The sequence below is a fragment of the Hyaena hyaena genome, unplaced genomic scaffold, assembly GCF_003009895.1.
Source record: "Hyaena hyaena isolate Hyena2069 unplaced genomic scaffold, ASM300989v1 scaffold_439, whole genome shotgun sequence".
Classification (NCBI taxonomy): Eukaryota; Metazoa; Chordata; class Mammalia; order Carnivora; family Hyaenidae; genus Hyaena; species Hyaena hyaena.
The window spans coordinates 1,402,875-1,547,053 of record NW_024081067.1 but is presented as its reverse complement, the minus strand read 5'-3'; the positions used below and the strand labels follow the sequence as shown (position 1 = coordinate 1,547,053).

Sequence of the window (144,179 nt, the reverse complement as noted above, 5' to 3'; positions counted from 1 at the left end):
AGTGTAAGGTATTCTGTTATCTACATTGTGACTCTAGTCTGTTGTTCCAAGTTATTCCCACAAATAAGGGTGTCATCAATATAAGAAGTGGTGGTGGTGGTGGTGTGTGTGTGTGTATTGTGTTTTCCTGAAAGGCCTGGATGTCTTGTGTTAGAAGGTTGTGGGCTATTACTAGGCTGTTAAGGTATCCTGTTAGTAACCTAGTGAACTGATATCATCTGCCTTCTCATGTGAATGCAGTCATGGGTTGGCTCTCCTTATCCATTGGAATATGTCAGATAAGTCTATTCCTGTGTAATCAGTTCCAGATCCAGTGGTGATACTGCTTATGAGAGTGTCTATATCTGGGCTCTGCACCCTAATTTGGGGAGGTTATTTGTTTAAATTCCTATAATCTACTATAAATCTATAACACTCATCCATCTTTTTAATAGGTTTGATTGAATTATTATAATGTGAAATAGTAAGCACAATAACTTCTTCCTTTAGGAGTTCCTGAATGTTTCCTCAAATTTTATATCCTATTCATAGAGAGTTTTCTAAATTGGGATTTATAAGGCAGTTAGCCTTAATGCACATTCTATCCTCAATTGTTAAAATCTATATACCCATTTTCTGGAGTTAATTTTCCTCTTAATCTTTCAATTAGTCCATTTTTATTGGTAAAATTTTCTAAATGAGTAAAGGATATCCCTGTATCATTGTTACCTGGGACCCTGTATCTAACAACATAGTGGTATATATGTATATTCTGCTTGCAAACGGGGTTTCTATTGATTTGGCCATTGTAGCATATGGGCAATTGTCTCTGGCTTGGGCCAAGAGACAGAGACCACTGTGTCCCTATGGGCGGCTCATGGGGTGTGCTTTCCTTTTGCTATCAGTAGCTTGTCTATTAATGGGATTTGGTTTTATAAAGCAGTAGTTTGTTGTAGTTTTGTCTACTATCATGGGCTTTTAGCTTCTAGTTAGTTAATATTACCAGGGTCAAAATGGTTGAAATGTAGATTGGTGTCCTTAGAGGCAAAAGGGTCTGGGATTCTTCCTAACCTGGAGATCACGTTTTTTAAAGTTTATTTATTTTGAGAGAGAGAGTATGTGAGTGAGGGAGAGGCAGAGAGAGAGAGAGGGAGAGAGAGAGAGAGAGAGAGAGAGAGAGAGAGAGAGAGAGAAAATCTGTGCTGTGAGATCATGATCTGAGTGGAAATCAAGAGTCAGACACTTAACTGACTGGGCCACCCAGGCATCCCTGGAGATAACTGTTTGTGCTGGTACTTTTCCTTTCTGCCTATTGGCAACTGTGTTACTCTAATGCTTCTAATAAGAGCACTAGAAGATCTTCCTTAGTTGCTCTTTCTAATACAAGATATAATTGACTGTGTTGGTTGATCAGGCCAATATCTGGAGTTTCCTTAATTTTAACTTTTGCCCAAAGTCTCCAATAGGTCTCTATGGATCCTCAGATGTTAATACATTATCCATCCCTAGATCACCTCTTAGATCATTTTGGAAGGGTTAGTAAGTCAGTTATATTTGCCATTGTTCTGCTGCCTTTCACAACTATGTTCAATATATGTTTTATCATAGAGATGCCTAATAGGATTCCAAATGATTTATAATATGGTAAAGCAGAATAAGATAATTGTTGTGGACAACATTAGCATCCAAAGTATAGTAGCTCTATCAATTTTGTCTATTCAAAGGCTGGCTATAATTTCAATAGGATGCCATAGATAGTAAACAGTATCTTAAGTTTACAATTTGTCAAACCATTAATGGGCTTTTTCATATCTTTGTTAATATAAATTTACTATAATTTATATTACAATGTATCACTTGTTTCAAATTTAAATGGAATATGACATATTTCATAGCAATGATCACTGTTAATTATTATTACTTTGGTTCAGCTTGCAGACTATACCAATTGTTTTGTTTGAGGAGGTGAATTAAAGCTCAGCAACTGAGTTTGTCTTTGCCAAAAATGTACTCAACACAAATCCACTGGGAATTTTACAAGCCAACTGCACAGTTTATTAAAATGTCTTTTAATAAAGCCAATAAAGAAATGCCATAGCCCGAACCAATGATGGATGAACCACACTATTGTTCCAGGCAAAGGGAGATGATAGGAATAAAGTCTAAATTTAGTTGAGGTATACTTTTGTTAAAAAAAACTAACTGAGTAAATTAGAATATCTAATTGACTATTAAGCAATTTATGAATCCAACAGCATCACAAATAGCAAGCATAGAGATGCTCTGAGGAGTTGTACAAATGGAAGGTTTTATAGCCTCTTTAAAGGGGGGAGGGACTGGCAGGGTTTGTTATCATGCAGATCACCTCACTGATGCTGATCAGGAAATTTCAGTTTGACTTAATTTTTTTAAGTAGGCTCCACAACCAGTATGAAGCCCCACATGGGCTTGAACTCATGACCCTGAGATCAAGAGTCCGAGACTTAATCAACTGAGCCACCCAGATACCCCAGATTCACTTTTAAAAGGTCACATTTGTTGGGGCAACTGGCTGGTTCAGTCAGAAGAGCGTGCAACTCTTGATATCAGGGTCATGAGTTAGAGCCCCATGATGGGTGTTAGAGAGAACTTTAAAAAGTAAATAAAAGGCCACATTCCTGGGATAGGGTGAAACTGTAATTAAATCTTGATTTGCTGTTTTGGGGGGCAAAGGACTCCATTTTGGATTTCTCTTTTTAGCTCTTTATAGGAGTTGATACTCAAGAAAGGCTTACTCAAGTGAGGACTGACATCCAGGAGCCAGTGCAAAAAAAGTTCTGTGTTGCTAAAGTGTGTTGCTAGGGAACAAGGGCACAGGTATTGTTTGGCAAGATGATCTTCCCCGGGATTGCTACTTGGCTTTGCCACTGCTTGTAAGAGAGTGGCCTTTACTGGGGCAGAAACTAATTGTCTCAAGGTCTTTGGGAGCTATTTTAAATCAGCAAAGTTTATGATTACTCAGAGTGAACATTCTCCAATAGTCCCCACAGCTCTCGGTATTTATAGCCTAATGTATCCTTGACAGTTACTTAATATGTTTTTATTGATAAGCCACCAGGCGGGCCCCTCAGCAGCTGAGCTGTTGAGTTCTGATGGTCAATAACAGGTGAGATGATGATGTCCTGACACGACCTCCTTCATTCTTATATCAAAACAACTTTCCCTCTAAAACAGCTTGTCTTTCCCATAAACAAGTGGACTTGAAATCATACCAAACCAATACACAACAAAGGCAGAGCTGGAGGAATCTGGACTGTCTGGCCACTGGGGGCCGGGAGTAATACCCTTGGATGATAGACACCTGGGAGACTGGAGAAGCCTAGGGCCCTCATCAGACATCCAATCCAAATGAGGACAACCTGTCGCCAATTTAAAGCTGCCTCCTGACAAAGACTTTCATATGGCGGGTTCCCTACACTCTGAGGCAATTCAGGTGACTGGGTTCTGAACAGAATTTCACAGGCCTGGAGCATCCCCTGCAGCCCTACTCCTGCTGATGAGGCGTGGACTGCGTGTGCCCACTGCGCAGGTCAGGAAAGCCAAGGGCCTGGAACAAGGCATTGTTGAAGGAGACCAGGTTACAGGAGGGGGCTATTTGGAGTACAAGTCAGTGGCCAAATATGCGCAGGCTACCAGCCCATATGGAGTTCTTCCCACAAGGCAGAGCTGAAGGTTTTCCATCTGCGTTGCCAGTGACGGACCACGCTGGCCAGACAGAATATCCTCCATTTAGACACATCTGGGAGTCCTGGTCCCTAGAGAAGCCTGGGGCACCACTGGCTGAAAGTTCACCTGGGGACTGTTGCCTGTCTGCAGCTTTTGCTCAGAGTGATTTTTGAAAGGTGGGTTCCCTCCATGCTGGAGGCTATGCGGGTGCTTGGAGCCTGGTGGGAGTTTGACAAGTTTGGAGAGCTGCGTCTGCCCAAGTCCAGCTTCTGGGTGCATACTGCGTGTGTGCAGGCTACCCAGGTCAAGCCAGGGACATGGAAGAGGGCAATGTTGGGCAAGACCCAGTCATCTGAGGGGGCTTTGGAGGTAACTGACATCTGTCTAATCCCAAACCTTCACCTACACAAATAGACATTCTCACCAAAGGCAGACCTGGAGTGATCTGGAGTGCCTTACCAGGGTTAATCAGCGGCTTAGCTAGGGTAGCCTCCAATAAGCACACCTGGGAACCTTGATTACTGCAGAAGCCTCGGAAGCCAGCCGACACTAAGCCACCATGGGCTCTGACCAGCTCCCATTTCAGAGGCTGTTTCAGAGCGATTTTCAGGGTATTGGGTCCCTGTACCCTTGAGATTGTGCAGGTGGTTGAGGATGGGTCCCACCTCCAAATGCCTGGTGGTCCCAACTGCCAAAGGACAGCTACTGGGGTACATACCCCTCATGACATGGACCGTGCAGGTTAACGTAGCCATGGACCTGAGAAAAGGTGAGTGTCTTGTAAGGCCCGGTCACAAGAGCAGACTGTTGGAAGTACCAGGCATCTGTCTATAAGGCTTAACCTACACAAATGTGTGTCTTCCCCCTTTAAGCAGAGCTGGAGAAATCTGGACTGCCTTACTAGAACCAGCTGGAATGCTCCTTATAAGACACAGCTGGGATCCTTAATTGCTGGAGAAGTCAGGGCCCTATAAGACAGTTCAAATGGGGACTGACAGTTCCCAGTTTAACCTAGAGCCCAAGAAAGATTTTGAGGGTGTGCGCGCTCTCCACCCTGAAGGCTAGCAGATGATAAGCAACTGGCTTGAGCTTTATAGGCCTAGAGGATTCCAACAGCCAAAAGCTGGCAGACATGTGGCAGGTCACAACTGCCAGCATCCTGGAACAGAGCATATCAGGTGAGACTGGGTCACAGGAGAGGGTATTGGGGATACAAGGCATCGACCTAATGCACAAGAGCTACCTATGCATTGTGTAACTTTTCCCTCCAAAAGTAGAGCTGGATGTTTTCAACTGCCTTGCCAGGGTGGGGACGTGCCAGCAAGACAGCTTATATTCCATTTAGAGACACCTAGAAGTCCTGGTCCTTAGAGTATCTCAGGACCCCGTCAGGCAGCAGGTTCACATACGGACTATCACCCATTTGCAGCTTTCAGCTCAGCAATTTTTGGGAGATGAGCTCCCTCCATGCTGAAGACTATGTAGGTGATTGGGGCCTGGCCAGAGGAGCGCAAGCTTAGAGGGTCTAATCTGCTCAATGCTAGCTTACAGGGTGGGGACTGTGCATGTGTGGGTTCCCACGTGAGGGTAGCCAGGGACCTGTAAAAGGGCTAGTATCATGTGAGGCCTGTCTACAAGGACACAGGTACTTGCAAGTACCTAGCATTTGCCTAATGCAAACAACCTACGCAAATGCACAGATCCTGCCTGAAGACAGAGCGAGAGGAATCAGGACTCCTTGGCCTGGGTAGGGCCCGGCAGGGTGGCTGGGGCAGCCTCCAGTAAGTGACACTGCCCAGAGACTTGATTACTAGAGAAGCCCAGGCAGCCAGTCCAAATGGGGACAGACAGTCACTGCTGTAAGCTGGAGCTTCAGAAAGATTTTTAGGAGGTGGCGACCATCTACCACCATGAGACCACTGAGGTGGTTGAAGTTTGGTGGGAGCTCCACTGGCCTGGAGTGCCCTGGGTAGCTCTATACCAGCTGGCAGTGTGCAGATTAACCCTGAGCAGGCTGCATAGATCAGTGTAGCCAGGGATCTGGGACAGAGCAATATCGGGTGAGACTGGCTCACAGGAAGGGGCTCTCGAGGATTCAAGCTGTCAATCAAATGTAAGAAGCTTACCTACCCATTGTGGAGTATTTCTCCTCAAAGGCAGAGCGGGAGGTTTTCTGATTGCCTTGCCAGGGAGGAACCATGCTGGCACGGCAGGAGAATAGAGATAATATCCTGGAGGTACTAATTCAAGGCTTACCATATGTAAATGCTTAAATTCCCACTGAGAGAAGAGCTGGAGGAATCTGGACTGTCTTGGCAGGGCAAGCTTGGCCTGATCCTTGGGAGCTTTGGTTGCAGGAGAAGCCTCAGCCCCCATTAATTAGCCAGTTCAAATGGGGACGGACAGTTGCCAGCTTAAGCAAGAGTCTCTGAAAAATGTTCGTGTCGGGGTGGGGTCTCCCCACCCTGGAAGTTAGCAGGTAGTTGTGTGCCAATATGAGCTCTACAGACCTGGAGGACCCCAGCAGCCAAGGCAGGCTGACAGGGTGGGTTCTGTGCACACGTGGGCTGTGCACGTCAGGCCAGCCAGGTACCTGGAACAGGGCAATGTCTAGGCCAGGTCACAGGAGGGATTACTGGGGATAACTGGTATCTCCCAAATTCCAAGAGTTAACCTACACAAATGTGCATAGTCCTCCTGAGGGTAGAGCTGGAATAATCTGGACTGCCTTGGCAAGGCTGGGTCAGATGGGACGGCCAATATATCCTCCAGCAAGTAACAACTGGATGCCTTCATGGATTCTAAAGCCTGGAATAATAGCAGATGGTAAGTCTATTGAGGATTGACTCCCCCATTTTAGCGACTTCCTGAGAGCAGTTTTTGATGGGTAGTTTCTCTCCACACTTAAGACTATGAAGGTAGCTGGGGATGGATTCTAGACCACAGCTCTGGAGGCCCAAGGACAGCTGCTGGGCGGGATGGCTGGGGTACTTCCAATAAGAGATACCTGGGAGTCTTGGCTGCTGGGGAAGCCCAAGAACCCATTGAGCAGCAGCCTGTTCAAATAGGAACTGAGTCACCAGCTTAACTTGCAGTCTCAAAGATTTCCAGAGAGGAGGAGGTAGGGGCTCTTTCCCCTTTGGAGTCTAGCAAGTTTTTGTTCACTGGCATGAGCTCCATAGGCCTGGAGGGCCCTGAAAGCAAGTGGAGAACTGACTCCTGGGATGTGCACGTGCGGAGTATGCATGTTATGGTAGCTGGAGACCTTTAACAGGGCAATGTCAAGTGAGGCCTTGTCACAGGTGGGGCTTTTGGGGATACCGACACCTGCCTAATTCCATGGCTGAACCCACAAGAATGCACATATTCTCCCTAAAAGCAGAGCTGGAAGAATCCTGAATGCCTTACTAAGGCGGGGCCTGGAGACCTGACCTGCCCATCCTCCTATAAGAGCCACCTAGAGCGTATTAGGCAGCCAGTCCAGGTGGGAACGGACTGTGGCCAGATTAAAGCTGCTGCCCCAGAAAGAATTTCAGTGTGGGTTCCCTTTGCCTTGAGGACGTTCATATTTGGGGCTTAGCCTCCACTCTATAGGCCTGGAGTGCTCTGTGCAGTCCAAGATCGGGTAACCGTGTGCAGACATGCATGCCAGAGACACCTGGATGCCTTGATTGCTAGAGAAACCCAGGACCCCACGATGCAGACAGTCCAAGCGGGGCAGACCGTTGATAGATCTGATGCCTTAGAAAAATTGGGAGAGGAGAGGCAGGGTTGGGCTGCTTCACCCTGAGGCCATTCAGGTTGTTTTGATCAGGCCAGAACTCTACAGGCCTGGAGTGCCCTCTGAAGCCCAAGACTGGTGACAGGGTGGGGACTGTAAGTGTACAGGCCCTACAGGTCAGGGCAGCCCAGGACCTGGAACAGGGTAATATTCCACAGAGCAGCATTACAGGAGGGGATTTTTGGGGGTGTCAACCAAAAAATAAAATTGCAAGTTATTTTGCTAACTAAATGAGTTTGTTTGGGAATAGCAGAGGAATTGCAATTCAGGACAAGCAAACTATGGCAAACCATAGGCAAGTTGGAAGAGACAAAGGAAAGTCAGTTTTATTTTAGGAGGAAACTGGGGAGGGTTTTTGAACAAAAGTTCATTGGAGAAAAGTTCAAGGTTGTGATGCTTTCTCATTGGCTCTAAGAGGTGGTCAGTGCACTGTTGTTGGGTGGGGAGAGTGCTTCCTTCCTTAAAAGCAGGACGCAAACTCCTATGTGGAAAGGGTCCTCCTTTGTCAAGATAAGAATTCTCTTCCTTCTCCTTGCGGGTTATGCAGACTGCTCCCTCTTCAGGGCTTCCCCTATTCAATAATTTAGTAAGGTTTCCTTTAGTCAGTTTCATAGGGGTAGCTGGATTCTGCCTAATTCCAAGCCTTAACCTCCACAAATACAAATAATCCCCCCAAAGGCAGGACGGGAGGGAATCTTAGGTGCTGTGCCTGAGTTGGATGATGAGGAGGGTGTTGCTGGCTGGGATGTCCTTCCATAAGAGACACCTGGGAGAACTGGTTGCTGCAAAAGCCCAGGACACCAGCAGACACAAAGTCTCCGTGGGGTGTGACTGTCACTTATTTTAGCAATCATGTCAGATGATTTTGAGGTGGCTCCCACCTCTCTTGAGTAATGCGCATGGTTAGGGATGGCTCCTGGCTCTACAGGCCTGGAGAGCTCTGGATGCACAAAGGGGACATTCTGGGTTTATTGCATGTGTGCAAACCCCACAGGTTGGTGTATCCAAGGACCTGCAACAGGGCAAATGTTGGAGGAGTCTGGGTCCCATAAGCTGCTTGGGGTTTCCTGGATTGTACCTTATTCCAAAGTTCAGCCTATGCAAATGTACATAGTCCCCCTGGAGGTACAGATGGGGAAATATGCACTGCCTTGCCAGGGCATGACTGGGTGGGATGGCCTAGAGTCTTGATTGCTGGAGAAGCCTGGGACCTCATCAGGCAGCCAGTCCAAATAGAGCCAGACTGTTGTCAGATTGAAGCCTCCACCTCAGGACAACTTGGGAGGAGGGGAGTGCTGAAGCCATTGAGGTGGTTGGGTTATGGCCAAAGCTCCACAGGCCTGGAGTGTTTCCTGCATCCCAAGGCTGGGTGACATGGTATGAAGTGCACTGGCATGAGCCCCACGAAGTAAGCTAGCCAGGGACCTGGAACTGGGCAATGACTGGCAAGGAGGCTGGGTCACAGGAGGGGTGCACTGGGGGAATAAGGCATCAGCCAAACGCACAAGGCCTACCTACCAATTCTTTAATATTCCCTCTGAAGGCAGAGTTGGAGATTTCCCAACTGCCCTGCCAGGGAAGGGCCATGCCTGCAGGACAGGGTGTTCCCCAATGGGAGACAGCTGGGAGTCCTGTTCATAGAGAAGCCTGGGACCACATCAGGCAGCAAGTCGCATGGGGACAGACCATCCCCAGGTTAAAGCTGTTACCTCAGACAGATTTTCAAGGTTCCTTCCATCCTGAGCCCATTCAGGTGGTGGGATTCCTGCCAGAGTTTCAGAGCCTGGAGAGCCCTCTGCAGCCCAGAGTTCACTGACAGAATGTGAAGTGCACAGGCATTGAAAGTCAGGGTAGCCAGCTACCTGAATTGGGCAATGTCAGGAGAGCCTGTGTCACAGGAGGAGGCATTTTGAGTTATAAGGCATTGGCCTAATGGGCAATGACAACCTACACATTCTGGAATATTCCCTCAGAAGACAGAGCTGTTTTTCAACCACGCTGCCATGGAATAGCCACGCCAGCAGGACAGGGTATCCTCCTTTGAGTGACATCTAGGAGTTCTGGTTCCTAGGGAAGCCCTGAATCCAACAGGCAGGAAGTTCACATGGGGACTGTCACCCATTTGCAGCTTTCTGATTAAAGTAATTTTTCAAAAGGTGGACTCCCTCTACACTTTGTTTGGGGCCTGGCCAGGCCCCAAACAAACTTGAAAAGTCAAGTCTGTTCAAGGTTGGCTTATAGGGTACAATTAGATATGTATGTGTCTCCCAAATCAGGGTGTTCAGGTATTTGGAATGAGGTAAGCATCCAGGGAGGGCAGCTCATAGGTTCAGGCTCTTGGGTTACATGGCATCTGCCTAATTACCAGCCCTAACGTGGCACAATGTCCCATGGAAGGCAAACCTAGAGAAATGCGGATTGCCTTGCCGTGGCTGGATAAGGCTATCTAGCCAGGGTGTCCTCCATTAAGACACCTCTGAGAGGCTTGATTACTATAAAAATGTGGGACCACAGCAGACAGGAAGTCTAAATGGGGACTGAAGTAACTATTGCCCATTTTAGTGGCCACCTCAGAGCAAGTTTCAGGAAATGAGGAGCTCCTTCCACCAGTGTTTTAAATATATGTTTGAAATGCAATGTTTGGAAATACATTTTAGTCTCAGGTCTGGAGGGCCCCCAAGTACCCAAGGGTGACTTTCAGGGCATGTACTGTGCATGTGTGGACCATGTGGGTCATGGTAGCTAGGAACCTGGAATAGGGCAAGATTTGGGAAAGGACAAGCCACAAGAGTGTGGTATTAGGGTACCTGGCATCTCCCTAGTTCTAAGCCCTAACCTACACAAAATGTGCATATTCCCACTGAATACAGAGATGGAGGAACCTGGCATGCCTTGCCAGGGTAGAACCAAGTGGGGTCCTGTGAGATACCCTCAAATTAGAAATACCCAGGAGCCCTGATTGGTGTAGAAGCCTGGGACCCCAGCAGACATTAAGTCTACATGGGAACGATCTCTCATTTCAGCAGCCACCTCAGTAATTTTCATGAAATGGGTTCCCTCCAACATTGAGGCTATGCAGGTAGTTGTAGAGGGGCCTTAGCTTCACAGGTCTGGGGCACCTGGATTGCCCGTAGGCAGCTGATGGGATACATACTGTGCATGTGTAGACATGCATGTCAGGTTTGCCAGGAACCTAAAACCAGGCAAGTGTCTGGGGACACTGGGTCATAGGAGTGGGCTACTGGCCATCCCTGGCATCTGTCCAATTCCAAGCATTAAGCTACACAAATGTGCTTATTGCCACTGAAGGCAGAACTGGAGGAATCAGGTGAGATTTCTGGGGTGCCCTCTGAAGAGATCTACCTGGGAGCCATGATAGCCGGAGCAGCTCAGGAGCCCATCAGGTAGTCGGTCCAAAGGGGGGCTGACCATTGCCAGTTTAGAATGGAGCCTTGTAAATACTTTTTGGGGGTGAGCTGTCACCACACTGGTTTGCAGCTGGTGGAGCACTGACCAAAGCTCCACAGGACTGGAGCATTCCGGTTGACCAAGGCTGGATGACAGGAGACCTACTGAGCATACATGGGATGCTCAGGCAGGGAAGGCAGGGGCCAGGGCCTAGGCAGTGTCAGAGGATCCAGGTCTCATGAATGGGCTTCTGGAAGTCTATGGCATCTGGCTAATTGCAAACCCTAACCTAGGCAAATTTGCATATTTTCCTTGAAGATATAACTATTAATCTGGACTGCCAAGACTGAGCCAGGTGGCCTGAGTAGGAAATCTTTACTAAAGGCATCTGGAAGCCTTGCTTGTTGGTAATCCCAGGACCCCATCAGGTAGCTGGTCCAAATGAGAGCTCTTTCCATCTTAAAGCTAATGCCTCAGAAAGATTTTTTGGGATTCTGCACACTCTGCCCTGTAATGCAAGTGGATGAGGACCATTTGGAGCTGCAGAGGCCTACAGTGCCCCAGCTGCCCAAGGCTGACAGGTGGGTACATACCACACATGTGCAGGCTGTACATGCCAAGGTAGCCAGGAACCTGTTGCAGGAAAAATCTGGGCAGAAGCCCAATCACATTTGGGGCTGTTTGGGGTAAAAGGCATCCGCCTATTTCCAAGCTTGAACTTAAGCAGATGTTCATATTTCCCGTGAAGGCAGATCAGAAGTAAGATGCACTGCCTTACCAGGGTAGGTCCTGGCAGATGGCCAGGTGTCCGCCAATAGGAGACACCTGTTACCTTTGATTGCTAGGGAAATCTGGCACCTCATCAGACAGGCAGTCCAAGTGTGGGCTGACTTGCCTGTTTAAAGCTGCCTCCTCAGAAAGACTTTCAGGTAAGGGATTCTTCCACCCAGGAAGCTATGCAGATGGTTGAGGAGTAGCCTGAGCTTCACATGCCTGGAGGGCCCTGGATGCCTGTAACTGGATCGGCAGGGGGGTGCGGATATATAGCATATGTGTGGGCCATGCGGGTCAGGATAGCCAGAGACCTGGAGCAGACCAAGTACTGAAAGATGTCATGTTGGCTTTTGTGGATTAAAAGCATCTGCCTAATTCTAAGCCCTAACCATCACTAATGTGCGTATTCCTCCAGAAGCTATAGTTGGAGGAAACTGGATGCCTTTCCAGGGTGAGGCTGGGCAATCTGACAAGGGTATCCTTCAGTAAGGACGCCTGGGTGCCTTGATTGCTGAAAAACATTGGGTCCTCATCAGGGCAGTGTTATGCCCGATTCGCGAGTCCCCAGAGACCACCAAGGAGCCGGCACCGATGCAAGTACAAAAGGGTCTTTATTACAAGCTTGAGCAGGGGCTCACCCGCCTACTGGTGTCGTGGCAGCAAGGTGAAGCCAAGAACAATAGCGAATAGGGTTTTTAAGGAGTAAGGGATGGGGGTGTTACAGTACATGTAGCATCATCACATAAGCGCCAATCACAATTGTACAGCAGGACCCCTGGTAACAGCTTTGACCATTCAGTATCTGTGAGGTGTTCATTACTTTTGGTGGGACCCAATCATGACTTTTGAGAATCCTTTGAAAATGACCAATTATGAGGTGAGTTCAAAGGGCCCACGTGGGGTTCAGGCAAGCAGTGAGAAATTGGCTAGTTTGTATAAAATAACTTTGCAATTCCCAGCCTTGACTTAGACCATAGGAATGTTTTTTGATTAGCTGAACTGAGGGCGGTCCGAGGATGGCTTTAGCCTTGAACAATCTGAGGCTTTTCCTGGAACTGGGACCGAGGCTACGTGCAGCCCGAGGTTGCTCTTAATGGAGGACTTAATTTTTGGCTCTTCAGCTCATTAGATGTAGATTGTTTAAAATTTAAAGTTGAAGCCTCAGAAAGATTTTGAAGGTAGGCTCCCCCTGCCCTGGGGGCTATGCAGGTGGTTGTAGACCAGCCCAACTTCCTCACTAGATGGCTCCAGCTGCAAAAGGTGGCTGTTAAAATGCATACTGTGTGCATGCCTGCTGCACAGGTCTGTGAAGCCAAAGACCTGGAACTGGGCAGTGTCTGGAGTATCCAGATCTAAAGGGCAGTCTCCCGAGGGTCCATGGCATCTGCCTCATTCTAAGCCCTAACTAACCAACACAAATGTGCATGTGGGGGTCAGGGGTAATCTGCCCCAAAATGGGCCATTTTGGCATAATGATAATTTTGAATTAGAAGTTATTAAATATCCAGTGCAGGAAGAACACCCAGAGTCCTTTTGTCGCAAGAAAGGAAATAGATCTCTCACGTGAAAGATTCCCTTCCTGCACAGACGGTAGAAAGACCTCCTTAACACCAGAAATAGCTACTTCAGAGCAGAGAACGCTGTTTACATAAACATTGGTACTTTCACCAATTGCTACCCCAGCCCAAATTCCGTTTAGAATCCTTTACTAATTGAAGGTCTCAAACATAAATTTTTTTTTAACTGCCAATTCCTCAAGTTTATTGCAGTATGAAAGCTACCTGGGTCATTTCTTTGGGTCTCAATTTTAATATTAAGCCTCCATACATAGTTAATTAAATTTTGTGGGGTTTTTTTTTTTTCTGTTAATTGGTCATATATCCATTTAATGCTTAGGCTAGAAGAATCTTGAGTAATAGGAAAAATTTTTCTTCCCCAACAGTGGCATAGTTAGTTGGCAGGATGAACTCTCCTGGCTGAATACTGCTGCAGCTGAGAGATCCTGGGACATCTGACCCAAAGCCAGCAAAAGGTAAGAATTCTTGCCACATCAGCCCCTGGGGAGAGTCCTTTCTCTCTCTCTCTTTCTCTCTCTCTCTCTCAATTTAGATCAGCAGGAGAAAATACTTGTGGAACTAGTTCCTTGGGCTTAGCAACTCTGGTAAATTGGTAGCATACTCTCGGTTTTCTCCCAGACATGTTCACAGTTTTTCTTTCTTCATATTTGTGTCATTTGTCATAAAAAGGAAATTGCCATGGAGAAAGGCAGGCATGGGATCTATCAGCCTGCTATTTGAACCAACCTCACAAAGTGCAGAGTTCGTGATTCTCCTAAAACTGGAGTCTGTTTAGACAAATTTTGCTGTGGTTCCTATACGTAAAAACTGGATGAGGTTTTTCATTTCACCTTACTCTCTGTCCCAAGAGCCTGGCTTTGTGACCAGCGAGGATATTCTCTCTGGCCTCCACCATCAGGAGGGTACACATACTTGGATGTGCCTTAGTGGCTGGTGAAACTGACAAGGGTTTCAGGACACATAGTTGCTAGTAGTATTCGTGCTGGCTCTCAGGAGAACTTCTCTTAAGCCCCAGCCCTGGGGCGCCTGGGTGGCTCAGTTGATTAAGCAACTGACTCTTGATTTCCCCGCTCAGTTAATCATCTCACAGTTCATGAGTTCAAGCCCCGCCTTGGGCTCTGTGCTGGTGGCAGAGCCTGCTTGGGATTCTGTCTCTGTCCCTCCCCCACTCACATTCTCTCTCTCTCTCTCTCTCAAAACAAAAACAAACTTTAAAAACTTTAAAAAAGAGGTCCTAGCCCTTTAGGGACCTTTATTATCTTAACCTTTGTTGCTTACTCGTGCTGGAAACCTTTCAGTAGCAAGTGCCCAGTGTCACAAGTTAGCAGGTCTGTGATTGGAGGTGTCTCAAGTTTCCCTGGGACCAGAGACACCATGTTTACTACCATCCTCCCCGCCCCCCAGCAGTAAGCTGCTACAGTAAAGGCTACTGTTTTTGAGAGTAAACTTTTGGATCTTTGAGGCCACGTCACCTATGTCCTCTCCAGGGATGCCTCTTGCATCCATAGTCTAAGCCTAGAAAATAGCCTCCAGGTCATTCCATAAAAAGGCTTATTGGTTTGAGTAGCTATTGATGATCAGTTAGATCCTATTTGTCAATGGACGGACAATAGATCCTTCAAAATGGGTATATTTGCAAGAAAAAAAAATCCTTATAGAGTTCTCAAAATTGTCTTATAAGTAAATATAACAGCTAGGCTTAGGGATTCCCTTGATAAGATGAAAGAAAAGAAATTAGGCTTAACACAGAAAGTAATGTCCCACATCTGATGTAAATTTCCCCTCTCACAGTCTGCTGTCATCCGACTGTTTTAACTTCCCTTTCTCTACAGTGAGCACTCTGGCCTAATCTCTAGGTTCAAAGTATACAGGTTTCTCATACAAATGCTGAAAATGAGGAAATGAATTTAACACAAACTCCTGAGACTGGAGGTAAGGCTGGCTTTGCTCCTGTTTTTCAGGGCTCCGCTCTGGGCTCTGTCAGCTTTGGGCATTCCTATGCAATGTCCTTTGCAGATGTAGCCTCAACCCCCACCAAAATGAAATTCATGTCCCCCAAACAGCAGCAGATCTTTTAAATTATAAAGCCCTTTACCTCCACTTTCAGAAGATCTTACTAAATTAGAAAAAGTAGTAGCCATTCTCAACATTCTCCTCACAGATAAAACAGGTGACCAAAATTTCTCCTCGGGCCTCCTACGAAAGATCCGCAGAAGGCCAACGTTTAGGGACTAGTAGAAGCCAGTGTTGGTTGTGTACTCAGAAAGAAGACTTTTGCTAATGCTTTATACAGACCTTACAAAGGCATAAGTCTTTTGATACCTATTTTAGTTAAAAATCTTTCTAATATAAAGTAGCAAGTTTGATTTAAAAGGTGGGTCAGTCCCTTAATACTTAGGCTGTAGTTCAGGTCTTTGGGGGCAATTAAAAACAACTGTCTTTGTCTTGCAAATCTCTGCAAAACCAGAAATGCAGCTCTTTACTAACTTAAGTTTACTAACTTCCAAAACTCACTTATTTCTCTCAAAATGCTTGTAGATAAAGACCAGGATATTGAAGCAAAATTGTTCTGTACCTCAGAATGGTATATTACAATTACCCTGAAACTCTTAGAAAAAAAAAATTGCATTCTTTCTCTGTTCCTTAAAGTTAGAAATCTTACCAAGTCTTTGAAATGTAAACACAACCCACAGTCACGTGAGCCAGAAGGGAAAAAAGGCATAGAGGCCTTTTTTTTTTTTTTTTGGTGGCTGAAAGCAACAGGAATTTATTCTCTTCTCACAGTTCTAGAAACTAGAAGTTTTAAATCAAAGACCACGTGTGAATCCTCCACGAGGCGCTTCCTGGTCTCTTACAGCTTCTGAGAGACCCAGCCATTCCTTGGCTTCTGGCTAAAGGCCTTTTTAAAATACACACAGCTGAAAGGGATTTGTGCCCAAACTCTACTAGCATAGCCTCCTTAAGGTTACTTCCAGGGACAAATACAAATCTTAAAAGTCATCTCCATATGTGTATGTATATACATTATATATACAGTATTTTTCTACCTCTGGATGGTATTGCCAAAAATTATTTGTAAAGAAACTCCATTTACTTGGCTTAAAAATTTTAAGCATTTATATAAATTCAATATTCATAAAATTGTCAAAAATAAAATAGAAACACTACAAATAAATTTCAGGTTTATATGATCTGGGAAAATATTTGGTATTAAAACTAATTTAAGATTGTTGGCTTAATGAAAATAGACCTGTCTTTTTAAAAAAAATAGCTATGTCTTTAGAGTTATCAGCATTAAATATGATACATTTATTCTGTCCAGGCTTATTAATCAAATAAGTTCATGTTATCCCTGTTACAAAATTGGTCAACAAAAACAACTTTAGAATAATAATTGATTTTATTTAATGTCTCAGGAAGTTTTTGTGGGTAATCTAAACATAATTCTTGTGAGCAAAGGATTTAAATAGATGTAAGTCATATAAATATTTATAGATTAACTTTTATCAACAACAATGGTATTTTATGGTATGCATACTTAAAAGTAACTTCCAAAATTATCTGGTAACCTGGAACCATACAATTTTGCTAAGTTAGGTGATGATTTAATTTACATTCATTGAATATTACATTATTTCCAAAAAAGATAAACTAGTGAAACATTAATTACTGAATACAGATTTATCTACTTTTGTCTTCCCAATTGAAAGAAAATAAAGAGGGCTGCCTGGATGGGTCAGTTGGTTAAGTGGCCAACTCTTGATTTGGCTCAGGTCATGATGTCATGGTTGGTGAGTTCTAGCCCCGTGTCAGGCTTTTTGCTGACAGCGCAGAACCTGCTTGGGTTTCACTCCCTGAGCTCGCTCTCTTTCTCTCTCTGTCTCTCAAAATAAGTAAATAAACTTAAAAAAAATAATAAAGATACATTTTTGGTTTGTGAGTAGACATGTTTTGTGTTTGTGTGAAAGATTGTACTATGAAGAAGCACATATTTCTAGAATAAAATGTATTTGTAAATTTGCCAATCTAAAAAAAAGCAGGTGTAACAGTTCATAATTGGTTACTACTTAGATCTCACTAGAAATTAGTTTCTAAGAGTTAAGAATTCTAATTAATATATGTGAGTGCCCGCTTTGGCAGCACATATACTAATTATTGTATGTGGTTAAAGCTACTAGAAATAAGAAAGGAAACCTCTCCATATTAAAAAAAAAAAAAAAAAAAAGAAAAAAGGAAAAAGGAGGATGTACGCTTTTGGTTAAAAGAAGGAATGAGGAATGGAAATGCACTTTTGTTGAGGGGAAAAAAAGTAATTTTGTCCAAACAGAGGTTGGAAAAGAGCAACAACATAAGACAATCTTATTGTGCAAAAGAAAGTTGTAAACAGTTTATGGAAAAAGAACCTTTGTAAAGGAAATTTATATCCAGTTAATACTGGCTAAGATGGGAATAAATTTAAGTAAATTAGTTTTAATATCAAAAGTACAGTGGTACAAAATTAAAACTGGATTTCCTCTTTGTTAAAAAACAGTTTTCTTGGGGTGCCTGAGTGGTTAAGTGTCCAGCTCACGTCATGAATTCATGGTTCGTGGGTTTGAACCCCTGACACAGGGCTCAGATAGATGTGTGTGTGTGTGTGTGTGTGTGTGTGTGTGTGTGTGTGTGTGTGTGTGTGTGTGTATCTGCTATATATGTCAGCTGTGCTGACAGCTCAGAGCCTAGAGCCTACTGCAAATTGTGTAGTCTCCCTCTCTTTCTGTCCCTCCCCCACTCATTCTCTGTCTCTCTCTCAAATATTAAAAAATATATATACATATATATAAAATGTTTTCTTGGACTGTCAGTTTGCTTTTGATAAGAGATTATAAAAAGTTTCTTCCTTTCATGTTTTAATTATTGAAATATAATTGGCATACAATGCTATATTAGTTTCAGGTGTATAACATAGTCATTAATTCTATACATTACTCGCAATAAGTTTAGTCACCATCTGTCACATACAACATTATTACTATATTCCCAAGTTGTACTTTTCATCTCCATGACTTATTTATTTTATAATTAAAAGTTTGTGCCTCTGAATTTGCACTTAAAAATAAGGGGCTGTCTCCTCTCCAGCAACCACCAGTTTGTTTCTTGTATTTAAGACACTGTTTTTGTTTTTTAGGTTCTACATATAAATGAAATCATGTATTTGTCTTTCTGTCCTATTTCACTTAGCAACATACTCTCTAGGTCCATCCATGTTGTCACAAATGGTAAGATCTCATTCTTTTTTATAACTGGGTAATATTCCAACACACAAACACGCACACACCATATTTTCTTTATCCATTCATCTATGAATGGACACTTAGGCTTCCCATATCTTGGCTATTGTGAATAATGCTGCAATAAACATGGGAATGCATATATCTTTTCTTTATTTTTTTTTAATTTTTTTTTTTTAATGTTTTATTTGTTTCTAGGAGAGAGAGAGAGACAGCATGAGCAGGGAGGGTCAGAGAGAAAGGGAGTCACAGACTGAAACAGGCTCCAGACTCGGAGCTGGCAGTCAGCACAGAGCCCGACGCGGGGCTCGAACCCACGAACCGCGAGATCATGACCTAAGCGAAAGTCGGACGCTTAACCGACTAAGCCACCCAGGCGCCCCAGGGAATGCATATATCTTTTCAAATTAGAGTTTTGTTCTTTGGGAAAATACTCACATGAAATTACTAGATCATACAGTATTTCTATCTTTTCATTTCTTGAAGAAGCTCCTATTTCTTCAATTTACATTCCCACCAACAGTATTCAAAAGCTCCCTTTGCTTCACACCCTTGCCAACACTTATTACTATTTCTTTTGGGTTTTTTTTTTTTTGGTCTTTTTGATACTAGCCATTTTGACTGGTGTAATGTAATACTTCATTATGGTTATGATTTGCATTTCCCTGATTATGAGTGATGTTGAACATCTTGTATGTGTTTGTTGGCCATCTGTCTGTTTTCTTTGCAGAAATCTCTATTCAGGTCCTCTGCCCATTTTTTTTTTTGATTGAATTTTTTGGTGTTGACTTATTTCTTTATATATTTTGGTTATTACCCTTTATCAGAAACATCATTTGCAAATATCTTCTTCCATTCAGTAGGTTGCCTTTTCATTTTGTTAATGATTTTCTTCACTGTGCAACATGTTTTTATTTTGGTGTAGTCCCAACAGTTTTTTTTCCCCTTGTCTAGAGAGAGATACCCATAAATATGTTGCTCAGGCTGATATCAAAGAGATTATTGCCTATGTTTTCTTTTATGGTTTCAGGTCTCACATTTAGATCTTTATTCTATTTTCAGTTTATTTTCGTGTATCGTATAAGAAAGGGGTCTAGTTTCATTCATTTGCATATAGCCGTCACTTTTCCGAACAACAATTATGGAAAAGACTGTCTTTCACCATTGTATATTCTTTCCTCCTTTGTCATAGATGAGTCATTTATGCAAGGCTTTATTTCTGGGCTCTCTATCCTTTTTCATTGATCTATGTGTCTCTTTTTGTGCCAAAACCATACCATTTTGATTACTGTAACTTTGTGATATACCTTGAAATTTGAGATTGTGATACTTCTAGTTCTGTTTTTCTTTCTCAAGATTGCTAATGCTGTGTGGAGGTATCTGCTGTTCCATACACATTTTAGGACTATTTGTTCTAGTTCTTTGAAAAGTGCTCTTGGTATTTGGATGAATCTGAATGCCCATGAGTAGTATGGGCATTTTAACAATGTTATATCACTATTTGGATCATCTATAATTTTTTTTCATCAGTGTCTTACAGGTTTCAGAATATAGGACTCACACTTCTTTGGTTAAGGTTATTCTGGATACTTTATTCTTTTTGGTGCAATTGTAAATAGGATTGTTTTCTTAATTTCTATTTCTGCTACTTCATTATTAGCATGTATAAATGCAACAGATTTCTTTTTTTTTTTAATGTTTTAATTATTTCTAGGAGAGAGAGAGACAGCGTGAGCAAGGGAGGATCAGAGAGAGAGGGAGTCACAGACTGAAACAGGCTCCAGGCTCTGAGCTGGCAGTCAGCACAGAGCCCGACGCAGGGCTCGAACCCACAAACCGCGAGATCATGACCTAAGCGAAAGTCAGACGCTTAACCGACTAAGCCACCCAGGCGCCCCCTAAGTGCAACAGATTTCTTATGTTAATATTGTATCCTGCAACTTCACCGACCTTAGTTGTCATTTCTAATAGTTTGGGGGTTTTTTTGGTGGAGTCCTTAGGATTTTCTACATATAGTGACAATTTTACTTATTCCTTACCAATTTGTACGCTTTTTAATTCTTTCTTTTTAATTTATTTTTTAAAATTCAATTTAGTTAACATACAGTGTAGTAGTGGCTTCAGCAGAACCCAGTGATTCATCACTTATATATGACATCCAGTGCTCATCTCAACAAGTACCCTCCTTAATGCCCATCATCCATTTAGCCCATCCCTCCACCAACCTCCCCTCTAGCAACCCTCACTTTGTTCTTTATATTTAAGAGTCTCTTAGGGCGCCTGGGTGACTCAGTCGGTTAAGCGTCCGACTTCAGCTCAGGTCATCATCTCCCGGTTCGGTTCGTGGGCTTGAGCCCCACATCGGGCTCTATGCTGACAGCTAGCTCAGAGCCTGGGGCCTGCTTCAGATTCTGTGTCTCCCTCTCTCTCTGACCCTTCCCTGCTCATGCTGTCTCTATCTCTCTCTCAAAAATAAATTTTAAAAATTAAATTAAAAAAAAAGTCTCATGGTTTGCTTCAATCTCTATTTTTCTTATTTTTCCTCCCTTCCCCTATGTTTATCTGTTTTGTTTTTTAAATTCCACATGTGCGTGAAATCTTATGGTATTAGTCTTTCTCTGACTTATTTCGCTTAGCATAATACACTCTAGTTCCATCCACATTGTTGCAAATGGCAAGATTTCATTCTTTTTGATTACGGAGTAGTATTTCATTATATATATGTGTACACACACACACACACACACACCCCACATCTTCTTTATCCATTAATCAGTCAATGGACATTTGGGCCTTTCCATAATTTGGCTTTTGTTGATAGCAAGTGCTATAAACTTTGGGTTACACATGTTCCTTCAAATCCATATTTTTGTATCCTACTAGCATAAATACCTAGTAGAGGAATGTCGGGGTCAAAAGGTAGTTCTATTTTTAATTTTTTGAGGAAACTCCATACTGTTTTCCAGAGTTGCTGTACCAGTTTGCATTCCTACCAACAGTGCAAAAGTGTTCCCCTTTCTCCACATCCTCACCATGTTGTTTCCTGAGTTGTTAATTGGATTTATATTCACATTAATTGGATTTACATTTCCTGACAGATATGAGGTGGTGTCTCATTGTGGTTTTGATTTGTATTTCTCTGATGATGAATGATGTTGAGGATCTTTTCATGTGTCTGTTAGCCATCAGGATGTCTCCTTTGGAAAAGTGTCTATTCATGTCTTTTGCCCATTTCTTCACTGGATTCCTTGGTTTTTGGGTGTTGAGTTTGACAGGTTCTTTATAGATTTTGGATCCTAATCCTTTATCTGATATATCATTTGCAAATATATTTTCCTATTCCAGTAGCAGTCAGCTCACTCTACACCACAACTCTCCTGTGTTTGTTTGTTTGTTTTTTTTTTTTTCCTTTGGCATGTGGCTGGGATTCAAAGCCCAAAGTCTTAAAGGACCTGGCACTGTTCAGATCTGCTTCCCTCCTCTGGAGTAAAGCCTCTCCATGCTGTATCTTAAATCCTGTCCCTGAAAAGCAGTCCCACACCTGCACAGTATGTGGAATCTACGGTGTAGTGCCTCTAAAAGCAGCAAAGGTTATATTCCTTCTGGGTGTATCTCTGTCCCTTGCTGATGAAAGGCCTTTGGCTGGTGCCTGCAGGGAATTTTGTCCTTCTTTGGGAAAGCAATATGCCCTCTTCCAAAAGTCCTCCAGGAAGGGGAATGTTCTTTCCCATTGTGCCCCAGAGATCCCTACACTACACTGTGCACTCCAGGGCCAGGTCTCTACTCCCCAGGAGCGCTCTCCCCAAAGAGGTTTTCCTCTTGTGTGAACTCAATGCCGCACTTTCTCAACCTCTCTCTCTCTCTCTCTCTCTCTCTCCCTTTTGTCTCTCCATGGAAAGGGGTCCCTCCCCTCCCCTCATTGCTGTTTTTCTCTCCCCTAATTGACTTCCACACACCTCACACTGTCAAACTGTCTCCCTCCAACTGTGCAGATCCTTCTGCCACTCCACAGATAAGGTTTCTGGGTGTTCTAAGTGATCTGGCCTCAAGGAAGCTGTATTGGAGGGGAAAGGAAGGCTCAGGGTCCCTTTACTTCTCCACCATCTTAGTCCTCCCCCCCTTAATTATCTTTCTTGTCTGACTGGTACAGCAGGGAATTCGAGCATTATGTTGAATAAAAGCAGTGAGTGGATATCCTTGTCTTGTTCTGATCTTAAAGGAAAAGCTCTCAGTTTGACACCATTGAGTATGATGTTAGCTAGGAGTTTGTCATTAATGGCCTGTATTATGTTCAGGTATATTTCCTCTAAAACCCACTTTGTTGAAAATTTTTATCAAAAACTTAAATTTTGTCAAGTGCTCTTTTTACATCTTTTGAGATGTCTTCCTGTGGTTAATATGTTTTATCACACTGACTGATTTGTGAATATTGAGCCACACTTGAATCTCTGGAATAAATCCCACTTGATCCTTCTGAATGATCCTTTTAATGTGTTGTTGAATGCATTTTGCTGATATTTTGTTGAGAATGTTTGCATCTATGTGCATTAGAGATATTGACTTGTAGTTTCTTTTTTCATTGTGATTTGGATTTGGCATCAGGGTAATGCTGGCCTCATAAAATGTATTTGGAAGTTTTCCTTCCTCTTCTATTTTTTTTGGAATAGTTTGAGAATAATATGCATTAACTATTCTTTAAATATTTGGTAGACTTTATCTATGAAGCCATCTGGTCCCAAACTTTGGTTTGTTCCCAAGTTTTTTTTTATTGATAATTCAATTTCATTACTAGTAATTGGTCTATTTAAATTTTCTATTTCTTCCTGATTCAGTTTTGGAAGATTGTATGTCTCTAGAAATTTGTCCATTTCTTCTAGTCCAATTTGTTGGCCTATAATTTTTCATAGTAGTCTCCTATAATCCTTTGGTGTCATATTATTTCTCCTCTTGCATTTCTGATTTTATTTGAGTCCTCTATTTTTTTCCCTTGGTGAACAAAACTGGTTTATCAATTTTGTTTCTTTTTAAAGAACTATCTCTTGGTTGATCTTTTCTATTGTTTTGTCTATTTCATTAATTTCTTCTCTAATCATTATTATATCCTTCATTCTACTAACATTAGGTTTAATTTGTTGTTTTTCAAGTTCCTTTAGGTATAATTTTAGGCTGTTTATTTGAGATTTTCTCGTTTCTTGAGGAAGGCTTTCATACCATAAACTTTCCTATTTGAACTATTTTTGCTGCATTCTAAAGTTTTTGGACCACTGTATTTTCAATTTTGTCTCCATGTAATCTTTAATTTCATCTTTGATTTTTTTTTTCCACTGACCCTTTGGTTATTTAGCAGCAAGTTGCTTACCCTTCATATGTTTGTGGGTTTTTTTTTTTAAGTTTTTTTCCCCCATTATTGATTTCTAATTTCATACTGTTGTGGTTAGAAAAGGTGTTTGATAGGATTCCAACCTTCTTCAATTTATTGATACTTTCTATGTGGGGTAACATATGGTCTGACATCTACCCTGGAGAACATTCCATGTGCACAAAAAAGAATGTATTCTGTTGTTTTTGGATGGAATGTTCTGCATATATCTGTTTGGTCTAATGTGTAGTTCAAAGTCAATGTTTTCTTGGTGATTTTCTATCTGGATCATCTATTCACTGATATAAGTAGGGTGTTAAAATTCCCTACTATTATTGCGTTGCCATTAATTTCTCCCTTTACGTATGTTAATATTTGCTTTAAGTATTTAGGTGCTCCTAAATACATATTTATAATTGTTATATCCTCTTGTTGAATTGATCATTATTTAGTCCCCTTCTTTGTCTCTTGCCACAGTCTTTGTTTTAAAGTCTACTTTATCTGATGTAAGTATTGCTATCTTGGCTTTTTTTTTTTTTTCCCACTTCCATTTGCATGGAATATCTTTTTCCATCCCTTCACTTTCAGGTTGTATAAGTCTTTAGGTTTGAAGTGAATCTTTTGTAAGCAAAAAATAGATGGCTCTTGTTTGTTTATACATTCATTCACTCTATGCTTTTGATTACAGTATTTAGTCCATTGACATTTAAAGTAATTATTGATAGGTATGCATTTATTATGCACTTATTGCCATCTTATTCTTTTCTAGTTGTTTTTTTAAAAAATGTTTTTATTTCTAGGAGAGAGAGAGAGAGACAGCGTGAGCAGGGGAGGGTCAGAGAGAGAGGGAGTCACAGACTGAAACAGGCTCCAGGCTCTGAGCTGGCAGTCAGCACAGAGCCCAACGTGGGGCTGGAACCCACGAACCGCGAGATCATGACCTAAGCAAAAGTCGGGAAGCTTAACCGACTCAGCCACCCAGGCGCCCCTCTAGTTGTTTTTTGGAGTTCTTCTCTGTCCCTTCCTTCTTCTTTTACTCTCTTCCGTTGTGGTTTAATGGCTTTCTTTAGTATTGGCTTGGATTTCTATTTTTTTGTATATCTCTTATAGGAGTTTGGTGTCAGAGACCAGCTCTGGCCAGGGTCCAGGGGTCCCCGAAGGAGGAACGGTGTGAGCGAGGGATGGATGAGAGAGGCCTTTCTGGTCACCAGGCAGGCATCTCTGCCCTGACTGGGGCTCAACTTTATTTTATAATTGTTTGGGGGATGGCACAGAAGTGGCATTTGCGTTAGACAATGATTTCTTATGACAAACTTCTTTGATATGTAAGAATTTCCTGGAACATAGATTTGTATAAGACTCCTGCATAACTTTTATCAATAGCGATTGAGTAGGTGATTTAGATGCTTATCCTATGGGGAAGGAAGGTATCTTTAGCATACCAGACAATGTTTTTAGCATCAAAAGGGTGAAGTTACTTCTTTGTGGGCAGGAGTCAATAGCTTGTTTGTTTAAGGTGGAAGTATCAAGAAAAACAGGTCTTTTAGGAAACACCTTTGCTCCCATAATCACAAAAGAAGAAGTTTCTCAATAGGTTCCTTCACAGGGAGCAATCAGCATATTCAAGGCCAGAAAATGCTCCAATAGAAACACGTGGGTGGGGGGGTGGATATCTGTCCTTAACTCTAAATTAGGCTCTTTGTCTCAGGGCCAGACTCAATTGTAACTCGTGTTCTTAGCCCCCTTTAATATTTAAGTCTTGGATCTGTAAGGCCCATAGGAAGAGCCTTTTAACAATCATCTGAAATCTCTTTTGAAAAGGCAGGGATATGCTTTTCCTTATGAGCAGTCTGTGTGGGGAATATCTGTTTGATCTGGAATATTGTGAGGCTGGGTCAGTACCAGCAGCCTCACTTCCAACATGAACCAGTAGTAGCAGAAGGAGATCCCAGTTTTCGTTTCTCATGGCAGGAGCTGTGCAAACACTACCATTTCCTCGCTGTGACTGTCCTCCAGCAAGGCCAGTGTGACTCCCAGCAGTTTGGCTTGTGGTTATCATTGGGTTCGTATAACATCTTACTTATATGGAAGTCTACATTAAGTTGATGGTTACTTAAGTTTGAACACATTCTAAAAGTACTACATTTTCCTTCCCATTTCATGTTTTATGTATATAATGTCCTATTTCACATTTTTGTGTATTCCTTGGCTAATTTTTTTAAAATTATTTTTGTGTGTTAACCTCCATACTGGCTTTATCAGTGATTAATCTATATTATATGTATGCTTCTAATTAAAAATTTTTCCTTTCATAATTCTTCTATTTATGGCCTTTTCTTTCCATTTAAGAATTCCTTTTAATATTTCTTGAGAGGCTGGGTTAGGAGTGAGGAACCCCTTCACCTTTCATTTGTCTGGGAAACTCTATCTCTCCTTTTATTCTGAATGATCTTGCTGGGTAGTATATTCTTGGTCGTATTTTCTTTTTTTTTTTTTTTTTTTTTTTTAACACTTGAATATATCTTGCCACTTTTTTCTGGCCTGCAAGCTTTCTGCTGAAAAGTCAGCTAGTAGCCTTCTGGAGTTTCCATTGTGTGTAACTGTTTTCTTTTCTCATGCAGCTTTTAAAATTCTTTATCTTTATGTTTTGCCATTTTAATTATTTGTTTTGGTGTGCTACTCCTTGCATTTTGTTAAAAACTTTCTATGATTTCTGGACCTGCGTGCATGTTTCCTTCCCCAGATTAGAAAAGTTTTCAGCTATTACTTCTTCAAATAAGTTTCTGACCCATTATTTCTCTCTTCTACTTCTGGAATCTTTATAATAAAAATTTTATTTTTTTATTATGCTTGATGATATCACAGAGTTCCCTTTATGTATTCTCATCTTTTATTATTGTTTTCTTTTTGCTATTCAGCTTATTTGCTTTCCACTACACTGTCTTCCAGATCACTGCTCTGTTCTGTAATCTACTATAGACTTTCTCTAGCACATTCTTCATTTCAGTTATTGAATTCTTCAGCTCTGACTGGTCCTTTTTAATTTTATTATTTAATTTATTTAATTTTAATTAATTTAATTTCTATCTCTTTGTTGAACTCCTCACTGAATTATCCACTTTTTTCTTAAGTCCAGTGAATGTCTTTATGAATATTACTTTGAACTCTTTATCAGACATATTGCTTATCTCCATTTCATTTAGGGTGTGTGTGTGTGTGTGTGTGTGTGTGGTTTTGCCTTGTTCATTCATTTTGGACATATTCCTCTGTCTCTTTTGTCATATTTTCTCTGCTTGTTTCTATGTATTAGGTCAGCTATGCCTTCTAGTCTTGGGAATAGTGGCCTTGTGTAGAAGTCCTCTGGTGCCCTATAGCATAGTCCCCCCTCCCCCCCCCCCCCCCCCACTCCAGATCACCAGCTCCAGACACTCCAGGATGTCCCTTGGTTGGGCTGGGCATGTCCTCCTGTTGTGGATGATCCTTAGTTGCCTTCACTCCAGGCAGCTGCAATAACCCACACTGCCTGCTGTGGGCACACTGGATGGTTTACTCCCTATTATGTTCAGAGACCTGCCTGTCGCCACTGCAAGCTTATTGGGGTGGGGCTAGCAATGGGCCTAGTTGTCTTGCAGTTAGTCTCTGCCATAGCTACAGGCTCAGCAAAGGGAGGACTTCTCCCTCTGCAGCCAGATAAGAGATCTGGCTGTAGAAATTGCATGTGTGCTGGTATGAAAGGTTACTTCCCCACTCCAACCTCACTTCCAGCCTCCCACCCCCACCCCCAGAGCAAGAGTCACTTTGAAGTGGTACCTGTCTAGGCTAGGTCTGCCTGCCAGGTATGTGATGCAGGAGCCACTTTGCAGGGCCATATACTGATTTGCATAAGTTTAAAAGAATGTGATCTCCTTATAACAGGACCTAATTGGAAGCATTGTTTAGACTGAGAAATAACCAGGTTTAAAGAACCAATGTTGAATTTATAGAGCCAATAAAGCCCCTTGGAAAAACAGTCTGATACATTGTGTAGGGTTCTTACCAACCTTACTTGGTAAGGAAATGACATCACTCCCAAGCAAGTGTAGGAATCTCTGAAAATTATGAGAACCACAAGAAAAGGGGAAGTAACACAACTCTGGTGTGTTACAGGCAGTCTGATGGCAAGTAACTGGCCTTTTACCCTTGAGAGGCTGTTAAAAGTTCAATCTGTAGATTACCTATGGAAAGTTCCAGCAAAGCAGTTATAAAAGAGTCTATCTCATTAATTGTTATTTTGTACTTATGTAAATGATCAGGTCAGGTTTATTAAAACTAAATTTATTTTATAGACAATGTTAATTTGGCTAGCTTTATAAATGTCACTTCAGGGTGCCTGAGTAGCTCAGCTTGTTAAGCATCCGACTTTAGCTTAGGTCATGATCTCACGGTTCATGATTTAAGCCCCACATTAGGCACTGTGCTGACAGCTCAGAGCCTGGAGTCCGCTTCGGATTCTGTGTCTCCCTCTCTCTCTGCCCCTCCCCTGCTCATGCTCTGTCTCTCTGTCTGTCTCTGTTAAAAAAGAAAAAAAAAGGTGGTCACTTTAGAGAAAAAAATAATGTTTTTGTAGATATTAGATCCTATTAATCAGCTTTAGGGTTTTGTTTTTCATCTGTAAGTCAGACTAAGTTCTGAATTCTTCTGTTTTCCTCCCATGTCTGGTTACAACTCTCAAAAATAACATTTTCCATTTTCTCTCATCCTTTCACTTTGGAATCATGGAGCCCTAAAACTGCCCTTTTTCCTGAAGCTCTGCAAACTGAAAATGAATGGCTTGATATAAACTTCAGGGAAATCTCCACAATAGCCTGTATATAGATAATCTTCATGTCTGCTGTTCTATGGGCCATTCAGAAATACCACCAGAGACCATCAAACTATAGGAAAATTTGTAAGATTGACAGTGTCTGCCCTCACTCTAGCTGAAGATCCTTTGAGCCAGACTTCAATGCTGTTATTTGTGGATAGGCCGTGTTCCATAGGCCTGGAAGGCCCTGGCCAACTAGGTGCATAGTGCACATGTGTGGGCTCTGCAGGTCAAGCTAGGCAGAGACCTGGAACAGGGCAATTGTTGAGGGAGGTTTGGTAATAGGAACTGGCTATTGGGAATCCATGGTAGCTGCTTCATTGCAAGACTAACCTACACAAATACACATATTCCCTCTAAAGTTAAAGTTGGATGACTTTTTTTTTAATAGTTTGAGACAGAGACAGAGCATGAGTGGAGGAGGGGCAGAGAGAGGGAGACACAGAATCCGAAGCAGGCTCCAGGCTCTGAGCTGTCAGCACAGAACCTGATGCGGGACTCGAACCCATGAACCACGTGAGCTGAAGTCGGACACTTAACTGACTGAACCACCCAAGTGCCCCTAAAGTTGGATGATTCTTAATAGCCTTGCTAGGATTGGCCCAGGAGGGATGACCAAGGCATCCCCCAATAACAGACACTTTAGAGCTGTGATTGCTGGAGAAGTTCTTGACCTCAGCAGGCAGCCAGCATGAAAAGGGAACTAACTGTCACCAGTTTCAAGCTGCTGCCTCAGAAAAATTATGGAGAGAGGACTTTCTTCACCCTAAGGTCATTTCTAAGGTTGAGGTGCAGCCAGAGCTCCATAGGTCTGGAGTTTCCCTTGGAGTTTCCCAGAGCCAGGTGACACAGGAATGACTGTACACGTGTATAGCATGAAGGTCAAGGTAGCTAGGGACCAGAAGCAAGGCTATGCTGGGTGAGGCCAGGTCACCCAAGCAGGCTATTGGGGATATATGACCTCCTCCTACTTCCAAGCTTTCCCCTGCACCAATGTGCATATTCACACTGAAACGGAGCTGGAGGAGTCTGGACTGCCTTGCCAGGTAGGGAAGGGGTGGCTGGCCAAGGTACACGTCAATAATAGACTCTGCGGAACCTCGATTTCTGGAGAAGCCTGGATTCTCTCAGGAAGCCAGTCCAAAATGGAGGTTGACAGTCACTAGATTAAATCTGCTACCTCAAATGGAGGGATTGGGTTCTTTCCACTGTGGAGGCCAAGTAGGCAGCTGTGAATGGTGGGAGTTTCACAGCCCTGCATGGCCCCTGCAGCCAACGGCCTACTGACATGTGGACTGCACATGCATAGACAGCACAGGTCAGGGCAGCCAGGGACATAGGATAGGGCAATGTACTGTGAAGCCAGGTCACAGGGCAAGGCTACTGGGGATACCTGGCATCTGCCTAACTCCAGCCCTAGCCTATACAAATGCATATATTCCCCCTGAAGGCAGAGCTGGAGAAATATGCGCCACCTTACTAGTGCTGGGTTAGGTAGGCTGGCTGACATATTTTCCAGTGAAAGACTTCTGAGAGCCTTGATTGCTACAGAAGTCCGGGACCAAGCAAACAGTAAGTACACCTGGGGACTGACTGTTGCCCATTCAATGGCCACCTCAGCGTGATTTTTAGGGGATGGGTCTTCACCCATGAGGCAATGAGGTAGGATGCTCAGGACATGCCTGAGCTCCACAGCCCTGGAGGGCCCCAGTTGGCTCCGGGCAGCTCCCAGGGTGTGGACTGTTGATGCCAGGTGATGCAGGTCAGGGTAGCCAGGGACCGGGAACAGGACAATGTTGGTTGAGGCTCTGGCACAGGAATAGACTTTGAGGTACCAGGCATCTGCCTGATTTCAAGCCCTAACCTACACATAGGCACATATTCCCCCTGAAGGCTGTTTGGTTTAAGGAAGCAAATAATGCTCACAGACTGATTTTGTCTTTGCCAACAATGGAATTTTTTAAGGTTTTTTTTTAAAATTTACTTAGGGAGAGAGAGAGAGGAAGACAGGGTGGGGGAGGGGCAGAGAGAGAGAGGGAGTGAGAGAATCCCAAGCAGGCTCCGTGCTGTCAGCACAGTGCCTGAGGCAGGCTCAACTCGAGAGTTGGATGCTTAACAAACTGAGCCACCCAGGTGCCCCACCAACAATGTACTCAATGCTGACTTACTGTGCAAACTTCACAAGCCAATAGCATACAGGATAATGTCTTTTAATAAGCCAATAAAGAAATATTCTCCAAACCAATGTCAGATGAATCACACTATTGTTCTGGGCAAGGAGAGATGAAAGTAGTCAAGTCTGAAGTTAGCTGACTTTATCAGAGTTTGTACCTGGGAGAGACAGCTTAGCCAACCAAGAACTGAAGTCCAGCTGCTGCTACGGAAGTAAATGTTCTGTGTTGCTAGAGCAGATTGCTAGGGAACGGGCTAGTGTGCTTGTATTAACAGGCAAAGATGAGCTTTGTGAGAGGCCTCTGTGCAACTTTCTCCACTGCCTGTGAAGAAGTGGTTTTTACCAGGCTGGAGCTAATTGCCCCAAGGTCTCTTATTTTTTTTAATTTTTTTTTTACATTTATTTATTTTTGAGAGACAGAGTGAGACAGAGTGTGAGCGGGGGAGGGGTAGAGAGAGGGAGACACAGAATCCAAAGCAGGCTCCAGGCTCTGAGCTAGCTGTCAGCATGGAGCCTGACATGGGACTTGAACCCACGAACTGTGAGACATGACCTGAGGCGAAGTCGGACACTTAACCGACTGAGCCACCCAGGCGCCCCGTCCCCAAGGTCTTTAAGAGCTATCAGTTCAGCAAAGTGTAGCCTTGCCCTGACCAAGCACTCCCAGATCGTCCTCACAAACCCTCAGTGTTTACAGTCCATCTGTCTCACCTTGCCATTATTGTTTCTTTACATTTTTATTGATAAGCCCCCCACTGGACTCCCTCAGCAGCTGAGTTATTGAGTTCTTATCAGTGAGAACAGACAAGATAATGACATCCTGACACAACATACTTTTTTTTCTTATATCAAAAACAACTTTGCTTCTAAAAACTTTGTCTTTGCCATAAACAAGTGTATATGAAATCATATCAAGCCAATATACAACATCCTGTCATTCCAAATGACTCACACACTCATTAATCCTAAGGGTCTAATGCCCAGTAGAAATCTGAGCTCACAAAAATATCATTCCAACTTAATTCTACATCACTTGACAATCTTAATCACAAATAATCCTATTTTGGGACTATTTTTCCTTTAATACACATTCTTTTACACCATAGCTTAATGATCAGTTTAAACAACCGTATTCCTATTATTATCAACATAAACTTAGTAAGAAACTCTTTAACATGGTACCATATTGAAAGACCAAACAAGAAAAACTTAACCGTCTTAACCCACTCAGTTTAACTTCTTGACAAATATGTACCCAGGTAGAGACCCTTTTTATAATGCTCCAGGGTTACAAGCTTGCAAGGCATTATTAAACACATATTCAATTGTTAGAGCATCAGAATTCAAGGATGTCATTATTTTAGGGATGCATGTTTTGTTCTCTTTTCAATTCCTGCAAAGTTATTTTGACTCTATTCATCTCATCTTCCAAATGTGCCTTGTCCTAAGTTTTCTAATCTACTATTTATACTTACTAGATAATTTGAGGAGGTCTAATGTGAAATATTTCCGCAGTTATTTTAATAGTTCCTTTATCTTCTATTGATCTGGAATAACGTTTTTCTTTCTGTTGTTGGATTCATTACCTGTTTTAGTTTTATACATCCCATCCTGTTGTGTTCTTATTTTTCCCTTGACTCTAATAGATTAGGGTGAGATTTGGCTTAGGGCATACTATCCTGGTTGTTTCCCATAATAAATGTAACTGATTGAGGAAACATCAAGGCCAAAGTCATAGATACTTCTACCATAGGTATATCCACAGTCTAATAAAGGTACATAGGTTCCATTCCAGCAACATATACTTAGGAACATGTTTTCCTTTTATCGTAAGGAAACTTTCTGTGGCTCCACTCTCACTGTTGATACTGGGGAATGGAAAAAGTGTGGATCCCAATATCCTGGATTTTTTTCCCCTTTAAGTGCCAATATTCTAACTTTCAGTTACCCAAGGAATCACAGCCATTAGGGTATGTGGTATCTACTTTACTTCTGGTGGGGTTGTCTGTTATCTCAGATGACCACTATTGCCCCAAGATTATAGCTGTTCTAAGGGTATTCCACACTTTAGGAAATCTTAATTACAACACTGGACTCTCTATAGTTAGAGAAATATATTTTGTCTTTTTTCATTAAAGTATAGTTGACATACAATGTTATTTCAGATGTACAACATAGTGATTCAACAATACATTCTTTGCTCATAATAAGTGTAGTTGTGATCTGTCACATGCTATTACAATGTTATGGTATTATTGACTATATTCCCTCTGCTTCTCTATTCATCTCTGCAGCTTATTTAATAACTGGAAGTTTGTATCTGTTAATCTCCTTCACCTATTTTGCCCATCCTCGTTGTATTCTCTGTATTTGTGATTCTATTTCTTTTGTTTGTACATTCGTTTTGTTTTTTAATTTTTTTTATGTTTATTTATTACTGAGAAAGAGAGAAACAGAGCATGAGTGTGGGAGGGGCAGAGAGAGAGAGAGGGAGACTCAGAATCCGAAGCAGGCTCCAGGCTCTGAGCTGTCAGCACAGAGCCCAAAGGGGTGGGAGTACTCAAACCCACAAACCATAAGATCATGACCTGAGCTGAAGTCGGACATTTATCTGACTGAGCCACTCAGGCGACCCTCGTTTTGTTATTTGATTCCACAAAAAAGTGAAGTCCTATGGTATATTTCTTTTTTCCTCTTATTTCCCTTACCATAATACCCTCTAGGTCCATCCATGTTGTTACAAATGGCAAGATCTCATTTTTTATCATGGAGTAGTCATCCATCATTATGTACATATACCAACATTTTCATCCATTTAGTCACTTAGTTTACTTCCATATCTTAGTTATTGTAAATAATGCTGCAATAAACCTAGGGGTGCACATATCTTTTCAAATTAGTGTTCTTATTTTCTTTGGGTAAATACCCAGTAGTGGAATTACTGGATCATATGGTATTTCTATTTTCAATTTCTTTTAGGAAACTCCATACTGTTTTCCATCGTGGTTGCACCAATTTATATTCCTACCAACAGTGCACAAGTGTTCCCTTTTTTCCATATCCTCTCTAATACTTCTTGTCTTTTTGATACTAGACATTCTGATAAGTGTAAGGTGATGTCTCATTATGGTTTATTTTGCATTTTCTTATTTTTTTTCTTTTTAAATAGTCCCCATGCCCAACATGGGGCTTCAACTCATGACCCTGAGATCAAGACCCAGTAGATCAGCATGCTCTACTGACTGAGCCAGGCAGGCACCCTGATTTGCATTTTTTAGATGATTAGTGATGTTGAACATCCTTTCATGTGTCTATTGGCCATCTGTATGTCTTAGGATTTTGTTTAGGTCCTCTGCCCATTTTTTAGTCAATTGATTTTTTTGGTGTTGCATAAATTTATTTCTTAATGTTAATTTATTTTTAAGAGAGAGAGTGTGGGAAGGGCAGAGAGAGACAGGGACAGAGGATGCCAAGAAGGCTCTGTACTGACAGCAGAGAGCCTGATGTGGGGCTTGAACTCACGAACAGTGAGATCATGACCTGAGCTGAAGTCAGATGCTTAACCAACTGAACCACCCAGGCGCCCCATAAATTCTTTATATATTTTGGCTATTAATCTCTTATTAGCAAATATCTTCTCCCATTTGGTAAGTTGCATTTAGTTTTGTTGTTGTTTTCCTTTGCTATGCAAAGATTTTATTTTGGTGTAGTCTCAATAGTTTATTTTTGCTTTGTTTCCATTGTCAGAGGAGACATATCTAGAAAAATGTTGCTAAGCCTGATGTCTAAGAGACTACTGCCTATGTTTTCTTTTAGGAGTTTTATGGTTTCAGGTCTCACATTTAAGTCTTTAATCCATTTTGAGTTTATTTTTGTGTATGGTGTAAGAATGTGGTTTCATTCTTTTGCATGTAGCTGTCCAGTTTTCCAAATACCATTTATTAAACAAACTATATTTTCCCCATTTTGTATTCTTGCCTCCCTTTTCATGGACTAATTAATCATATAAGCATGTGTTTGTGTCTCAGCTCTCCATCTTGTTCCATTGATGTCTATTTTTGTGCCAGCACATAGTGTTTTGATTACTGTAGGTTTGATTTATATCTTGAAATCTAGGATTTTGAGAACTTTAACTTGGTCCTTAAGATTTCTTTGGCTATTAAGTGTATTTCGTGGTTCTATACAAATTTTAGGACTATAAGAAATACTATTGGTATTTTGATAGGTGTTGTATTGAATCTGTAGATTGCTTTGGGTAAAACATCTTAAGAAAATTCATTTTTCCAATCTGTGAACACAGTATTATCTTTCCATTGGCTTGTGTCTTCTTCAGTTTTTTTCACCAGTGTTTTATAATTTTAGACTATAGGTTTTCACCTTCTTAGTTAAATTTATCCCTAAGTATTTTATCCTTTTCGGTACATTTGTAAAAGAGATCATTAATTTCTATTTCTTCTACTTTGCTAGCAGTGCATAGAAATGTCTGATTGGTGTAACAGGACACCCAGCACTATGTTGAGTAAAAGTGGAGAAAGTGGACATCCTTGCCTTGTTCCTGAGCTTAACAGGAAAGTATTCAGCTTTTCATCATTAAGTATGATGTTATTAAAAAAAAAAAAAAAAAAAGTAACTGCTGGGGCGCCTGGATAGCTCAATCAGTTAAGTGTCTGTCTCTTAATCTCAGCTCAGGTCTTGATCTAAGAGTTGTGAGTTCAAGCCCATGCTGGGCTCCATGCTGGGCATGCAGTCTACTTAAAAAGAAAAAAAAAAAGTGACTGCTATTGTTCCTCCAATTAAACTTCTAACAATGAATTACAAGATTTTCCTTCCTTCAGTGAATTTGTTTCTGGCATAAGTTATAAATTGGGCATAATCAAATATGGATAAAACTGAACAAAATTTGAGGATCTGTACTGACTTAAAAGTTCTGCATACTAAATATCAAAGCATAGACTACTATTGTAGGTTCCAATATACCATATTAGGTTTGACTAACCTAGGCTCCTATGTTCTTGGGGGGAGAAACCTGTAGTGTGAGAGAGAAGCCTGATGTATACCATGTAGGATGATGATATGTGTTATATGCTAAGTTTCCTGTGTTGCTATACACCTGACAACTTGTCCCTATTCTTGTGAAGTCTAAACATGGTAATTGATTTATTTTCTAATAGGTGAATATGGATTAAACTGTTAATTGAGTATAGCAACTGATCAGTTTTTGGCCTATTAATATTTAAAGATACAATTGTCCGTTCTGTATATTTAGCAGTTACTCTTTTATAAAACACTAGCATACAAATTATCTCAGAAACTAAACTGAGGTTTTCACGTCTGTCATGTGTCCAATGCTATATTCAATTCAGTAAGGTATGATAAGGAAAGTAGAAAGGTCAGTACCGACTGTCTTAGTATATAGGCTGGGTTATAACAGGGACCAGTTAGTGCATCCTTCAAGTCAGTGTCTAGTAGGGATATTGTTTAAGAGATTCTTTGGAGACTTCCTCTGCTTCATCAGATTCCCTAGTATTCAACTTTTCCATTGATTAAAGGTTTCTCAGTGAGTAGATAGTGCTGAAGGGTGGATACTGAAGGGTAAAATGGAGAGGTTGGACTTGGAGGTATGGATGAGGCTGGTGATGCTCTTGAGTCCTTAGTTATGATAAGGTGACCCAAGGTGGTGATCTGTGAAGGGAGTAGAGGATGGCTGTGGACCAGTTGGTGTATTTCACTTTGGAATGACGGCATAACTGCTATTGCTGAATCTTTTGGAAGAGTGTCCATACATATAGTATATCCAATAGTAAGAAATAGATAAAATAGTATGGCCAGCAAGCAGCATGCTGCACTGATCTCCTTCATAATTGTTAGAGTTGAAGACTCATAGAGGTTTTATGCCTACAAAGTAAAAGTACTGTCCTCAAAATTTTTAATTCCTTCTTACTGTTCTTGCCATTTAAGGATCTCTATAGTCATTATGGCCATTATTGCCAATATTTCCACAGGCATAATCACCCTGCATCATGTTATTTATATGTAATATGCTAAATATTAGACCTCTAAGATATAATAAAAGGTGGTGTACGTCTATCATGAAATTATTATAGAAGCATTGTATTATTGTCCTTAGTTTGATGTAATATTCCTTTTTATTAGGTCACCAAATAGGTTTTATTAGTGGCAGGTGCTTCCTTTCCCCAGTGTTATATATTCGTTCAATAGGAATTTTTCTATCCTTTCTACATCTATGCTTTAGAGATCTTGGCACCTCCCAGATTGTTTTAGTCCATGCTTTCATATCTAGATTGTTAGGAAGCAACCTAAGCTTTCACTTGAGCAAATCATTATACCTTTCAGTTGACTCAGAGATAGTAGGGTTGTAGGGTAAATGGGAGTTGCACATTATGCCTTGTTTCTTTGCCCAATCTTACACTTTCCTGTAAAGTGGGTGCTCTGATCTGATTTTATGATGGTTGGGCTACCATAGCAAGCTTCCAGATTTCTAATGCTCTGATGGCAGATTTTTAATTGATTTTCCTGCAGCAATAGGGTAATCCTCTTCCTGACCATGTGTCTACAATGGTGCATGCATATAGTTTATTCTCTGATACAGGCATGGACCCTATATAATCATTTGTATAATTTGGAAGGGTCTGTCAGCTTTGATACTATCTGGAGTATTCATTAATGACCCCCATGCTTTAAACTTTCAGCAATTCCCACATTTCTTAATTTGAAATTGGAGGTATTTGGTAGGTGCATATGTGTTTCTTACCTCTAACCATGTTCCAGTACCATGTGTACCAGCAGATCTTTTTGATGTTGTACCCACAGTATAATTCTGTTATTCAGCATATGTGTGCGTTCAGGTTGTAAGTCCATTGCCCTTTTTTTAAATGTATAGTTATGCTCTGAATCGGTCTCCTCATTAGCCATAAACTATTGGGTTATTTAAGTTAAATTTCAGGTATCTCCACCTCTTTAGTTTACCTACTGAGTTTGTCTATCTGGTTTTAAATTTCATTACTTTGGACTTGTTCTTCTGATGTACAGAGACATCAGTGATCAATATGGAGATGCCAGCCAGTGCTATTTTATGCCCTATGTCCTTACTTCATTATGTTCTTATTTGGTATTTTTCAGTAGTTTTTCTGCCCTGTTCACGCCCAAAATTTCTATTCCATTAGCTACTGTCCGTAAGTCTGAAGAAAGATATACCTCATTCTCACTTCCCATATTACTCACCAATTTATGGCTATTTGTTAAGCAAGTTGTATTCTCCAGAACCTGATTCTGTCAAGGTAAGACCATCACTAGTCCTCAAGGCCCACATTCTCTTGATGTTGTCATGGAAGCTGATCCATCTAAAAACCAAGCATTGTTGAGTGCCATGGACCAGAGTGGTCCCCGTTGCCTAACTGCTCACGTTTAAGTAAGTTCACCCCTCAGAAAGTCTGTAAAATCTCTTTCTGGAATTGTGGAGATTTTTTTTCAATTCATGCAGAGGGCTGACCCTCCATCCATTGGTCCTGTGTGGAAATATACATTTTCCATGTTAGGACTTTACAGTCAGGAGTAATTCCCCTCTGTCAGGGGTCTGCTTTACTCCATAATAGGCTATTGGAGTTTAGTATAATTGCCTTATGCAGTTTTTAGGGCCTCATAGAGTGCCCAGGTCAGTCTTTCAATTGGTTGGTATCTAGTTTTGGGCCATGGGGAAAATACTCCATTAGCCGTATGTGCTGTTTCCAATATCCAAAGAGTCCTATCAGTTTGTGAGCCGCTGCTTTTGTGGTAGGAGCTGGGATGCAATCTATCTTGTTTATGACTGAGTCTGTTGTTTTTCTACCTTCAGAGAATCAAATTGTGCCTAGAAATTTTACTGTACTGTGTGGTCCTTAGACATTACTTGAGTCAACTGTTCATGCTCTGAGTGTAAGGAATTCAATTAACTCTATTACAATCCTAGTCTGTTGTTCCAAGTTAGCACCATAAATGAACATGTCATCAATATAAGAAATACTGGTTGGTGTGTGAATGTTGTATTTTCCCACAGGGCCTGGATGTCTTGTGTTAGAAGGTTGTGAGCTATTACTGGCTGTAAAGGTATCCTGTTAGTAACCTAGTAAACTGATATCACCTGCCTTGTCATGTGAATGCAGTCATGGGTTGGCTCGCCTTATCAATTGGAATAGCAAAGAACATGTCAGATAAGTCTATCCCCATGTAATCAGTTCCAGACCCAGTTGTGAGTTTGTTTATGATAATGTCTTTATTTGGGAATGCCCCCTCAATTTGGGGAGATGATTTTCTTAAATTCCTAAAATCTGTAAATCTATCTGACCTTTCTGCCTTTTTGACAGTCCAGATTGAGTTATTTATATGATGAAATAGGATACACAATCATTTGTTCCTTTAGAAGTTCCTGAATGTTTTCCTTCTTATTTGTGTGTCCTATTATATCCAGTCTAAGAATGTTTTCTAAATTGGGACTTATAAGGCATTAAGTTTTAAAGTCTGTCCTCATTGTTGGGAATCTATGTATATACCCATGTGCATGGAGTTAGTTTTCCTTCTAATCCTTCTATTATATCCAGTCTAAGAATTTTTTCTAAATTGGGACTTATAAGGCATTTAGTTTTAAAGTCTGTCCTCATTGTTGGGAATCTATGTATATACCCATGTGCATGGGGTTAATTTTCCTTCTGATCCTTCAATCAGTCCCTTTTTTTAAGTTTTCTTAAAAAATTTTTATAGTTTTTATGTATTTTTGAGAGAGAGAAAGCATGAATGGAGGAGGGGCAGAGATAGAGGGAGACACAGAATCTGAAATAGGCTCCAGGCTCTAAGCTGCCAGCACAGAATCCGATGCAGGGCTCGAACCCACAAACTGTGAGATCATGACCTGAGCCAAAGTCGGACACTTAACCAACTGAACCACCCACGCACTCCTAAGTTTTCTAAGTTAAAAGGATATCCTTTTGTCACTGTTACTGGGACCCACTATCTAACAACATAGTGGTATACATCCCGTGTTTTTATTTGCAGAAGTGGTTTTTATTTGTTTGTACAAACAATTGTCTCTGGCTTGAGCCAAGAAGAAGAGACTGAAACCCTATGTGGAGCTCATAGGGTTTGTTCTCTTTGGCTAGCAACTATTTGTCTATTAATGAAATTAGATTTTATAAAAGGGTAGTATTTATAGTAAATGGACTAGTGGGTATATGTGGGTTTATTTTCTGTAGGTCTATTTACTATGAAGTTTAGTTGTTTTGGTTTCTCTACCTCTCCTATATATTTCAGGGGTATCTATTTTAGTTTCTACTTTTATAATTTGTTTTCAAGGGTGGTGGTCTAAATGGTCTAGGTGGCCAAGAAGGCCTTGTAGATTTGGCTCTAGATGCTTTATTTTGATTGGGTCTATTTTTATTCTGTGTAGCCTATTTTGTCTACAAGCTACAGACTTTATCTTTTTAAGTTTTTTGTCTGTTTTGCTTTGTTTAGTAATCTCTACACTACAAGTGGGGTTCGAACGTCACACACTTTTCTAACTGAGCCAGCTAGGCACCCCTTACAGCCTTTCTCTTCTAGCCTCTATCTTGACTTACTTCTCCACCTGTTCTTACCAATCAGTTTCCCTGTGTTTCTGGTGCCTGCAAATACTGTAAATAATGCTCTTCTGTCCCACTGGGATGCAGCTTAAAAGCTGACCTCTTAATTTGTTCTGTTGTTTTCACATGTTGCAGTGTAGGTGTCTGTCCCTTATCATAAATCATAGTTAGTAGTCCTAATTTCATTATTATATTAGCATCCCCTGCTGTTTTCCATGGAGATGTAAGGGATAGGCCATCTTAATCTCCAGGTTGCTGCTACCCAATCAAACAGAGATCTTTGTAAATTAATATTATTTTCTCCAGATGCTCTAAGGAGCTGATTCAATTTAGTGGTGGTGGTAATGGGTTTGAGGTACACAATCTCTACTCCTGTGAAGATCAGGTTTTGTTCTCCTTTGAACCATAAATCTAATAGCCACTGGGTTTCTGTATCCAAACCAGTTTGTTGGGATTCCATTTTGTTTACTTAATTTTTTATTATTTTAATTTTTAAAGTTTATTTATTTTGAGAGAGATAGAGACAGCCTGAGTAGGGGAGGGGCAGAGAAAGGGGGGAGAGAGAGAGAGAATCCCAAGCAGACTCTGCATTGCCCACGCAGAGCCCAATGTGAGGCCTGAACCCACAAAACTGCGAGATCATGACCTGAGCTGAAATTGAGAGTTGGATGCTCAACTGACTGAGCCACCCAGGCTCCCCTGTTGGGATTCCATTTTAATTTTTATCGTCCCTTATCTGGCATAAGCTCTCCTCAGGACTGATTGGTTCCGTATTATCACATTTGTCATTTTGTCTGTTACCATGGGCTTAGCTTCTAGTTAGTTAATGTTACTGGGATCAAAAGAGTTAAAATAAGTATCATCTTTAGGATGTGAATTAGTGCCCTCAGAGGCAAAAGGTTCTGGATTTCTTCCTATCCTGGAGATACATTTTTGTGCTAGTGATGCCAGCAGCCTGGATCCCAAGACCCAGAGGGGGACCTACAGGACACGCCAAGAGCATCCCTGGCTGCACACAAGATAGAAATGAAATGTAAGGCAATAGGAAGTGAAATCAGGGTTTACTGAAGGTATAGAGAGAGTACAGATGCAGACAGAATATCTGGGAGACTCAGAAAGGAAAGGAGAGAGAGTCCAACTTTGCTTGGGTCATAGGGATTTTACTAAGGATTGTGGTTTATTATACGTGTGCTCTCAGGCATCAAGGAACTGGCTGAACAAAGACGGGGGCCTGGGTTTTATTCCTTGGAGCCAGGGGGTCTTGGCATTGAGTTGTCCAGTGCCAGTGGTCTGGAATGCACATATGATGGCTTTGTCTGGTCATTCTCACCTGGTCCTTCCTTCGATGTGATCTATTCTAAAGAAGTCATTAACTCCTTTACCCTTACAAGAAGGATGTACAGTTTGTATTATGAGGCATGTGTAAAGTGCGGGTGCTGGTAATAAAAGCAGGAAAAGGAGAGAAACATTTTTTATTTTAAATCTTTAAAAAAAATTTTAAGTATTAATTTTGAGAAACAGAGCAAGTGGGGGAGGGGCAGAGAGAGAGGGAGAGAGAAAGTGAAGGGCCTAAGAAATGCCATTTTGAGATTAAGGCCTCCATTAAGAGCAAACTCGGGCTGCACGTAGCCCCAGTTCCAGGAAAAACTAGCTGAAACCACCCACGGACCACCCTCAAGTCAGCCAATCAAAAGAAGCTAAGAAAGATAGGAGTAACATTCCTGTGGTCTGAGTCAGGGTCTAGGGACTATAGATAATTACTTTGTACAAACTAGCCAATCACCCACCGCTTGTCTGAACCCCACGTGGGCTGTTTAAACTCACCTCATAATTGGTCATTTTCAAAGGATTCTCAAAGGTAATGATTGTGTCCTGCCAAAAGTAATAAATTCCTCACAGATACTGAATGGCCAAAACTGATGCCATGGGGCTGTACAATTATGATTGGTACTTATGTGATGATGCTATGCATACAACGTGTGCACTGTAACACCCCCGTCCCTTACCCCAAAAAACCCTGCTTGCTATTGTTTGGGGCTTCACCCTGCTGCTGCTGTGCCGGTTGGCTGATGAGCCCCTGCTCGAGCTTGTAATAAAGACCCTTATGTACTTGCATCGGTGTCGGCTCCTTGGAGATCTCTGGGGACTTGCGATTCGAGCATAACAAAAGAATCCCAAGCCGGTTCCATACTGTTGGCACAGAGCCTGGTGCAGGACTCGAACTCCCGAGTTGTGAGATCATGACCTGAACCAAAACCAAGACTTGGATGCCTAACTGACTGAGCCATTCAGGTGCCCCAAAATACAGATTTTTATGGAGTCCTTCAGTTTCCCTGTCTCATTAGTGCTCTTCCTTTCTGCCTATAAACATCTATGTAACTTAATGCTCCTAAGAAAAGCTTGGTAATGTCTTCCTTAGTTGTACTTTTAAATAGGATACAACTAACTGGGTTGGATGATCAGACCAACATCTAGAGTTTCCTTAATTTTCAGTTTTGCCCAGACTAAATCTTCAGTAGGTCTCTGGGGATCTTCAGAAGTTAATACATAACACGTTCGACCCCCGAACCACCTCTTGACTAAATTTGGCAGGGTTTGTGAGCAAGGCATATTTACTATTTCCTCCTGCCAAGCACAAATATCTATGATATTTTATCAAGATGCTTAATAGAGCATTCCAAATGGTTCATAATATGGTTAATCAGTATTAAGATAACTATTGCAGGCAACATTAGCACCAAATTATAAGAGTTCTATATTTAAGACAGTTCAATGTGGAATTTCATAAGCCAATAGGATATACAATAATGTCTTTCACTAAGCCAATAGAGACATAGCATACACCAAATCAATGACAGATTCATCACACTATTGTTCCAGGCAAAGGGCGATGAAAGGGACAAAGTCTAAATTTAGTCGAGATGAACATTTGTTAAAAAACTAAATTAACCTAGTAAATCAGAATATTGATTTGGCTTCATTAAGCAAATCATGAATAAGGCATCATCCCATCTAGCAAGCAAATAGTCACTCCAAGGAGTTGTACTAAATGGAAGGCTTTTAGAGGAAGGAGAGTGGGGCAAGGACGTTGTTCGCAAAAGAAAAGAAAGGATTGTTTCAGGCCAGGATGGCTTCTTTTAAGCTGAGAGGGATGAGCAGGGTTTGTTATCTTGTCACCTCATGCTGCTGACCAGGAAATTTCAGACTGACTTTTAAAGGACCACATTCCTGGGATAGAGTGAAACTGTCATTAAGGTCTTGGTTTGCTGTGGTTGATGGCAAAGGACTCCATTTTGGACTACTTGTTTCTTTTTTTAACACTTTATATGAGTTGATACTGGGGTGGGACAGGTTAGCCAACGGAGTGATGTCCAGCTGCCAGGGCAATGGTGAAAGTCCTGTGTTGCTAGAGCAGGTTATGAGGGGACGAGGGCTGGGGTATTGATGGGCAAGACGATGATCTTAGCAAGGCCTCTGCATGGCTTTTGCCACTGATAGTAAAGGAATCAACTTTATCATGCAAGAACTAATCGCTCCAATGTCTTCATAGAGCTATGTTGGACCAGCAATTTGGAGCCTTGTGCAGATCAGTCACGCTTCAATCAACCAACAGACTCTCAGTATTTGTAGTCTGATGTCCCCTCGCCATACTTAGTTCTTCATGAGTTTTTGTTGACAAGCCCCTAGTGGGACCCCTCAGCTGCTGAGCTACTAATTCTTATCAGTGAGAACAGTTGAGATTATGACTTCCTGACACAGTTGACTTTATTCTTCTATCAAAACCTTTAGCTCTGAAAATACTTTTTGTCTTTGTCATAAACAAATGGATGTGAAATCATATCAAACCAGTACACAACAAAGGTAAAGTGGGGGGACCCTGGACTGCTTTTCTAGGGACCAGGCCAGACTAGCTGGCTGGTGAGGGGAGCATTCACTAAAAACACCTGGGATGGGGCACCTGGGTGGCTCAGTCAGTTAAGTGTCTGCCTTTTGATTTTGGCTCCGGTCATGATCCCACGGTCATAGAATCCAAGCCTGCATAAGGCTCAGTGCTCTGCGTGGAGCCTGCTTGAGATTCTGTATCTCTCATCCTCTGCCCCTTCCCTGCTCATGTTCTGTCTCTCTCTATATATATAAAAAAATAAAAACACCTGGAAGCCATAATCAGTGGTAACCCCAGAACTTCATTAGGCAGCCAATGGATTGGCTGCCACCTCAAAAAGATCTAGGAGCAGTGGGCTCCCTGTGCCCTGGGGGCTACACCAGTGGTAGGCACTGGCCCCAGCTCCATAGGCCTGGAGGGGCCTCAGCTTTCAAAGGCCAGCTAACAGGCTGTGTACTTGAGCTTGTAGTGCAGCTCCCTTCAGGTCAGACATTGAACAGGAATAGAGCCCAGGTCTTGAGAGGCCAGGCCACTGAAGAGGGCTTTGGGGCTACAGGGCACCGCCTGATTCCAAGCTATAAACTACACAAATGTGAAGAATGCCCCTGAACTGATGAGGCAGAACTGATGAAAACTGGGCCGCCTTGCCAGGGTGGGGCGAGCACACTGGACCAGTTATCCTCCAATAAAAGACACCTGAGAGTCTTGATTGTTGGAGAAGCCTGGGACCCTATCAGGCAACCAGTCCAAAGGTGTACTGATTGCAGCTATTTTAAAGCTGCCACCTCCGAAAGATTTCCTGGGAGTGGGTTATTTTGCTCTGCAGGCTAGGTAAGTGGTTGGATATGAGCCCCAGCTGCCCATGGCAAAGGGGGCCGGCTGTGCACAGACTGGCTGACAGTGCACCTTTGGCACATGTGCCAGCCACACAGGTCAGGGAAGCCACGGACCCAGAACTAGGCAACTGTTGAGAGAGTCCAGGTGTCAAGAGACAGCTCTTGGAGTTCCCTGGCATCTGCCTAATTCCAAGTTTTAATCTAAACAAATGCTCATATTCCTCCTAAAGGCATCCCTGGAGGAAACTGGATGGACTTGCCAGAATGGGACCAGTTATCAAGGCTCCTAGGTGTCTCTTATTCGAGGATATTCCACCAGTCTTGCCAGACTCCACCCTGGCACAGTGGTCCAGTTTCCTACCGCTTGCTGTTGAGAAAATATGCATATTTGTGTAGGTCAGACTTCGGAATTAGGATGACACTTTATACCCCTAATAGCTCACTCCTGTGACTGGCATTGCTTGACACTTGACCTTTAAGAGGCCCCTAGCCACCTATGCAGTCTGTGCATACAGAGTACCTATCCTATCAGCTGGCATCGGGCAGTCTAGGACCTCTGAGCTGTGTAGCTGCAACCTTCCCAAACCACCTGCATAGTCTCCAGGGCAGAGAAAATCCACACCAAGAAAATCTTTCTCGGAAAGTGGCTTTAAACTGGGGACAGTCTTCATTTGATCTGCTGCCCGGCGGGGTTACAGGTTTATCATACAGTTTTCTAAGGCAGCCAGCCCCCAAATGCTCAACAATGGCATATTAATCATTTTGATTTAAAGTTACTGAAGAAACAGCCCATATACGAAGAACACTCTGACTCTCCTTGGTCTCCAGAAACCAATGAATAAATCTCTCACATGAGGACCCTCCCTGCACCAGGACACAGGGAGACAAAGACAGGGAGTTCAGGGCCAAAGAAGCCTCTATAAATAAATCTTGTTACTTTTACTGATTTACTATCACAACCCAACTATGTTCAGAATCCCTTACTAATTGAGGCTTTTAAACATAGGTTTTCTTTGTCTTGTCATTTTCTCACCGATTTACGTTTCTTTGACTAAAACTTACAAAAGCTGCATGACTTAGTTCTTGGGGTATCAGCTTTAATAGTGGGGCTCTGTGCACATGTAATAAACTTTGGGGTGTTTTTATTCCATTAACAATTTTTCATATCAATCTAATCCTTAGGCCACCTAGAAGAAGCTTGAAGGCTAGATTAAAAGTTTTCCTTCCCTAAAATAAACATTTAAAAAAAATTTTTTTTAAATTTTCCTTCCCAACATTTGGCATAGTCAGTAGGATAAACTTTCCTCACTGGACACTGTTGGCTTTGAGGCTCTTGGAGCTGAGACACCCTGGCACATCTGAAAAACAGCCAGTGAAAGGTAAGAATCCTCAGCAGGATTCTTGAATCTTTACCACATCAGCCTTCTGATCTCTGCCTGGGGACAAAGAGCATTCTTTGTCTCTTTCTAAATTTAGATCAACAAAAGAAAATATTTGTGAAGCTGGTTTCTCAGGCTTGGTGATTCTGATAAAATCTGGCAGGGTACTCTTCATGTGACTGATCCACTGCCTCAGAGAGATGGTCATGGATTTTCTTGGTCTCTTTTGAGTCATTTGTTATAAAAAGGAATCGCCAGAGAGAAAGAACACAGATCTTAGGTCCTTTTAAGACTGTTGTTCAAACCAGCCTCAAAACGTGATGTGTTCGTGGTTCTCATAAGACTGGCATCTGTTTAGACAAAATCTGCTGTGAGTCCTCTACATTAAAACAAAATGAAGTTTTTCCTTTGTCATATTCTATGCCTGAAGAGCTTGGCTTTATGACCAGTAAGATTATTCTCTCTGGTCTCCACAGTCCAGGGAGGGTGTGGAAGAAACTGCTTTACTTCTAACTCCATCCCACACACCAAGAATTTCCTGCACTGTGAGTCCCACAGACTGTGATGCCTTTTTTTTTTTTTTTAATGTTTACTTATTTTTGAGAGAGAGACAGAGTGTGAGCAGGGGAGAGGCAGAGAGAGAGGAAGACACAGAACCTGAAGCAGGCTCCAGGCACCCAGCTGTGAGCACAGAGCCCAATGCAGGGGTGGAACCCACGGACTGTGAGATCATGACCTGAGCTGAAGTCGGAAGCTCCAATGACTGAGCCAACCGGGTGCCCCATTTCTTTTCTTTTTTAATCATGGATGTGACTTTATTTACCAAAGATGCCAGCCAGGCATTCAGATGGGGGTGTAAGGGTCCCAGCTCAGCTCAGTCCTGGTAGCAAAGCCTGATCTGGGTTTACCTTGGTGGCCAGTTGAATAGACTGGGATTCTGAGGGACAAAATTACAAATAGCACTTTGTCTGGCTGTGTCAGCTCTCAGGGGAATTTGTCGTAAGAGGTCCCAGCCCATAAGGGACCTTTATCATCTTAAGTTTTGTTGTTTGTTAGTCCAGTGTCATGGATTAGTGGGTCTGTGACTGAAGGAGTCTTACTTTTTCAGGACACAGTCTTTAATACACCATTCTTACTGCCTGTGCAAAAAAAAAAAAAAAAAAAAAATTGTTTTTCCACTTTTAAGTTTATTTATTTTGAGAGAGAAAGAGCACAAACAGTGAAGGGGCGGAGAAAGGATCCCAAGCAAGGCTCCACACTGTCAGCACTGGGCCTGACGTGGGGCTTGAACTCACAAGCCATGAGATCATGTCCTGAATTGAAACCAGGAGTCAGACACTTAACTGACTAAGCCATGAAGGTGCCCCTGTTTCTGCTTTTTAAAACTATTTTGGGGAGTAAACTTTTGGACCATGGGGGCTGCATCATTTAAGCCATCACTAAAGATACCTCTTGTGTCCATGGTCTAAGCCTGGAAAGCTGCTTCCACGTTTATTCCATAAAAAGATGTATTGGTCCGAGTAGGTATTGAGGATTAGTAAGGCCCTACTTATCAATGGTCAGATGATGAGTTCTTTAAATTGGCTGTATTTGCAAGAAGAGAAAATTCTTTATAGAGAGCTCTCAATTGTCTTATTGGTTTAACAGCGAGCCTTAGGGATTCCCTTGACAAGATGAAAGAATAGAAAGCCTACATCTAATGTAAATTCTCCTTTTCACACTCTGGCCCCATCCACCTGTTTTAACTTCCCTTTCCCCATATGACTTACAGAGAGCATTCTGGCCTAATCTCTAGGTTCAAAGTATACGGATTACTCCTGTAAGTGCTGAAAGTCATGTAATGAATTAACACAAGCTCCAGAGACTGGCAGTAAGGCTCCCTTCGCTCCTGTTTTCCAGGTCTGTAATCAGGCTCTGCCAGCTTCAGGTATTCCTACGCAGTCTCCTTGGCAGATCCATCCTAGACCCCCCACCAAAAGGAAATTCATTTCCTCTGAACAACAGCAGATCTTTTCAATCATAGAGCCTTTTTACTTCCATCCTCCTCCTTCCCAAATTTAGAGAATGAGAAAGATTAATGGCCATTCACAACAGCCACCCCTCCACATACACAGAGAAAACAGTGACCAAAATCTCCTAGGCCCTCCTGCAAATGATCACCAGAAGGCCAATGTTTAGGGACTGATAGAAGCCAAGGTTGAATTATGTACTCGGAAGGCTTTTGTTAAAATGCTTGAAACAGACCTTACAAAGTCATGTCTTTTGATTCCCATTTTAGGTAAAATCTCCCTAATATAAAGTAGCTTGTTTAATTTAAAAAGGTGAGTCAGTCCCTTATTATTCAGGCTATAATCCAGTTCTTTGAGGGAATTTAAAAAAACTGCCTTTGCCTTGCAAATCTCTATTAAACCAGAAATGCAACTCTAGAAACCAGTCAAAACCTACTTACCAATCCTCAAACTTTGTCTATTCTTCTCAAAATGCTTGCAGATAGGACAAAAATATCAGGATAGTAGGACAAAATTGCCCTGTGTTTCAAAAAGGTAAATAACAATTAACACTGAATCCCTTAATAAAAAAAAAAACAAACTTGCATTCTTTCTCTGTCCCTTAGAGTCATATGTATATGTCCTTCAAGTATAAGCACAACCCCCACTCACTTTAGACTGAAGAAAAGAAAGGGAAGAGGCCTTTTTAAATTTTTTTAATGTTTGAAAACCTGAGCCGAAGTCAGACATTCAACTGACTGAGCCACCCAGGTGAGAAGAGGCCTTTTTAAAACAAACCACTAAAAGGACTTTTGTGCCCAAACTCTAAAGCAGCCTCTTTAAGACTTCTTCCAGGGACAAATACAAATTTTAAAAGTCTTTTCCACAAATAGTAACATACTTTAGTCATCTGAGCAAGTAAACTTTACTGCAACTGTTTATAAACTAGTGAGTTTTATATGGTTTTAAAACAGAAGCTCTATTTGTGTATGTATGTGTATCATAGATACGGTGTTTTTCTACCTCTCAATGTTATGTCCAAAATTCATTTGTAAACAGCTCTATTTAATTGGCTTAGAAGTTAAATGTTTACAGAAATTTAGTATGATAAAAATTCTCAAAATAGAAATGTCCAAATGAATTTCAGGTTCACATGATTTGGGAAAATATTCAAACTGAAAATTAATTTAAGGTGGTTAATTCAATAAAATAGACATATCTTTATAGTTATCAACTTTAAAATTAAAACTTTTATCCTGCTTGTGTTTACTGAAAGTCAAATAAGTTCATGTCATTTAGGTTTTAAAATTTGCCAACAAGAACAGAACAGCTTGGAAGACTAGCTTTCTGTGATGTCTCATGAAGCTTTTGTGGGTGATTAACCACACTTGTTAAAAATAAGTACATTTTATAGGTAAAAATAAGATTAAAAGTTTTTAGTGGGCAGCTGGGGAGCTCAGTCAGTTGAGTATCGACCCTTGATTTTGGCTAAAGTCATGATCTCACAGTTTGTGGGTCAAGCCCCATGTTGGGCTCCACACTGACAGTGCAGAGCCTGCTTGGGATTCTCGGTCTCCTCTCTCTCTCAAAATGAATAAACTCAAAAAAAAAAAAAAAAAAGATTAAGTTTTTAGGAAAACTGTAGAATAACTTCCAGAAATGTTTTGGTAACCTGAAACCTTAAAACTTTTAAGTAAGGAGTTGAATTAATTCCATTAAATATCTAGATCAAACACTTATTGCTCAGTATAGGTTTATCTACTTCTGGCTTCCTTATTACAGAAAAACTAAAGATAAATTTGGTCTGTTAGTGAATATTTTTTGTGCTTTACTGAAAGATTGTACTATGAAAAAGGATGTTTCTAGAAATTAGGAAATATATTCGTGAATTTACCCATCTGAAAAATTCTGGTATTAACAATTCATAATTTCTCTCCACTTAGAAACTAAACTTTATTATCTAGTGAAAACTAAGTGTTAAAATTTCTAATATATGTGGTTAAAGCTACTAAACTTAAAGGAAATATCTCCATATGCAAGAAAAGTAGGATGTATGCTATTGGTAAAACAAGGTATAAGGAATAGGGGCACCTGCCTGGCTCAGTCGGAACAGCATACAACTTCTGATCTCAGGGTGGTGAGTTTGAGTCCCATGTTGGGGGTAGAGTTTACTTAATAAAAAAAAAAAGGGGAAAGAGGAATAAAAATAATTTTTTGTTGAGAAAAAAACTGTAATTTGTCCTAAAGTGAGGCGTAGTATCCAAAGAGGAAAAACTTAGGACAAAATCTGAATTAAGGAAAAAAGCTGTAAAACATTTGTGAAAGGGGGCGCCTGGGTGGCTTAGTCGGTTAAGCGTCCGACTTTCGCTTAGGTCATGATCTCGCGGTTCGTGGGTTCGAGCCCCGCGTCGGGCTCTGTGCTGACTGCCAGCTCAGAGCCTGGAGCCTGTTTCACAGTCTGTGTCTCCCTCTCTCCATGACCCTCCCCTGCTCACGCTGTCTCTCTCTCTCTCTCTCTCTCTTAGAAATAAATAAAACATTAAAAAAAAAACAAAACAACTGAAAGTAGATGTCCATGCAAAAACTGGTCATAAACATTCTTAGTAGCTTTATTTGTAATAGCGAGAAACTGGAGTATCACAATCAGCCCATTCAAGGCCTTGGGTCATTTTATGTGTATATATNCACACACACACATATACACACATATATATGTATGTATCCACATATATACGCATATATATATCATACATCTTGCTTATACATGTATATGTATAAATTTTAATTTATATCCAACTTAGCATTTAGTGCAATAATGATTTCAGGAATAGAATCCAGTGATTCATCCCCAATGTATAACACCCAGTGCTCATCCCAACAAGTGTCTTCCTTATCCCCCCACCCACAACTCTTCCAGCAACCCTGTTTGTTCTCTGTATTTAAGAGTCTCTTATGTTTTGTCCTCCTCCTTGCTTTTATATAATTTTGCTTCCTTTCCCTTATATTCATCTGTTTTGTATCTTATATTCCTCATAAGAGTGAAGTCATATGATACTGGTTTTTCTCTAATTTTGCCTAGCGTAATACTCTCTAGTTTCATCCATGTAGTTGCAAATGGCAAGATTTCATTCTTTTTGATTGCCGAGTAATACTCTGCTGTATATATATACCACATCTTTTTTATCCATCCATCCGCCAACGGACATTTGGGCTCTTTCCATACTTTGGCTATCGTCAGTAGTGCCCCTATAAACACATTGGGGTGCATGTCCCCTTCAAAACAGCATGCCTGTATCCCTTGGATAAATACCTAGTAGTGCAATTGCTGGGTCATAGGGTAGTTCTATTGATTTTTTTGAGAAACCTCCATACTGTTTTCTAGAGTGGCTGCACCAGTTTGCATTCCCCCCAGCAGTGCAAAAGAGATCCTCTTTCTCTGCATCCTCACCAGCATCTGTTGTTGCCTGATTTCTTTTAGCCATTCTGACAGGTATGAGGTGGTATCTCATTGTGGTTTTAATTTGTATCTCCCTGATGATGAGTGATGCTGAGCATTTTTTCATGTGTCTGTTAGCAATCGGGATGTCTCCTTTGGAAAAGTGTCTATTCATGTCTTTTGCTCATTTTTTCACTGGATTATTTGTTTTTTGGGTGTTGAATTTGATTAAGTTCTTTATAGATTTTGGATACTAACCCTTTATCTGATATGCCATTTCAAATATCTTCTCCCATTCCCTTGGTTGCCTTTTGCTGAGTGTTTCCCTCACTGTGCAGAATGAAACCTTTTATCTTGATAAGATTCCAATAGTTCAGCTTTGCTTTGGTTTCCCTTGCCTCTGGGGACATGTTGAGTAAGAAGTTGCAGCAGCCGAGGTCAAAGAGGTTTTTGCCTGCTTCCTCCTCTAGGATTTTGGTGGCTTCCTGTCTTATATTTAGGTCTTTCATCCATTTTGAGCTTATTTTTGTGTATAGTGTAAGAAAGTGGTCCAGGTTCATTTTTCTGCATGGTGCCATCCAATTTTCCCAGTGCATTTTGCTGAAGAGGCTGTCTTTATTCCACTGGAAATTCTTTCCTGCTTTGTCTAAAATTAGTTGGCTGTATGTTTGTGGGCCCATTTCTGGGTTCTCTATTCTGTTCCATTGATCTGAGTGTCTGTTTTTGTGCGGTACCATATAGTCTTGAGGATTTGTAATATAGCTTAAAGTCTGGGATTGTGATGCCTCCAGCTTTGGTTTTCTTTTCCAGGATTGCTGTGTCTATTTGGGGTTTTTTCCTGGCTCATTATGAACTTTAGGATTGATTGTTCTAGCTCTGTGAAGAATGCTGGTGTTATTTTGATAGGGATTGCATTGAATATGTAGATTGCTTTGGGCAGTATTGACATTTTAACCATATTTGTTCTTCCAATCCAGGAGCATGGAATATTTTTCCATTTTGGGGGTGCCTTCCTCAATTTCTTTCCTAAGCTTTCTCTAATCTTCAGTGCATAGATTTTTCACCTCTGAAAAAGGAATCTTTAAAGAGAGATTTTAATGTGTGGTCAGTTGGGTAAGATTAAAATGAATTTATTTAGGGGTGCCTAGGTGACTCAGTTGGTTAAGTGTCCACCTCTTGATTTCAGCTCAGGTCATGATCTCACAGTCATGAGATTGAGCCCCTCATCAGGCTCTGTGCTGAGCATGAAGCCCTCTTAGGATTCTCTCTCCCTCCCTCTGTGACTCCCCAGCTCACACTTGGACACATGGTCTCTAAAAAAATAAATTAAAAAATAAAATGAATTTAGTTAAAACACGAGTTTTAAGGGGCACCTGGGTGGCTCAGTTGGTTAAGTGTCAGACTTTGGCTCAGGTCATGATCTCAGTTTGTGAGTTCTAGCCCCACATTGGGCTCTCTGCTGTCAGCACAGCACAGCTTGGGGTCTCTGCCCCCTCCCCCATTCATGCTCACTCTTTCTCAAAAATAAACATTTTTTTTTTAAATTAGTTTTAATATCAAAAGCAAGCTGGTACAAAACTAAAATTTGGTTTTTCTCTGTTAGAAGGATAAATTTTTCTTAGATTATTGGGCTGCTTTTAATAAGAAATTGGAAGAAATGTTTTTTGTTTCCTTTAAGGTAACCTACCTAGGAAAAAAGTTTCTGTGTGTTGTCTTTATCAGGTGTTTGCTATGTGTTTTGCTATTTAACTATCTGCTTGCCTTTGAAGTCTTTAATTGACACTTTGGCTAAATTGATAACTAAATATGGTTTCATAATGATCCTATCTAATCAAATATCCACTTTTTGATATTTGACAAACTGCCCAAAATCAAATTTTAAAATGAATTCTTGACCACCAACTAACTTTGAAATATTCCAAAAGATTCCTAGAACATTTGAAGGATTTTTTCTCCTTGTAGAAGAGAGCCAATTGTCTTACTTGGTATGTTAAATCACATAGGAAGCAATGTCAAATAAGTGATACTAAACTTTCTTAGATTATATTTGTGTAAATATATGTTAAGATTAGTGCTCTAGAAATTATATGAAACTCCTAGAAATCTGATATGTCCTGATATGTTATCGTTTGCAATTCTAGTTCTAATCTTGAAGTGCTGTGTATGTGGTAGAAATGACCAAATTGCTTTGTCAGTTACATGATAATAAACTCTAATCAGATCCTTAACCACTGCAATTTTAAGACTTTTGTCATTTACAGACATTTACTCTGACGCTTTTGCAAAAGTCCTTCATCTTCAAGGAGATTCAAGGAAAGGACTCTGCCAAGTAGTCTAGAATACAGGTCTCTAATAACTTTAAGATCATGCCATTGAACTGGGTAAGAATTTGTAGAACTCTAAGAGAAACTGAAGGCTTCTTAAAACTACTAACAAGAGACCAACAAAAAAAATCACATGGGAATGAATAGACTGAGAATGATTATAGTTTTGATGACTTTTTGTTTGAAATACTGCTTGTTATTTCATCTTTTGTGTTCCAGATATAAGAAAATCCTTTCCTCTTAAGCTAAATACGACACACAGCAGTTTGGTAAATTGTACCTTTGTAAGCAGAATTGAAACATCTATTGTTCTCCCCTACCTGATCTCTCCAGAATTCGGAATCTCTCAGTGAGTACTCTTATAGTTTCATAGAAATATTTGCCTAAGATCAATAAGAATCTGTTCTCTCTGTGACAAGACACAATTGGAAACATTGGTTATATTACCAAGGCCTTGAATGTCATATTTGAGAGAAACATGCATAGACTCAGATTTATGAGTCTATGCTTTATGGAATGGAGGATGACCTTATGAAGCCAATAAATCCCCCTAGGAATATCAGTCTGCTATCTTGCTTACAAGGATCTCAGCAGCCTTACCAGGTGAGTAAAGGTCACTTCCTGGCAGATGCAGAAATCTCAGGATATTTGGACGATCTTGAGAAGAAAAAGTAATTTAATTACCTTTTTTTTTTTTTTTTAACGATTATAGATATTGCAGGCAAAATCTGATGGCCAGTAATTGAGTTGGCTTCTTAGCTTCAGGAGGCTGTTAAAAGTTCAGTCTGGAGATTCCTTATGCAAAGTTCCACCGAAGCAGGTTTAAAAGAGCTTGTACCACCGATTACTACTGCTGCATTTCTGTAAATAATCAGGTTTATTGAAACTAGACTTAATTTGCAAACAAATTAGTCTTATTGGTCTTACAATGTTATCATTGATAGAAATGAGGGTAATTGTAGAAAGAAAAAAATTGCTTCATTTGAAACTATAAAATGTACTTTTGGATATTAGGTTCAATTTCTGTTCATTGTTTTTCAGATTTTTTTCTACCTGTAAACTTGATTAGATACTGAAGTCTTCTCTGGTTTCATCCAAACTCTGGCTACAGCTCTCCAAACTAACATTTACAATTTTTTCCCATCCTTTTGACTTGAAATTATTGAAAATGAAACCTACCCATTTTTCTGAAGCCTTCCAAACTGAATATGAGTGAGTTGATGTAAACTTCAGGGAAATCGTCACAACAGCACATGTTTGGATAATCCTTGTGCAGGTTGCTGCATGGCCCCTCAAAAAGATCACCAGAGACATTCCAACTTCAAACCAAGAAAATCTAGAAGATCGCCACTGCCTGTTTTCAATCCATCTAAAGATGCTTGACTCTGACATCTAAAACCCTTCTTAACTGGGTGCCTTCAGAACTCTAAAACTGGTTTATAGTTTGCTCAATCCTTAACTGTTATTTTTCTCTTATTTCCATAGAAATGCCTCTTATTTAATACCTGCTTAAACCGTGAGGCTAACTTTGGGAACATACATGCATCACCACTTCCTGAAAGGAGTTTAGTAGAAATGACCGATTGTCAGCTCTGGGAGACTAGCTCAATGAGATAGAACAATCTACCAGCTCAGATTTTAATATGGGGAGTTTCTAAGGAACTCCAGGGGCCTAGAGCAGGCCACCCCAAAATATGCCACTTTGTCATGTTATTTTTAATTTAAACTATTTAAGAACAGAAGAATATTCTGACCCTTTTTGTCTCCAGGTGGCAGGAAATAAATCTCCAATGTGGAAGAGATCCCTCCTGCATCAGGGGGTAGAAAGACATCCTTATCACCTGAAATAGGTACAGAGCCAAGAAGATTGTATATATCAGCAAGTCTTGTTACTTTTACTAGTTTACTACCTCAGCCCAAATTCTGTTTAGAATTGTGTACTAATTAAAGCAAATGAACATTAGTTTTCTCTGGTTTGTCCATTCCTCACAGATTTATGGTTCTTTGCCTAAACATACAATAGCTGCATGCTTTGGTCATTCTCAATTTCATTATTGGGCATCTGTGTATACAAAATAAAACATTTTATTTTCTTAGTCTGTCTCACACCAATTTAATTCTTAGGCTAGTTTGAAGGGTAGAAGAAAATTCTTCCTCCCCAAAACCAAGTTGCCTGGGTGCCTCTTAATGAAGGGTACCCCAGTCAGACCAGCTGGTCCCACACTGGTCCAACTTTGCCCTCAGAGAGAATACTTGCATTTAGTGTAGGTTGAGCTTGGATATAGGCAGATGCCATCGAGACCCAAGAACCTACTCTTGACAACCTGAACATTTTTCAGATACTTTTTATATTCTAGGTCCCTGGCTATACTGACCTGTCTAGCCTCTGCTTGGATCATAAATACCTGTCAATCAGCCTTGGGTAGCAAGGGCCCTCCAGGTCTCTGGATCTCTGGCTGGTCCCCAATCTTGACTGTATCACTACCAGGGCAGGGAGAGACCAACCCCCAAAATATTATATTAAAGCTGAGGTGTCAGCGTTAAACTGGTGAAAGTCTCTATTTTCACTCATTTTCTGATGGCGTCTGGGATTCTCCAATCAAGGGACCCAGGTGTCCCTTATTATAGGATACTCAGGCCGCTTTGCACAGGCAAACTGTGCAAGGCAGTCTAGGTTCCTCCACCTCTGCCTTCAGAATATGCACATTGGTGTCATTAGGGCTTAGAATTGGAAGATGTCCTATATCCCCAATAGCCCACTCCCATGACCAGGCTACTCCTGACAAGTTTTCTGAAACAGGTCCCTAGATACTGACTTGCATGTCTTCTACATGCACCACTTCCTCTCCATCAGCAGACTTCCGTAATAAAACCTATTTTGAACGTAGTTCTGAATGGCAAGAGAAGATCGAAAATATGCCTTGTTCACTAACTCCACCAAAATCACTCGAGGCAGTTCAGGGGTAGAATAGATTGTATATTAACTTCAGAGGATTCCGAGAGACCTATTGAAAATTTAGACTGCACAAAACTGGAGACTCCAGATGTTGGCCTGATCACCCAACCCAGTGAGTTATATCCTATATTAAAAAGAGCAACTAAAGACATTATAGCACTCTAATTAGGAGCATTAAGATGGCTATAGGTAGAAAGGAAAACTGCCTACACAAAAAGCTATCTCCAGGGTAGAGTGCTCCTTAGGGCATCAACCCACACCCTGAGCTAATGGTTATTTTAACCCTTTTGACCCTGTTCATTTTAACTAACTAGAAGCTAGGCCTATGAAAATAGACAAAACCACAACAAATGATATGGAACCAATCAGAATCACTAAAGAGAAACCTTATACCAAACAAGAAAGGGCAAAAATTGGAATTCCAACATACCGATTTTGAGACATAAACTCAGTGGCTGTTAGATTTATGGTCCAAAGGAGGACAAAATTTGATCCTCACAGGAGCAGAGATGCTGCACTTCAAATCCATTACCAGTGATGCTGCATTGAATCAGCACCTTAGAGCATCTGGAGAAAACAGTATAATTTACAAAATCTTTGAGTAGCAGCAACCTGGAGATTAAGATGGCCTACTCCAAATATATCATCCCTCACAACACCTCCACAGGAAACATAGGGGAAGCTACTAATATAATGGAATTAGGACTATTAACTATGATTTATGATGCGGCAGAAATCAACACTGCTAAATATGGAAGCAAGAGAACAAATTAAAAAGTCTAAAAGCTGCACTCCCCCACAGTCAGAACAGCATTATTTATAGTATTTGCAAGCCCCAGAAACACAGGAGGACTTATTGGCTTGATAAGGACAGCTGAGGAGCTAAGTCAAGATAAAGGATAATTTTAACACTTATGTATACAGACAAAAGAAGCCTATGCCTAAATAAAACAGGCCCAATTAAAACTGCCCATCTAGACCCAAAACTACAAGCCCTTTAGGCCACCTAGGCCATTTAGACCACCACGCTTGAAAACAAATTATAAAAATAGAAATTCAGGGGCGCCTGGAAGGCTCAGTTGGTTAAGTTTCCGACTTCAGCTCAGGTCATGATCTCATGGTTTTTGAGTTTGAGCCCTGCAATGGGCTCTGTGATGACAGCTCAGTCCCTGGAGCCTGCTTCAGATTCTGGGTCTCCCTCTCTCTCTGCCCCTCCCATGCTCATTCTCTGTCTCTCAATAATAAAAATGTTAAAAAGAATGTTTTAAAATAGAAATTCAAATAGATACCCCAGAAGCTACACAAGCAGAAAACAGAAACAACCAACCCTGTACAGTAAATAGACTTACAGAAAATAAACCCACATATACCCACTAGTGCATTTACTCTAAATACTACCCCTTTATAAAACCTAATCCCATTAATGGACAAATCACTGCTAGCCCAACAGAGCAAACCTTATGAGCTCCCCACAGGGACTCAGCAGTTTTTTATCTTGGTCCAAGTCAGAGACAATTGCCCTTATGTTACACTGACCATATCAATAGAAACTTCTTTGGAAAATAAAAAATACTAAGTATACTGCTATGTTGTTAGATACAGGGACCCAATAACAATGATACAAAGATATCCTACTAATTTTGAGAACTTAATAAAAAGGGACCAACTAAAGGATTAGATGGAAAATTAACCCCATGCACACGAATACACACACAGATTCCTAACAATGAGGACCGATTTTTTTTGAAGATTTTATTTTTAAGCAATCTCTACACACATTGTGGGGCTCAAACTCACAACCCTGAAATCAAGAGTCATACACTCCACTGACTGAGCCAGCCAGGCGCCCTTGAGAACAGACCCTATATTTTTTTTAATGTTTATTTTTGAAAGAGATAGGCAGACAGGGAGACGGAGACAGAGCACAGGTCAGGGAGGAGCAGAGAGAGAGGGAAACAGATTCCAAGGCAGATTCCAGGCTCTGAGCTATCAGCACAGAGCCCAATGCGGGGATCAAACCCACAAACCATGAGATCATGACCTGAGCTAAAGTCATACATTTAACTGACTGAACCATTCAGGCACCCCACCTGAGGATAGACTTTAGAACTAAATGCCTTATAAGTCCCAATTAAAAAAAAAAATTCTTGGAATTGATATAATAGGACACATTATAAGGAAAACATTCAGGAACTTCTAAAGGAACACATGATCCTACTATTTCACTTTATAAATCACTCAATCTGGCCTGTCAAAAAGTCAGAAAGGTCAGAAAGATTTATAGTAGATATTAGGAATATAAATACTCTCTCCAAATTGGAGGAGCACTCCTGAATATAGGCATAAACAACATCACCCCTGGATCTGGAACTGATTACATGGGAATAGATTCATGTGACATGTTCTTTGCTATTCCAATGGATAAGGCGAACCAACCCATGACTGTATTCACATGACAAGGCAGGTGATACCAGTTTACTAGGTTACCAACAGGATACCTTCACAGCCAGTAATAGTTCATAACCTTCTAACACAAGACATCCAGGCCTTTCAGGAAAACACAATACACACACACACACACACACACACACACACGAGCGGTTCTTATATTGATGACATGCTCATTTATGGTGTTAACTTAGAACACCAGACTAGGGTTGTAATAGAGTTAACTGAATTCCTTACACTCAGAGCATGAACAATTGACTCAAGTAATGTCTAAGGACCACACAGTACAGTAAATGTCCAGGCACAGTTGGATCCTCTGAAGGCAGAAAAATAACAGACTCAGTCATAAACAAGATAGATTGCATCCCATCTTCTACCATAAGAGAAGTAGCTCAGAAACTGATAGGACTGTTTGGATACTGGAAACCGCCAATGGTGATAATCCCAAAACACATTTATGAAATAACAAGGAAGATAGGGAATTCAGATGGACAGAGACTCAAGAAGCAGCCTTCAGTTATTTCAAAAATGCACTCAAACTCTTAATACATTGGTGTCAGCTAGTAAGGACTCCAAACATAAACTGAAGTGCCTATACTCACAAGGGTTTACAACATGGTGCCTGTAGACTAAAACATTAGTTTGCAAGACCTCAAATTTTACCAGATTGTGTTTAGGACTAATAAGTTCCCATGGTCCAAGACCAGATAGCCAACCAATTGAAATGCTCACTTAGGCACTCTATGTGGCCCTAAAAACACAGAGCCACTAAAAGAAAATAAACCAATTATACTTAAATGCCAATAGCTTATTCTGGAGTGGGTAAAGCAGACCCCTGACAGAGGGGAACAGCTCCTGACCATAAAGTCCTAAATGGAATTGTGTGTTTCCAAGCAGGGCTAATAGATGGAGTTTGAACCATCTGCATGAACTGAGGAAATCTCTACAATACCAATAATAGAGTTGCTGAATTTCCAAGGGGTGAGCCTATCCAAGCTTGTGCACTCAGGCAATGGGAGCATTCTGGTCATTTGCACTTAGCAATGCATGGTTTACAGATGCATGGAGACTTCCATGACATCATCTGGATTATGCTGGCAGACTGCAACCTTGAGGACCAATGATCCAGTCCCGACAGAATCCGGCTCTAGAAAAGCAGCACAATACACTGAACTAATTATAAAATTGATGAGTGAACACTCAGTTAAAAAAATTAGAATGACACATATGTTTTATCAGACCCATGGGAAGTAGCTAATGGAATAGCTCTTCGGTCAGGAACATGGCAGGAAAATGAATGGAAAATGAGAAATAACATGTGGTAAGGACAGATGGCAGAAAATATCACTGGCTGACATGTCCCTATTCATACATGTCTCTATAAATCAGAAGGACAACTCTGAAGTAACCAAATTTAATAACAAGGTAGACAAAGTCAACAAGAAAACTAGTAAATCAAAGAAGCCTAAAGTTTATCTTATAAAAAAAAATAACGATTCGGGGCTAAGGAGGTAACCAATGAAAAACATAACCCTATATAAACAAGAAAGACATTGGAATGTAAAAGCTAAATACACATATATGCCAACTGATAGGATCATTGCATTGGCACATCACCAAAGAAGTCATGCTGTTACTTGCGGCACTAGAACTTGGTTAGAGGAAAGAAGCATGTATAAAATATCTTCAATTTTGAATTAATATGAGAATTGCTGAAAGTTTAAAGCTAGGAAGTCATTAATGAATACTCCAGATAAGGTTAAAACAGACAGACCCTTCAAAATTATACAAATTGATTACACAGGACATTTGCCCATATCAAAGAATAAACTATGTGTGCACTATGATAGACAGATCATCACCAATAGGATCATCCTATCCTTGTAGGAAAATTACTTTTTTATTAAAAATTTTTAATGTTTATTTACTTTTTGAGGGGAGAGAGAGGGAGGCAGGGCACAAGCAGGGAAGGGACAGAGAGAGATGGAGACACAGAATACGAAGCAGGCTCCAGGCTCCGAGCTGTCAGCACAGAGCCTGACGTGGGGCTCAAACTCACGATCTCTGAGATCATGACCCGAGCTGAAGTCGGATACTCAAGTGACTCAGCCACCTAGGCGCCTCGCAGGAAAATTATTTTTAAAATCTGCCATCAGAATAGAAATGTCAATGCTTGCTATGGTATTCCAACCATCATAAAATCAGATTCTGGCACCCACTTCACAGAAGATTGACTATAAGAATGAGCTAAGGAAGAAGTCATAATTGGAATGTCAACTTACCCTACAATCCAAATGCCTCTGGATCAGTTGAGAAGTATAATGGCTTATTCAAGCAAAAGCTTAGAATGCTTACTAGCAATCCAGATATGAAAGCTTAGACCAAAACAATCCGGGAGTGGCAAGATCTCTAAATTATCCTACTGAAAGGATGGAAAAACTATTGAATGAATATTGCAGTCATCCACGGAGATAAGAATGAGCATGAACACCCCAGAATCTAAAGGAAAAGTATTAATTAAAAACATAATAATATATAGGGGCACCTGGGTGGCTCAGTCAATTAAGTGTCCAACTCAGTTTTGGCTCAGGTCATGATCTCACGGTTAATAAGGTCAAGTCCCGAGTCACAGTGCTCTGCACTGGCAGTGTGGAGCTTGCTTGGGATCCTCTCTTTCCCTCTCTCTCTGCCCCTCCCCTGTGCGCGCTCTCTCTCAAAATAAATAAACTTTACAAAACAAAACATAATATATATAGTACTGGGGGGGAGGAATATAGCATCTACCACTAACAAAACCTATTGGGTGACCAAAGGAAAAAGTATATCACATCAAATTAAGAAAAATAATGTGATGCCTCTATAACAATTTCAGGAGGGAAGAACACCAGCTTTTATTTTTATCAATACTAGATGCCTAATATTTAGCCTAGCATGTACAGGATGATTATTAGTAGAGCAATATTGGCAACAATGGCCATAATAATTACAGATTTCCGTAAGTGGCAAGAACAATAACAAGGAAGAACTGAAAATTTATAGGACACGTACTTATATTCTGTATGCATGAATCCACTATGCACCTTTAACTCTATCAGTATTACTAAGCTGGACAGTGTAGCACGCTGCCTGCTGCCTATACCATTCTGCCTATTGTTTATCGTCGGTTACCATACTCAGTGCAGCTATGGATAATCTGACAGCTCCAGCAAGAGTTCTTGTGCCTCCGTTCCACAGTGGAATGCAACATTCTGGTCTAGATACTCTACCCTCTGTGACATCCTCTACTTTCTTCAGAAATCACTAGCCTGTTCACCTTATTGCAACTGAGAACTCACCAGCATCCCCAACTTTATCCATATCACTCTCCATCCTATCCTTTATTATCAGTGTCATCTTCTCACTGGGAATCCTTCAATCAATGGAGAAACCAAATGTTTAGGGACCCTGATAAAGCAGTGGAAAGTGCCACAAGAATCCACAAGGAACCTGAACAACACTCCTTTCTAGACATTGACTTGAAGGATGAAGATTCACTGAATTACTAACTTCCCTTTGCTATTATAACCCAGTATATATACCAAGACAACCAGGGACTAACTTTTCTACCTTTCCCTCATCTTACTTTTAAATTCAGCACTGGACACATGGCAGAGACTTTGTGACAATAACCCAGATTTAACTCCTGATTTACTTTGTGCTAGTATTTTATAAAAGAGCAGTTGCTTCATATGCAAAATGGATGATTGTATCTTTAAGTATAAATAGGTAAAAAAACTGATAATTTACTATACTCCCAATTAACACTATTTAATCCATAATCACCTATTAGAAAATGAACAATAGATCCATGGATACTATGGCCAGACTTTAAATGAACAGAGACATTATAAGTTATATAGTGAAATTTACATAGGAAACTTAGCATATAACACATATCTTTATTCTTCATGGTATACATGCGACTTTTTAAATTTTTTAAATGTTTTTTTTTATATTTAATATTTAATTTTTTTTATCTGTTGAGAGAGACAGAGCATGAGTGGGGGAGGAGCAGACAGAGAGAGAGAGACACAGAGTCTGAAGCAGACTCCAGGTTCAGGACAGAGCCTGACATGGGGCTCAAACCCATGAACTGTGTGATCACAACCAACCGAGCCACCCAGGTGCCCCCATGAGGCTTCTTACACCATATATTTCTACCCCAAGTATACGGGAGCTTATGTTAATGAAGCCTGTCCTGGTCATGGAAACTTACAATAGTAGTCTATGTTCTGAAACTTAATATGTAGGATTTTCAAGCCAGATATAGGTCCCAGAATTGTATTCAGTTTTATCTTTGTGACCAATTTACAAACGATGTCAAAAACAGATTCACTAAAAAGAAGGAAATCCTTTCAGTTCCTTGTTGGACTTGTAAGAGGTTTAATTGGAGGAATATGCATCATGTGTTAGGTCCCTGATTACCCTGCAGGCATATGTGCAGTTCCCCCTATCAGCCAGCCTTGGGTTAGGCATTCCAGGGCATTCCAGGCCTATGGAGCTCCAGCTGACCCCAAGCACTTGAACAGCCTCAGAGTGAAGAGAGACTCCCTCCAGAAAATCTTTGTGAGGGAGCAGCTTTTAAACTGGCTACTTAGTGGCCCTGGGCTTCTCTAGCAATCCGGGCTCCGTTACTTATAAAGTCTTATATACATAGGTATATGATGGGCCATAATACACACTACATTCGTGCTGTGGAACAATCCAGTGTGCTTGAAAGCCACTGCTCTTATATCAGTGGAGCAACAAAGGGGTGTGTTCAGCCAGCTGAAATGGGGAATGCAAAACAACCATCCTCTCTGTCCTGTACGTACACAGTGATAATCCCTCAAAGCCAAACTGTTAAGTACTCTTCGATAGGCCCATACTTTTTTGTGTGTCTTTTCAGATATGCACCCAGGCAACCGTCTGTGTAAAAGAGTATTCCCCATTCCTTATAACTCATTGCAGGGTTTGGAATTCTGGTGAAGCCCTCCCAGACACTTAGAGCTCTGCCATCAGTTTAAAAGTTGTCCTCTTTTTTTTTTTAATTTTTAATGTTTTATTTATTTCTAGGAGAGAGAGAGAGAGAGACAGCGTGAGCAGGGGAGGGTCAGAGAGAGAGGGAGACACAGATTGTGAAACAGGCTCCAGGCTCTGAGCTGGCAGTCAGCACAGAGACCGACGCGGGGCTCGAACCCACGAACCGCGAGATCATGACCTAAGCGAAAGTTGGACGCTTAACCGACTAAGCCACCCAGGCGCCCCAAAGTTGTCCTATTTTTCAAATCTTCATTCTGCCTATTCAACTTAGAGTGCCCTCTTCAACACTACTGTGGGGACCCTTGTTTGCCCCTGTCTGTTCGTCCACTCCCGGTCCAACAGAGCTGAGTGAGGATGAGCCCGTACACATGAGGAAATCTCGTTCCATAATTTCCAAAAAGTATATGGCGTATTATAACTAGATTATGTAAGAGAAGTTTACATTCTTTTAATGTAATGCATGAGCAATCATACTATCCTTTAAATCTGTAATTACTCTGTAACAACGGTCTTACATTTCTTTTCTAGATAAGCTCTGCAAGTTTTTGAAATTGAGAAAATGACATTTGAACTCCTCAAAGGTGAAGTTGTCACCAAAAAAGGTGCTTTCCTAAAACTGTTAGAAGTAATAAAAGTAGGGGCGCCTGGGTGGCTCAGTTGGTTAAGCATCCGAATTCGGCTCAGGTCACGATCTCACAATCTGTGGGTTCGAGCCCCACGTCGGGCTCTGTGCTGACAGTTCAGAGCCTAGAGCCTGCTTCAGATTCTGTGTCTCCTCCTCTCTCTGCTCCTCCCCTGCTCACTTTCTGTCTCCCTCTCAAAAACAAAACACATAAAATATAAAAAAAAAAGAAATAAAAGTAAAAGAAAATATATGAAAAACAGATTTAAAAAGTAGAATGTGTGTTTTAGATAAGGTATGAAGAATAGGAGGGTTTTTGGGGTGCCTGAATGGCTCAGTTGATTGAGTGCCCAACTTCAGCTCAGGTCATGATCTCGTGGTTCATAAGTTCGAGCCACATGTCGGGTAGCTCATAGACTAGAACCTGCTTCAGATTTTGTGTCTCTCTCTGCCCCTCCCCTGCTCATATTCTGTCTCTCTCTCTCTCAAAAATGAATAAATATTTTAAAAAATTTTTAAAAAGAATATGAAGGTTTTTGGGGTTTTTTTCTTGGTAAAGTAAAAAAAGTAATTTTGTTCTAAAATAAAATAATTGTTTCAGAATTAAAAAAAATTATTTTAAATATATCCATAAAGTTGTAGAAGCTTTATGGAAAAGAAATATTGAGGAAGGAGTTCTATGTTTAGTCAACCTAAAATTTGAATGGATTTAAGAGTTTTAATATGGAAAATATTCTTAAAATGCATAATCAAACTTTTTCTTCAGTTAAAAGAACAAAGTTTTCTTATCAGTCTGTTTTCAATAAGAAGTTACAAACAAATGTTTTTCCTACCTTTAATGTAATCTGCATAGAAAACAAAGGTTCTACGTCTTTTTTTTATTTTTAACACTTATTTTTTGAGAGACAGAGTATGAGCAGGGGAGGGGCAGAGAGAGGGGAATCACAGATTCCGAAGCAGGCTCCAGACTGAGTTGTCAGCACAGAGCCCAATGTGGGGCTCGAACTTATAAACCGTGAGATTATGACCTGAACTGAAGTCGGATGCTTAACTGACTGAGCCACTCAGGTGCCCCTGTTGTGTCTTCATCAGGTCTCTGAGTACTCAAGAAACCCAAGTCTTCTGGATATTAAGAGAGCTAAGTTTTGCTTCAACCTTGTAAGCCTTTGAAATCTTTCCTGGTCACTTTGGTCAAATAGATAATTAAATACTGCTTCAGAATGAGCTGTAATCCTATTTGGTCAACTGTCCAACCCCTTTCGATATTTTTTTACAAACTTCTCAAAATTAAATTCTAAACAGTTTTTTTCTCTAAAAGTAACTATGAGTATTTCCACAAGATTCTTGAAACTTCTCAAAAGATTTGCTCTCTCTCCTTCTAAAAAGGGTAAGATTACACTGCACTAATTAGGTATATTTTGTATGTTAAATTACATGACAAGTATTGTCAAATATGTGATGCTAAATTTGATTTTTGTGTATATATATTTTAAAATAAGTGTTCCTTAAATCGTGTGAAACTTCTTGAAATCTGATGTGGTTTTTTAAAATATTTTTGAGGGAGAGAGACACACACATACACAGAGTACAAATTGGGAAGGGGCAGAGAGAGAAAGGGAGACACAGAATCTGAAGCAGGCTCCAGGCTCTGAGCTGTCAGCACAGAGCCAGATGTGGGGCTCCAATTCATGAGCTGTAGAGATCATGACCTGAACTGAAGTTGGACGCTTAACCAACTGAGCCACTGAGGTGCCCCTTATATGTTCTTGTACGTTGAGAGTGATATACTTTGAAGTAGGTCACAGAAATAACCAAATTCCCTTGCCAATTACCTCATAATAAACTCTCATGAGACCTCTAACCATAGCTATTTTTAAGTCTTTTGTCATTTATAGCTATTATTTTAAGTACTTCATCTTCAAGAATATTTATGAGAAAGATCTGACAGTTTTTAATAAATTCAAGATCATAACACTGAACTGGGTAAGAATTTCTAAAATAGGTTGCTTTAATGTTTTGTTTTCCAGATTTAAAGGACCTCTGTTTTTCTTCTCTAATCTATCTATAACACAGCAATTTGGTAAAGGATATCTTTATTTTATTTTATTTTATTTATTTATTCTGGGGAACATAGTAGGCAGGGGAGGGACAGCGAGAGGGAGACAGAGGATCTGAAGCAGGTTCTTCACTGATTGGCTGACAGTAGTGAGCTTGATGTGAGGCTCGATCTCACAAACCATGAGATCATGACCTGAGCCAAAGTTGGATGTTCAATCGACTGATATACCCAGGCACCCCAGTAAAATATATCTTTAAATGAAAATTAAAGCATTTAACCTTTTCTCCCTACATGATCCCTCCAGAATTCTGAAACTCATTAAATTCTTATTAAATATTTAATTATCAAATATTAAGCTCTTATTAAGTATTTTTATTGTTTATGACAATGTATTTACACAAGTTCAATGAGAATCTGTTTTCTTTGGAATAGAATACCCAGTACTCCTACCCCGGCTTTGACCCACAGTTGATAAAAGGAGACCAATTCAATATTGTAAAGGCCTAATTGCTTCTATTAAAAATAATAATGCTTTTGTAGAGCATTCATTGCACAGCATGCTCCCAGAAGACAAACTAAAACATCACCTTTATAAACTAGGGACTTTAGGACTTTATCTATTGGAAAAGATATCTCCAGAAGACTCTCTTCAACCCCATTGGAAAGACATTTATCAGGAACTGTTAAACCAACTCTTGTGCCACCAAACTCCAAACTCTTGGATTGGTGCACATCTAAAGAAAGTACCAACACCTGACTAGACCCACACACTCATAGGTGACCTAAAAGTAAAGATTTTCAGGAACCGAAGCAGATAGCTGAAGAAGACAGCTTTCCCAAGAGGTAAGAACAGGCCACGGCGCGCCTGGGTGGCTCAGTCAAGTAAGTGTCCGACTTTGGCTCAGGTCATGATCTCCTGGTTCATGGGTTCAAGACCCAGGTCAGGCTCTGTGCTGACTGCCATCTCAGAGCCTGGAGGCTGTTTCAGATTCTGTGTCTCCCTCTCTCTCCGACCCTCCCCTGCTCATGCTGTCTCTCAGAAATAAATAAAACATTTAAAAAAAAAAAAACAGGCCTGTATACTCTCTTCTCACTGCTCCTTCTTACCTTGTCCTCCTCCCCTTTCACTTGGAGAGATAATACTCATATGCATTTCTCAGTCTGTTGCAAAATGGGGAAACCTTTCTGAGTATTAAGTCTGTCACCAGAAACTCCAATTTGACCACCATGTTAGAGACCCCTTGGTCTTGTAACTATTTCTCTGTAGTCCAAATGTCACAACTGAATCGATCTTAAACCTATGGATGTTACCAATCGGGTTAGATTGATTCGGCCAGGTGATGTGACCAGCAACTGAGCCCCCCGGTTGCCTGTCCTGCATTACAGTTCTGCCGCTAGTCCCAAATAAACTCCTCTTGCTGACAAAATAACTGGCATTTTATTTTTAAGGTTGACACCTATAATGTACAAACATACACATACATATAGACAAACACATGGAGCTATTGTAGCTTCTGTTTTAAAACACTGTAAAACTCACCTGTTGATAAATAACAGTTGGAATAAACGGTTTACTCATTCAGATGACTAAAGTCTCTTACTATTTGTGGGGAAGACTTTTGTGATTTGTATCAATCTTAAGGAGGCAGTGCTAGAATTTGGGTACAAGATTCATTTTAGCTGTTTGATTTTTTTTTTTAAATAGTTTATTGTCAAGTTGGTTTCTATATAACACTCAGTGCTCATCCCCAAAGTGCCCTCCTCCATGCCCATCCCCCCTCCCCCCCACATCCATCAGTCCTCAGTTTTTGTCAGCATTCAAGAGTCTCTCATGGTTTGCCTCCCTCCCTCTTCCTCACTATTTTTCCCCTTCTTCTCCCTCATGGTCCTCCGTTAAGTTCCTCCTAATCCTCCTATACGTGCAAACATATGGCATCTGTCCTTCTCTGCCTGACTTATTTCGCTCAGCATAACACCCTCAAGGTCCATCCATGTTGCTACACGTGGCCAGATTTCATTCTTTCTCATTGCCATGTAGTATTCCATGGTATAGATAAACCACATCTTCTTGATCCATTCATCTGTTGATGGACACTTAGGCTTTTTCCATGTTTTAGCTATTGTGGAGAGTGCTGCTATGAACATTGGGGTCCGTGTGCCCCTATGCATCAGCACTCCTGGATCCCTTGGGTAAATTCCTAGCAGTGCTATTGCTGGATCATAGGGAATTTCTATTGTTAATTTTTTGAGGAATCTCCACACTGTTTTCCAGAGGGGCTGCACCAGTTTACATTCCCACCAACAGCGTAGGAGGTGCCCATTTCTCCACATCCTCGCCAGCATCTAGACTCCTCTGATTTGCTCATTTTAGCCACTCTGACTGGCGTGAGGTGGTATCTCAGTGTGGTTTTGATTTGTATTTCCCTGATGAGGAGGGCTGCTGAGCATCGTTTCATGTGCCTGTTGACCATCTGGATGTCCTCTTCGGAGAAGTGTCTGTTCATGTCTTCTGCCCATTTCTTTACTGGGTTGTTTGTTTTTCGGGTGTGGAGTTTGGTGAGTTCCTTATAGATTTTGGATACTAGCCCTTTATCTGATAGGTCATTTGCCACTATCTTTTCCCATTCCGTCGGTTGCCTATTAGTTTTATGGATTGTTTCCTTCGCTGTGCATGAAGCTTTTTATCTTGATGAGGTCCCAATAGTTCATTTTTGCTCTTGGTTCCCTTGCCTTTGGAGATGTGTCAAGTAAGAAATTGCTGCAGTTGAGGTTAAGGAGGTGTTTCCTGCTTTCTCTTCTAGAGTTTTGATGGTTTCCTTTCTCACATTCAGGTCCTTTATCTATTTTGAGTTTATTTTTGTGTATGGTGTGAGAAAATGATCTAGTTTCATTCAGCTGTTTGATTTTTTAAAGCCCTCTTTCCATTTTTTCCTTTACTTTCAGGTTACTGTGAGCTATATTTATGTTTCAAAGACATGATAAAATTTCTAACTTAAAAAAACAGAGAAAGGGGGCACCTTGGTGGCTCAGTTGGTTAAGCATCTGACTTCAGCTCAGGTCATGATTTTGGGGTTTGTGGGTTCAAGCCCCATGTCGGGCTCTGTGCTGGCAGCTAGCTCAGAGCCTGTAACCTGTCTTCGGATTCTGTATCTCTCTCTCTGACCCTTCCCTGCTCTCTCTCTCCCTCTCTCTCAAAAATAAATAAAACATTAAAAAAAAAAACCCAAAGAATGCACATTTTTCTAAGATATTTGGGGTAATTGTAATTGACCTTTAAAATTTTTTTAATGTTTATTTATTTTTGAGAGAGACAGGGTGTGAGTGGGAGAGGGACAGAAAGAGAAGGAGACACACAATCTGAAGCAGGCTCAAGGCTCTGAGCTGTCAGCACGGAGCCAGAAGTGGGGCTTGAACCCACAGACTGTGAGATCATGACCTGAGCCGAAGTCGGATGCTTAACCACCAACTAAGCCACCCAGGTGCCCCTGTAATTGACCTTCTTAAAGCACAGGACAATTTTGTTCCAATATTCTGATATTTATCTGCAAGCATTTTGAGAGATACAGATGAGCTTTGGAGGTTAGTAAAGACAGGTGGACTTTGGCCATTTCTAGAGTTGGATTTCTGGGTTTGTAGACATTTGAAAGACAAAGACAGTTGTTTTTAATCCCCGCAAAAGAATTGGCTTACAGCTTAAGTATTAAGGGACTGACCGACTTTTTAAATTACACATGCTACTTTATATCAGGGAGATTTTAACTAGAATGAGAATCAAACAACTTATGCCTTTGTAAGGTATGTATAAAGCATTTTAACAAAATGCCTTGTTTCTGAGTACACGATTCAGCATTGGCTTCTATCAGCCCTTCTTCTGATCATCTGTAAGCAGACCTAGGAGGTATTTTGGTCACCTGGTTTCTGTGAGGCAGTGCTGTGAATGACCACTATCTTTCTACCTCCTCCCTGGATTTGGGAGATCCTCTGAAAATTGAGGGAAATGGGCTTTAGGAATGAAAAAACAGGCTTTTTCAGGGGACATTAATTTCATTTTGTTGGGAGGCCTACTATGGATCTGTAAAGGACATTGCATAGGAATGCCCAAAGCTGACAGAGCCCAGAGCAGAGTCCTAGAAAGCAGGAGCAAAGCCAGCCTCACCTCCAGTCTCAGGAGCTTGTGTTAAATTCATTTCCTCACTTTCAGTATTTATAGGAGGAACCTGTGTACTTTGAACCTAGAGATTAGGCCAGAGTGCTCCCTATATATCATGTAGGGAAAGGGAAGTTAAAACTGGTAGATGGGGCCAGATTGTGAGAAGGGGGATTTAAGCTGGATGTGGACGTTAAATTTAGTCTTAAGTCTAATTTCTATTCTTTCATCTTATCAAGGGCGTCCTTAAGCTGGTTGTTTTACTACTAAGACAACTGAGAGCTCTCTGTAAAGAATTTTCTTTCTTTCCAAATATAACAAATTTAAAAGATCCACCATCTGGCCACTAACCAGGAGGGGTTTATTAATCTCAATGGCTACTCAAACCAACACACCTTTTAACTAAAGTTGACCCAAAGTCAACTTTCCAGGCTTAGACCGTGGTTGTGAGGGGCATGTTTACTTAGAGAGGGCATCACCGATGCTGCCAAAAAATACTTTGAGAAACCATAGGTGTTCATTGCACAGGCAGTTAAGGATGGTGTAGTGAAGACAGCATCTGTTCTCTCAAGGAACTGTCAGACACCTCCAGTCCCAGACCTGCTCATCTGTGACACCAGGCAGGCATCACTGGAATGGGACTTTCCAGTATTAGCAAACAGTGAAGGCTGAGAGACAAATGTCCCGTATGGGCTGAGACGTCTCATGACAAACGCCACTGAGAGCCTGGACAAAGAGAGAGGCTGGACAAAGAGACTGCCGCTGGGAGCCTCGGGTTTCAGAGCTGTTCTCTATCCCCCTGGCCACCTGTTGCACCCTGGTAAGTGCATCCTTCCGTTCACGGACACCAGGGAGATTGTCACTGGTCACAAAGCCAAGTTCTTAGGACATAGAACAAGATGAAAGGAAAAACTTCATCTTGTTTTTACAGAGAGGACCCACAGCTAAGTTTGTCTAAACAGACACCGTTCTTTTGAGAACCAGGAGCTCCCCGCTCTCTGAGGCTGGCTTGAACGGCAGGCTCATGAGGGCTTGGACCTGCATTGCTTCGCTGTGTTAAGTAAAATCCTTTCGTTGACAAATGACACAAAAGACAACGAGAAGAGTAATGACCTCTGGGAGGAAAGGGATCAGTCACACCAAGAGTGTTTTACCAAATTTGCCAGAGTCACTAAGCCCAAGACACTAGTTCTACAAATGTTTTATCTAAGTAATCTAAACTTAGGAAGTGAGAGAAAACAGACTCTTCCCCTCTCGCTCCATGGGAGACCCTGCAGGCAGAGAGCCAGGGGCTGACTCGTAAGGATTCCTGTCTTCTGCCAGCTGCTGCTCAGATGTTCCAGGAACTCTCCATGGCCACAAACCATGTCCAGGCGGGGAAGTTTATCTTGCTGACTGTGCCAGCTCTGGAGGAGGAAGTATTTCCCTCAAACTCCAAGTTCCTCCAGCTGGCCTAAGAATTAAACTGACAGGAGGCAGAATCACAGGAGAAGAAAACAAAGTCTAACTCACTGCAGGTAACCAAATTGAGAACCAAAGAGAAGACCCAGGCAGGCAGCTTTGCTACTTTTTAGACAAGCAATAAAGCTGTCAGAAATTGACAGAACAGATAACACTTACTTGGGAGCTTCCATTAGCAAGAAATTCTGAACAGAATTTGGGCTGAGCTAGTCCTGAGTAAAAGTAACAAGGCTTGTTTACACAGCCTTCTCAACTCCCAATGCCCTGCCTCTTGTGATGCGATGTCTCTTAGATCTTGGTCCCGGGAGGGGACTTTTCAATGTGAGATTTCTTTCCTGCCTTCTGGAGACAAAGAGGGGTCTGGGTGACCTTCTTGCACTGGCTGTTTCTTAAGTAATGTTAATGCAAAATAATATACCAAAGTGGCACATGTTGGAGCCAAGGATAGGCCACTTTAACAGGTGCCATCTTTATAGGTTAGGGCTTAGATTAAGGCAGATGCCATGACCCCCCAACAGACTACTCTTGAGACCTGGATTCTTCAGGCACTGCCCAGCTACAGGTCCCTGATTTCCCTGACCTGTGCAGCCCACACCAAGAAAGCCAGACTTTGGCAGCTAGGGCCCTCCAGACCGATGTAGCTTGAGCCAGTTTGCAACTATTGACATAGTTTCCAGGGAGGAAGGAGTTCACCACAAAATCTTTCTGAGGCATCAGCTTGAAACTATCAGTTCCCATTTGACAGACTTCCTGATGGGGTCCCAGACTTCACCCATCAAGACTCCCAGGTGTCTCCTATTGAAAGATACCCCTGCCCACCTGCCCAGCTCTCCCCTAGCGAGGCACCCAGTTTCCTCCAGCCCTGCCTTTGGGATAAATGTGTGCATTCATAAAGGTTAGGGCTCAAAATTCGGCTGATGCTTTTGACCCACAAAAGCCCTAACCAAGGACGTGGCCTCTCCGGACACTTGCCCTGTTCCCTGGCTGCACTGACCTGTATGGCTCACACAAGCACTGTTGTACCCCATCATCTGGCCATGGGCGGCCAGGGCCCCCCAGCTCAAATGGGACCTCACCACCTGCATAGCCTCATGGGTGGAGGGATCCCTTCCCTTTCCTGAGGTGGCAGCTTTCCATAGATGGGGGTCAGACCACACCCACACTGGCTGTCAACTGAGGTCCTGGGCCTCTCCAGCAATCAAGCCTCCCCAGTGTCTCTTACAGGAGGTTACCCTGGCCACTCAGGGAATCAGGCCTTGTAAATGCAAGGGCCCATTCTTACGAACAGCTTTTGCCCACATTTTTCCTGTCAGAGTCCCTGGTTACCCTGAGCTGCATGGACTGCGCATGCGCAGTGCGCCCCCGTAAGCCAGCCTTGGGCAGACCCAGCCCTCCCAGCTTGTGGAATTCCAGCCAGGCCCTGACCACCTGCATAGCCTCCGGGGTGGAGGGAGCCCACCTACCAAAAAAAGTTGAGGCCGCAGCTGCAAGTGTGCAATAGTCAGCCATCTTGTGGATTTGCTGCATGACGGGTGCTGCCTGAACAGGGAAGGCACCAGGACTCCCAGGCGTGTCCTCGTGGAGGGTACCCTGCCCTGCCCACGCCTCTCCTGGGCAGAGCAGTTGAAGAACCTTCAGCTCTGCCTTTACGGACAATACCGCATAATGGGTAGGTAGGCCTTACAGTCTGCCCCAGGGACACGGCCTGTCCTGACACGCCCTGTTCCAGGTCCCTGACTAACCTGACTTTACTGACCGCGGGTGTGCGGTAGGCACACCTTCAGCCACTTTGGGCTGCCGGAGCCCTTCTGCGCTGCCGAGCTAGAGCCCATCCCCAGTCACCTCAGTTGCCTCAAGGCTGGAGGCAGCCCACACTCCAGAAATCACTCTGAGGCAGCAAAGGAAACGGGGGACAGTCAGTCCCCAGGTGGACTTGCAGCCAGTGGGGTCCTGGGCTTCCCTAGGAACCGGGACTCCCACGTGTCTCCAAATGGAGGATATCCTTTCCCTGCCTGCCTGGCCCCTCGCTGTCAAGGCAGTTGAACAAACTCTCACCCTGCTTTAAGGGGGAGGATTAAACAACGGGTGGGTAGGCCTTATGTATTGGACTAATGTCTTGTACCCCCAAGAGCCTCATCCAACTTTGCCCCGCCCCAGGTGCCTGGCCACCCTAACCTGCACAGTCCGCACACTGTCGGCAGGACCTGGGCCTCAGGGACACTCTGGGCCTGTGTGATGGCAGCCAGAACTCAACCACCTGAATAGCTCTCTCAGGAAGGAGGGAGCCCACCACCCAAAATCTTTCTGAGGCAGCAGGTTGAAACTGGCAACAGTCAGGCCCCATTTGGACCCAAGGCCTGAAGGGGTGCCGGCTTCTCCAGCAATCAAGCCCCCCAGGTGTCTCTTACTGAAGCATACACCAGCTAGCACCCGCCTGCCATGGCAAAGTAGCCCAGGTCTTCCAGCTCTGCCTTCAGTGAGAATACACACATCTGTGCAGGTGAAAGCTTAGAATCAGGCCAATGCTGGGTATTTCCTTGTACTGCCCTTGTCACTCAGGCTCTCCCAACACTTGCCAGGTCTCACGCATGTGTATTTTGGACCCCACTAGCGGTCCTCAGGAAGCCGAGGCCTTCCGGGCCCACGGAGCCGGGCCCATCCCCAACCACCTACAGGTTATCAGGGATGGAGGGAGCTCACGCCCAGTGCCCTGCGGTAACTGCTGAAATGGGCACCAGTCGGCGCCCATGCAGACTTACTGCGTGCTGGGGTCCCAGGCTTCTCCAGCAGTTAAGGCCCCCAGGCATCTCTTAATTAGGATACCAGGCCAGCCCTCGAGGATCCAGCCCTGGCAAGGCGGTCCAGAGGACTCCGGCATGGCCTTTAGCGGGAATATGCGCACTTGGGTAGGTTAAGGCCTGGAATCAGGCCTTGTAACCCCAAGGGCCCGCTCCAGCGACCGGCACCTCCAGAGACTTGTGCTTTCCGCTCCTTAACTACCCTGACCTGCCCCACCCACACATGCGCAGTAAACACCCATAAACCAGCTCAGGCCAGCCCGGCCCTCCAGGCCTTTGAAACTCGGCATAGCCTCCGGCATGGAGGGACCCAACATTCTGAAAATTGCTCTGAGGTGGCAGCTCCAAATGGAGGACAGACCCCATGTGGACTTGCTGTCTGACGAGGTCCAGGTCCTCCCTAGGAACCGGGACTGCCAGATGTCTCCCAATCGAGGATGTCCTTCCCTGCTCACCTCCTCCCTCACAAGGCAGTTGAAAAATCACCAGTTTTGCCATCAAAGTGAATATTTCACATTGCTGGATGAAGCTTGAGATTTGGCCCACGTGTTCAACCCCCAACAGCTCTCTGCTGTGACCTAGCCTCTCCTGACACTTGCCCCTTCCCAGGTCCCTGGCAAGCCTGACCTATACCTCCCATGTAGGTACAGTACATATTTCATCAGCTGCCTACGGGCAGCTGGGACCCTCCAGGCTTCCCAAACTACGGCTCATCCCCAACCATTTGTATTGTCTTCAGGGAGGAGGAAGCCTACCCCTCCCCCGAAATTGCTCTGAAGTAGCTGCTGAAATAGGCAACGGATCAAGCCCTGTGTAGACCGGCTACCTGATAGGGTCCCAGCTTCTGCGGCCGTCAATGAATTCTCCCAGGTGTCTCTTATTGGAGGATACCCCAGCCAGCCTGCCAGATCTAGTCCGGGTAAGGCAGTTTCTCCTTCAGGGGACTACCTTTGTTTGGGTAGGGTAAGGCTTAGAATTAGGCAGATGCCAGGTACTCCCAAGAGGCCCCTCCTGTGACCTTGCCTCTCCAATATTGCCCTTATCTAGGTGCCTGGTTATTTCCTATCCTGCATGGCTCACGCAGATGCAGTTCACCGTCTGTCAGTCAGTTTTGGCCTCCAGAGGGCACTCCAGGCCTGTGAAGCTCCAGACTGACCCTGATCACTTGATTGGCCTCAGGGTAGAGAAAGCCCTTCCCAGGAAAATCTAAGCTGTCAACTTTTAGCTGGTGAGTTAACACCCGCCCCCTCCCAATTGGGCTGCTCACTCAATGGGTCAGCAGGCTTCTCCAGCAATCAGGGCTTCCAGGTCTTTCTTACTGGTGGGTGCCCAGCAACCCAACCTGACCTGCTTTGGCCAGGAAGTCCAGACTCCTCCAGCTCTCCCTTTCAGGGGGAAATTCGCACATTTGTGTGGATTAAGGCTTGAAATTAGGCAGATGCAAGATATTTCCTGATGTGATTTTCCTGATTTCCTTCATGATGTGGAAGACGTTTTTTTTCTTAATGTAAACAAATACGTTTGATAATTTCAGATAGTGATTAGTCCTATGATGTCTTTAAAAAATAATGATGGTTGTGAACAACTTTGGACAAGAAAATCCCATCAAAGGACAGCAGCTGAGGCCTAGCAGATGAAAAGGAACCACCATGCTAAGACCAGCAGGGTAAAACCCCAGGCAAAAGGGACCACAAAATCCATGGCCTTTGAGGAAGTGATGGTCTCAGCATTCTTGAGGAACAGAGATAAAGCCAGTGCAAGATAGGAGAGTGAAAGCAATTAGCACAGTGTTCTAGGGCTCTGTATGTGATGGTGACAATTTGGGTTTTATCTTAACTACAATGAAAAGTCATTGGAGGACTTTAAGCAGGGAAGTGACCTGATCTGGTGTCCAGTTTTTTTGTTTTTTGTTTTTCCAAGATCATTTTGTGGAGGAAGGATGGTTAGGGGACAGGTATGGTAGACAGTTATAAGATTCAATGGAAAATCATGGTGGTTTGACCCATGCAATGGAAACAAAAGGTTGTGAGAAGATTTGGGATTTATTTTGGAAGGAGAACCAAATAGGTTGGAAGGAGAACTTTAAATAGGTTGGATGTTGGGGGAGGGGGAGGGTGGAAAAAAGAATCCCACAAGTTTAATAATTTGGGGGCAATTAGGTGAAAGATGGTAAGTAGAACCTGAATTTCAAAACATGGATATCCTCTGCCTGTTTATGATGATATTAGTCATGGTATTTGAAGAGATCATCTAAGGAGAAAGGGGGAAAAAAGTGAATCGCTTGAAGCTTAAGTCAGGGACACTCAGTGTTTAGAGGATGAGCAGAGAAGGAGCTGGCAAAGGACATTGTGGAGGAGCAACAAATGGGAGGGTAAAAAGTGAGTGTGGTGTTGAGGATGCTAACGGGGACAGGTGAAAAAGCAAAAGAGTAGTCAGCCATTAGACTGATGAAAACAGAGGAGCGTCATTGGATTTGGTGATATGAAGGTCATGGGTAACCTTGTCTGCCTAGGCTTCCTACTGGGAGGAACAGATGAAAGCCCCCATATGCCCCACTCACAATGATCACCCAACCTGCCCAAACTCACCATCTTTGGCTCTCTGTGGAGGCTGCACCTGATGGACTTGCAGACCTGGGTTTGCATCCCAGATCTTCCACTTACCACCTTTGTGAACTTGGGCAATTTATGAATCCTTTCCGCACATTAGTTGACTCTTCTGCAAAATGGGAATATTGCATCTCATAGCATTGTCCTGGGTGTTGATGGATGTCATGTATAAAAGCATTAGGCACTGGAAACCGGTAGGTAATCGAGAAGTGGTCATTGTTACACTTACTGTAATTGTCTCTCCTATATTGCTCATCCAGTACATTCCAGGTGCACAACCTTTCCTCATCTCTATGTAACTGGCACTTCTGCTTGACAAGCCCAGGCACAAGATCACCTTGCCTAACACAGCACTTAACATATGAGCTACAAACTCAGTGAAATGTTTGTGAGAATGACGACCGAATGAGAAATATTTGCAGAGCGTCCACAGAAACCCTCAGAGAATGAAAGCAGAGGGGTAAACAATCAGTTCCTTCCTTCTTTCTCTACAGACACCCAGGCTTCAAATTGTTCCAGAGTTACTGAAGGGCTGAAAATAGGCTCCTTTTCCCATTATTAAAGAGGAGGATGTCCTTTCTTAAAACTTACCCAGGAGTTACTCACTGAGCATTTTCTATTGTACTTATTACTACTCTCTATAGTAGAAATATCACTTAGAGAAAATCAAACTTAATACGATGATTCCAAGTTTTATTGAATATGTTTTACAAATGGGCATTTTGATTGACATAACCAGATACTACAAATCAGAAAACTAAAACTTAATTTTAAAACCTAAGGCAATCTTGCTGCTCCTAAAACCTTACAGAACAGCAAGTATCTACCTTCCAGTACTTCTTTTTTTTTTTTTTTTTTTTTTTTTTAGCAAGGAGAGAATGATCCATGCAATCCTAGAGGAGAATGGAAGACATCTGTGTCAATTATGTTTAGTTTGACTTCCAACTCTTCTTAACTTCCCTTAGTGTCATCGTCTCTTCAGAAAGAACCTAAGGTACTGTTGTTGTTTTTTTCTCAACTTCTCCATTATAAGGCTCCCCCTTGACCACCAGAATGAGGATAAATGGAAAATACATCAAACTTAATGCCAGAAAATATGTTCAAATCAAGACAATGACACTTTCCAGCTATGTATAGAGTAAATCAACAATGACCCTATCCTCAATTGCAAAATGAGGATAACAAGACCTACCTTACAGGATTATTTTGAAAACTAAAAGGGAAAATATGTGGGTGTAATTTATAAATTATAAAGCACCATTAAAATGTAAGGTAACATTATTACTCATTTATGAAAATGGTTCATTCACTTTTCAGTGACTGTTGAACGTTACCATGTGGCAGACATTTTGCTAGGCATCAATGATACAAATAAAAAAATAAATATTGGAGTGCCTAGGTGGTTCAATCAGCTAAGTGTCCAACCCTTGATTTCAGCTCTGGTCATGATCTCATGGTTGTGGGATCGAGCCCCACATCAGGCTCCACACTGAGCATGAAGCTTGCTTGGGATTCTCTCTCCCTCTCTCCCTGCCCCTCACTCATTCACACTTTCTCTCTCAAAATAAATAAATAAACATTATATATATCATTGGCCCTTGGAAGCTTACATTCCAGTGGGCAAGAAGTAAGCTCAAGGTGGAGAGAAGCATGCTCTAGGTGCTAGGGGGCCAGAGCGCATTCAGACTGGGGTGTGGAGGGTGGGGGTGTTCGGGGGACTTCCTGAGGAGGTGACACTGGAATTGTTTCACTACAAATCCAAGTCCAGTTCAAAAGTGTCCCAATCTCTTAAGGCAGAGTCTCTCAGTCTTAGTACCACTGATCTTTTAGGCTGGATAATTCTATGTTGTGGGGGGCTATCCTGTGCATCATAGAATGTTTGGCATCATCCCTGACCTCCATCTATCAGAGTCAATAACACGCCTTATCTCCCAGATTTAAAACCAAAAACATCCCCAGACAATTCCAAAAGGCCCCTGAGGGGCAAAACTGCCCCCAGTTGAGAGCTACTGCCATGAGGTCATGGAAAACCAGTGTAGGTGGTTCTAGGAGGAATGGAATTCATACAGTTAGTGCCTAGGCTTATACTAGGTGTTCAACAAATATTGAGTGAATGAATGAATGAATAAGTGGAGTAAATGAGTGAATAAACTTCCTGGAGTCTCTTTTACATATTCCTTTGGGGGATCCATCCAGAAGATCCCTGGGGCTAGTGATTAAGTTTTAAATACCCAAGTAAATGATAACAATAACACGGCATGCATTTATACCATGCTCCATGCAAGTTGTATGATCTTGGGCAAGTAATTCAAACTCTCTGAGTCTCAGGTCTGCCAGTTCTTAAATGGGGATAATAAATCCTGTCTTGCAAGGTCATTGGCAGAATTAAATGAGACAGTCAACATAAAATATACAAGCATTAAATGTGTAGGCACGTACTCCTGGGGTGCAACTGACAAGAGATATTTTAGAAGGTTGCCCTCCCAGCTCCTGCCACTAAGCCTTACCTGTAAAAAAGACAAGGAAGGTAGTTTGAGCGTATACATTTTTTTGTTGTTGTTGTTATAAACATGTGGGGAAGACCAGGCAGTGTATCAGAGCCTGACACATCCACTATCTAACTCATCCTCACAAACAGCCAGGTTAGTTAAGAGACTCAGAGAGTTGTGACTTGCCCAGGATCACACAGCTAAATAAGTACCTCTCTGAACTCTAAAAACTTAGACACCACTCAGGGATGACCTCCATCACACTAAGGTTTGTTTAAATTGTGGGTTTTGGGAAAATGCTTTCTGTATTCTGTGTTCCGTAGTTTCGTGTAGACATAGATGACCAGATCGGGAAATTCCTTTTGCAGATATTGGAAAGGTTCTCCAATACTCGACCTCATCCTGAAATGAAACATAAATATATTGCACGGTTGCCCCCAAATCATCTTCCCCCATTGTAGCATCTGCACCCAAAGATCTCTTTGCTCCCTTGATTTCTAGAGCAGAATAAGGACTTTAAAATCTGACAGAATAAGATTTGTCTCCCAACTCTTCAACTAACTGGCAACTTAATTTTTGTGAACCTGTTTTATCCTCCATAACATGGAGATGATGCTGTTCCACAATCCCTTATCTACAATTCCAAAATCCAAAAGAGCCCTGAAAACTGCAAGCTTTCTGTGAGTTTGCAGCTAACATTTTAGGCAGCAAAAGCTGATTTCACTAACACGGGCTACTTTTGAGACTTTTACAGCACTACATTCACTTTAGCCAGCTGCCCAGGACCCTCCATTTCTTCCCAAAAGGGAGTCACTACCCTTCTGTTCAAAAGAGCTCAGCAATTGCTAAAAAGAAGGATAAGAGCCTGCTGGGCACATCTGTCATTCACTGGAAGACCCCTGTGTTGGCCTTTTCCAGAGGGCCTCTCCCCAGAGGGGAGAAATCACTTTTCTTTCATCAGAGTAAATTTCCTTCCTTCTAACAAATAGCAGATATAAATTTAGAATTAAATTTTTAAAAATGTTTAATGTTTATTTATTTTTGAGAGAGAATGAGAGAGAGCGTGAGCTGTAGGGGCAGAGAGAGACACAGAATCAGAAGCAGGCTCCAGGCTCTGAGCTGTCAGCACAGAGCCCAATGTGGGGCTCAAACTCCTGAATGGCAAGATCATGACCTGAGCTAAAGTCAGGCTCAACACTGAACCACCCAGGCGCCCCTACAATTGGATTTTTAAATCATCCTCATTTCATAGATGACTTACAGGAACAGAAATAGTACTTACTTTTTGTTTCTTTCTTCATTAATATGTTCTCCCAAATTCCGGATGAACTTTAGCAGATCATTCACAGTGTTCTTATAGCGTTTGTGTTTTTCATAATACTTATTCATTTCTTCCATAACATAGTTGTCAATCTAAAAAACAAAATATTATGCAAAAATGTGGCAGCAACACAAAATAAATCCTGATGTGCTATTAATACAAAAAGGCAAAATGTGAATTTGAATATATGCCCAATGACCACTAATTAATAAAGCAAATTAATAGAAAGAAACAGAATGGAAGTAAATACCATACACCAAAATGCTAACAGTAGTTGTGTCTGGATGTGGGATTATGAGTAACTTTACATTCTGGTATCTATTTTCTAAGTGAATTGTTTTCATAAGAAGTTAAATATATCAAAACATGGTTTAGAAATTCTTTGACTACTATCCTAGGAAATCTGCTCATTAGACTATGCAATATTTTTATTCTGGTGGCCACCTGTCCAAGTTGGCAATTGATTACATTTCCCCCTCGAATAGGGTTGTTCAGACTAAAATCGGACCCGGTAGCCATTGCCAAAGTGAGAGTGCTGGTTTTTGTTTTGTTTTGTTTTGAATTCTATTTCCAAAGCTTCCATGTTCCTCCTTGCCTCTAAATGTCCCAGGACAGCATCTCCCACGTCCGTGCCTTTCTCTGTGTGTTTGCACCCTTGTAGGTGGCCCTCTGTTTTACAAAGTGTTAGGGGTAAGAGAATAGCACCCAACAGTTGTGAGGCCAGACGGTCCCTTAAGAAGAGTCACAGGTGACCAGACCACCCCAGTGAAGATCTGCTGAGACAGTCTGCATGTACCACGTGCAGAGCACCTGGGAGAAGGGCTGAGCAACTGCATGCCAGGGTGGGGCACCCCGGGGAGAGGAGACAGGAGCACAGACTGGAAAACTTGGCTCCTTGGTACTGTTGCAAAGATGAATGTAGAGGACCATGAAAATGGGCAAGTCATGAAAATCAATAGGAAGTCAAAGTCTCAAATGGGAAAATTAAAAGATAAGACCTGAAAAGTGGGTGGTGGTCACTGAGGAGGGCACTTGTTAGGATGAGTACTGGGTGTTGGATGGAAACCAATTTGACAATAAACTATATTATTAAAAAAATAAAGATCTAGGTTAATAAAAAAAAAAAAAGATAAGACTTGAGGGGTGCAGGGTTGGCTCAGTCGGTTAAGTGTCCGACTCTGACTCAGGTCATGATCTTGTTCATGGCTGCAAGTCCCACACCAGGCTCTGTACTGGCAGCTTGGAGCCTGGAGCCTGTTATGGATTCTGTCTGTCTGTCTGTCTCTCTGTTTCTATAAGTGTATGTTTTAGCTGAAATTTCATAGACATTCACTTAGCAAAGAGTCATGGCACACCTACTCCATGCCAGGAATGCAATAATGGACAAGACAACGGACAGTCTCTGCCCCCCTGGAATTTGCAGGGCAGCAGGAAAAAACGGACACTAAGGCAGCAATTATGAGTGTGACGTGTTATCTAGAAGCAAGTAAGAGAAGGAAACCAAAATGAAACCCAGAAACAAAGAGGTATGGGAGAAGCAGTTCTAAATCAGGCCTATGATTGGGAAGCTGTTGGTTTCCATCAAAGACCTGAGGGTTATGGATTCTCCCATAGGGCTTTGCACTGTCTCCAGGGTGCCCAGCATGTATCATACAGCCAGTGTTTCTTTCGGTCTCTCGGCCCCCTGTGGACCAAGCTGTACTTGCTGTACATGCCCACAGTTTCATATGGGTCTAGCATGTAACTGGCACTCGATAGGGGCCTGCTAAGTAATAATAATGAAAGTTTTGGTAGCACTGACTAGATCGAGGTGATGATTGATTTTTTATGTTTTACTATATTTAGTTCAAGTTAGGTGGACCTTATCTTGAAGAGGAGGAATTTGAAAGATCATCTTTTCTTCACGGTGTGTTTCCTCAGGCAGAATTTAGATGGGGGGAGGGGCAGTCCTCAGAGCTGGGCTGGACAGTCAGCAGAGGCAGCCAATCTCTCACTGGACTGAGAAGCCTCAGGGTGCAGGACCTCCTTGGGGTTAAACGCTATTTAATCAGCTGCTCTTGTCACAATAGTAATAGGATTATTAGCCAGGCCTCTCTTAGAACCAGAGCTAGAAGGAATGAGCCACAAGAAAGGAAAAGGCTCCTGGGCTTGGAAAGGCCATCCTGAAGAGAAGTCTAGATGAGAGGGCCTGGCCTCTGAAAGATGGGGCAGAGACCCAACAGGGCAGAGGGGGCTGGGATGGGGAGGAAGTCAGGGAAGTCATGTCTTCCAACTCTTGGCTGGGCCAGGCCATCGGTATAATAAAAGTTAAAACAAAAACTAACATAACATATTTCATAGATTCTTACTCCTAGAATAATTTCCAGACAATAGGAATTGTTCATACCTTAGAAGTCCACTGGGCAAAACTTCTGGAATGTTCAGATGTTCCAGGTTGCAGTAGCTGGACAATATTGCTATCACGTTTTCGTATTTTAATGTCCGATTCATTTCCCACATCCCTAAGCATCCTATAGCGGCTGAGGATGACAGAATTACCATGGTCATTCCACTCTGCCTTCTCTTTTCAGAAAGAAAACAATGTTACACTTTGGTTTTTGATAAAAGTAGTCAAACCGTGTTTCTAAAAATTCTGTATGATGGAAGAGGAAGGCATCTCTCTCTCTCTCTTTCTCTCTCTTGCTCTCTCACTTTCTCGCTCTCTCTCTTTCTGTTCTTCAGAAAACAAAACCAGAATCCAGAGAGGTTAAGTCACTACTCCAAAGATACTCAGTCAGGAAATGCCAGGCTGAGAGGAGAGCTGGGGTCTACTGAGTCCCAGCCTGACTCCTTCCCACAGCACCTTACCATAATGGTTAATTTTACGTGTAACATGAGGGACCCAGATTAAATATTATTCTAGGTGTATCTGTGAGGTGTTTCCAGATGAGATTAGCATGTGAATTGGCGAACTCAGTAAAGCATATCACCTTCCCCTCGTGAATGAGCCTCATCTAATCCACTGAGGGCCTTGAAGAGAACAAAAGCTGGAATTCACCCCTTCTTGTCTGATAGCTTCATCTGGGACATCAACCTTCTCTTGCCCTCACCCCTACTAGCTCTCTGACCTTTGGATCCTTACTGGAATCGCCATCATCAGTGCTCCTGGCTCTCAGGCCCTGGATTTGGACTAAATTACACTATTGGCTTTCCTGGATCTTCAGCTTGCAAAGGCAGATCATGAGAATTCTCAGCCTCAGTACTGAATGAGCCATTTCGTTATGAAAAATAAATATATGCTTATAGTTATCATTTGATATGTAAAATCTCCTAATACACTCACTGTCTCCCTTCTGGAGGCCTGTAATATGCAATCAAGCTTTACTTACCTCTCCCAACTCCAAAAGAAGGGATGACCCAGCAGGCCACTCAGATGCTCCTTCACATTTTCTCCAGGGTTAAACAGGTGATAAATGAGGTTCCGAGTTTCCTCATCTGGAGAAAGTTGAATTACCTCTTCATTACTTTTAGTCTTCAGGGTCTCAAAAAGGAGATCTCCCTTCTTTACCACATATAAGACCAGCAATCCAAGGGCCTGTATGAAATGCATAAATCAAGTTAATGTTTATGAATTATCAGTCTGTATGCAGATGTGATATAGGTTATGACCAAATAGAAAGTGGGAGAAATCTCAAGGAGTCTACAGACTTGTTAGGCAGAGAAGACACAGGTAGTGCATGGAGAACCCTTCAAGGCAGTATATGGTCCCCACAACTGAGGTTTATAAAGAACGAAAGATAATCTTGAGTCAGAGTTGTCAGGGCAAACTGCTTAAACGAGGAATTTGAGCTGGATCTTAAAGTATGAATAGCATATAGATAAATAGGGAAGAGGAAAAATATTTTAAAAAAGGGAAATGGGAGGAATCTGGCTGGGAACTGGGACTCTGGGTTGGGACTATGTCAGGCAGCAGAAAAAGGAGCCAGTCCAGGTCCAGTGGGACACGGTGAGAGCCCCAGGAGTTAGGCCATGGCAGGGAGGAAAGGCCAAGAAGGAGGTCAGCATAGGAACTTCCTGCAGCAGGAAAGACACTAGTCAGGGAAGGATTTAAAATTTAGAGCCTTTTAACAACAAAGGCCAGACATGGAGGGAGAGCTTTTGCTCCTGGGGTTCAAAGTTCAGCACCCTGAAGAATCGCCCAGGACAAAGTTGCCCTGACAGAGTCAGAATCAATCTGGGAGCTGGAGCTTTGGTCTACAGAGGTCAGGCTCTGTTTCTGCCCTGTGTCCTCCCAGAATAAACAGCTATTTCAGGGTCTTAACCCTTTTGGCCAAGATGAGTCTCTTTCAAGCTGAAGATCAATCCCATCCCTCTCTTGTGTTTCAGAGGGCTGTAGTATCTGGCCGTCCCAGGAGTTTGGTACCCAAGTTTGAATGGAATGGGAAAAGAAACTTCATGTGTTTTGTCTTTAGGCAGAAAATACCTCCTGTAGGGATTCTGGAGGTAATTTGGAGATTCTTCCTGGAAGTAATTTTAGAAGAGATGTGGCATGCTTGATTTATTTACTATCTTGCTGGTGAAGGAAGAGAGAGATCCAAAGTGATACAGAAAGGAGTCACGGCAACAACCAATTCCACGCCAACCCAGAGAAATGCCACTGTCTGCAAGGGACTGACGGCAGTGAGCCCTGGGAAAATGCCGTGAAAGGTAGTTAAAATAGAAACGATGACGTCTAATTGCTTATAGGAAATAAGGGAATGAATGAAACAAATAAGGAAGGTGAAAAATGGAAAAGAAAACCAGTTCTAGAAATTACCTCTAGATCTGTCTTGATTTCCTTCGGCTCTCCAGTCCACTTGATGCTTTTATCAAAATCTGCCAGGCAGATAGCATTCTTGGAATCTAGGGGATAGTTTGTAGAGATGCAATGAAAATCCTCTCTCTTCCTGTTGTAATTAACTTAAATAAGTATGTACCGCAATGCACTACCATTGCCGAAGAAAGCAGTAACAAAGCTTATATCTGCATGGCTACTTACTCCTCAAAAGAGCCATGTGCACCATATCATTTGACTTTTTAGGTATCTGCCAAAGACAGGATTTAAATTCTATTTTATTTTTTCCAGTCCTGAGGTGAGGAAGGATGAGGATAAATTTAACTGGCTCCCCATTCAGGCAATTCCTGGGGGCAAAGAGCACAGATTTATAAAGGAACTGCTGGCGGGAGATATGTTGACTTCCTAAGGCTACCTAACAGCTAACCAACAAGATTCCAAATCCAAGACTAGATTAGCACAGCACTCCACTGAATCAAGCCCACCAACCACATCCCTCTATGATACTGCACTCAGTTATCATGGATTAACCATGTGCTTGTTATGAGTCACTGCTTCCTTCCCCTCTTCAGAATCCTTCTCCCTGGAAAGAAGCCACTGAGTCCTCAGAAAGAGGGATGCATGGATGGGAGAGGTCCAGGACAATATGAGAGGAGAGCAAGTCAGTGATCTGTCCTTGAAGAAGTGGCTCCTGCTTCTGGCTTGAAGGAGTCAAAGAAAGAAAACTGGGTAACTCCAGATAGGATGATGGTCAGCAGAATTGTGTGATTCCTGAACCCCTTTCATTCTGAACTTAAATATCACAGTTGCATGGAAACCCACAGTCTAATGATAATGAATCCATTAAGTTATTCAACAAGGGCCTAGTGAGGGGAAACATGACAGTGGAAGAGAACACAGCACAGGCCCTACAGAGTTCAGAGTCTCCGAAAAAGGAGCTAGATAGTGAATAATTACACAGGTAAACATACAGTTAAATGCAACTTTAAAAGTGCTATCCAAAAGTGCAGGATTCTCTGAAAATGTATAACAAGAGCCACATGGCTGTATGTGGGAAAGAAGTCTTCCTTAATGAAGGACACTTATGGCACCTGGGTGGCTCAGCTGGTTGAGCATCCAACTCTTGATTTCAGCTCAGGTCATGATCTCACGGTTTGTGAGTTTGGGCCCTGCATCAGGCTCATGCTGTCAGCATGCAGCCTGCTACAGTGGGATTCTCTCTTTCCCCCTCTCTCTGCCCCTCCCCTGCTTACACACATTCTCCCTCTCTCTCTCAAAATAAATAAAATAAACTTAAAAAAAAAAAAAAAAGGAAGGACACTTTGACAGAGAACATCAGTAGCATGGGGGAGAAGAAGGTGGGGGAAATAGTGGGGGATAGGGAAGGAGGCAAACCATGAGAGACTCTTGAATGCTGAGACAAACTGAGGACTGATGGGGGTTGGGGAGAGGGGGAGGGGGGAGATGTGCATGGAGGAGGGCACTTGTGGGGATGAGCACTGGGTGTTATATGGAAACCAACTGGACAGTAAACTATTAAAAACTTAAAAAATTAAAACTCATCCTTTGAGATGAAAAAAAAATGTTGTATAAAAAAAAAGAACATCAGTAGAATCTGAGTGAGTGAGTAGAGCAGGGAAGAGAGAATTCCATATAAGAATTCCCAAGGCAGAAAGGAGCCTGAAGAATTCCACTCTGACAGAAAGCAGGCCAAGTGCCTGGAGAGGAAGGATGCAGTTGGAAACTAGGCTGAAGGGGCAGATGAGGTGCAGATTATAACCAGGGACTGTTTTCAGCTATTCGAACTAATAAATTCCCTTCACTGTTTAAGACGCTTGGAGACGAGTTCTGCTACTTAAATTGGCAAGTGCCTGATGGAACACTTCACATCTCTGCCTAACACTTGATTCTTTTTTTTTTTAACAAGCCCAGGTTTGTTTTTGGTTTTTGTTTTTTTTTTTTGGATTCAATAGACATTGTTAAAGTGCTATCAAAATTTTAAGCTCTGACAGTTTCTATACTTATATCATCATAGACTGTTAACAGTTGATGGGCAGAGTCAGGACAAAATCTGCCCACTCTGCTCTGCTGTCAATGAATGAATCAAGAACCTCTTCATCCTCACTCCCACCACAGTGATATTATGTAAGATTAATATATTTTTAATTCTTAAAAAGACAATGCATATAATTTACATAAACAATGAATTCTTTCTTTGTTTATTCTTTTCTACTTATAAGTTACTGTTTTCTCCCAGACTCTCTCTCCTTCCTTCTGCATATCCTCTAGCAGATCTTTCCTGTAGGGTCTGTGGGTAGAAAGTTATCCTGGACCCTTGAATGTGTAAAAAATGTATTTTAACAAATGGTGTTAGGAAAACTGGACAGCTACATACAAAAGAATGAAAATGGACCACTTTCTTACTCCATACACAAAAATAAACTCAAAATGGATTAAAGACTTAAACGTGAGAGCTGAAAACATTAAATTCTGGAGAAAAAAAAAACATAAGCAGTAATTTCTTTGACATTGACCATAGAAGTATTTTTCTAGATATGTCTCCTCAGGAAAGGAAAACAAAAGTAAAACAAACTATTGGGACTACACCAAAATAAAAAGCTTCTGTACAGTGAAGGAAACCATCAGCCAAACAACAAGGCAACCTACTCAATGGGAGAAAATATTTGCAGATGAGGTATCCAATAAAGGGTTAATGCCAAAAATGTATAAAGACTGTATGCAACTTAACACCAAAAAAATTTCAATTGAAAATGGGCAGAGGACCTAAAAAGAAACTTTTTCCAGAAGACATACAAACAGCCAGAAGACACACGAAAAAATTCTCAACATCACTCTTCATCAGCGAAATGCAAATCAAAACCACAATGAGATATCACCTTACACTTGTCAAAATGGCTACAATCAAAAAGACAAAAAATAGGTGGTAAAAATGTGGAGAAAAGCGTGCACTGTTGGTAGGAATGTAAATTAGTATAGCTGCTGTGGAAAGCAATATGGAGGTTACTCAAAAAATTAAAAATAGATATGATATAATCCAGTAATTCCTCTACTGAGGATTTACACAAAGAAAACATAATTTGAAAAGTTATATGCACCCCTACATTTACAGCAGCATTATTTCCAAGATATAGAAACAGCCCAAGTGTCTATCAACAGATGAGTAGATAAAGAAGATGTGGTATATAATATATATATTATATATAATGGGTCATGGGACATTACCCAGCAATCAAAAATAATGAAATCTTGCCATTTGTGACAATATGGATGGTCTGAGAGGCTACAATGCTAAGTGAAATAAGTCAGAGAAATCTAAACACCATAGGGATTTCACTCATATATGGAATTTAAGAAACAAAACAAATGAACAAAGAAAAAAAAAGGATGAACAAAAAAACAGGCTCAGATACAGAGAACAAACTGGTGGTTTCCAGAGAGGAAGTGGAGGGGGATGGGTGAAATAAATAAAAGGGGATTAAAGTACGCTTATTGTGATGAGCAGCGGGTAATGTATAGAATTGTTGAATCATTATTTTATACATCTGAAACTAATAAAACACTGTGTTAATAATACTTCAATCAAAAATATGTATTTATTTTGAATCATGTGTGAACAATAATAATGTGACTGATGTCTCAGCCAGTCCTGGATGCTATGACAAATCACAACAGACTGGGTGGCCTAAACAACAGAAATTTATTTCTCACAGTTCTGAATATTAGAAGTATGAGATCAGGGTGTCAGCAGGATTGGGTTCATGGTGAGAACCCTCTCACTGGTTTATAGACAGCCATCTTCTTGCTGTATCCCCATACGGTGGGAAGACAGCTAACTAGCTCTATGACCTCTTCTTTTTCTTAATGTTTATTTATTTGTTTGTTTGTTTTGAGAGAGAGCAAGTACATGTGGGGGAGGGGCAGAGAAAGAGGGAGAAAGAGAATCTCAAACAGGCTCCATGTTGTCAGCGCAGAGCCCGACACAGGGCTTGATCCCACAAATCATGAGCTCATGACCTGAGTGGATATCAAGAGTCAGAGGCTCAACCAACTGAGCCATCCAGGTGGCCCTCTATGATCTCCTCTTATAAGGGCATGAATCCATCTAAAGCAATTTTGAGAAAGATCACATCTAGAGGATCACACCTCCTGGTTTTAAACTATATTACAAAGCTCTGATAATCAAAACAATGTAGCACTGGTAAAAAAAAAAAAAAAAAAAATGCCAGACACATCAGTGAAACAGAATCAAGAACCCCAAAATAAATCTACACAGATGCAGTCAACTAATATTTGACAAGAGAGCCACGAATACTCAACAGAAAAAGATAATCTCTTTAAAATTAATGATGTTGGAAAAACCAGGTAGTTACATGCAAAAAATGAAAGTGGACCCCTACCTTAAACCACTTACAAATCTCATTTGAAATGGATTAAGACTTAAATATAAGACCTGAAACCATATAACTCCTAGAAAAAAACAGAGAAAAAGCTCCTTGATATTGATATTGATATTTTAGATATGAAACCAAAACCACAGGCAACAAAAGCAAAAATGAACATGGGGACTACATCAAACTAGAAGCCTCTGCACAGTAAAAGAAACCATCAACAAAATGAAAAGGGAATGAATAGAATAAAAAAATACGTGCAAATCATATATCTGATTTGGAGTGAATATATATGAAATTCACTCGATAGCAAAACTCAAATTGATTAAAAAATGGGCAAAGGACATGAATAGACATTTTTTCCAAGAAGACATTAAAAGAGCCAACAGATACATGAAAAATTGTTCAATATCAGTAATTATCAGTGAAATGCAAATCAAAACTTTAATGTAATATCATCCCACACATCTGTTAGAAAAATTATCAAAAAGATAACAAGGATTGGTGAGGATGTGGAGGAAAAGGAATACTTGTATGTTGTTGGTGGAAATGTAAATTGGAGCAGCCTTAATGGAAAATACCATTAAGGTTTCTCAAAAAATTAAAAATGGATAAAATAGAAAAGTATATTTGAAGGAAGTATCTTGAAGAGATATCAGCATCTCCAGGTTCATTGCACCATTATTTATATTAGCCAACATGAAAACAGGCTGTGTCCATTGACAGAAGAAGGGATAAATAAATAAATAAATCGTACACACACACACACACGCACACACACAGCAGAACATTATGCAGTCATAAAAGAGACAGAAATCCTGCCAGTTATGACAACATGGATAAACTCTGAAGGCATTATGCTAAGTTTAATAAGTCAGACAAAGAAACACAAATGCTATATGATCTCACTTATATGTGGAATCTAAAAAAAACCTGAGGGACACCTGGGTGGTTCAGTTGGTTAAGCATTCGACTTTGGCTCAGGTCATAATTTCATGGTTTGTGAGTTCAGGGCCCACGTTGGGCTCTGTGATGACAGCTCAGAGGTTGGAGCCTACTTCCGATTCTGTGTCTCCCTCTCTCTATGCCCTTTCCCCACTCATGTTCTGTCTTTCTCTCTTAAAAATAAATAAACATTAGGGGCGCCTGGGTGGCTTAGTCGGTTAAGCGTCCGACTTTCACTTAGGTCATGATCTCGCGGTTTGTGGGTTCAAGCCCCGCGTCGGGCTCTGTGCTGACTGCCAGCTCAGAGCCTGGAGCCTGTTTCAGTCTGTGACTCCCTCTCTCTCTGACCCTCCCCTGCTCACGCTGTCTCTTTCTCTCTCTCTCTGCTAGAAATAAATAAAACATTTAAAAAATAAATAAATAAACATTAAAAAAAATTTAGATCATAAAAAATACGGAAATTATAGAAGTAGAAAGTAGATTGGTGGTTGCCAGTGGTGGAGGTCAGGGAATTATATACAAACTTCCAGTTACAAGATGAATAAATTCTGCGGATGTCATGTACAGCACGGTGACTATAGTTAACAATACTGTATTATGTACTTGAAGTTGCTAAGAGAGTAAATGTTAAAAGTTCTTACCATACATACATACAATGGTAACTATGTGAGGTGATGTGTTAACTAACGTACTGTGGTAATCATCTTGCAATATATATGTATATTATATCATCACATTGTATACCTTAAACTCACACAATGTTACATGTCAATTTTATCTCAATAAAGCTGGATAAAAATTTAAAACTTCTAATTGTGGGGAAAAAAGACACTAATGTCATTCATGAAGGCTTCACCCTCATGATCCAATCTCCTCCTGAAAGTCTCACCTCCAAACATGGAGATTAATGTTTCAACATATGAGTTCTGAGACAACACTAACATTCAGCTGTTAGATAGGCTCTTGCTCATCATGCCTTCCTTTGGCATTCAGGTTGCTGATGAGAGAAGTCCCGTACCAATCTGATTTTGGTTTCTAAGTAGGTATTTTTATTTCTCTTCAGAGGTTTTGAGGTTTTCTCTTTTTCCTTGATGCTTTGAAGTTCCTTTAATATGTGGCTCAATGATTGGGGTTTTTTTTTCCCCTTACTTATCCTCAGCTCTCGGTGAGTCTTTTAATTAAGAGAACTACATCTATTTTAGTACTGGGACATTCTCATCTATTTTTTTTTTTCAAAAATTGTTTCAATCTCACTCTCTTCTTCCCTCTGGAATGCCTCTTAGAACTTCTGGGTCTAATTCCTGACTTCTAAACTTTTCCCCTTTCCATCCCTTTATGCATATAATTATTTCCTAGGAAAATTTCTTGGGCAAATCTTCTAGTTCACTCGTTTAACCTTCAATATAGTCTTGAGTTTTAAAATTTTATTTTATTATGTTTTTATTTTTGAGAGAGAGAGACAGAGCATGAGTGGGAAAGGGGCAGAGAGAGAGGGAGACACAGAATCTGAAGCAGGTTCCAGGCTCTGAGCTGTCAGCAGGGCTCGAACTCTTGAATGGTGAAATCATGACCTAAGCCGAAGTCAGACGCTCAACTGACTGAGCCACCCAGGTGTCCCAAGCTTTAAAATATTAAACAATTATATTTTTAAATTCCAAATTCTCTATTTGCTTCTTTTCACAATGCTTATTCTTGCTTCTTGGATGAAATAACCTATCTTTGTTCTCTGGGTTTATTAACTATGCTTACTTTAAAGTTGTACTATAGTTATTCAAAATGGTAAGCTAAGTAAATACCTATGCCCTAATCCATGGATAGAGTCTGTGAATATTCTTTATATAGTAAAAAATAAAAAAAGGACTTTGCAGATGTGATTAAGAATCTTGAAATAGGAGAAATTATCCTGGATTAGCAGAGTGAGTCCCAAGTACAGTCACATATATACTTATGTGGTGAGAATTTTTAACATCTATTCTCTATGGAGGCAAAGGGAGATCTGACGACAGAAGAGAAAGCAATATGACTACAGAGGCAGAGATTGGAGGGATGCCACAAGCCAAGAAATATCAGCAGCCAAGAGGAAGAGGCAAGGAGGAGATCTTCCCCCCACAGCCTACAGAGGGAATTTGGCCTTGCTGACACCTGATTTGGAGACAGTGGGACTGATTTTTGGCCTCCAGAACTGTGGGAGAATAGGTTTGTATTGTTTAAAAAAAATTTAATGTTTATTTACTTTTCAGAGAAAGAGAGAGAGAGCACAAGCAGGGGAGGGGCAGAGAGAGATAGAGACCAACTCTGAAGCAAGCTCCAGGCTCTGAGCTGTAAGCACAGAGCCCAATGCAAGGGCTCGAACTCACGAGCCATGAGATCACGACGTGAGTCAAAGTCATATGCTTAACTGGCTGGGCTACCTAGGCACTTCATAAGTTTCTATTAAGACCAAGTTTGTGATCATTTGTTTCAGCAGCCATTGTAAACTAATGCATTCAATTAGCTTTGTTTCTTTGGGTGTAAATTCTTCTATTTCATGCATCTCTTTTATGATCAGTACTTCATAAATGCCTTAAGTGATTTTTGACTATAATAAGCCTCACTTTGCAGTTGAGAATCCCTGATGCCCTGTGAGTAGTTTCTGTTAATGCCATCCAACATAGGAGAGATGGAGGCAGTTGTCAGAACTGCTTTACATTTTATTCCGTGAAACTTAGGGGTAAAAACTACTTGCCACTTAGTAGGGTGCTTTGGCAGAAATCTTGTGGGTTTAATTGCTCTTCATTTCTCTTGAGATCATAAACTGCCCAGTGTCTCAAGTAGTAGCTCTGTCTGCTGACAGACAGGCCAGTCATAGATGCTTGGTTTCTGGGGAAGAGGGGATGCACAGGGTTTGATCTTCCTAGTTTCTACCGATGCAGAAATCTGCCTGTTACCTGGTCCTTTATCCTCTCCTGCCCCTGGCTTCCATTACTGTTGAGTGGTGCTTCTTTGCACTGTTCCCACTTTTATGAGTAATATCAAGTTGTGGCTTCCTGTATTTTTCCTCGCTCCAGTCTCCTTCTTTAATTCCATCCTATCATGTTCAGTCTCTTAATGATTCTTCAAAGATTTTCTCATGTAAAACTTCTTTTGTTGTTGTAATCTCAGCTATGAATTCATTTAACAATCTTTTCCTATCATTTTAGAGATTTAATACAAAGAATAGTCTCTAGTATATGTTAGGTTCACCACCTTGAGGCAGAAGTACAGTCCATTCTTTATTGTTCAAGCTTAAGAATAGAAGAGGGGGTGCAAGAAATTCTGAAGAATAGGTAGTGACAGGTAATTTTTCTTTAGAACATCATATATGACCCTTTTGCATCAAGATGGACATTTGGAACTAGGAAGGACCCTGCCATTGGCTGAATCTTGATGACTCTGCTTCACTTGGTAGAGCTGCACATATTTCTGGCCTTTGTCAGTCTCCCCAGCAAAGCTTAACACCAGGAAGGAGTGCCACTAGTGGCCTCAAACTAAATGCCAGATTTCAGTTGTGTTCTTAGGTATACTTACTTCTTTCCAGGTCTTGTCCAGGATCTTAAATATTGTTCTCTGCCTTTTAATACCTGGACCCTCTTTTTGTCTTTTTTCTGCGACACCTAGTTTATATCTAAGTGCATGTCTGTAGATCAGACATCTGTTTCTGCTTAGCCCTCTAGACAAGTACTTGGCCTTGGTTGAGCAGCTATAACACAAGTAACTTGTCTAACATACTGCACTTAGACCTCATAACAATCTTATGAAAGTGGTATTATTAGTCTTAAATGAAGGAACTAAGGCTCACAGAATCAAGTGACTTTGAGGTTGCAAAGCTAAGTGGCAGGGCTGGGCTGCAAGCCTCCCTAAACATGTATAAAGCCAAGACTTTTTTCTATTGCACCACATTGCCTCTTGGAACTTTATACTCAGCTCTGCTTATTTTATTTTATTTTATTTTATTTTATTTTATTTTATTATTTTATTTGGCATGAGCCAGTGGGTGGCGGATTGTTCTTCCTACTTGGAGTTTATTTCACCGTGTTGCATCTCATCCTGGCATGCCCAATTTTGACCTCAGTTTTGCCATTCAGTTTTACAGTACCATCTTGTCTGAAGGAACATAACTTCAGGACTCTCTGACTTTTTTTTTAAAAAATTTTTTTTATTGTTTATATTTATTTCTAGGAGAGAGAGAGAGAGAGACAGCGTGAGCAGGGGAGTGTCAGAGAGAGAGGGAGTCACAGACTGAAACAGGCTCCAGGCTCTGAGCTGGCAGTCAGCACAGAGCCCGACGCGGGGCTCGAACCCACGAACCGCGAGATCATGACCTAAGCGAAAGTCGGACGCTCAACGAACTAAGCCACCCAGGGGCCCCCAGGACTCTCTGACTTGCAGGCTACTGTAGGAATTGAAATTTCTGAAGCTGACTCCATCCAAGACACACCTTCATACTTGCATTTACCAAAGGAAATATAAGGTTAGCCTGGTATTCCATTGGCATCTGGGATGTGGGCTAAGGGTTATACCTCATAGCAGGAGAGTCCACACTATAATTATGAATCAGGTTCATTAACCTTCGAACAGAATAGTGCACATTTACTACTCTTTTCCTACCTGTAATGAAAATGCTTTCCTTTTATAAGTAAAGACCCCACAATTTTTAAGAGAAGACTAAGGACTCACTTATTAAGATGTTTCCAGGGTGCAGATCCTGATGAGTGTATCCACACAGTAGATGTAGCTCTTCCACAGCCTTAAACACAGAGGAAAGGACATTCCGGGCAAACTCATCTTCCTCATTTTCCACCACCTCCACTCTGTGCTTATCCAAGTGCTCCTCCAGCGTCTGCTCACAGAGGCCAAGGCACACATACAGACAGTCCTTGTGACTCTCACTCCCATAGAACGTCACCAAGTCACTGTTTGCTCGGCTGCTCTGCAGACAGGACATCTCCCTTTGTCCATGTGTGCTGCCTTCACAGAAGCATTTCACAGCTACTTCTTGGCCTTCATAGAACCCCAGGTAGATACCCCCTTCAGAAGTGTCAGCAATTTTATATTCCTCATCAATAAAGATCTTGAGTTTGCCTATCATAGGGCGGTATATTCTGTGGAGGTGTTCCAAGGCCTCCCCCCAACGTGAACTTTGAGGCTTCCAGTCTTCAGCAGGAGGGTGAAAATCTTCTCTGGCCCCATGAAGGAGAAGAAACTTGGCAAGGGAACTGTTATAGTTGCGCCTCGCTATCATAACCAGATCTCCACAGTCTGTGCTGGCCCCCTTCTCACATAACAGTTGAGCAATTCCTATCAGGTTGAGTTGGACAGCCAACAGAAGTGCTGTACTGCCCTCACTGTCTGTGTCATTAATCTCTATATGTTCTTGTTCCAGAAGCATCTGCACCAAACCCAAGTGCTTCTTTTCCACTGCCATGATGAGGGGTGTCTTCCCTTTCTCTCCCCTCACATTGACGTCAGCCCCATGGTCCAGCAGGAGGCGAGTGATGACCTCCACGTTTCTATGATCAGAGTTCCTAAGGGCATAGATCAAAGCATTTCTGCCCATATTGTCACAGGCTTTGACATCTGCCCCCATCTCCTCAAGGAGGATCTTCAAGGCATCTACATGTCCATTTTCAGCAGCATCCATTAGAGCTGTGGCCCCTCCTTTTCTAAGCCTCTTTTGAACCTCCTTTGTCTTTCGACTCAAATTCACATTTGCCCCACACTTATACAGGAATCTTAAGGCTTCAATCTTCCCCTTCACAGCAGCTTCCATGAATGCTGTGAAGCCATTAGCATCACACTCATTGACCTCTGCACCTTTAGAAAGTAAAAGCTCCAGCAGCTTCACATTTCCTCCGATCCCAGCGATGATGAAGGGAGTGGCCCCATTCTTCTTCCTCAGACAAGGATTAGCACCATAACGAAGCAGAAGATCCACGATGTCCTCCTGGCCATTTTGCACTGCAGTATGCAGAGGTGACCAGCCCCACTCTTTTTCCTGGAAATTGACATCAGCCCCTCCTTCCAGCAATTGCTGAACCAGCTTTATGTCTTCTTTTGTAACAGCTTTCATCAACTGATTGTCCTCCACCGATGCCCTCCCCTTGATGGAGGGTGTGGGTCTCTCCTGAATGTTGTTATGGCTCTGGGTCTCCATGATGGTAATTACCAATGGTTACAACTCTGTGCCTTTTCTTTGAGAAAATGAAAATTTCTCTTCTTGGGACTTGATCAAAGAGACATGGAGCTCTTAGAACTCCTTTCAGGGTAAATAGGGATTATCTGGCTACGGGACAGCAGTATGAGGAAAAACAATACTCTTGCAGTCTTCTGACATTCCACCTGGAGATGAGAGAGCTACTTGTAATTTTAGAATAGTGAGAAACCATTTGAATTAGAAAAATTAATTTTACTAGCAACTTTTTCAAAATGCATCTATTTATTTATATAAACTATTTACTATAGAAAATTATTATGCTGGGAGGGGGCAAGATGGCAGAGAAGTAAGGAGCTCCATACTTGCACTCGCGCCCATACATCACACAGAAAAGATCTGAAGCCATTGGAAACCTTACGAAACCTGAGAGATTGGGAGAAAAAGGAAGCAGAATCCACTGAGAGAGACTTCTAATGGCTACCTCAAGAAACAAGCTAGAGTACACAAGGTGGAGAGTCCCAAATATCACTACGAATAGGAAAATAAAATAACCAAGGTCCCAACAAGAGAGACCAAGAGATACCATTCAAAAAACACTCTCTGAAAGGATAGGCCCTGGAAAGTCAGAGTCTTCTTGGATATAGCAGCGCTCATGGAAACAGAGAGCATAACAGGTCTTTAAAACCAACAAGAGCCGGAAAGCTAACTAAAATAACGAAACAAAAGACCTCTCCTCCAAAGAAACTCCAAGAAGAAATGACAGCTAATGAACTGCTGAAAACAGATATCAGCAGCATCACTGAACAAGATTTTAGAATAATAATGGTAAAATTAATAGCTGGGCTTGAAAAAAACATAGGGGACATCAAAGAAACTATGGCTACAGACAGAATGGAAAATGAAAATAGGCATGAAGAATTAAAAAATGCGATAAATGAGATACATAATAAATTAGAGGCCTCCAATGCACGGCTTGAAGAGGCAGAAAGGAGAAAAAGTGATTTAGAAGACACCATTATAGAAAAACAAGAAGCTGAAAAAAAAAAGAGACAAACTGATCCAGGAACAGGAAAGAAGAATTCGAGAGCTCAGAGACACGGTCAAACGCAATAATATCCGTATCATAGGAATCCCGGAAGAGGAAGAGAGAGGGAAAGGTGCTGAAGGAGTCCTGGAACAAATTATAGCAGAGAACTTCCCCGACCTGGGGAAGGAAGTAAATGTGGAAATACAAGACGCTCAAAGGGCTCCCCTCAGACTTAACTTGAATCAATCTTCTGCATGACATATCATAGTAAAAATGGCACAATACAAGGACAAAGAGAGAATTTTGAAAGCAGCTAGGGAGAAAAGGGCCCTAACATACAAAGGGAAACCTATCAGAGTGGTGACAGACCTATCTACTGAAACTTGGCAGGCCAGAAAGGAATGGCAGGAGATCTTCAATGTGATGAACAGTAAAAATATGCAGCCAAGAATCCTCTATCCAGCAAGCCTGTCATTCAAATAGAAGGAGAGATAAAAACCTTTCCAAATAAACAGAAATTGAAAGAATTTGTCACCACTAAGCCAGCCCTACAAGAAATCCTGAGGGGGATGCTCTGAAGAAGAGGATGCAAGGAACAAAGATACCAGAGACACCACCACAAACATGAACCCTACAAAAGATACAAAGACTCTAAACCCACATATTTCAATAATAACACTGAATGTAAATGGGCTGAATGCTCCAATCAAAAGACATAGGGTAGCAGAATGGATTAAAAAACAAAATCCATCAATATGCTGTCTACAAGAAACTCATTTTAGACGGGAAGATACCTTCAGATTAAAAGTAAGGGGATGGAGAAATATATATCATGCTACAGGAAATCAAAAGAAAGCCGGAGTAGCGATACTTATATCAGACAAACTGGACTTTAAATTAAAGACAATCACAAGAGATGAAGAAGGGCACTACATAATAATTACAGGGTCCATCCATCAGGAAGAACTAACAATCATAAATGTCTACGCACCGAATATGGGAGCACCTAAATATCTAAAACAATTAATCACAAACAGAAACAAGCTTATAGATAAGAATGTGCTAATAGCAGGGGACTTTAATACTCCGCTTACAGCAATGGATAGGTCAACCAGACAGAAAATCACTAAAGAAATAATGGACTTGAAAGACACATTGGACCAGATGGATCTGACGGATATATTTAGAACTTTACATCCTGAGGCCAGGGAATTTACTTTCTTCTCAAGTGCGCATGGCACATTCTCCAAGATAGATCACATACTGGGACATAAAGCAGCCCTCAATAAATATAAAAGAATAGAGATCATACCATGCACACTGTCAGATCACAATGCTTTGAAACTTGAAATCAATTACAGGAAGAAGTCTGGAAAACCGCCAAAAACATGGAGGTTAAAGAACACCCTTCTAAAGAATGAATGGGCCAATCAGGCAATTAGAGAGGAAATTAAAAAATATATGGAAACAAATGAAAATGAAAACACAACAATTCAAAATCTATGGGATGCGGCCAAGGCAGTCCTAAGAGGAAAGTACATTGCTCTCCAGGCCTATTTCAAGAGATTAGAAAAAGCACAAGTCCAAAATCTAACAGCTCACCTAAAGGAGCTAGAGGCAGAGCAACAAGAACGCCCTAAACCCAGTAGAAGAAGAGAAATAGTAAAAATTAGAGCAGAAATAAACAACATAGAGACCAAAGAAACAATTGAACAGATCAATGAAACCAAGAGTTGGTTTTTTGAAAAAGTAAACAAAATTGACAAACCTCTAGCCAGGCTTATCAAAAAGAAAAGAGAGAGCACCCAAATAGACAAAATTATGAATGAAAATGGACTTATTACAACCAACCCCTCAGAAATACAAGCAATTATCAGGGAATACTATGAAAAATTATATGCCAACAAATTGGACAACTTAGAAGAAATGGACAAATTCCTAAACACACACTCACTACCAAAATTCACACGGGAAGAAATAGAAAACCTGAACAGACCCATAACGAGTGAAGAAATCGAATCAGTGATCAAAAATCTCCCAACAAATAAGAGCCCTGGACCTGATGGTTTCCCTGGGGAATTCTACCAGACATTTAAAACAGAATTAATCCCAATTCTTCTCAAGCTATTCCAAAAAATAGAAGTCGAAGGAAAACTCCCGGACTCATTTTATGAAGCCAGCATCACTCTGATTCCCAAGCCAGACAGAGATCCAGCAAAAAAAGAGAACTATAGGCCAATATCCTTGATGAATACGGATGCAAAAATTCTCAACAAGATCCTTGCAAATCGAATCCAGCAGCATATCAAAAGAATCATCCACCAAGATCAAGTGGGATTCATTCCTGGGTTACAGGGCTGGTTCAACATTCGCAAATCAATCAATGTGATCCATCATATCAATAAAAGAAAAGATAAAAACCATATGATCCTGTCAATAGATGCAGAAAAAGCATTTGACAAAATACAGCATCCCTTCTTAATAAAGACTCTCGAGAAAGTTGGGATAGAAGGAACCTACTTAAACATCATCAAAGCCATCTATGAGAAGCCTTCAGCTAACATCATCCTCAACGGGGAAAAACTGAGAGCTTTCCCCCTGAGATCAGGAACACGACAGGGATGTCCACTCTCACCACTGTTGTTTAACATAGTGCTGGAAGTCCTAGCATCAGCCATCAGACAACAAAAGGAAATCAAAGGCATCAGAATTGGCAAAGAGGAAGTCAAACTTTCACTCTTCGCAGATGACATGATACTCTACATAGAAAACCCGACAGACTCCACCAGAAGCCTACTAGAACTGATCCAAGAATTCAGCCAAGTTGCAGGGTACAAAATCAACGTACAGAAATCGGTTGCATTTTTATACACCAATAATGAAGCAACAGAAAGAGAAATCAAGAAACTGATCCCATTCACAATTGCACAAAAAACCATAAAATACCTCGGAATAAACCTAACCAAGGATACAAGAGATCTGTATGATGAAAACTATAGAAAACTTATGAAGGAAATTGAAGAAGACACAAAGAAATGGAAAAACATTCCATGCTCATGGATAGGAAGAATAAATATAGTTAAGATGTCATTACTACCTAAAGCACTCTACACATTCAATGCAATTCCAATCAAAATTGCACCAGCATACTTCTCAAAACTAGAACAAACTATCCAAAAATTTGTATGGAACCACAAAAGACCCCGAATAGCCAAAGTAATACTGAAAAATAAAACCAAAACGGGAGGTATCACCATCCCAGACTTCAGCCTCTACTACAAAGCTGTCATCCTCAAGACAGTATGGTATTGGCACAAAAACAGACACATAGACCAATGGAACAGAATTGAGAACTCAGAAGTGGACCCAAAAGTATACAGCCAACTGATCTTTGACAAAGCAGGAAAGAATATCCAATGGAAAAAAGACAGCCTTTTTAACAGATGGTGTTGGGAGAACTGGACAGCAACATGCAGAAGAATGAAACTAGATCATTTTCTCACACCATGCACAAAAATCAACTCAAAATGGATAAAGGACCTGAACGTGAGACAGGAAACTATCAACACCCTAGAGGAGAAAGCAGGAAACAACCTCCTTGACCTCCACCGCAGCAACTTCTTACTTGACACATCCCCAAAAGCAAGGGAATCAAGAGCAAAAATAAACTGTTGGGACCTCATCAAGATTAAAAGCTTCTGCACAGCCAAGGAAACAACCCAGAAAATTAATAGGCAACCAACGGAATGGGAAAAGATAGTTGCAAATGACATATCAGATAAAGGGTTAATATCCAGAATCTATAAGGAACTCACCAAACTACACGCCCGAAAAACAAACAACCCAGTGAAGAAATGGGCAGAAGACATGAACAGACACTTCTCCAAAGAGGACATCCAGATGGCCAACAGACACATGAAACGATGCTCAGCATCCCTCCTCATCAGGGAAATACAAATCAAAACCACACTGAGATACCACCTCACGCCAGTCAGAGTGGCTAAAATGAGCAAATCAGAGAACTCTAGATGCTGGCGAGGATGTGGAGAAACGGGCACCCTCCTACACTGTTGGTGGGAATGTAAACTGGTACAGCCCCTCTGGAAAACAGTGTGGAGGTTCCTCAGGAAACTAACAATAGAACTCCCTTATGACCCAGCAATAGCACTGCTAGGAATTTACCCAAGGGATACAGAAATGCTGAGGCATAGGAGCACATGTACCCCAATGTTCATAGCAGCACTCTCCACAATAGCTAAAACATGGAAAGAGCCTAAGTGTCCATCAACAGATGAATGGATCAAGAAGATGTGGTTTATCTATACCATGGAATACTACATGGCAATGAGAAACAATGAAATCTGGCCATGTGTAGCAACATGGATGGACCTTGAGGGTGTTATGCTGAGCGAAATAAGTCAGGCAGAGAAGGACAAATATCATATGTTTGCACGTATAGGAGGATTAGGAGGAACTTGACGGAGGAACAAGGGGGAGAAGAAGGGCGGAAATGGTGGGGGAAAGGGAGAGAGGCAAACCATGAGAGACTCTTGAATGCTGACAAAAACTGAGGACTGATGGATGTGGGGGGGAGGGGGGGATGGGCATGGAGGAGGGCACTTTGGGGATGAGCACTGAGTGTTATGTAGAAACTAATTTGACAATAAACTATTTGAAAAAAAATAAAAAATAAAAAATAAAAAAAATAAATAAAAAAAAATTTTTGTGTTATTTTCTTAATGATTGCTTTAGGGGGTACAAATAAATTTATATTCTGTCTACCTTTTCTAGATTATTGCCATAAAATTGTTCATAATATTCTTTTAAAATAAGCTTAGGGGCACCTGGGTGACTCAGTCAGTTGAGCGTCCGACTTCAACTCAGGTCATGATCTCATGGCCATGAGTTCGAGCTCCGCTGACGCGGAGCTTTGTGCTGACAGTTCAGAGCCTGGAACCTGCTTCAGATTCCGTGTCTCCCTCTCTCTCTGCCCCTCCCCTACTCATACTCTGTCTCTCAAAAGTAAACATTATATAAAAAAATAAAAAATAAAAAAAAGAAAATTATTATGATATAGTTCCACCACCCAGTAATAGCCATTGTTAATATTTTATAATATTTCTATAAATTTTTTAAAAATAGTTGAGATCATGCTATGTAAGGATGTTATGTAAGTATCCTGCTTTCTTTCATTTAATGCCATAGTATAAATAATTTCCTATGTTACTGCAAAGTCTTTTAAAATATTTTTAATGGTTGGGACACATGGATGGCTCAGTCGGTTGAGCATCCAACTCTTGACTTCAGCCCAGATGCTGATCTCACAGTTGGAAAGATCAAGCCCCTGCCTCAGACTGTGAACTGATAGCATCAAGCCTGCTTAGGGTTCTCTCTCTCTCCCTCTCTCTCTCTCTCTCAAACAAATAAATAAGCCTAAAAAAACCTTAATGGTTATGCAATATGCCACCAAACAGTTGCTTCATTTCCCTATTGCTTAGTAGTATTTATTTATTTTTAAATGATTATTTATTTTTGAGAGAGAGTACAAGCAGGGGAGGGGCAAAGAAAGAAGGGGACAGAGGATTGCAAGTGGACTCTGCGCTGACAACAGTGAGCTCCATGCAGGGCTCAAACTCACCAACCACGAGATCATGACCTGAGCTGAAGCCAGATGCTCAACTGACTGAGCCACCCAGGCACCACTACTGAGCAGTGTTTAAAAACAACTTTTAAATAAGACTTTTAAAATTAGAAATTTTTAGCAATTCTAAATAATGGTGCAGCTAATTGAGCTTTTTAAACCTTGTTTTCCTTCTTTTTTTAATGTTTATTTGCAAGGGGGAGTGCAAGTGAATTAGAGGCAGAGAGAGAGGGAGACACCGACTCTGAACCAGCTCCAGGCTCTAAGCTGTCAGCACAGAACCCGATGCAGGGCTCGAACCCACAAACTGCGAGATCATGACCTGAGCCGAAGTTGGACACTTAACTGACTAAGCCACCCAGGTGCCCCTAAATCTTGTTTTCTTATGAGAAATCTTATAATATATTTCTTATGATAGATTTCCAAGAACCGAATGCCTGGCCAAAGAGTAACAGCACACTGACAGGTCTTAAGTGTCAATTTGCTTCAAACCTATGCACTTACTGTTTGCTGACCTAAGTCCCTCAGTCTGTAGCAGAACTAATCTACTCTCCTTGAGATGTGTAGACCACTGGCCTTGAAGAGTGAAAGACCAAACTTTCCTGGAAGATAAGGCCTAACTACATTAAGAAACAGCTGCAGGGCACCTGGGTGGCTCAGTCAGTAAGCAACCGACTTCGGCTCAGGTCAGGATCCCACGGTCTGTGAGTCTGAGCCCCACATCAGGCTCTGTGCTGACAGCTCAGAGCCTGGAGACTGTCTTCGGATTCTGTGTCTCCCTCTCTCTCTGACCCTCCCCTGCTCTCTCTCTCTCAAAAATAAATAAAACATTAAAAAATTTTAAAAAAAGAAAGTAAGAAACAGCTGCTGCTGATGCCACGTCTGTTCAGGGTCATACTGATGAATGACTAACTGCTTGGGCACCTGCTTCTCTTGCATGCAGCCACCCTCCTCCCTTTCCCCATGCCTTCCCTGGCTTTCTCTGGATGGGGAAGATGGTCTTTGAGACGTTTGAGAAGTCTGCCATCTTCCCGGGTTATCAGCTTCCTGAATAAAGCAACCTTTCCTTTCCCACCAGCACTTGTCTCTACTATTGATTTTTGAGCAGCTAGAAGTGCAACCTGAGTTTGGAACCAATTCTCTGTCCCACAACAAAAGGATTTGGTTGTTTTAATGACTCTCAAGCTATGTTAATAAATGTCTTCCCATTGAGACATTGGAATGTCTTATAAATATACTCTTACTAGAAATAGATGGGTTCTTTAAAAAAAAAAAAAGAAATCTCATTTATAGGGGGAAAAATCTGTGTTGTGTCAATTTGCATCTCCTACACCACGGGAAGGCTGATCCCTCTCAGCATGTTCGCTGGCTCTGGGCATGTCTTCTTTGTGTTTCTATTCAAGGTAATATAGAAAAGTGGAAAAAGTTGAGGCTCCAGCCTCACAAGATTGAAGTCTGAACTGCTGGTTGTATAACTTCAGACTGTTACTTCCTAATGGTGTAACATTAGATTATTCTCAATTTCCTGTTTCCTCCAAAGGGGGAAACAGTAAATACAGTCATGCATGTTGAGTATGGCAAATATTAGGTATTCAATAAATGAGAGAATAATGTCTTGTTATGAAAAAAAAATAATGTGACTGGTCTCCCCACCTATGTGCACACACACACAGCACATAAACAGGAGACCTGATGGTGTTGATTTAGTCTGACTGCCTTCTACCAGGTGTGAGCCACAGGACTGCAATTCAGGCATCAGCACCAAACTGTTACTTGCATATTTGTAAAACTGTACCTGCTTCATAGCATAACCCACATAGCAACCACTTTTCAGCAATCTGGCCACCCTGATGGTCTCAAAGCCCCCTCCCTCAAGAGATCTAATCGATCGTGCTCTGAAAGCACAACCCCCTGGCCATGAAAACTTTGAGACAAATGTGCGTGCACAGGGTTCCTGTTACAACAGGTGTGAAATGGTAGAAATAAAGGAGCAGAGGAGGGAAGGCAGTCAAGGAAACCCCAAATAAAATATCAGAGTAAAGAGGCACCGCAGCAAGCGTGCCGTCATAGACAACAGCCTGCTTTCAGTTTCATTTTCTCTGATTCACCAGAGGTGCCAGACAAAGAGAGAGCGCTCGCATAAGTAAGTGTGAATTGTGGCCAAACCTTGGAGCCCCCTGGAGGACTCGGGACCAAAGTGCCCCCTGCCAGCAGGCTCTGAGCTCAATGTCCACACTCCCGGAGTTTCACACCCCCTTCCACCTCTAGATCCCGGAGCCCAAGGAATCCCTCAAAGGGAACAGCTTCTCAAGCTTTCCCAGCTCTCGTCTTTGTGAGGTCTTACCTTCTAACTTTCCTTTGAGAGCAGATAAGAGCAGATAACTCTGAAAGGCTGCAGGAAATCACTTCTTGCAGGACGTCACTGAGCCACAGGGCGGAGCTGAGAGAGTCAGCAAGAAAGGAGCCAGAGAATAAACTGTCGGGGCCTGAGCAGACAGCCCTCTAGAGGACAGTGGGGCCTCAGCTCTAACTGATGTGACTCCAGAACAGAGCTGTTCATCTTTCAGCCTTTTAGGCTTTCAGGCCACTGCTTCCAGCCCCATCTTTACCATGTTATTCTAAATCTCTACCTTTTTGAGGGAAATGAGTGGTAAATGGATATTCATTGAGCACTGACTGTGTGCCAGGTGCCCTGCCCATTGCTTCACGAGTGACATGACCTTAGTTAACCCCTAACAAACCTGTTGATGATGAGCCTGAGGCTCGAAGAAGCTAGATAAACCCAAAGCCCAAGCTCCTGCACCCATGTTGGCACCCTCAGCTCACTCACTGCCTGAGGCATGAAGGCCTCCTCCGAAGGGCACCGGGCTGGCCATCTGGAGACTCGGTCCTGCAGCCAGTGCTGTGGTCACTTAGGGGAGTGACCTCAGGCGGGTGGATGGTTTAACCATGTCAAGTCTCAGTTCCCTCATGGAACATGGTTTTTAAGATTTCTTTCTGCTCCAGAAGTTCGGTTCTTGCCACCCTCCTGGCACTGAGATGCGCACTGTGTCCTGAATGCTGCAGTGGGAAATATTCCTGTCCGCAAGGAATGTCTGGTCTTGCTGGGGAGACAAACTCCTGACCATCCTGAACCAGGAGAATCAAAGAGGGGGTGGCCTAAGAGACATGCAGAGTGTGACAGTGGTCCTGGTAGGAGAAGGCTTCAGTCTGCTCACAGAGACCCCAGCCACTAGGTTGGTGACATGCAGAGAAACATAGGCCAAGGCTACATATCAGGATGTCCCCCTTCATCCCTTTCCACACACAACATGTAGGATTGGGACACAGGGTCCTTCCCCTTTCCTTCTTTTGACCAGACAGAGCCCTAAGGCTGCAAGGATTCTCCCTAAAGTGTCAATAAACTGCATGTTACTTACCAGAAGCTCTTCTTCTTGGATCTTGGGAAGAAGACAATGGGGTCAGGTTGCATCACATACATGACTGATGTTCTCACAGCTTCCTTATAATTTTGCTAATGAAATCGAGGTTTCCCTACTTTCCTTTGACTGTAGTAATCATGCACCTCACCTATGCTGTGTACCTGTTAAGAACAAAATAAAAAGACGAGAAAGTAGAGGTGTGGCTAAAATCAGGAATTAAAATTTGCAAACAAAACAAACAAAAACAGGAATGCTCATGGCCCAAGTGATAATAAAGCAGAGTTCCGAAGGAATGAACAAAGGAGTAGCAAGAAACAGCTAGCATAACTAGAAACTCCCTAGCACTTGCAATTGAATAGAGACTTATCAGGGTATTCTGTGCTTAGGAGGAGGAAATGGCAAGATTCTTGCTACCAGATGTTAAGGCACTAAGTCACCAAAATGCTTCAGAGCAAGGACTCTGAAACCAGACTGCCTAGCTTCAAAGCCAGACTCTACCACTACAATAGAATGATTGCAAAAAAGAGCCACGCTTTTTTTTTCAACCCTCCCTTTACCCATGCCCTTTACAGTTTAACTTCATACTTGAATTCTCATTAAGTGCTCTCATTACTCCCCTCTTTGAATCTGGGCTGGCCCAGTGACTTGGTTGGCCCAGTAGAATGTGCCAAAAATAACAGGGCACCAGTTCCAAACCTAAGTATGTTTTCGCTCCCTCCGGATCCTGTCACTATGTGACGAAGCCTGGACTAGCCTGCTGGGTGGTAAGAAAGACACACGGCCCAGACACCACCATTGTGCAAGGAAACAACCAGCCAATCCTTAAATATATGACTAAGGCCATTCTATACCAGCCAACTCTTGCCAGACCACCAAGATCTGGATCACAGATGCAAGAACAAGCCTAGCTGATGTTAGTGAGCCTGGTCCAGATAAGCAAAAGTGCCCAGCTGACCCACCGACTCATGAGCAATAATACATGCTTCTTATTTTAAGTCACAGAGTTTTGGAATGGTTTGTTATGCAGCAACAGCTAACTAATTTAGCTAACTAATATATAACTGGCTAACTCTTTGAATTTGGGCAGTTTCCGTAAACCTTCTGGCCTTGGTTTGTACATCTGTAATATGGTGATAATAACAACAGTAGTGACCTGAAAGGAAGCTTGTGAGGATTACAGAAACGAATATATGTGAAGCACTTAGAATAGTGCCTGTGGCCTATAAGTAGCTACGATTTGTTGAGCATTTACTACCTGTGGGGCACTGTGATGCGTATTTGTCATAAATTTTCTCATTCTGTCATCACAAAAGCCCCATGAAGCCAGTACTGTTGTTATTCACAGGTTATAGGAAAAAGTGAGGCTCTGAGAAATCCAGTAATAGGCTGAAGTTTACTCCACTGATAGGGAGCAGGTGTGGGACTGAATTCAGAGCCTGCTCTCTAACGCAGGACCCTACATTGTCTGTGAAACTACCACTTGGAACTGGCAAGATGGGATAAGTTAAGGCACTTGCAGTTTTCAGCACAGAACTCTCTCTTAAGTGGGGGCCCCTTACAAATAAAAGAGTAACCCACACTTTATTGCTTTTCTCAAAGTTTAAAGCAAATCCTTGTCTAGGTTGGTGACCAAAACTTGGAAATCACCAACACTGTAAGTCAAGAGATAGCTTTTCTTAATGATGGAGACTCAAACTCCATTATCTAGCAGCTGACTGCATTACATCCCTTTACCCTCGGGATCTTTCCTCTGTTATTTAAATTTCAAATTTCATTTCTTCCCTAAAGCAATTTGAATAGCTGGACCAATTTAAAAGTTTCAGTGAAAGGAAATTACCTTGAGATCAGCCCTTAATATGCCCTGAACACCTCTCTCTCTCCACCTAAGAGCTTCGGTTTTTAATGTTAATTTAGCCCTACTGACTAAAGTTGGCTAAAGGAATCTCGTTCTAAACCCTGTACCCACCAGGTTGTCTTAACAGTTATGCTAATAATTCTCATTCATATTAAAATTTCACATGCTTATTAAAAAGCATTAATTAACAAAACTATAAATTATACCTCTTGGATATCATTCCAAAGGAAAGAGCCAAACAAAATATGGCAGAAGTCAAGCAAGACCAAGGAAAAAGCTTGCATTGCCTGATATGACCACAGGGAGGCAGCAGAGGGTGAAGGTTGGGCCTAGGGTCCTTCCATATGTGAAAGCAACAGCAATTTGGAAATGGCACTCGCTACCAAGCCCTTGATTTCCTCACGAAATTCTGTAATGCTCTGCACATCAGATGATATACAGTACTGGAACAGCTGGACTATTCTTGGAAGAAAGTAGACTTAGAATCCGGGGTCTTCCGTTCTGTTCAAAAAGTCAGTAAATAATAACTGGCTGACGCCTACTGTGTACAAGGCACTGTGCTAAGTACCAGGAATCAGGTAATCATAATAGCAACTAATATGCGTGGGAAAATAAGTGCCAAATGTTTATTTCATTCAATGTTCCCTAAGAGAGGTGTGCTTTTATTATCTTCATTTTACTGATGAGGGAACTACCCTAATAACTTCCCAAGGTCATAAAGCAAATGAGCCAGGATTTCAACCCAAATATTTTGACTCCACAGCCAGAGCTGTGAACCACTTTGCTGCACTCTGTTCTGTCCCATTTTATCAAGGAAAAGAATATGGCTTTTGACCTGGAAGAGACCAATTTAGGGGAAGGAAAACAGCATGAAGTGCACCATGCAGTGTGTACAACAAAGTAAAAAGAGCGTGGCCTAGAATCACGGAAGTGGGAGAGATTAATTCTGTGCAGTAGTCACCTGGGAAGGCTTCACTGAGGAGGTGATGTTTTTGTTGGATTTAGAGGAAGGCATTTCTCTCCTTACCCCAAAACCCCCATTTAAAAAAAGAAAAAAAGGAAGAGGGCATTCCCGCAACAGAGAACAACATGTGTGTAAAGGCCATCTGGGCAGGGGACAGGTCAGAATGAGCCTCAGGTGTCATGGACTTTCTCTTGTAGTTAAAGGTGAGCCATGGTAATGCAGCCATGACATGCTCATATCTGCACATTATGGATGAAGATTGGCAGTGTGGGGTATGAATGCAAGAGGCCAGGGAGGGAAACCAGGTAGAAAGTTGTCTTTGTAGCTCAGACTGGACAAAAGGCTCCTCTAAGGAAGTCTTCATGAGCCTGGGAAGGAGAAGTTGGTCTCAACCCATTTCCAAGACTGAATGAGATGACACAGGGAAGAGATGGAGAACCCTGAAAAATGGGTGGCCAACCCCTGTGTATATCAGGGTTAGAGAAACAGAAGGCAGTGCATATCAGAGGACGATGATGACCTTGGTTTTGAATGTGTTATATACGAAGAGCCTGTGGGACACCCAGGGACAGATCTGGAAGGAAGTTGGAAAGTGTAATCTAAACTTTTCTCCTGTTGGATTTAAAATTAATCATTAACTCAAGAGCCATTTCCTGAATGCTTATATACAAGGCCTTGGGGAAAAAAAGAACCACCTAATCCCAGGAGCTTGCCCTCAGGTAAAGAGAAGCAGAAAACAGGGATCTAAGTGCTCTAATCTGGTTATCAGCAGCAGTGGTACATTGAAAGAGAGGCCCCCATAATCAGTCCCAAAGGTTCAGGGAAGGCTTCCCAGAAAGATCGTTGAGTTGGTCTTTGAAAGATGCCTCCCTAGCTGATTAAAAAGGTGGTGGAAAGCAATGATGAGACGACGAGGCGACACAGCAGGGAGATGGTCCATGATGGGGAAGCAAGGAAACCCGAGACAGTAACAGCGAATCGGGGAACTGTGGCAGATTTGTTTTCAAGGGAGGGTGGAGAGTAGCAAGAGTGGCCTGAGAGGCCAGCGTTTCCTACTTAGGAGATGCTTTGCCTGCTCAGCCAAAGCCTAGAGTGCTCTGGGGAAGGGGCTAAAGATACTGGAGACACGTGCTTAGCAATGTGTCCTTCAAGAAACCACTTAAACTCTCAGAGAACCATTAGAGCGTGGGACTGTTTTGAGCCTGACACTTGGGTTAGCAAAGAGCTGTGGGTTTTTTTTTTTTGTTTTGTTTTTAGTTTATTTATTTTGAGAGAGACAGCATGCACGAGGGAAGAGAGAGAAGGAGACAGAATCTCAAGCAAGCTCCTCACTGTCAGCATGGAAACCAATGCAGGGCTTAAACTCAGGAACCATGAGATCATGACCTGAGCCAAACCAAGAGTCACATGCCCAACTAACTGAATCACCCAGGCACCCCAGCAAAGAGCTGCTCATATCTCTATTGTGTACCTACCACCTTCAGCCACACCACGGAAGCCAAGAACATTTTTTATGGGAGAGGGAGGTTTAGGGGGGTGGGGACAAGCCGTGAGGAGGGTCCCCCTGGACTGTGGGGCCCGCCAGCACACGCTGCAGCCATTGGCTGTCTCAGCTCCATTAATTTCTCTCTCACCCACTGACTACACCTGCCTTTTCCTACCGGCCACCCATATGGCTTCAAAACCATGTGCCCTTGTCTAACCACATTCAGAATTCCCACCCGCTATGAAATAAATGAACCTAGAAAGAACAGCTACTGCTTCTGGTTTTCTGCCAGGCACCCAGGCCGCACTTAGATATGTGAAAAGGTGAAAAGGTGGAAAGAAAGAAAGGACAATGTGCATAGCTTCCCGCCTCCATGGGTTCCCATCTTTCTGGACATCCATCACGTCCCTCCTCCTGTCTCTCACACACTGGACATCCCTCAATGGTGTAACTGGGCTCCCATCTCATCTCTGCTGCTCTCTGGAGCCAGCTGCCCTGGGCATGTTCCTTGCCCCACGAGCCTAAGTTTCCTCATTGGTATTACAGGCTAATATACCTCCCTCACACACCTGGTGTAAAGCCCAAAGGAGATCAGGGTCTGCCCCAGCATTGGGCCTACTCTTCTCTGGCCCTAAATTCTGAAACTCTCCTGGCATTGCCTACAGAATTTCCCCTTAGATCTGGATTTAGAATGTGAATCTATGGGGTTTTCTACCTGACACAGCTGGAGTCTGGTCACCTACTCAGACTAATGATAGGGGAGAAATAAAAGCCAAAAGCAGGTCCAGATCTGTGTACAAACAGATAATTCAAGAAAAGTGCTTAGGCTGACAGCACCAGAGGACCCCTGAGCTCACCCTGCCCCACATTTTCAACTAGGGATCATCCACATCCAAGTCAATAAACCGCATAGCACAAACATAATTCAACAGAGAAGAAATTTTTAAATAGTGGTAACGGGGTAGGGGAGAGGATGAGTATGGTAAACCAAGAGAACAGGCTGTTGGCAAAGGAAGAGCAGATATGATCCCTGCAAAACTACCCCCCAGATCCTTGCAAGCCCAGCTCAACCTCCTTCCTCCCTCAGCCCCTAGAATGGAGCAGCCTCACACACAGAGCGGCTTCCCGTAGCTCATCTCATAATTCTATGAAATTATTTTAAAAATATGAACTCTTTGAATGTATATGAAATTCTAGTGCAAATTAAGAACGGGCAAAAGTGAAGATGCCCCAAAAGCTACCACATCAGTGAAAACATGTGGCTATTTGACCCAGGAGACGCGCCCCTTGTGTGGGTCTGTTAGAGGCAGAGTTGGGAATGGTTGGCGTTGCGTCAGCCAGGCAAAGGCCACCAGCTCAGAAATGGCAGCAGGCTGCCCAGATCCAATCAACACAACAGCTCGACACCAGGTGGGGCCATCGTCAACTAAAGGAAGTTAGCAATCTTGGTGGTCACCCTTAGCACCTCGCCCCTTCTCGTCAATTCTGCCAGTCACCAGACAAAGACAGGGTCTTTCCTTTGTGCCTCCGCCTGGGACACAAAACTCTCCCACGTGCCCCAAGGGAGTTTCGGAAGCCAGTGTCTCCACAAGGCTTTCCACAGCGCTTCTCCTCACCTCTTCCTGACCACACAGCCCCTGAAGACAGAATCTCATTTCTGGGTTTTATGTTTATTTTACAAGAATATAACATGCTTAAAACAGGGAAACAAGGGTTGATTACACCATTCCTATCTAGGAAACCAGCTCCATTGTCAACAATAAATAAATATTTAAATGGCGAGGAGTCCCTGACAGGCGCTAAGAGGTTCCCAGCACGTAGAGGTAGAGTCTGGTGGAGAGGGAGATGGTCAGGCTGCCAGCTCCTGCTGAGATTCCCCAGCAGAGGCAAACTGAAATTACAATAATAATAAATAACAGCAACAACACAACAATAATAAAAATAATATGCTATGACAACTGTCACAAAACCAACAATACATTATACTTAAATAATTTTCTCCTGGAGGAGCTCAGAGCGCAGAGAGAACAGTGTTGCTTTTCCTGGGAAATGAGGGGGCTGCCTGGTTCACTCGCCTCCCTGGCCTGGGCTCGTGCAGAAGTCTCACCACAAAATAGGTGTTGGGTGTTGCCCTGAGGTGACAAGCAGGTTCTGATTTCCCCCAGTCAGCCTCTTCCAAGCAGCCTCTCTCCCCAGCTGCAGTGCCAGGGTCTAAGGTCTTCTGAGGGCCATCGTGGTCCCTGGGCTGACTTCCCCCCACACTTCGGTAAGGGCACCTCACATCCACAGGAAAGAAATGCAAGGCTCCCCTTCCATTCCGGGCAGCTCTGTTTCCCTATTCTCACACCCACCAAAAAAAAAAAAACCAAACCAAACCAAAACAAAAAAAAAATACCCTGGCTTGATTTCAATGGAACTTTTGGGAACTGCCAAGAGTTCTCATGACCCTTTACCCCCTAGCTCCACCCCGCTGGGCCTAAGAGCTGGGCCAGCCACTCACTGAGGGGCCCCACACCTTCCTCCTCATGGGCCCCATGTTCAAGGGCAGCACAGAGCCACGAGAGGGCAGAGCCCAGCTCACAGGCGGACCTTGCCGCCGGCACAGGGTCAGGGACCACCCACAAAGGTCACCAAGAGCACCAAGATTAATTTCACAGGAGCAAGATGGTCCCTTTTCCAGGCTCTCCACTGACTTGCAAAGGGGCTCAAAAAGCCAGTTTCTGAGGTATAAATCTCTCGTCTGGGGCAAGCATCAAACTGGTTCTCCGGCCTCAGTAAGACTGGGAGGCTGGACACAGGAATGTTAAGAAGTGCAAGCTAAGTGAGCTTTGGGCAGCCCAGAGGCAGGTGAGGGGGACAGAATGGGAAGACACCACACCCCTGGCCCCCTTCTGTGCCCCCGATGGCCTGGGAACTAGGAAAACAGGATGCAATCGCGGTCGGCCATTCAGCAGGCAGGAGAGGTGAGCTGGTGGTCTTCCCCTCTCTCGTTTTCACGTTGTTCCCAACCCACCCTGGAATATTTCTTGTTCCATGGAGAACAAGAGCCGACGATCATTCCTACACCACCTTTCTTTTCCCCAGAGAGCCCCACACAACCCTCCTCTTGAGCCCTTATCTGCTGGTACTGGAAGAAGGGGTGGGGGACCCGCTCATGCACGGAATTCAGTCCCACAGTAGCTGGAGGAGAGGGTACTGCTTCCAAAACAGGTGGCCAGAGTCCTTCACTGTCCTCTCTGGCCTGCTTTGCAGAACCTGCCTCAGGGATGGGCGACTCCACCTCTCTTCCTGGCTGGCTTCCTCACGGCCGGCCGGAGGCTCAGGTGTGCGAGGGCTCTGCCGGGCCGCAGCTGGACGGAGAGGCCAAGGCGGCCGAGGCCTGGGCAGCCAGGTCCCGGTAAGCGGGGGACTTCAGGAAGCGCGGATACGAGTCCTTCTCCATCAGGGTGCGGGTCTTCCCCTGGGCCACATCAAAGCACGTGGCCGTGGCAGCCTGCACGTTCGTCCTGGTCAGCTCCCTGGTCTCGTGGTCTATGTTCACCTGTGGGAAAGAGGGCAAGCACGTGGGTGAGTGGGGCTTGGGCAAGGTGAGGGGCCCACGGGGCCAAGGAGGGCCTGGCGGGCAGGTGCAGCGGTGGAAGGAGGACCCGACTCTGAACCAGGAACCTGGGGTCTCCTGATCTCATGGTCAGGAGTAGGGAGCTTGCTTGGGATTCTCTCTCCCTTTCTCTGCCCTCTCACAAACTCACTCAAATGAATGAATGAATGAATGGATGAATGGATGGATGGATGGATGGATGGATGGATGGATGGATGGATGGATGAGTGAATGAATGCAGGCATGCATGCATGCAAATCCAATCCCATTTCACCTCTGCCTCTGTACAGTCTCAGTTCAATTCGCCATCACCTCTCTCCTAGGTGAGTGTCAGAGCCTAATTGGTCTCTCCCCCCTCCACCCTCACCCCTGTGATCTATTCTCCAGCCAGCAGCTACAGGGAGCCTTTTAAAACTCAAGGCCGTCCAGCAGCGGCAGCGTGGCCCTCCCTGGTCACTCAGAGGAAAAGCCAACGTGCGTGCTGGGCCCACACGGCCACCTAGACCCACATCTGGCCACGTGCCGCCTGTCTGACCTCATCGCCTCCTCTCCCTCCCTCACTCTCCGTGCTCCATGCGGGCTCACTGCCTTTTTCGTACTAACTAGGACACGTGTTCTCTGGCTTTTGCACTTGCCATTTCCTGTGTTAGAATGTTCTTCCCTCCCTTCTTTTATCTGTTCACGTGTCACTATGGAACAGCCCACCTCTCACTTCCCTTTGTAAAAAACAAAAAACCCTCACCCGTCCACCCGTCCGGTACTCCTGTGCTCCCTTTCAAATCCTGCTTTGTTTGTATCAAAACACACCATCACCTGACATATATTTATTTATTTCAACAGTTATTGTCATTTTCTCCCATTAGGGTAGAGACTTCTGTCTCGGCTATGCCCCTAGTGACTCTAACAGTGCCTTGCAGGTCACTGGTGTGCAATAAATCTTTATGGAATAATGTAAAAATTAAAGTGCTCAGAAAATACAGTACACGATAGGGTACAAAAGCAAGGCATTACTATTTTCTCTCCACAAGGTGGCCCCGTGCACTTTACCAAACGCTGGTGCCAGGCAGTGGAGACCTGAGGGAAGGGGGGGAGAAATTCAGCAACCACAAACCAGCCAGCCTGAGGCACCGTCAGCCAGGGGACCGAAGCAGGTCACACCAGGTCCCTAGGGTGACCTGTCTCCCCACCGGAATATTTTAGCCTTCTAAAAAGGGCTTAGTTTATAAAAGCGGGTATGGACAGAAGCCAAAACACCTGCCAACCTCCCTAAGCCCAGCGAGTCCGAGGGGAACAGCACCCGCGAGCGGCACAGAGACTGGGTTTCCTAGTCTCCAGCCACAGAGGCCCACTCACACCTGTGCCAGATACGATCATGGTCTACACTCAACACTTGCCCTGCTGGACACTCCCCAACCCCAGATCTCAGTGGGGAAGGAGCAGGCAGGGCCTGAGGACCCACGGGACATGTGGAGGCTCTGACCTCTTTCGGGGCTTCGCTGCGGATGAATTCATCAAAGATCTTGTGAGCCCGGGAGGCCAGCTTGGTAGCCGACCGGAGCTTCTTGAACTCCTCACAGGCCAGCCAGAACTCCAGGTTCTCCTCGCTGAACTCCGTCTTCAGAAAAGCATGGAAGGCAGCCACTCCATCTGGGGTTGAAGGGAGAGAGGGAGAGACAGGTCAGACAGCGGGACAGCCGGGAATAAAAGAAGAAAGACAGCAATTGTAGTTAATGGCTCTATTTTTAGGATGTAATTTTCTTGAACAAGGACCTGCCTTTGTATTCTGAATAGAGGCTGGCACGCTAGGGGATCATTATTATTATTATTACTACAACTATTATTTTGCCCACGCTTTCAGCATCCCTCAGGCTGGCTCCAAAGCACATGGGTACACGTGTGCAATCCCCAGACAGATACAACAGGGTCCTACTCACTTTTACTGCTCAGGAGCAAATCAAATGACTCTTTCCACCCCAGCACATCTTCTGAGAAGTTTCTGCTAAAAAAACAAAATACAAGATTTTAATTTTTTTAAAAAAATCAACAAATTAATGCATAGCATAAATCCTAGCCAGAACTCTGATGGAAGTGGTATAATCCACACAAAGTGATTATTGGAGCTGACTCCTCCAACTCTTGGTTGAGGCTACAGGTATTTTTCTAGGGGACAATTCATTCAATGGTGAGAAACCACAATCAGGGACATTCTAGCCCGCGGCAGATAACTCGAAGTCGGTGTCTCCACTGTCCAAAATTGTTTCTATTCCTTTGATCCTCAGCTTTGTTTTCTACATTTCCCCTCAAGGAAATAAGGGCCTCAGGAATAGAGATTAAGGTCTACCCAGAACCCCAGAGCTTAGGGCAGCACCTGGCAGCGTTGATTTCCAATATGAAAGGGTTTATAGGCAAAGTGCACACGAATGGGAGTAAAGTCATTGACTAAAAGGCCTCAGGTGTTCTCAGACTTTGTCCTAGCCCTGGTTGCACAGGCAACGACACCCCCAGGTGGAGGAGTCTGGTAGCTAGATATTCCGATGCAGGGTACTCATCTCTGTTCACAGGCTGAGAACCCAGGCGCCACCGAGCCAGTCACCCATAGCAGACCAGCAGGAACCTTCACGAACATCTCTAGGAAGGAGTCACCAACGTCCACCCTCGCGTGTCCCAATTTCTTGTGTTTTCCTCCTTGTGCCTCCTTTCCTCCATCTGGATCCTTCCCCCTTCGGCCCTGGGCCGGCCAGCGGGACTCACCCCTCTTTGCTGTGTTTGCTGCTCCACTCGAACTTGCCAACACTGCCGGTATCAGAGCCCAGCTCTGATTTGTGAAGAAAGATGCCCAGCCGTGTCTTGAACTCTTTGGCTCTGGAAGACAAAAGCAAGGAACATGGGAGAATTCTCCATTTGCTCAGCCAGGGCGAAGAGGTTTATGGTGTCCCAGAAAGAGCGCGGGCTGGTGCCACCCACATTCCAGCCTCAAGAGCTCCTGGGGACCTCCGGCTGTTCCCAGGGCCTAAACTTTGCTTCTCTCCTTAATGGCACCAACCCAGAAACCATGAAAGTAATGTTTCAGCTGTTCCTCAGTAGGACTTACACTTTCCCGGTTTAGAGCACAGCATACATGGCCTTTTTCCCACTTCAGTGACACTAACCTATCTTTGTGTCTGTTGATTAGCAGAATGCAGCTCAGCACCCTCTAGCCTTGTCAAGAATATTTCTGGAACTGTGTGGAAACTGATTCCCGCTGTCACCTTCACAGCCACCAGCTCCAGCAAGGACTCGAGGTGGCTGAGCAGCTCCCTGGGAAGTGGGCACACGCCTCACTGGCGGACCCAGAAAAAACACCTCCTTGACTTCTCAGGGCCAGGGGACTCAGGTTCCTGGATCTGGGCCGGAGAATGAAAACCAAGTGCTTAAGAAACTAGAAAGGCAGTTCTGCCTGCTGATGCCAACGCGCCCTTCGCGCAGCCGGTCTTCCGCAGGTCACCTGAAGACTGCCATTTGTCAGAGGCTGGGCTGTGACAGTAAGTAGTGGTCCCTCGACTTCCCCTTGGTTTTCCTCCTTCCTTCTCTTGGCCCGTCCCTTCTCTAAGACAAGCATCTGAGAACGTGGAGCCAAGGTGACCTCTGCCTCTCCACTGAAGTCACTCGAGTCCCATTCTCCCGCCAGCTCGGTCCTCAAGCTTGCCACCCTACTCCTCAAGGATTGGTGGGACTTGGACTTACGCCTCCAGGCGACTGCCAAGCTGCACGGGACAAGCTCCTCTTACCTCTCCAGGCAGGTGGTGGGGAAGGCGGCCAGGGTCCGGCACATAGCTGTGGGCTCAGGGCAGCACGTCGCGGGGAGGATGGTGACGGGCTCCAGCGGTCGCCGCGAGCGCGAGGAGGCAGAGGGGCAAGGGGCGCGACCGCACCGTTAAGCAAGCCGAGGCTTTACCCGGTGGCAAGCAAGGAGGCGCAGCTACAGCGGCTTTTATTTCCTCGGAGAGAGTGGGCCCGAGCTGCGCGCCGCCGACCAATGGCAGCGCGGGGAGGGCGGAGGCGGCCCCCCCCCCCCCCCGGGAGCTCGACGGGGCGGGGCGCCTGCAACTTGCACACACAGCCGTGCGCGGCTGGGCGCACGCGGCGGCCCCCACCCCCGGGCGGACGCGGACACGCGTAGGGAGAAGCGGCAGGGAAGTTACACGGGCCGAGAAGCGCCCACTCAGTTTAGTAGGAAAAAAACCATCGGCCTCTAGTCAAAGCAGAAAACCAACTCAGCGGTGGCGGGCGGATTTGCGTGGGGGGTGGCACGTTGGGGAGGCACACACAGTGCCAATCACAGCCTGAGCCTGAGCCTGCGCGGTCCCGAAGGACGGGAGCAAGGGGCGCCAGCCGGGCGAGACGGCGTCGGGATTATAGTGATAACTACCGTTTTCTGTGCTCCTACGCGAAGAGCCATCCCATCACCTCCATTTCAGAGATGAAGAAACTGAGTCAGAAAGTTAAAGACACCTGACACAAGATCAGAGGGTTGGAATTAGCAGACAGATGGCCCGGGGTGGGGCGGGGGTGGGGGAGGGGTGCAGTGAGGGGCTCTTTATTGAGCATCTGTATGCCAGGCATTTTTCCTGAGTCAGGTTAAATAATTTGCTCAGCCTTACACAATGTTATGTCAGAATTCAAATATGAATTTCCCATGCTTTTTCCATCGCCCTTCCACCCCAAATTAGAATCCCAACACCTCTGTAAACTGATGAATGACCCTGGGTTTAAGCAGTAGCTAGTTAGTGTCCTTATCTCTGAGATGAAGGTAGTAAGTGCCCTCCCTCTCTCCTCATCTTCCCATGAAGGCCTTAGGGCCACCCTCACCCCCGACACCCAACCCCACCCCATCCTGGTTGCCCCTCAGTCCCCTTGGAATTGCTACTGAAGAGGCTGCATGTGGGGTTTAGAGTGTGGAATTCAGAGCTGGATTTCCAGGTTTCAAATCATGGCCCCACCACTTACTGATAGGAGACCTTGGGCAAGATTCTTAACCTTTCCATGGCTCAGTGTCCTTATCCCTAAGATGAAAATAGGACACACCTATTTCAAAAAGCTGTGAGGATTACAGGAGTTCTTAGAGTTCCCAGGAGACAGAAAACGCAGTTCCCCTGAGGCAGTGCCTTGCTGGGGAAAGTTCTCAGATCAGAGAGGAAGTGAGGGAAGCAGAGTTGAGCAGAGGGAAGAGTTAAATGCCATGCTGCTGTAATAGAGACCACCACTGGCCCAGGGGATGCCCCCATTAAAGCAAGGGGGCAGGCCTTTGTACCTTACATGGATCATTCAATGGATGTGGTGGCTCCAAGAATATTCTTAATCTCAAGGCAACCCCCTCTATCAAGGGCAACTCTCAGAGAGACTGTGCTTGTGAGCCTGCAGCAGACAACAGGCTAGGGAATGAGGGTCTAGGTTCCAAACAAGAGCCTCCACCAAGGTGCTTAGATCAGCACTGAACACATACTCGGCACTCAATAAACGTTAGCTCTCAGGTTTACTTACTAGGAATACAGGAATTGCCAGACAATAAAGAAAAGCAGTACGTGTTTTGTGCCTCTCGGAATTTAGGTTTTTATTTCATGAGAGGCACCTCGGAGTTGCTGTTCTTTAGCAAACCCTGGGAGTAAAGGGTCAGAAGAGAGAGACAAGAGGAGAAGATGTCCTCACCCGAGAGAGCTGGGTGACACAGCCCAGAAAAGCTGGTCAGGGAAGAAATGGTTAAAACCACAGAAAGGGATGAGACGGAAAGGCCTGGAGATAGTTGAGGCATTGCTTGAGCAAAGGAGGCCCAAATCAGAGCAACACGTGGGGCCATTTGTCACAGCAGATTCTCCTGTTAAGCCAGGGCCTGCAGAAGATGACCTGGTTAGTCCAAACAGAGTGCTCTCTGAAGAGTAGTCAAATCCTTCCCCAGCCTCCCAGGGGGTCGGTGGACAGAGTCAAGTCAGAGCAGCTCACATGCTGGCAGCAGCATCTTAGATGCCAGCAGTCCACCTTTACCCCCATCTCTGGGTCTTCCTTTCTCGCAAGTGCAGGGCTGGGTTGGTTGGGGCAGGGGTTTGGAGGGCGGCAGTGGTGTGCTCCCGGGCAATCGAAGGATGCCTCCTAAACGTCTGTGCAGCTCAGCGCAATCGTCCATCCACACAAGGAAGTGGCTCGCCCGCCCCACCAGCAGCACATTCTGCTGGAGCAGGTGGTCAGCTGAGGTGAGGCCCGAGGCTGCATGCGGTGCCGCTCAGCCTCCAGCCCGGGATTGTACTATGCTGCTGCCAGGTGGGGATGTGGGTGTTGTCCGGGACAGCTGCTCTCCAAGCGACAAAAACAAGTTTAGGGACGGATTGAATTCCACCATGTTGGAATCAGCCCAGACATAGCCACATAACGACAATAATAGTGATTGTGCACAGAACCTCCCTAAACCTTCCTGTCCTGTCTGCATCCCTGTGAATAGGCCAGAAGGGCCTCTTGATTTCTATTCTGCAGACAACAAAACCACCAGTGCCTGAGGTGCCCTTACTTAAGGGCCTTGGAACTGAAAACAGCTGAAACCCGGCCCGCTCTCCAGAGCCCTGAGCTAGTGCTTTCTCCCATTTGACAAAGCCGGCAAAAGAGGCCAGAGAGACAAAGCGGTGCTCGCAGCCTGGCAAATCCAAGCACAGAGCTCAGGGCTCAAGATGAAGAGGCCTCTGTGAGTTCAACCTGCCTCCCGGTTGCCATGGTTACCTCTTCGGTTTCCAGGCAGAAACTTTTTGAAGTTCACAATGTATCCCAAATTCTCTTCCCAGCAGGTACGCTGGTTCACGTCTGCAATTTCAGTAACGACTCCACAGTTGCTGTAAATGCAGCAAGTTGAGCCCACCTGTGAACCGCACTGGCTTTGGCATGAACCTGACCTCGTTTTTGCCCAGCGCTCGCAGCACAGCTGTGCTGTCTTTAATGGAGGGTGTGGGGACACAGCTCTGAAGCCTGGGTCATTTGGAATCAGGATTAAACATCCCACAACATCCCAGCCACGCTGCCCTCCACCCTCCTCTGCCCCTCTGCACCCCCACCCAGCACCGTCCTTTCCACCGAGCTGAAGTCTACACAGGACCTTTGTCTGCTGAAAACGGTCACAGGAAATGGAAACACTTTCTCAGCTTCTGATTTGGCACAGGTGATCCTCACCGGGGTCTGGATGGTCCCAAACCTGCCATCGCTCTACCAATAAATATTTATTAAGAATTTATTATGTTCCCTGGCTGGTGGGCGAAATCACAGCTTTTAGACTCTTGCTGAGTTTAATGACCTTCTGTCTTCTCCTCGCTGAGGAAACAGAGCTAACACAGCAGGGAAAAAGAGGTGAAAGGAAGTTATTGGCAGGAGTTGCAGCAGAAGTCCAGGAAAGGGAGGGATCAGGGAGCATCTGCGATATTTTAGAAAAGAGTGAGTGGGGTTTGAGCGCAGTGGAGTACAGCCAGACATGCTAGCTATGCAGGAAGGAGTGTGCTCCAAGGGGGAGAGTTGTACAAGCCAGTTGTAGTTTGGGAGTGTGGGAAGATTTAGGAATCCCTCATATACAGCAGAGGGATTCATATACTCTCAGGACGCACAACTGCATATCACGGTTTGATAGAGGCATAAAAATAGCAGGAGCAGCACATACCGTGAGGCAGCTTGGTGAGGAGAGAAAGAGTCCTTCCTGAACACATGAAATAGAGAGCCACTGGGGCCATCTTCCTGTGAGGTCATGAGGACAACTATGGGCGCCCTCCCTAGTGGGCAGGGTGAGTTGAAGGAGTTCAGCCTGGATGCAGGAAATGACTGTTTTTCCTAGTTACCCTTCAGAGCACTGGGTACAGCTCACTTTGATGGCTGTTTTGCTCTTCTCCCACTTCTTCTCCTGTTTCCTCCCCCTCTTGTCTGGGAGGGGCTCTGAGGCTATGGGGGTTTGGGAGACCTGATTTTCTCCTCCCCACCAGGCTAATGGACCCCAGGCTTCCAAGGCAGGGCAGCCTCAGCCACTTGAAAAGGAAGCTGAAACTCTTCAGTGGTACCCATGGCTTATAAGACGATGTCTAGACTCCTCCGTATGGCATTTAAGGCTCTGACCACCTGATCTCACATCCTTCACCTCACACCCAAACTCAGCAATTGGTAGGTTCCCATGTCTCTGTGCTGCCTTCTACGTACAAAGCCCTGAGCATGCGATTCTCTTGACCTAAAGGTCTCTCTCCTGTCTGTACTAATCACTTTAAAAGAAATTTCCTTCATGTTCTTTCCAGCCAACGTACCTACCCACCACCCCCAATCAGAGACAACCACTATTGTTAGTCCTAGAGCCATAGGACCAGTGTTAACTCTTCTTGACTTTATAACTGAATTTTGAGACCTAATTTTGATTTCCGGTCTGTTTGTTCATGAGCTTCTGGAGGGTAAGGACCATTGCCTTGGTCACCCTTTTACCTTCAGCCCCTAGCACCACGGCCTGTCCAGTGTATGTATGTAAGTAAATGTGGGGTAGATGAATGGCTTCTGTTTCAACACAAATCCTAACAGCTAGCGTTTATTGAATACTTACTATGTGCCAGGCTCCGTTCTGTGTGTTTTCTTCTGAATTGTCTTTCAATTCTCAGAAGTGCCCCCAGAAAATGGATACTTTCTTGTTCTCATTTTACATTTGAGGACACTGTGGCAGAGACTGGTTAAGTAACTGGCCATGGGCCACAGCTACTTAGTGGTGGAGCTGGGTTTTGATCTCGGGCAGTCCAAGTTCGGAACCTGTGCTCCTAAGTGTACTCTATGCTGGCTGGAGGTATGGCACTCTCTAGAAGGCAGCGTTTGTTCACTATGAGAAAATAAAGGCTGAGCTTGGGAAATCATGGCAGGATGCTACAACTCCTCTTTCTTTCATCATTTCCTCTTCTCATTTCCTTTCCTTACATCTCTTCTTCGGTCACTCCATCCTTCTCTCATCATGCACATTTCCTGCTCTGTATCTTTGCCTTTAGTATATGTCATCACTGGCTGTAGCATTTTCTGCTTCCTCCATCCCTTGAGTGTGTGCAGTTCCCAAGAATGGCTGCAGAGCCTTTTCTGCTGAAGTCCTTCCATTAATATCTGGGCTTTGGCTTTTCTTTGCAGGAAAACTCAGAGTTCAGCTGCTCTGCGCCGCCACCCTTTCCAGCTGTGTTTCCCCATCCCTTTATGCTCCTGCAGGACTCGGTTCTCCATTTCGAAGGAGCCCCAGGGCAGCTTCCGAGGGAGGCAGATCTTCAGCTCCGGAAGTCTTTGGGATGTGTGGGACCCTGGGACCTTTGCTTGTCCTCAGCCTCCTGGGAACCATGGCTGCCGATGTCACTTCCGGTGTTTATGCTTTTTCCGAAAGGTTGGCTGTGGCCCTTCACAGGCTTCTTGCTCGGTGTTTTGAGGTCTGACCCACATGCACGGGCTTCTCTTCCTGGCTGTGTTTGTCTGCCCCACTCCACACCCTCACCAGCCATCCACCTGCCTCAGACTCCTGAGTTCTCGCTGACTGCTGGTGTCCAGCGTCCTCCCCACAGCGTGCCTGTCCTCAGCCTGTCCCCATACTTGCCCCTTGTCGCCTCCACTCTCACCTACAAGTGCTCCTGCCACCATATTGATGCGTTCGCTAAAGTACCAACTAAATTAATGGCTGTAAATGACCCCCATCTCACCTAAGACTGCCAATTCCAAAATAGGAGAAATTACTCAAGAACCCTGCGTTTCTAAATGTCTTCCTCTTTCTCACCCCCCTCCTCATCCCTTTGTTCACTTTTGCCACAATGTCATATTTCTGAGAGCATTTCACTTCCACTCCCTGAGACATAGAAACGAGTTCCTCAAAATGCGGATTTTCCTCCTTTAATAATTTTCCAAGGCTCTGAGGAACCACTTAGGATGAAAGATGAGAGGGGGAAATGGGAGGTCTGGGATTCACATACGACTGAAAGATGAGGTTTACAATTCCAACTCCCTGCTTCTTCCCAGGCCGAGGAGGAGCACTTTTGGATTCCAGAACTGGAAAGTCGGGCAGGTGCTACATGCTGGATTGTGCTCCAGGACAGGGATGGGGGTGTGGGGGTGGGGGGAGGGAATCTAACACTCCACTCCCTAGTAGGGGAGTAGAAGGGGGATTCTGGCCAACTCGCTCTCTCTGCCATATTCCTCAACCAGGGCAACCATCAGCGCTTGACCTGGGCAAGGAGAAGGCACACTGCTCTCTGGGAAGACTGGAAACAGCCTAATTGTTGCTCTAAGTGAGGACAGGAATACAGAATAGGTGACAAGGAAGCATTGTTTTATTCCCAAACTGTGTGTATTTGTATGAGTGAGTGTGTGTGTGTGTGTGTGTGTGTGAGTGAGTGTGTAGGGCAGGGAAACCTCTACTGTAGCCAATTAAGCCCCAGACCACCACCCTCGGGAAGACTCAGCACACCAGCCTATCCCTGATCCCAGAGACACGCGATGTTGAGAAGTTGCCTTTAAGAAGCGGGTGCTCACATAGGCAGAGCTAAAATGGCCTCGGAGAGGCCTGGCCTCCTGAACCTTGGTGTCCAGCACAGTGTCTGGCCCAGCATGGGAACTCATTAAATCGTCAGTGAGGAGTGACGGAAGCGCATCCCACTCTAGATGAGGTGAATGACTTCACAGTGATTGTCATTCCAGCTTCATCTTTGGGATCGCAGACATTCTTGGCTGAACTTCACAACCAGACAGCCATCCGGAAGTGGGTCACAGACAGGCTGGATTACGCAGTGAAACATGACCATGCATCTCCCAAACGTGCTTCCCACTGTGGCTTGTGGCGTCCCCCAATGCAGGCAAACTGGCACTAAGTCAGGGAAGGGTCTGGCAGAGCCGAGTGGCTCCAGAGCACAGCTCAAGGTGGAAACGGGGCACCAAACACACGGAATCTGTACCACCTTGCCGTGCTGCTCTGAAGGTGTTGAGTGAGGAAGCCCCCAGCACACCTTGTCCCCTCTCCTCCCTCTCCTCTAAGTATTTCAGAGAGGCACGTGCTGCGAAGAAGCTGTGGGCCGGACCAAGCCCCGTGTTTGGGAGTAAGGACAGACTTCAGCTGCTTGGCCAACACCTGGCCCTGCTCTAAACCCTGTCTAGGAGGAAGGGAAACTGCCCCCGTAGGCCCCGCCATGATCTAGCACTGAGCTCAGTGCCTTCTAGACACCACCCCAGATGGGGACCTGGACGGCCAAGGTGACATACCCAGTAAATGGAGGTGCCAGGACTGGACCCCAGTTCTGTGTGGCAGGTCCCAACCCAGGGCTACTCAATGCCTGTCCTCTGGCTTCTGAGCAGCCCTCCCACAGGCCCCTGGCTGCTGCTTCAGGCCATGTCTCCACACTGGCCTAGTCAGGGATTTCTAGGTGCTGACGTAGGCCACCGATGAGACGTCAGGATTGCCGGAACAGCGACCCCAGTGCGTGAGCATCACATGCACATGCAGAGCTGTTAGGTCGGAGCTGCAGGTGGGCCTCTGCCATCGCCTGGGAGTTAGGGACCTGCCCTCCATGCAGCCCTCTCCCCCTCCTTTGAGTCACCTTCCATGAACCCCCACGTCAATAGAGAGAGTGAGGGTGAGGGCGGGGAGGGCCGATGCAGGGGCACGGAGGGAAAGCAGATTTATGGGAAGCAGGGGAGGCTCGAGAAGCAGCAACACTAGCCGGACGAGCTGTAAGGAAACGTGCCTCTCACAATGTGCCCGCAACATGGAGCAGAGGGAGAAACGTGGCTTGATGTGTGAGCGGTTGGAGGCTGGGGCTGGCGGCGCTGAGGCGGGAGGGAAGGGGAAGGCAGAGCGATGGGAACAGGTGGTCCTTTCACAAGCTCCCAGGCTGTCAGCCCCTGACAGAGCAGCTGTCCTAGAAACAGGCCCAGGTGGACAGAGGGAGGAGCACAGCGGGGGGCAGGGGGGGTGCATGATGTTTTGCAGAGAAAGAAATGAGCCCTCCCTAATGGGCCCCACACATCTGAGCACAGGGAGACACGCGGCGGGCTGTGTGACTGAGCCCGGCTGAGCCCCTCCCTTTCCACCAGCCCGCTGGCTGTGCTGCTCCAAGTATGGCCCCAGAGGAACCTGCTGGATCCAGATCCCCAGGCTTCCCAAACCCCCACCCCTACCCGGGGCTGCAGTAATAACCATGATAATCACTAACATTTAGTGAGCATTTTCTGTTCTCTATACTTATGGTGCTTCTAGTCTGCATCTCATTTAACTCTTACACTAACCTCTGGAGGAGGTGCTCTTACTGTTGTTCTACAGATGGGGAAACTGAGGCAGAGAGAGGTTAACAGAGGAAGGGACAGAAGGCAAAGCCTGGTACCTGGTCATCTGACTCCTGCGCCTGCGCTGTTAGCCACTCACTCCACACACTGCCCCCACCTCGTCCAGAGCTGCAGAAAGCGCTTTCCTGACCTGGATTTCAAAATTCTCGTTCCTCCAACTCCAAGAAGATGCGAAACACGAGAGTTTTTCTTCTCTTATAGTTCAATCTGGACTTCACTTCTTGGGAAGGGGCAGAGGGAACACAGGAAAAGAACTTTCTGTTTCAAAGACACAGTTTATAGCAGGCCAGCCCCGGGGCCCCCCAGCAGCTTTTGACCCCAGGGCTGCGCCATTCATCGAGAACATCCCTCCACTCTAGAAATGGTATTTCACTTATCCAGCAACTACCAAGTCTTCTCCTGGACTTTGGAATTTCATGCATATGAGCTCATTTAATTCTCACTGTGAACCTGCCAGGTGGGCTGGCTGCACTCTGGCTGCTTCTCTAGTTTTCCTTCTGTTCATCTGATATGGGTGCTGCCCAGGGCTGTGGCCTTGACCCAGTACCTTCCAGTAGGATAGCCTCTTCCAGAATAAGCTGTTACTGCTTCTGCCACATCTGTATGCTGATGACTCTTGAACCTATCTCCCTGTCCCCTGCTAGAGTTCAAGACCCTATTTCCACCCGCACGTTAGGTGCCTTCATATTTAACTTGTCCAAAATGAATTCAGTATTATGTACACACTGCCGCATTTGACTAGTGACATTATTTAATGGCAGTAAAGCATCTATTCAGTTGCCTCTGAAAGAAATCTAACTCACCACCAGTGATCCCTTTCTTCCATCCTTCCTAACTCCAGTCAGCCTCCAAATCCTATCTACTCTGATCTGACCTCTGGAATTTTCTCCCTCCATCTCTACAACCTTTGTCCCCACCGTCTCACAAGCTAGCCGGTCTTCCCTACCCTATCATCCCACCCACTCTGGTGCCGGATAAAGACAAATCAGAGTGGGGCACCCGGGTGGCTCAGTCAGTTAAGCATCAGACTTCAGCTCAGGTCATGATCTCATGGTTTGTGAGTTCAAGCCCCACATCAGCCTCTGTGCTCCTGTGCTGACAGCTGAGAGCCTGGAGCCTGCTTCAGATTGGGTGTCTCCCTCTCTCTCTGCTCTACTCTCTCTCTCTCTCAAAAATAAATAAACATTTTTTAAAAAAAAAGATAAATCAGAGCATGTCATCTCTCTCTTCCAGAGCCTTCAGTTTCTCCCACTTTCCCCAGCGTCATGCAGAAACTCCATATCAGGACATTCCAGTTCCTCCACAGTCTGGTTCCAATCAGTTGCTCCAAAGTCCTCCTCTACCTGCTCCCCTATCCCTTTGGCTCTGGTCACCCTCCACAACCTTTCTGCCAAATACTCCACGTTGCTCACCCATTTGCTTTTCCTTGCATTGTCATTGCAGCCTGGAATGACATTCCTATTTTGTCTGATAAACTTCTACTTCTCTGGAAAGACCCAGCTCCAAATCCACCTCTTCAAACATCCTTATTCTTAGAAGATGCATGCTGAAACGTTTCAGAATGGATGTCATGATACCTCTCACTTTGCGTCAAATGGTTCAGCTATAGCTGTTCCTTGAGAGGGTAAGATAATCTGGCAAACCATGGTTGAATCTAGGTGGTGGTTGTCATCATCTTTCAATTCTTCCATATGCTTGAAAATTTCACAGTTAAAATGTGGAGGGAAAAAATTTCCTCATCTCTGATAGTTTCCTCATTGCCTCTGACAAAATGAATGACCTCTTTCTCTATATTCCCATAACACTCTGCATTTGCAGCAATATAGCACTTTGCTGCAATTTTACTGCAATTTTGTATTTGGCAACTTTTTCTTCCATAAACTGTGAACCTGCAAAACCACAGTAGCTGCACACAGTAGGCACTCAATAACTGTTTACTTCTTATTTATGTCCCCTCCTGTAAAGCTGAACTGGAGGGAGTAATAAGCCACAGAATAGGAAGTTACCAGACTCCAGCTCCCTGATGCTTCATTCTCCATCACATGGATGCTCATTAGCATAGGAAAGGCACCTTGGGAGGAAGATACTAAAATGGCTATTTACTGGATGACAGAACATCATTCAAAACTCAAGAGATCTAGCCCCTGTGACTGGTTCTATGACTAGCTGTGTGACCATGGACAACCACCAACCTCTCTGTGTCTCAGTTTTCTCACTTGAAAACAGAGAGTAAAAATGTCTGTCTTACCCATCAAATGGGAGGAAACTGTGTGAATGAGCTCTGAGAAGTCTAAGAGATGTACAAAGAATGCGGTACCATCCTGATTTTTGTGATTAAAATGAGCAAGACCTTGTCCTGACCATGACCGGTGAAGAATTCTGAGTCATTGGGTTTTGGGGCGGGGGGGAAGTGCTTTGCTTCCGTGAAGAATGGGAATTTCCACCCAGCTGGAAGTAATGAGTGGCTGTGGCTTAGGCCTCATTTTCCCCACCCCGCTTTCCCTTTCCTCTGACCAAGTGACAATTGCTGGGAAACAGACAGAACCAGGGATCTTAAAATAGAGCAGCAAATGTCTGGAATCTCTGCCCCAGGCCTTGGTTGCACCATCAGTCAACTCGCACTACATACACACACACAAACGATTGGGTCATGTGGCTTCCACCCCTCTGAGCCGGAAGACCGAGGCCGTGGAAAAAGTAACACATTGATTCCAGAGAAAAGCAGTCACCCAGGAATGCAGTGTTGTGCTTGGCTGCCCAGCCCCAGCTCCGTCGGGATGAGACGCCTTCCCTGATGCTCCTATATCCTCCAAGGCCTGGGGCTCCCCCAAGGACCAGCTCTTCCTGGAAGTAATGGCAGCCGCACTGGCCCCAGCAAGCTGGGGAAAGACAATGAGAGGCCTCTGGGGGAGGCTCGATGACTCACTAGTTTCAGAAAAGCTCGACTTCCCAGGCTGTGAGCGCTTCAGTTGGGGATGCTTATGTAACAAAACACGGGCACCATAAAGTGCTCTGAAGTGGAGAGTCACCTCCAAGACTGGACCCTTCATTGAGTGACCCCACAGACCCAAAATTCTAATCCGGCCAAACTTTCAGCCTGATCCTAGGGAAGGGGTCCTTTCAGAGTGTGACGGTGGAGGTGATGAGACGAAGATCATAATCCTGAAAAGCAACTGTTATTCTCATTTGAAATTCTCCTGCGTTCATTCATTCATAAACAGTCGGTGCCAGGCCGCTCATCCCATATATGCACTAATTTAATTCTCACTGTCTACAGGAACCGTCATTCCCCCTGCTTTACTGATGGGGAAGCTGAGACACACAGAGATCCAAAATCTCACAAGGGCGGCACCGTGATTCAGACCCAAGCAGTCTGGCCCCAGTGTCTGTGGGTATAACCACTACACTACACCAAGCATCTGCTGGGAACCTGGCGATGGAGGGGCCCTGGTGAGGATGGGGAGGAGGTCCATCAGGCAGCTTACTTTCAGGAATGGAAAACAGATAATGAATGAATATCAAATTGGTTAAAATAATTGCCAACAGTGATTAACACAGTAAAGAAAACAGAAAGTCAAGGTGGTGGTGGGAGGAACTAGCGTAAGTAAGGTGGTTTGGGAAGGTGCACTAGTCAAGCTCCTGTTGCTAAGGACAGAAATGAACTTTCTCTGACTTAAAGAGAGAATAATTTTTGGAAGGAAGCTTGGGGTAACCCACAGAATTTTCAGGCAGTCTCAGAACAAAGATAAGAACAAAGGAAGGCTCAGCAGCCAAAAAACCCCTCCACAAAACCACTCTGATGAAGACCCAACAGATACCAGGGCTGAAGGCTAGACACCTCAGCCCTCTCCACAACCACGGCTGGAACTCCCCAGAGACCGCTGCTAGCTCTGCTGCCCTGGAAACCGGATGCTGCTACCACCACTAACCCCAAAGTGGATTCTCCACCACCCCATTTCTTTGCACCACCAGCTCCTGACTCAAAGTCCCAGATGGGTGCACTTAACTGGTGTCCTGCTGCTTCGGCTACAAAAGCCCCAAGCTGTGCTGGGCAGCCATTGGCAGCTCCTGTTACTGGCCCCACTCTGTGCTGCTTGTATATACAGGCCTGCGCTTAAGGCAATGTTGGGGGCAGGGCAAGAGGGGATGTTGACTATCCATCCGCTCTTTTTTGTTCTTAATATTTTATTTATTTTTGAGAGAGAGAGAGTGCATGAGCAGGGGAGGGGCAGAGGGAGAGAGGGGGATCCATCCAAAGCAGGCTCCCCACTGACAGCAGCAAGCCCATGTGGGGCTCAAACTCACCAACCCCGAGATCATGACCCAAGCAGAAGTTGGCTGCTCAACGAACTGAGCCACCCAGGTACCCCTATCTACCCACTCTTTATTGAAATCCACTCCCAACCCAGTTTGGCTGATGCAGCCTTTCTCTTCCCCACCACCCCACCCCCGCACCCCACTACCCACTGGCAATGGGATTTCAGCCTCCCTTCCAATAAAAATAATAGCTACTAATTTTGAGTGCCTATTAAATGCAAATCCTTCACAGACATCATCTCTAAGGCTTACTACCTCTTTGCAAGGTAGTTAATTACCCTCTCCATTTTCAGATGCAGAGTCTAAGACTTGGAGAGGTTAAAAATCTCATTGAGGAAGTTGCTGAGCCCATATGTGAATACAGGTCTGTTATGCTCTCAGGAGCACAGGCTACCTCCCAAGGGGATTAAAATTCAGGCAAATTTCCGGCACTGATGTGATCCCCTGCTTCTGAAACCAGGACATCATGCGTGGGGCTTGGGAACAGTAAACTCCATCTGGATTTAGGACCAAAGGTTCTGCAGCCCTTTACCTGCCAATCACCTATGGTCTTCCTGATACCCCAGGACTGCAGCTATCCCAGCCTTTCAGGTGGCCAAGCTCTGTAAGGCAATTTGGCAGGAGTCTCTGGTGCCTTCTTTGTCAAGGAGGACCCTTCCACTCCACTGAGCCCTCCCTTACCAAGCCTCCATAAATCCCCTCTGGGGTTCTACACTTCTGGGTTTATATTGCTATAGGCAAGGCTCACTTTCATAAGATGCATATGGCCCCTACAACTACATGTGAGTTCATTTTTGTGGATCAGTTCTGTATACTTATTGGCTTAAACCATCACTTCAGAAATCATTGGTAATCTCCAACTGCTCTTCACTGCTCATTGACAACCAGGTACTTCAGCCTAATAGGTCATCCCCGCTCAGGGTGCTCCAGTGGCTCTGTTGGTTAAGCATCCAACTCTTGATCTCAGCTCAGGTCTTGATCTCAGGGTCATGAGTTTGAGCCCCACATTCAGTGGTGGCTACTTAAAAAAAAAAAATCATCCCCCTCTGCCTTCCCTACTTTTCTGTGAAAAGATCCATAAGCCAACATTTAAGTGTACCAGGGAAGCTTACCATTAATGCATTTCCCAGGGGAATCATCTTAAAGTGAAAAAATTGCTCCTTGAAAAGGAAAATCATCCCCTAAGACATTCATATTATGAATTGGATGGGTTTTTTTTCTTGGTTTTAATGCATCATATCCCATGTATATACCTAGTGGTCTAGTAATAAACCAGTACTATAAAATAGGTAATTTGCTCAAAGAGAATGAAGAAAGAAAGAGAGAGGTAATGAGAATGAATATAGATTTCTGGGCCTTTATGTTATGGGTTAATCACAGGCCAGTCATTCAGGACTCAGTTTCTCTCTTTGACATGCAGAACATAGATCTTTTGTATATTTCATGAGGCTGTCATGAGATTTTAATGAGGCTCTCTGGTTAATGTCCTTTGAGATAAGCACAAAGTATTATTAGAATGCAATCAGTATGCATCTATTAAGAGAGCAGCATCTCACCTACAGGGATGATGAAGAGGTTACTGCACTGCTTGCTAAGTGCCGCCCACCCCTGGCCAGGTTTCTGTTTTCCCAAAGTGCTGGTGCCTGCCTCATTCCTAGCAAGGAGGTTTGGCATTGCATCATTCACACTTTTCCCCAAGGCCTGAACAACAAGACAAGCAAAATGGCTGTAAGGTAGAAGACTTAGTCTCTGGCTGCTGCTGGAAACGTGCACACCAGTATTTCCCCTGGCAGCAGACAGCTGCTGTGTTAGGTGTGAATCAAACATGTAAACCTCTGGAGACTTGTCTTTCACTTCTCTGAGACACAACTTAGCAGAATTGTTGAAAATATGGTGACACATTGCCTTCGCACAAGGGCTCTCGGGGAGATGGAGGAGAGGAGGGAAGATTACTCCTCACTGGTGCTCAGGAGCAACTCTGATCCCTGTTGCCATCCTCCCCTATGCCTCCATGCCTTGACACCATCTCTCTTCTCCATCCTGAGTTTCCGGAACTGTCAGACTATAACACAGAGCAGGCCCCTAGCTGTCCCAGACACCGGGGACTGTGATCATACCTCTAGGGGCACCAGGACTCTGCCTGGAGATCCTGGGCAGGAATCAGGCTAGAAATGAGCTTCATTCCCCCCTGATTACTTTGGCTAGGAGCCTAATCCATGTGTGCATACATGTTTACCTGTGTGCACACACATGTGTGATTCCCAAGCTAAAGGACAAGAATTCTCTGCAGAAATGTCAGTAGTTACAGCTGCATTCCTTTGTCTTTCCTGTTGGAGCGTTGGTGATCCCCTGATGATGTGCAAGCAGGAAGACACATTCTGCATCCTCCTCCAATGGTGGATGTAGGGAGGCTTAGCAATGTAGAAGCTGGGGGCAGCCAGGGAGCCAATAGAAGCCTATCCTGAACTCTTGCACTTGGGGCCCAGGAATTTATTTTATGTCATTATTATTTGGTATCCCGGCATTGTTTGATATGTAAATATACGCATACCAGCTATGAATCCCAGTCCATAAACTGTTTTCTTTATTCCTGTAGCCTAACCTAATTTTTTCAGTTTAAGCACCCATCCCACAAACTGCTAGAGAAACAAAAAAAAAACCCAAAAAACAAAAAAACAAAGATCAGATCTACCCAAGGTATTTTCTGCAAAATGGTACCAGGGTTATGAGGCTTTCCTATAGCACCAAGGCATCAAGTTGTGGGAATGAGTGGCCCTCTGGTCTTTGATCCTCTGTTCACTCAGGTTTCTGCTCAGAAAGCTACAATCCCTATCTGTGATCAAGTCCAGCAGCTCCCTGCTGCTGTGTTACTTCTCCTGCTGAACAGGAATCTTTTACAGTATTGCCTTATGGACCCTTGCTCTCCCAGGCCTTCCTTTCTAGCATCTTGCTGCTCCCTGGAGGTAACCCTAGCAAACTGATCATAGGCCCCCTCTGCTTTGATAACCAAAGCTATTTACTCCTTCCTGACCCAGCCCTACGGGAATCTCTTTTGAGTCGTAAGACCAAACTGCTTCAGAAAGGACTTACAGATGCTGACATTTGGGGCTACCCATGGGAAAACACAACACAACAAAACAAAACAAAACAGGTTTTCTAAAAGCCCCGCTCATGCACACAAAGCTTCCAATGACGCTCTTAGTACTTTGCTCTTAAGTACAAGTGAACAACCGAGGATCGCCAGACCTTAGAACAAAATCTCAAACATGAAAGAGACTAAAACAGGGGCGCCTGGGTGGCTTAGTCGGTTAAGCGTCCGACTTTCGCTTAGGTCATGATCTCGCGGTTCGTGGGTTCGAGCCCCGCGTCGGGCTCTGTGCTGACTGCCAGCTCAGAGCCTGGAGCCTGTTTCAGTCTGTGACTCCCTCTCTCTCTGACCCTCCCCTGCTCATGCTGTCTCTCTCTCTCTCTGCTAGAAATAAATAAAATATTTAAAAAAAAAAGAAAGAGACTAAAACAATAGAAAAGATTGAGGGAACAGAATAAAAACTAGACAAACTAAAACAAAACCCATCATTAATATCCTTAGAATAGGAGAAAATATTGCATTTATGAAATAAGAAAAGAGCTTTGTTTCATAAGAAATAATCAGAGAAAAAGCCCAAGCTTTTGGAAATTAGAAATATGATAGGAAAAAAAAAAAAAAAGATCTAGAGGATAAAGCCCAGGAGTCTTATTTCTAACTAATAAGAATTCTAGGGGGAAAAGGCAAACAGAGAAAACAATGGGAAAGAAATACAAACAAATTTTCCCCAAAGTGAAGCATAAATCTCCAAATTGACATGACCTACCCAAGTGCTCATATTGAATATAAAAAGCCCCACATCAAGCCCCACCTCAATGTAAATTCAGAACCCTGAAACATAAAGGAGATTATAGAAGTTGAGACAATAGAGTGAGGGGGACCCCGATACAGACCAAAAATGATGAGCAGGAATTAGAATGATATCAGCCTCCTCAATAACAACATTGAAAATGGAAGACAATGGTAATGACTCCAAAATTCTAAGTGAAAATAAGGTTACACCTGGAATGCTATCCCACCCAAATCAAGAGGATGCAGAGAATGAGATTTTCAGTCAGAAAAGTCTCAAAAAAATGTTATCTCCCACGTACTCTTCCTTAGAAAGCTACTAGTGCCTGGAAAATATGCTCTGTTAAAATAAAAACAAGAGGGGCACCTGGGTGGCTTAGTCGGCTAAGCATCCGACTTTCGCTTAGGTCATGATCTCGCGGTTCGTGGGTTCGAGCCGCGCGTCGGGCTCTGTGCTGACTGCCAGCTCAGAGCCTGGAGCCTGTTTCAGAGTCTGTGTCTCCCTCTCTCTCTGACCCACCCTTGTTCACGCTCTCTCTCTCTCTCTCTCCTAGAAATAAATAAAAATAAAATAAAATAAAATAAAATAAAAACAAGAAAATAAAAACAGAAGATGGGGTGGGAGACAAGAATTAAGAGACGAGAGCGGTGAAAGGAATTTTCAGAAAGTTGGCAAAGAAAAGGGTTATAACAGCTAGACGACAGAGCGAGCAACCCATCTCTAGAGGAGGGTCAGGGGACTCCAAGAGAGCCATTTGGGAGGGGTTGGGGGGGTATCTGACAGGCTCAAAAATGTGGAAATGCTATTGAGCAGTGCTCAACAGAGCTATGAGAGTGTGTGGAGAATTTAGTCAAGTGTTGATATAAAACTAAATGAATGAAAATTAAAGGCTATTATTAACCCCAGGAAAATTTTTAAAAATGTGCAAGAATTGATGTGTAATTAAAACACATTAATAGGGGCACCTGGGTGGCTCAGTCAGTTAAGGGTCCGACTTGGGATCGGGTCATGATCTCACGGTTCATCGGTTTGAGCCCTTCGTCCGGCTCTGTGCTGACAGCTAGCTCAGAGCCTGGAGCCGGTTTCAGATTCTGTGTCTCCCTCTCTCTCTGACCCTCCCCTGCTCACGCTGTCTCTCTCTCTTTCAGAAATAAATAAAACATTAAAAAAATTTTTTAATTGGTTTAATAGTAAACAATATTTATACACAATTATGATAACAAAAGCACTGTTAACCAGAAACAGGGGAGGGCTAGAAGAAGAGAAGGAGGGAATGTACATGAGTTTAAAATCTTCATTACCATAATAGGAAGTCTGGAACTAACATCTAAAATTGATAAGTAAGCAGCACACTCTGTGAGTTGGAAATCTAGGGGAAATACCAGATGAATAACTTAAAGTTGAAATTGGTTTTCTCTTTGGAAAAGGAGATGGGGCCGAAGGGAGACGAATAAGAATAGTTCATCTTTATTATGTTTTTTCCCCTACAAATACAACTTAAAACTAATTACCCAGGAATACTTTTATTTAAAAATAAAAATATATTAAGTAAATATTAAAAATCGACCCCACTGGTGATGTATGTAAAACAGATAAACAGCTCTGACTACATAAATGGGTCAGTAGAGAAAAGAGCTACAGATGCTACTTACACGCAGGTAAGGTGTGGACACGAAAGAGAGAGTAGTCAGTTCCACTTACGGAAGGATGGCCAAGAAATTCCTGACTTCTACTTTCGTCTTATCCAGGGACACTGCACACAGGTGCATATACAGGTGTGGCTCACTTGTAAATACCTGAGAACAAGGTAGAAGCGTACCAAACACCCCGGCAGGGTCTGCAAGTTAGGACTCCAAACCTGAGCCTCACACGGCATGGGTTTGAATCCTGGCCTCACAACTTACCGGTTGTGTCATTTTGGACAAGTTACTTACCCTCCTCCATCTCAAGTGTTTCTACCTCATAGGATTATTTCAAGGGCTCAATGAGTTATTGTGGAAAGGGCTCAGAACAATGACTGATATATAAGTATTCTCTCAGCAGCCACCAGTTGAATCTCCTGAGTGCAAACACTGGATAGGCAGTGTGTGTGTGTGTGTTTGTGTATGTGTGTTAGGGAGGGGGTGTGGATTACAAAGAGCTCTAAGCCTGTCCCTGTCCTCTAGGAGCTTAAGGAGAGGGTAAGGATTGGGGGTAAAGAAACACCTATAAGCAGGCATACTACCAGTAATAATGACTAGTAGCCGGATGCAGAAAGTGGGGGTGGGGGGTGAGGGGGTTAGTTTCCTAAAGGCAGTGATTGTCACTATGCGCTCCATGGGAGGGTCTGGGAGACACTTTCTGGATGGTAGCATCAGTCTCCCTTTCTTTAGGAATTTCTCCTTCCCCTCCCATCTCCACACAGTAGCAGCTTCCTTGGCCCAAGGAAACACATCCAAATCAAGCTGGGCCAGTCAGCCTCTTAACCTGGGAATTTTGGACACAAAACTGAGAGACAGAATGCTTTCCCTCTTGATTTCTTTGTGTTAGGACTCACATGTAAACATGAAAGCTATTGGTCATTTTTTGCCATGGGAACTGGGAACTGGGAAACAGGAAAACAGTCTTCAAACAGAGAAAAGGGTGCAGCAGACACACAGACAAACACCAAGGCAGGAAGAGAGACAGGGCTTCTGGGTTCCTGAGGTCCTGCTCACTGTTTCTGATGCCAAACAGGCTATATCCCTTTGTAGATTCCATGGGGAGCCCAAGTACCTTGGCCAAATGCCCCTTTTATTAATGCTGGTTAGAGTTGAATCTATGTTGCAGACCAAAATGTCTTTAGCTATTGAGGTCCCCCCAATCCTTGCTCCTGTACAGGCACCAGAAAAAAAGATATGACCATATTTCCTGGTCTGGTGAGACATCTGGTAAGTATAAACCTGGAAAAACCCAAAGGAGTCCCTAGGGTTGCATTGAGATGTAATCTGGCTCTGAGCCCAGGCCAGAGCAGCTCTGCTTCCTGGGAGGGATCTGGACTGTGGAATGGGATGAAAGAGTGGACAGAGACTCTGGGCTGTGGGAGAAGTCGAGGTTATCTGGCTGAGACTCATTCAAGCTTGATGTACAGAGGCTGAGGTGGGAGGACTGAGAACCAATAACCACAGCAACAGGAGGGAAAAAAATGGGGTGTCAGCTGTTACTAAAGGCAAAGGTGAACTAGAGAGGGAGTGACAAAGCAAGATTCAGGTGCAGGCCAACGAGTGGTGACTTCCACCTCTTAACTATGTCCTCTTCTGCCTGTTGTATGCTAGGCAGCAAAATTTGGGGGCAAAGGAATGAAAAATTGGCTTTTCGAGGACTCTGCTGTGGAGTTGAGTCCCAGAATTACGGGATGTTTCCATTGTGTTCCTCTTGGTGGGTGTGGCTAAGGAATTGCTGATCAGCAGTTAGAAGCACCACTCAAAGCTACACTTCAAATACTCCAAAGAGCCAAAGATCAGAGGTTGGGAAACCTCTACTTAAGAGGAAGTAGACCTGGAAAGATGGATAGAATTTAGACATTTTAAGACCAATCTTTGCAATATCCAGTAGCCAGATAGTATTCCTCTTTGTAGTTCCATCTCCTGGAATCCTAACAGAGCAGATGCTCAAAAACTATCCACTTAATTGAATTGGATTCCAAGCGAAAGGAATAGCACAATAAAGGCAAGGGTTTGGGCCATGTTTATTGGGACCACATGTAGCAGTCCTGTGTATGAGGCACAAAATAGATCAGTGGAAGCCACATTGAAAAACAAGTTGAGGCCAAAGCTGTAATTTAGGAATGGCTGATCAGTTCTTGAACTCCCTGAGGACAAGGACCATGATATTTGTCCCAGCCTGCCTCATCATGGGCTCAAGGCCTGTGCAGAACAGATACACAGAAATTTGTCCATTTAATTTAGGACCTAGTACGCAGAAATTATTTTTGCACACAACCATTTACACTGACATAGTAAATGGCTCGGCGTGCAGACCTGTGTCTGAATCCCACTTGACTTTTTGGGGTATACTTTTTTCTGATTCCTTGTTTCCATGTGAAGAGACTGCCCTAAAGTTATAATTTGTGTCCTCAGCTTGTTCCCCAACTTTACTCAGTGCTACTCATGGAAGTAGCAACTCACTGTTCTGAGTCTGGAAAAAGGATCTGGGCATGCCCAACGTGGCCGGTCCTCAGGAAGCCTGCAACCCCCACTCTATGCTAAGTTTAGTGGGGCCTCGGGGGAAGCTTGTAATTTCAGAATTCAGCTCAGTTCAGGAAAGCCTATTAGCAGACCCATTTGGCAGCCCTCTCGGCCAAGCCTTCCAAACCAGCTTTTATCAGTAATAAAGTTGACATTTTCATCATTGTATGCCTGACTCCCCAGTCAGACAGAGTTCAGAACTCAGGAAATGAGTGGGGAAAAGGAGTGTGAGTTATTGACTCCCTGAAATCCCAACTCTTAACTCTTCTGGCTTGAGAATTTCTTATCTAAGATGGGTAAGATGGTAATAGATATCATATAGGGTTTAGTGAAAACCCCAAAAGGTAATATGTTAGACGTTTCTCAGTTTAGGCTGCTATTCACAAAAATATTATAGACCAGGTCGCTTAAACAACAATTTATTTCTCACAATTCTGGAGGCTGGGAAGTCCAAGGTCAAGGCATGGGCAGATCTAGTCTGGTGAGAGCTGACATCCTGGCTTGTAGATGGCCACCTTCTCACTGTGTCCTCACATGGCCTAGTGAATACTTCTGGTTTCTTCCTCTTCTCATAAGGATGCTAATCCCATCCTGGGGGCTCCACCCTCATGACTTCATCTTTACCTAATCCTCTCCCAAAGTCCCCACCTCCTAATACCATCCCAGTGGGGGTAGAGTTCAATATATGAATTTGGGGGAGGGGACAAAAACAAGCAGTCTATAACAGATGCTCAGTAAAAGTTCTCTTTTTGACATCCTCCTTTTTAAACATATCCCTATGAAGGCAGAGTCTGTCTTATTTTGTATGTCTAGCATATTTTTTGATGTTTTATAGAGGTTTAAAAAGTGGGAATGATCATTATAGGGTCTACCGGCAACTGATTCATTTCTGCCCATATAAAGGGAATCACAGCATATTCTTTTTGTCTGTCTACTTATAGTTTTGAAGAACAGTAGCAGTCATCATTAAATAGTGAAGGAACACTGAACCTGAAGAAAATGCCCGAGGGCTCTTGTTCTGAGTAGATAATAACAGGTTGTGTGACCTTGGACAGGCCATGTAATCCTTCTGTGCCTAGGTTTTCCTTATCAGTAGGATGGGAAATAATGGTGTCTACACTACCTCACAGATTCGTTTATGGTAGAAATACTGCATAAGGTATAATCCTAGAAGACCTATAATGTACTGCATGTGTAAGTAGCTAGAAGATATTTGACAACATTAATCTCAGGGTTTTTTTTTTTTTTCACTGCCTAAAATTTCCTCTTTCCCTTCCTCTGTTCTAGCAAATAACTGACTGTACCTTCTTTTGTCAGGGAAGTGTTATACCGAGTGGGAAAACAGAATAGCCCACAGATTTTCCTGGCTTTAGATTTCCCAGACCCTAAGCCTTGAGAAGGGCATATAGGTTTGTAGAAAAGTAAAAGGAGAAGGGGTTGTGGGTTCATAATGATGGTGTATTAGGGAAGCAGTGGGAGGGTGTAGTGTACCCTTCTTACCAGGTTCTCAAACAATCCTGATCCACCTCCCTCCTGATTCCTCTAGTACCTGAGCCATTCTGGGATTCTGCAGGCATATGAACTTGCATCTTGTCAATCAACAACCCCATCCCTTCACCCCTACCCAGTTTGGGTTCAGGTTTGGCCTCTATCTTCTCTAGTAAGCTTTTTGTCATTTCTCCATCTGCTATCCCCATGTATCATCATTTTTGTGGGTTACAGACGTTATCTAGTTTCACAGAGCTGAAGTTTATTTTGCTGTTTCTCATTCTCCTAGTGGTTTCTTCAGAGAGGAAGGGAACAGAAACATCTTCACACTGCCTCCTTGAAATTGGAAACTTGTGATTTATTTGCCTAACATTTTTTTAATGGAGATACCATTCACATACAGCAAAACACACAGGTCTTAGTGTTTTAGGCTGAGGAGTTTTGACAAACATATCACCCATGTAACTTGCATCACTAGTAAGATCTAGAACATTTTCATCACCCCAGATAGTTTGCTCATGTCTCTTCCCAGTTTCCCGTTATCATCCCACCCAATCCCATCCCCAGCCAGGCACTGACTTTTCTGGTGTTTTTGCTGTTCTTGTTTTTCCCATTGACTAGTTTGCCTGTTGTAGAATTTCACATAAATGGAATCATACAGAACACAGTGTCTGGCTTCTTTTTTGTGTTATATTTATCAGTAGTGTATTCCATTTAATTGCTAAGCAGTGTTTTCTATGATATGATAGACCACAATTTGCTTATCTATCTTCTTGTTTATATGTTATTTTTTCAAGTTTTTGCCTTTTGTGAATATAGCTGTTATGAATATCTGTTTACGTGTCTTTTTTGTGGACCTATGTTTTAGGACCTGTGAGTGGAGTAGCTGGGCCTCAGGGTAAACCTTTTTAGCTTTAAAGAAATTTTCAAACTGCTTTCCAAAGTGCTTTGTGCCAGCTTGTGTTCACACCAACACTGTATAAGAATTCCAGTTATTCCACATGCTTGCCGACCCTTGTTGGGATCAGGATTTTCATTTTACATATTTTGGTGGGTGTGCAACTTCACTGTTGCTTTTGCCCTAATTTTTCCAAATGTTCTCTCATCCCTGGAAGAGTCTCTTAGAGCTCTGAACAGGGGTCTCTCAGCACTCTTTTGGGTTGTCATTTGTACTTCACAAGTGCGGCTATTTATGGGCAAGCAGAATCATTATGAGGCTATGCGAATAGTAATGTGGGTTTCTGTGTTTACAGAGGGCGGTGAGTGTAGCCCATTGGGAGATGGCTCCTTGGCAAAGAGAAATGTTAATATGTCATTTGTGAACTTAGAAAAGAGGCCTCAGAG

The 144,179-nt window shown here is 43.2% G+C and overlaps 2 protein-coding genes across 4 annotated transcripts; both read right to left on the bottom strand.

Moving 5' to 3' along the window:
• Positions 1-79,176: 79,176 nt before the first annotated feature.
• Positions 79,177-107,713, bottom strand: RNASEL (ribonuclease L). Of its 3 annotated transcripts, XR_005531915.1 has the most exons (8): positions 107,646-107,713; positions 97,157-98,818; positions 87,090-87,175; positions 85,663-85,868; positions 84,681-84,813; positions 82,256-82,386; positions 81,186-81,375; positions 79,451-79,524 (listed from the first exon to the last, which is right to left on the bottom strand). XR_005531915.1 is itself a non-coding variant. In XM_039253004.1 (7 exons), exons 2-7 carry the CDS (start codon positions 98,631-98,633, stop codon positions 79,452-79,454), a joined length of 2,106 nt encoding a protein of 701 aa, XP_039108935.1. In that variant the 5' UTR covers positions 98,634-98,818; positions 107,646-107,713; the 3' UTR covers positions 79,177-79,451. The 3 variants fall into 3 exon arrangements, 2 of the variants coding, with proteins under 2 accessions (XP_039108935.1, XP_039108934.1); XM_039253004.1 differs by lacking the exon at positions 81,186-81,375 and having other exon boundaries at positions 79,177-79,524; XM_039253003.1 differs by lacking the exon at positions 79,451-79,524 and having other exon boundaries at positions 79,999-81,375.
• Positions 107,714-114,682: 6,969 nt separating this feature from the next.
• RGS16 (regulator of G protein signaling 16) lies at positions 114,683-120,558 on the bottom strand. The gene is made up of 5 exons (XM_039252973.1): positions 120,394-120,558; positions 119,378-119,488; positions 118,561-118,625; positions 118,107-118,273; positions 114,683-116,569 (listed from the first exon to the last, which is right to left on the bottom strand). Exons 1-5 carry the CDS (start codon positions 120,435-120,437, stop codon positions 116,348-116,350), a joined length of 609 nt encoding a protein of 202 aa, XP_039108904.1. The 5' UTR covers positions 120,438-120,558; the 3' UTR covers positions 114,683-116,347.
• Between the last annotated feature and the right edge of the window lie 23,621 nt (positions 120,559-144,179).

Coding starts and splice junctions, on each gene's coding strand:
- RGS16 (XM_039252973.1), bottom strand. CDS start 120,437: ATGTGCCGGACCCTGGCCGCCTTCCCCACCACCTGCCTGGAGAG. Junction 118,274..118,560: donor TTTGCTCCTGAGCAGTAAAA/GTGAGTAGGACC, acceptor CTTCAACCCCAG/ATGGAGTGGCTGCCTTCCAT. Junction 116,570..118,106: donor GCAGCGAAGCCCCGAAAGAG/GTCAGAGCCTCC, acceptor TCTTTCCCACAG/GTGAACATAGACCACGAGAC.
- RNASEL (XM_039253003.1), bottom strand. CDS start 98,633: ATGGAGACCCAGAGCCATAACAACATTCAGGAGAGACCCACACCCTCC. Junction 87,176..97,156: donor CCCTGGAAACATCTTAATAA/GTGAGTCCTTAG, acceptor ACTATCCCCTAG/ATTCCAAGAATGCTATCTGC. Junction 81,376..82,255: donor AATGAAGAAAGAAACAAAAA/GTAAGTACTATT, acceptor GTTTCATTTCAG/GATGAGGTCGAGTATTGGAG.